The sequence below is a fragment of the Anabrus simplex genome, chromosome 1 (assembly GCF_040414725.1).
Source record: "Anabrus simplex isolate iqAnaSimp1 chromosome 1, ASM4041472v1, whole genome shotgun sequence".
NCBI classification, from domain to species: Eukaryota; Metazoa; Arthropoda; class Insecta; order Orthoptera; family Tettigoniidae; genus Anabrus; species Anabrus simplex.
This window is the reverse complement of record NC_090265.1, coordinates 174,661,874-174,806,052: the sequence shown is the minus strand read 5'-3', so window position 1 is coordinate 174,806,052 and position 144,179 is coordinate 174,661,874. Positions and strand designations below refer to the sequence as shown.

General features: G+C 40.2%; 1 protein-coding gene across 1 annotated transcript; it reads right to left on the bottom strand.

Moving 5' to 3' along the window:
• Window positions 1-73,714: 73,714 nt before the first annotated feature.
• On the bottom strand, window positions 73,715-137,577 carry LOC136863580 (methyl farnesoate epoxidase). The gene is made up of 9 exons (XM_067139963.2): window positions 137,398-137,577; window positions 128,199-128,289; window positions 107,507-107,740; window positions 107,237-107,391; window positions 94,563-94,799; window positions 91,495-91,606; window positions 86,796-86,976; window positions 79,591-79,708; window positions 73,715-76,412 (listed from the first exon to the last, which is right to left on the bottom strand). The coding sequence occupies exons 2-9, from the start codon at window positions 128,281-128,283 to the stop codon at window positions 76,092-76,094; spliced, it is 1,443 nt and encodes a 480-aa protein (XP_066996064.2). The 5' UTR covers window positions 128,284-128,289; window positions 137,398-137,577; the 3' UTR covers window positions 73,715-76,091.
• Window positions 137,578-144,179: the final 6,602 nt, after the last annotated feature.

Genomic DNA, 144,179 nt, shown 5'->3' with positions numbered 1-144,179 from the left:
AAATCACCCAGAACAAATCGAGCTGCTTTTCTTTGGATTTTTTCCAGTTCTTGAATCAGGTAATCCTGGTGAGGGTCCCATACACTGGAACCATACTCTAGTTGGGGTCTTACCAGAGACTTATATGCCCTCTCTTTTACATCCTTACTACAACCCCTAAACACCCTCATAACCATGTGCAGAGATCTGTACCCTTTATTTACAATCCCATTTATGTGATTACCCCAATGAAGATCTTTCCTTATATTAACACCTAGATACTTACAATGATCCCCAAAAAGGAACTTTCACCCCATCAATGCAGTAATTAAAACTGAGAGGACTTTTCCTATTTGTGAAACTCACAACCTGACTTTTAACCCCGTTTATCATCATACCATTGCCTGCTGTCCATCTCACAACATTTTCGAGGTCACGCTGCAGTTGCTCACAATCTTGTAACTTATTTATCACTCTATAGAGAATAACATCATCCGCAAAAAGCCTTACCTCCGATTCCACTCCTTTACTCATATCATTTATATATATAAGAAAACATAAAGGTCCGATAATACTGCCTTGAGGAATTCCCCTCTTAATTATTACAGGGTCAGATTAAGCTTCACCTACCCTAATTCTCTGAGATCTGTTTTCTAGAAATATAGCAACCCATTCAGTCACTCTTATTTCTAGTCCAATTGCACTCATTTTTGCCAGTAGTCTCCCATGATCCACCCTATCAAATGCTTTAGACAGGTCAATCGCGATACAGTCCATTTGACCTCCAGAATCCAAGATATCTGCTATATCTTGCTGGAATCCTACAAGTTGAGCTTCAGTGGAATAACCTTTCCTAAAACCGAATTGCCTTCTATCGAACCAGTTATTAATTTCGCAAACATGTCTAATATAATCAGAAAGAATGCCTTCCCAAAGCTTACATACAATGCATGTCAAACTTACTGGCCTGTAATTTTCAGCTTTATGTCTATCACCCTTTCCTTTATACACAGGGGCTACTATAGCAACTCTCCATTCATCTGGTATAGCTCCTCCAACCAAACAATAATCAAATAAGTACTTCAGATATGGTACTATATGCCAACCCATTGTCTTTAGTATATCTCCAGAAATCTGATCAATTCCAGCCGCTTTTCTAGTTTTCAACTTTTGTATCTTATTGTAAATGTCATTGTTATCATATGTAAATTTTATTACTTCTTTGGCCTTAGTCTCCTCCTCTATCTCAACATTTTCCTTGTAACCAACAATCTTTACATACTGCTGACTGAATACTTCTGCCTTTTGAAGATCCTCACATACACACTCCCCTTGTTCATTAATTATTCCTGGAATGTCCTTCTTGGAACCTGTTTCTGCCTTAAAATACCTATATATACCCTTCCATCTTTCACTAAAATTCGTATGACTGCCAATTATGCTTGCCATCATGTTATCCTTAGTTGCCTTCTTTGCTAGATTCAATTTTCCAGTAAGTTCCTTCAATTTCTCCTTACTTCCACAGCCATTTCTGTCTCTATTTCTTTCCAGTCTGCACCTCCTTCTTAGTCTCTTTATTTCTCTATTATAATAAGGTGGGTCTTTACCATTCCTTACAACCCTTAATGGTACAAACCTGTTTTCGCATTCCTCAACAATTTCTTTAAACCCATCCCAGAGCCTATTTACATTTTTATTTACCTTTTTCCACCGATCATAATTACTTTTTAGAAACTGCCTCATGCCTGCTTTATCAGCCATATGGTACTGCCTAACAGTCCTACTTTTAAGACCTTCCTTTCTATCACATTTATTTTTAACTACGACAAAAACAGCTTCATGATCACTAATACCATCTATTACTTCAGTTTCCCTATAGAGCTCATCTGGTTTTATCAGCATGACATCCAGGATATTTTTCCCTCTGGTTGGTTCCATCACTTTCCGAATCAGCTGTCCTTCCCATATTAACTTATTTGCAATTTGTTGGTCATGCTTCCTGTCGTTTGCATTTCCTTCCCAATTGACATCTGGCAAATTCAGATCTCCCGCTACAATCACATTTCTTTCCATGTCGTTTCCCACTTAACTGACTATCCTATCAAATAATTCCGAATCCACATCAGTGCTACCCTTTCCCGATCTGTACACTCCAAATATATCAAGTTGCCTATTATCTTTAGAAATGAGCCTTACACCTAGAATTTCATGTGTCTCATCTTTAACTTTTTCGTAGCTTACAAATTCTTCTTTCACCAGAATGAACACTCCCCCTCCCTCCCTTCCTATCCTATCTCTACGATACACACTCCAGCGCCGTGAGAAAATTTCTGCATCCATTATATCATTTCTCAGCCATGATTCAACTCCTATTACAATATCTGGTAAATATATATCTATTAAATTACTTAATTCTATTCCTTTCCTTACAATACTTCTACAGTTCAACACTAACAATTTTATGTCATCCCTACTTGATTTCCAGTTCCCTGTTCCCTTATCACCACTCCCTAGGCCATCCCGTTTCCCTGAATGTACCTCCCTATTACCCTTCCAAACAAATTTCCTAACTTATACATACCACTGCGGTTTAAATGAAGGCCATCGGAGTGCAGATCCCTATCTCCTACCCACCCATTAGGATCTAGAAATTTCACTCCCAGTTTCCCACATACCCACTCCATAGTCTCATTTAAATCCCCAATCACCCTCCAGTCAGTATCCCTTCTACACAGTATTCCACTAATAACAATCTCCGCTTTCTTAAACTTCACCCGTGCTGCATTTACCAGATCCCACACATCTCCAACTATGTTGGTACTTATATCAGCTTGCCTTACGTTGTTGGTACCAACGTGAAACACTACCACCTTCTCCTTCCCCTCCTCCCTCTCTTCTACTTTCCTCAACATCTGCCTCAACCCAATTCCTGGATAACACTCTACCCTGGTACCCTTTCCTGCACACACTTTCCCCACGTGTCTAACGATGGAGTCCCCCATGACCAGAGCCTCAACCCTACCCACCTCATTTGATCCCCTCCCCTCCTGGTCAGCCCTATCTTTCCTGATAGCTGCAGAAGCTACTTCCTCCTCCCTTTTCTCCTTCCCATGACCCTGTTCCACCTGTCTTTTCCTATCCTCTACTCTACGTTTTCCTTTCCTACCTTTTCCCTTACTCCTACCTCCACACATCTCTGTAATAGAAGAAATGTGTCCTGATAAGAAACAACTGATAAATTTGGTCAGCTTATCATGGAGCACAATGATGAGAAGGAAAGAACTCAGGGCTAATTTGTGCTCACAACTGTGCAAAATATCAAAATCATTAAAGTGCCTTTAGAAGAATGTTCATGAAGAAATAAGCACAGTTATGAACATGAAACAGAAAGAAGTGGCAGAATTTGGGAACGAAACCTGGATGTGGGATTTAACAATACTCACAGACTTAACACAACATTTAAATATTTTGAATAAGGAATTACAAGGGAAAGGCATTTGTGGCATTGACAAAGCATGTGAAAAAATGGATTACTGGCATCTTTAAGGAACGTCATTGGAACTACAACAGGCGAGGATTTGTTTCTCCAACTGAGTGAAACTTTGAAGGATTGCAAACCATCCACTTCATATATTTCTATGTTCCATCAGTTATAACAAGTTTTTAGAAATTTTTATTAGCCGTAAGTTTTAGCCAAAATAGACTAGCTAAGTTCTTAATCTCCTCCTGCCCCCCCACACTCCCACATTTTCAAAGGTTCAACTTTTAATTTGTTTATAGGTTAGAGATTGTTTTCAGATTCACAAGGAATAATATGTCTCTGTACTTATATGAATTTCTGCCTTAACCACAATGTGTAGCTGATGATGTCTAGTCAATCTAAACTGCTTGATTTATTGGATATAGAAGGATCTTGATTTAGGATGGGACGGATTAGCAATTATAACAACAGATGTTGCACGGGAAATGGGTGGCACAAAAACTGGATTCATTGGAGGAATAAGAAACCAATTTACTAACAAAAATACTGATATGCCTCTTGAGTTACACTGTATTATTCATCAACAAGTGCTATGTGGAAAAGTATTATATTTACAACATGTGATGAACACAGTGACATCCACGATCACATGGACTCAATCACTGACAGTTCCAGTCACTTCTGACTAAAATTGATTGTGATTATGGCAATGTAATTTATCATAGCAAGGTACGCTAGCTTAGTCGTGGTAATATTTAGAAATGCTTCTTTTATCTTCATGAAGAAATAAGCACATTTATGAACATGAAACAGAAAGAAGTGGCAGTATTTGGGGACAAAGCCTGGATGTGGGATTTAACAATACTCACAGATTTAACACAATATTTAAATATTTTGAATAAGGGATTACAAGGGAAAGGCAGGCTTTTAAATGAAATGTATAGTTATGTGTTAGTGTACCAAAAATTGAAATGATGTCAATAAGAGAAGGGCAATTTCTTACACTTTTCATGTTGTACTGAGCTTCAAGATGTGAATTAAAACAGTTCAGTACTAGGTACCTATGATTGGTTTATATAGTTGATTGACTTACTGAACAATGAGTTTGAAAACAGATTTAACCCCCCAATGCACGGGTTGGGTCTGCGAGACCCATGCACTGGTATTTCCGACATTTTCTGATAGACAGTGATAGCTGCATACTTCTGGCTTCTGCTACCTTCCTGTTTAAACCGGGGTAATATTCCTGCAGATGAACATGGAAGCGATTGCTTTAGTACGTGAGCAGTGGCAAGTTATAGTGCTCTGTGGGCCTGTGAGACCCAACCCGTGCAGTCGTGTAAGTTTTTTATAATAAGCATTTTAATCTTTCAATTTTAACGGTGTACATAAAGAAGATTATAGGGTGATTATATCTTAGCGTCTTGTCCAAATCCGACGTTTAGCTAGCCTGGCTGTGTTTTACCTTAGTTCTTTGGGTTTTTAGTACAGAGGTGAGACTGAAAATGGGTTGACCTGGGCTAATGAGTTTGTTTCTTCATAGGTCTAAGAAAAAGGAGTGTTATGATGTCAGTAATCCATGTGATATGGAATGAGTTAATGCATTATTGGAGGAACCATTATCAGATGATGAAATTTACTGTGGTTGTAGAGAGAATGCGCATCCCTGTGTCCAGAAGTCGATGTGATTTGACAGTTGACAACTGGTTTACCTCGTACCCTATTGTCAAAAAAAAATGAAGCATAAACATTATATTACAATGGTCGGTATTGTTCGAAAAAATAAGAGAGAGTTGCCTACAAGCTTTGTCGTAGCTGCAAAGCGAAAACTTCACAGCAGTCTATTTGGCTTCCAAGAGGACATGACGTTGGTTTCCAATGTTCCAAATAACGGAAGAACTGTTGTTATCCTGTCGTCGATGCACAGCGATGATAAAATATATGAATGAAGGGCTGGGCTGAGTGGCTCAGCCTGTTGAGGCACTGGCCTTCTGTCCCCAACTTAGCAAGTTTGATTTTGATCCTGGCTCAGTCCAGTGATATTCAAAGGTGCACAAGTACATCAGTCTTGATTCGGTAGATTTACTGTCACATAAAAGAACTCCTGTGTAACTAAATTCTGGCACCTCAGTGCCTCCAAAAAGCATAAAAGTAGTGTGGGATGTTACTATTGTACATACTTACATCTTCATTATAGACTGTTATGCACTACTAGAGCAGAAGCCTCACCACGGTGTGATCACTACTGATGTTAACTTTCCGTCGGCAGCAACTAAGGGTAGTGTAGACTGTGTAAACGAAAGGACGGCATTGTACGACGTGGCTCGAAACACCAGACGCTGGACAATGGTGGTCTTCTATGCATCGCTGAATATTGCAGGCTTTAACGCATATTTAATACTAGCTGATGTACCCGTGCTTCGCTACGGAATTCTAAATTTTGTACAGAATTCTAGGTTAGGTAGTGTAAACGTTGTGAACAAGATTGTATTAAGTTGCACAGCTCTTAAAGTTGCCCTAGAAGCACGACGGGCAAGTCACCAACGTCTTTTCTCATATGAAGACTGGGTTAGGAAATTTTCATTGTAATGGTAGGCCAGTTTGCCTACCGTCAGTCACAATCAGGTTGGGGAGTTTTCATTATAATGGCAGACACTCACTCTCCGCCTGCCTGTATAGATTCTCAGAAAGACTCTCTTAGTGTTTTTCCCAACTGAAATGAGCATGGGTCATTACAATGACGTCAGTAGGAATGGCGTGATTAAAAACAATGCCTTCATATGAAATACTCGATCGAATGAAAAACCACACATTTTCCCGCTTTTAACGAACAGTACTATGCTGCCGAATTAACAGTCCAAAGCTACAGAGCTGGAATGACCAAGACGCAGACATCCGTGATCCGTGAACAATCTTCGTCCTTTTTTCGGCGGGGGGAGGGGGGTTTCAAATAGTGGATAGTCCCAGGGCAAAAACTATGCCCGTTTACTTATCTGTTTCCTGGAGTACCCGATGAGTCGGAAAATCTCAATTCACTACACTGGCGGGGGAAAGAACTGTCTGACGTGGAGGCAATTTTTCCTCCAAGCCAGAGAAGAAACCACATCTTTGCTGCTAATTTGGAATAAAATATATAGATTTAATGAAAGTGAAGAGGAAGAAGCTTTTCCTAAGAAAAGAGGATCAAACCAGCCTTCGGGCTGAATACCCAACATACAACATACATAATTTGGAATAGGGCTAAATTGTAATTCCAGACCAGTTCATACTACTACTACTAACTGAGCCTCTGACTTAAGTGCGCACACTGCTCATTCAAAACAGCGCATCAGAGTAGGTATCGAATAGCTGGCATACTATGATGAACCAGTGTGTTATGTACCAGCAGTATCAGAAAATGTATGAACCAGAGGATTTTCATACTAAAGTTATCTAACTCCTCAGCTATTTCCCACCAATATTCAGTTAGGCTGTTATACTCGGTACGCAGCAGTAATCCCATCTATCGGAGTTGAGCGGCAGCATAAGAGACAAAGAACATTACAACAAACAACGGTCAGTGTAATGTTATTGTTGATCTATGTTACGCGCTTTCGATATTGTAGGCCTTCACATTATTAATTGTCTTCCGGTTCTGAAATACCACTCTTATCATAGTCGATACAGTAAAACTGAATAAAACATAAATGATCGGAAATTATATTCTTTATAACTTTTGTTATGTAGTACTTTTCCATAGGACCAAGAACATAGGTATTTAAAAGTTAGATTTTAGGTGCCTTCCCCTAAACTACCATTTTACCCAGGGTGAATAACATTGTCTATAGCTTAAACTGTAGTTTCTTATTCCCCGGCTCTATATACAGATTTTCATTAAATTCTGTTTACCCATTTTGTCGGGGCTCGGCGTTGATATGGACTTAGCAACAAAAATCCAAATTCATGAATATCTGTGTTATCATAGCCGGTACGGTAAAAATGCATAAGACATAAATGATCAGAAATTTAATTCTATATAACTTTAGTTATGTAGTATTTATCGATATGACCACTAATAATATAAATATTTGAGAATTGAATTTTAGGCCTTCCCCTAAACTACCATTTCACTCAGCATGAATAAAATAATTTATAGCCTAGATTGTAGCGGTTCACCCCCAGACTCTACATACCTATTTTTATTAAATTCTCTTCAGCCGTTTTCTCGTGATGCGTGTACATACAGACAGACAGAAATTACGGAAAAGTAAAAACTGCATTTTCTTGTTACTGTAGACATGATCGATACAGAAATACCATTCTTTTCAAATTCTGAGCAATGTACAGACAAAACTCTTATTTTATATATATAGATTCAGAGCCAATAACCGTAACTCTCCCTATGCAAGGAACAGAATAATTTTTTTGAAGAAACTCTTGTTTCTTCTAGCTGAAGAACAAATAATAGAAAGAGCTGTCTCAAGATATCTTACTAAGAGCATTTGCAATACTGCAAGAAGGATATCTGGGTTGATGGCAGAAGCAGGACGTGAAAATACAGAAAATAAAAGAGGACATTGTGCATATTGTAGACTGTAGAGGCAGAAAGACCTGCTACTTGTGCTGCTTGTGCAGAAAGTTAATGTGTTTTGAACACTCCGTATTTGTGTGCAGTGAATGTAAAGCTGAAATATGAATGTTCCAGTGAACTTTCTGGATCATGAAGATTAGGTTATGACAATTTCATAAATTTTGATTTGGTAAGTTCTGAATTTTGTGATCAAATAAAATATTGTGTGTAAATTTGCAGTGGTTAGAGAATTGCTTTGTAAAATGTTAAGTAAGTGTTAATCATCAATGGTTTTGTGACTGCAATGTGTTCATAATGTTAACGGAATAGGAGAGAATGAATACTGAAAATAAAAATATATTAGCATACTATAAAAACGAAATGTGATGATGGGTCTGTGAGACTCATGTAACTTTTTGTAACCCATACACTGGTGGGTTAAAGACATTTCTGTGAGTGCGGAAAAAATCATTTGTTTGAAAATCCATTTGCAGTTGATGTCACTGATGGACCTCTGCAACTACACGTCAAATTAATAGAACTTCAGTGTTGTTCCCAATTAAGGGACAAGTTTGCGGAGGGAAATCTTATTAACTTTTACAAGGCGCTTAGTAATGAAAATTTTCTTGCTTTCTTAAAATGTGCGAGAAAATACTTGTGCATGTTTGCGAATACTTAAATTTGTCAACAAACATTTTCAAAAATAAAGTTTATAAAATCAAAATTACGTTCCTGGATCAGTGATGAACATCTAGGGTGGCTGTATCAAATCTATCTCCAGACATTTTAACACTGTCACTTCAAGTGAAGGCTGAGACCTCTCATTAATTGGTAAGTTTATCCAAAGTTACAGAGTATTGTTTACTTTTCTCAATTTGTTTAGCACTGTGTGTGGGGTTTTTGTTTATATTGTCCAATAGCCATGTGAAAGGTTGTTTGATTAATTGGCTGGTGACTGAAGAAGGGGGCACCTGGATATGAGGATGTATTTTTGTGTTAGGGAAAGATGGGAGGGTGAATGTAGCCCAAGGTTTGTTAAGAAATCTGCCATTCGGCCCACAAGTTAAGTTGAGCATCATTAGATTAAATATTTTTCCTCCTGGGCTATTCTCTTACCATTTTCATCACTTTCTCATGAATAGAAGAGTGGAGAGCAGTAGCAGCCGGCCCACAAGGACTCCCCAGATGGTGCCCTCCTTAGAGAATGAAAAGGTATTTTATTTTTTCTTTGTATTTGAAATCAAAAGCTGGACACTTATAACGCTAAGAAAATTACATTTCATCGTAAAACTGTAAATTCTCATCATAAAGGCAGATTGTTAGGCAATACCAAACTTAGGGTAGTCCAAGATGCATGCTGGTTTTCTGAGTCAGACAGTCGGCTCCCAATCGGCATAAGTATATCCTTTGTTGCTAAGCAGGACTGGCCATAATGCACCTGCGCGCAGGAAGCCTGCTCACTGGTAGTCGACTCAGATGTTTACCGGAATGATTAGTTCATTCTGGTTTCAGACAACCTGCCATGCAGGCTGTTGATTTTCGTGTTGAGTGCGTCTGACATTTTGTCAACGATGGATATCGAGGAAGAATAGGGATTTTGTAGTAATTCGCCCAGTTCTTCGTAAGCCTGTATTCAATTTTTAACAAAATAAAATAAAACGTATCCAAAATCATTCTGAAATATTCAAAAACTCTTTTCATCGACAAGTAACTGTGGATAAAGGTGTTTGTACTCCCCATATATAGATCTTAATTAATTAATTGGATGTATATCACTTCTCATTCGCTTTAACTTGTTTTTAACATTGTCACTTAGCAGCAATACAGCTGCAGCCTGTTCTCTTGTTAGTTGCATGCTACACTGATCAGTTGTATTTCATATCTTTTCTTTTGTGGCAGCTCTGTCTGCGCTGACAACCAGCTTCCATAATGGCGACATCCCACCTGCCGCTCGGAGTCAGACAGTCAGCGCCGACTGCCTGACTCAGAAAACCAAGCGTGCATCTTGGACGTACCCTAAGGTGAGTGACTTTTAGTGTGCAGTTCGCTAGTAAATGTTTTCAGGTTGAAGATACAGCACGGACTCTCAAGCTTCCATCCCAGGATATAGTGAGAGTGAGGGGAAGAGAGATGTAAGAGGGAAGCATGCCAGTGATCGGTTTCAGAGGGATGAAGGGTGCAGGGCAAGGCTTTAAGCTCGGCAGAGAAGTAAAGGCAACTTCACAAACCCCTTTACGAGAATGCGTCAGCCATGATTGCAAGTAATAACATTAAAAAATAATGTATGACCTTGTTTTCCCTATTATGAATTGAACTTGAAGATGAAAAAAATATTGAATAATGATGAAATGTAACATTTGAGACCAGGAATGTTGATTCAAATTGCAAAGGTGAAGAAACACAGGCCTGTGTCTTGCATTCCACACTTCGTGCGGGTTGTCAGCAGTGACTGAATTCGTTGTCTCATGGAAGACTTGAACGAGTGTGCTGATACTGGTCCATAGTTGTACTCTTTGGTTGTAAACTTTCTTTATGTTCCTGCTTTGTGGTGATTATTCTGTACACTATTAAGCTTTGAAAGTAGTGTGTGTTAATTTACTGGTGTGACTGTGATCTGGAACCACTTGTGGTGATAGTGATTTCTTTATCTGTGATTTCTTTATCTGTGTTTGATGATGATGATGATGATGATGATGATGATGATGATGATGATGATGATGATGATAATAATAATAATAATAATAATAATAATAATAATAATAATAATAATAATAATAATAATAATAATAATAATAATAATAATAATAATAATAATAATAATAATGCTGTGCTCTAGAGTTGAAACTGGTGAGTTGGGCTTACATTACTTAAATGTTAACTGTCTTTCCTATTTTTTTTTTAAATTTTCATACTTATTCTAACCATGCTTATATCTTAGGGAGGCTAATTATTCCTGCTTTTGAAAATTAATTCTGTAGATGCTATTTTCAAGAGCGGACATCTTTCTTTTGACAGTAGATTAGAACTGAAAAGTCTAGGACCTTGATTTAAATATGCTCATGTTAATAAAAGTCAGAATACCTTAAAAGACTAGAGATAGGAAGCTCATATGCACAGAATATGTGCATTAGTAAGTTCTGAAGAAATGGTTAGCATTGGAATCATGTCGGCCCTCAGGTTCAAGGTTCACATCGATATCTCGGCGTACCACCACCGACTGGTAAAATGTGCTTAAGGCTCTCGTTGTCGCTATAAACCGAAGCAGACGTGCAGGATGCCTCGCAGATGTATGAGAGAACCGTACCATCAAATGAGTGAGTTTGAAAGAGGGCACATTATTGGCATGAGAGAACGTGATGCATCCATCTGGGAAATTACTGCTCATGTGGGACAAAGTGTGTCAGCATTGTGACGGGTGTGTACAGAATGGTTCACAGAAGGCCGTAAAACATGACGAGATGGGTCTGGTCACACCATCCAGAGCATCCCCCAAGAAGATCAACATCTCATCCGAATGGCATTGCAGGACAGATCTGCACCCTCCTCGGCTCTGACGCAACAGTGAAACAGTGTAACACATCGTATACTATCAGAAGTGACAGTCCTTTATTGTTTATTACACTCTGGGTTATCGGCATGTCATCCACTTCTCCGCCTACCTTTGACTAATGTGCTGATAAACATGCTAGACTGCAATGGTGTATGGAACAATGTCACTGAGGACAGGAATGGCAGCAGATAGTGTTTATGGATGAATCCATGTTCTGTTTGTTTGAACATGATGGCCAGATTTTGGTTCGCCGCATATAAGGCAAGAGGCATTACATTGACTGCATTCGCACAAGACATACAGCACCAACTCAAGGCCTTATGGAATGGGGTGGTAGTGGGTACAATCACAAATCACAGTTGGTGCATGTCCAGGGCACCGTGACCAGTTTGATCTATGTGAATGACATCCTGTGAACTGAAGCCATACCCTTTCTGTACGACACTCCAGACACCATATTTCAGCAGGGCAATGCGCGGCCACATGTTGCTGCATGGACACATGCCTTCTTGTTGCCACAGGACGTCAGACTGTTGCCCTGGCCTGCCTGATCACCGAACTTGTCGCCAATTGAAAATGTGTGGGATATGGTGAAATGACGGGTGCGGAGCTGTGATCCAATGCCACCCACCAAAGATGACCTGTGGAACCGGGTGACAGCATTAAGTTTTGTGGAAAATTTGAGTTTGCACTGCGAGGACACAATGAAACTAATTCATCTGTTAATCTGGGTATTTTTCATGGGTTGGGTAATTTAATGGTCGAGCTAGACTCTACTTTAAAGGGACACATTGATAAAAGCTAACAGTCGTGATTTTCTGGGACTGTTGAAAACTATACAGAACGAGCTTTTAAACTCAAACTATTCCACGTGCCTTCAGGTGAAATGTGAAAAGATTCCTCTGAGACAATCAGAACAACAATTACAGTCATCAAAAATCTTTACATGTTTATTTTTGGAGATGAAAAAGTTCTTACGCATCTTGCCCCAAAAATCCATCCAGTTGTGGAATTTTTCGGGACATGTTTCTAAATGTTCTCATCTAGTTTGGCTGTCCATTGGAGAAAACCAAGCAAAATCCTTCTAAATTACCATTTTTAAAAACATTGTATTTGCTTGTTTCGGATTGCAGAGTGCTCGATGAACAAGTTCACTTGATGGGCGTACCAATGAACAAAGTGCGCAATTTTGTACACGGCCTTAATTCTTGCTTGTACTGTACATCTGTAAAATGAAATGGCGTATGGCTTTTAGTGCCGGGAGTATCCAAGGACAAGTCTCGCCTGGTGCAGGTCTTTTGATTTGAAGTCAGCGGGCAACCCATGCATTGTGATGAGGAAGACATTAAGATGAAGATGACACATACACCCAGCCCCAGTGCCAATGGAATCAACCAATGATGGTTACTATTCCAGACCCTGTCAGAAATCGAACCCAGGACCCCTGTGACCAAAGGCCAGTACACTAACCATTTAGCCATGGGGCCGGACTGTACACCTGTGTGTTGCTTGCTAATCGTATTCAAACCATCGTAGCTCTGAGCTATTACTTTTTCAGGGGACTTATTTAATTCCAGTTTATCTATTTCAGCAAATAAAGCTTAACTAATTCCCTAGATAGGTAATTTTCACATCAGTTCCTCAGTGAAGGTAATCCTCATTGTATATCCAAATGGCAAAAACAGCTAAGAGTAGCCTTAAGATCTCAATTTGTTCTTCTCTTTTCTGTCAAAGTTGTCAAGAAAAAGATGTTGGAAAGAGTACTGTGGGTGCCCCTCCGACCTAACAGTCCACCGGCCGCCACTAGTGGAGAGCATATCACCCTACTTTAAACTTTGGTTAACCTTGAATTCTGTTGATTATTTACCTTCAAACTTTACTTTAGATACTGTCCTTTGGAGTATCATTTGAATCAGTCTTAAAGAGTTTGGGTGACATCCCGCACCTCTTTCGTAGCCAACCATAGCTGATCCCTTTGGATGTTAGCATAGCATACACTTGCTTGAAGTCAATAAACAATTGAAGCACATTCACATTATACTCATGACATTTTGCCAGGATTTGTCTTACTATAAAAGTCATAAAAGTGGTGATCTTGTTTTTTCATGGATAGTGTAATAAAGAACATCAAGAAAACCTCTGATGAACTTAAATGGCTTTCGCTGATGATGTCGTCATGACTAAGGGGGAAACTGAAGAACAATGGACAAGACTAATGGAAGGTTAAGTTCCAGGAATGCAATTTCATGATAAGCAAAGCCAAAACAGTAGAGATGGCAATAAATAGAGAGGGACAACCAGAGGACATAATGTTAGGAAACCATTCACTGGAAAATGTGGAAAACTTTGCATGCCTCAGCAGTGTAATTTATGAAGACACACTAGCCATAAAGGATGTAGCAGATAGAATACAGAAGAGCTCTCACTTTTACCAGCAAGTAAGAACACTCCTCTGGGACATCAAAGTATCAAAAAAATGATATTCAACCAATACTTCATACCACTTTTAACCTATGGCATCAAAACAGGCACCCTCATTAAGAAGGACTCATCAAGGTTACAGGCATGAACTTTATGAGGTCCACAATTCAAAAATTTAAACTTAGCAATTTAAGGAATGATGTGGTGAGAACAGAAGCAAGGATTGAGACATCATTGTTAGATTGGGTCAGCACATCCAGATTGAGGTGGTTTGGGCATGTAATGAGAATGGAGCCAACAGGGACAGCTTATGTTAACTTGGACAGGTATGTAGCAGGAAAACATATGGTGGGAAGATCAACAACCCAATGGATGGAGATTGTAAAAATGGACCTTACGGATCAGGAAACTACACTAGAAGACACCATTAACCACTCAAGCCGGTTTGACGTGTATGTGTACGGACCTACAAAACATAAACCAGGAGTGGTTAGACGTATACCTGTATGGACTAGGCTAGTGATGTTTTAGATGTATATCTGCGTGTTGTCTGTTGGTTGTCAATGTGAACTTTTAGCACGACTCACAGCACACGGTATCATTCTATGCAGGGGATTATCTTCCACCATAACGCGGCATTGTATTTGCGTAAAAAGAATTTGTTTCATCAATGTCAATCATTGTAAACAACATGGCGGCATCCTTGCATGGTCTCTTTTTATCTAATACAGCTTTTGAACGCATACTAGGTTAAATTAGTTATGAGAATAATCCGAGTGATAATGAAAGTGTTAGTGATGATGATTATGCATAGGAGGAAATTACGTGTGATTTACATAATGATAGTAATATAAGTGAATGCTTACCTGAGTGGTCATGGACACCTGTTGATTCAAATTTTATTCCAACAAGAAGGTAATTAGACATTCTTCACCTTGCATGCCACATTTTTGTATGCAGATACAACATCTGCATGATATAAACTACGTAGGATAAGGTAAATTGAAGGGTTCCACCTTTTCAATACAATACAATTATATTGTGCAATGTATAACAACATGTTTAATATGGTACCTGTTTTGACACTATGTTTGTGTCATCATCAGCCGATCATCAAAAAGAGCAAAAGAACAAAATATACAAGACAATATTCACACATGACACACAAATAAAATGTGTAACACTTAAAAGTAAGATAGTCCTTGACGAAAAATCCACATTAAAGTTTAAAAACATGATTCATCTTGTTATAGTGTATTTAAGATATGATAGTCTTGATTAATCTTGATATGAGAGGGAAAGCCAAGCTTTAATGCTGAGTCTTAATTGGGTATGTGTCTAAAATTTTGAATATACACATTAAAATCTTGAAGTTGTTGTCTTGTTGTGACAGAGTAAAATGGATCTCTAAATAGAAAAACAACTTTTAAATACAATTGATGTATGACAGCGGTTTAGAAGTTTTAAGTATTGCGGTACGTCGAGCAGTGGGAAGCTATAAAGGTGAAAGCCATTTTTTTCTGTATAAGACCTAAGCTTCTCAGTTTGATGCAAAGCATAAACAACCTTGCTCAGCGTGTCATGGAGCCTGCTGTGTGGAGAGGAACATCCTCATCTCCCTCGATATGTATGTGAGGTTGGCCTTCTGGGAGATGGTCTTTAGAGGTAGTACTTGAATATTTCAATGCTCTGCACTTTCTGAATGATGAATGTCCATTGTGCTACTAAGTGAATGAGTGACAAAGTGATTTCAACAATTGCTAAATTTTCTCTACAACTAACATTAAATGAATTATGTATCCTCTTATTTTATACAAAATCAGACAATTAAGAGATAAGAATTTCATATTGTTCCATATCGAAGTGAATTCAATATTCAAATTTTTTAACTTCTCTAATGATTTTGACCCTCTAACTTTCAAATTTATATTTTATGCTATTCTAAGATTGACCTTCAAGATACATCACGCTACGTCATTTACTCTCCTCAACTGTTCCAATATTGTGCTTGTTAGTATTTTTTTTTCTCTTCACAATTGTTTTTTCTATGTCATATATTTCAATAACTTCATTAATCTAACTTATGCAACTTTTGGAAGCACAGTGCCAATCTACTCTTCAAGAACTTGCTCCATACTTCAAGTACATATTTGATCTATGACTTTTACATAATTTTTGGATCTATCAACATGCAGTGCTAATTCATAAAATTATAGAGTACCTCTTAAACTTCAATCGAACTCTCCAAGAACTTACTCTGTACTGGTACCTTTAAATATGTATTTGACCTATTTGATCTATGACTTCTTCATTATATTTGGATCTATTGATATGCAGTGCTTATTTCTAAAATTATACAGTGCCTCATAAACTGCCACTGAACTCTTCAAGTACTTACTCCATACTACATTTAAGTGTGTATTTGATTCTTCTTCACACACAGTGCTCTCTAACATATGTCTTAATAACATATTTGGTCTATCACTTCTTCATAGACACGAATTACTGATACTTAAAATTATACAGTGCCTCATAAACTACAAATAAAAATACATATTTGAGTTTAGACTTCTACACAACTTTGAAATCTCAATGCACAGTGCTCCTTTATGAATTATATACACATTAAAATCTTGAAGTTGTTGTCTTGTTGTGACAGAGTAAAATGGATCTCTAAATAGAAAAACAACTTTTAAATACAATTGATGTATGACAGCGGTTTCGAAGTTTTAAGTATTGCGGTACGTCGAGCAGTGGGAAGCTATAAAGGTGAAAGCAATTTTTTTTCTGTATAAGACCTAAGCTTCTTAGTGTCTCTTGGTTCTGTAATGAGATTTGTTTTGTTTTCTCTGGGATGGATTTGTTTGCCCCCAACCTAAAGGGTCAGGAAATTTTTCATCAGAGTTTTATTCCCATAGCTTTTGGACACCCAGCTCCTTATACTACAAGGCAGCACCATCTCCACTGGAGCTTCTTTAGCCTTCATTTTTCATGATTCTTGGAACAACTTCACAGCTACCATAGCAGTACGAAGGCACACATAGTCTCTACTGTATTTCGTGCCTACAGGCAGTCCCCTACTTCATGATGTTGCCCATCTCCCTCGATTGGATGTGAGATTGGTCTTCTGGGAGATGGTCTTTAGATGTATTACTTGAATATTTCAATGCTGTGATCTTTCTCAACAATTAATGTCCATTGTGCTACTAAGTGATTGAGAAACAAAGTGATCACAACAATGGCTAAATTTTCTCTACAACTAACACCTATTCTACTTGGAATCAGCCTAAGAGTGTGGGTCTGTAACAAAGAGATCTTCAGGACAACTCAAGTTGCCAACATGATCAAGCAAGTGGTAAGACTGAAATGGAGACCATTTAACAAGGAGCACTTCAAAATGAACCTAGGCTCAGTAGCTATGATTGGGAATTAGAAGTGAGGTGGCAGAAAAATTTCTAGACAGTACAATGTACCGGGGTTCTATGGGATGTTGTGGGCCGAGTAGACAACAAAACTGAAAAATTAAAAATAAATGCTCTCTGAGCAAATTTTGACAGAGACGTTCACTGCAGTTGTTAGAGATTTTGATCTAATATTATAGAACAAAACTTGCAATAAAGGAACAATTACATTACAATTAAATAGGAGGATGACATTATTATACAGTAAGAAAGCCATTTACTATTTTTCAATCAATCAATATTGATCTGCATTTAGGGCAGTCGCCCAGGTGGCAGATTCCCTATCTGTTGCTTTCCTAGCCTTTTCCTAAATGATTTCAAAGAAATTGGAAATTTATTGAACGTCTCCCTTGGTAAGTTATTCCAATCCCTAACTCCCCTTCCTATAAATGAATATTTGCCCCAGTTTGTTATGTTCTGTTTTTGTTCTATAATGATGTTATTCTCTATAGAGTGATAAATAAGTTACAAGATTGTGAGCAACTGCAACGTGACCTCGAAAATGTTGTGAGATGGACAGCAGGCAATGGTATGTTGTTAAATGGGGTTAAAAGTCAGGTTGTGAGTTTCACAAATAGGAAAAGTCCTCTACTACACATTACTACACATTAAGAAATTAACAGATACTAGATAGAACTACTCAGTTACAGACCGACAAATGTGCATGGCAGGCAGGTGAACTATACCTCATTGTCCATGACTTTGGCAAAAATATACCCCTGCTTCCCTTCCTCACAGCACATGCCAGAAGTGCAATTACTCTCTGAAGGCACAAAACTGTTCAAATCCCCAAGTTTGAAGGGTAAGGTAGGGAAAGGAAGTTAGTGGAAGGGTAATTACTGCTGAAACATTTGGAGCGACATGAAACCTTGTCACCCTAATGTAGTCACCAGCAGCCAATGTGAACACTTGGAAGTGAATGTTCCTCCCCTCTTACTCACGTTGTAACACATGGACTCACCCACTTACGAAACTCATTTAGTGTGCAACTAAGGTTTTTTGCCATTAGCTGGTATTCGCACTTCTACAAGCTGCTGCATGAGTGTTCACTATTCACTGTGGCACTGTACAAATTGGTTAGCTGCTTTAAATGGCAGTTTGTGTGTATTTCTGCTATGTAATTTTTTAATATTTGAAGAGAATTAGGTGACACATTGTTTTTTAATTATTCCTACTTTTAGGTGACTAAAACAAAATAAAAATGTAGTTTTTCTCCATAAAGAGAGGGCAATTGCCCCTTCCCCCCTTCCCTCCTCTAATTGCTACCACTTCCTAGGCTCAGACAGTGTGGAGACTATGGAAGCTGAGAAGGAGTGTTGGCAGACCACGTCCTACATGGAGGGATGAAATTTTGTACCGCACAGTGAGCAACTAGATTCTCACTGCCGAATAGACATTGGTATGAAAAGACAGGTAAAGGCTTACAGTATGTTCAGGAGCGGCTGACAACAGGCTAGAAGAAAAGAAGAGGAGAGGGAATAATGAGGTGGTTTCAATACTTCCTAACTTTGTAAATTTTGGTACCTGAAATCCAGCAAGAGGACATGCATTATACTTGTATATGTTTTCAAACATAATTTTTATTTGTGATTGATTTGAAAAATGTGAAGTTGTTTACTTAAAAGTTTGCAAGATATCATTTTATGCTGAATTGCTACAATATGATACAATGTTAATATTTTGCCTGTGTTCAATATATTAGTTGTTTTAAGATCTTCGCTAATTGGCTGATGATGACACTTGAAATGTGTTGAAACCGGTCCCAATAAACAGGTTGTAACTACTTTTTACTACGGAGTATTGAAAGGTGGATCCTTCCCTATAATATTGTACATCTTCTTATTTCTCTATTCAATACGGAACAATCATGAAGTTTTAACTTTAAATTTTAATGTATAGTCCGCGCACCTTTTAGCGATATTTCTTTGTACACGGGATGGAGTAAGGCGGCAGCTTGCACGGTTCCGGTAATACTGCCAACTGAATGAAAATGAAATCTGAATTGAATTGATAATATGATCGATCGCTATGAATTTTCTAAACCTTTATTATTTTAAGCCAACAACTGTGTCATACACACTTTATATAACATGCAAATGCAAATCTTGTTCCCAGCATGAATTCTACAGTTTGGCTTTGCTGTGTAAACAACAACAGTACTAGTACGTAAAGCGTACGCCAGATGTCACACAGCGATGGATGAGCGATTCATAGTTTGTGTTTCAAAGGTTGCCAATACGAATCTCGAAGATACCCGAGGTTGACCTATTCAGCACTAGGGTGTCCATGTATTGCTAAAAGGTGCACGTACGGTACTTATTCCAGCCCTTATACCTCAATTTTTTGTTTATATTACAAATTCTGTTAGACTGACTGGAAAGGTTTAACAATAGAAGAGGAATAACGATGTGGGGCCGATGACCTTTGATGTTAGGCCCCTTTACACAACAAGCATCATCATCATCATCATCAATAATGATGTGGTTCCTACTCTACAGTACACGGTTCCATATAGGTGGGACAATGAGAGTATGTTTCTGTTGAATCAAATTTGAGTCCTGGCCCTACTGTGGCTCTAAAACTGGAATGAGGACCTGAAACATGGTTTGCTCAGTGTTGAGAAAACAACTGAAATATTTTCTTGTGGTTCAAATTCACCTTGGAGCTGACTCTTTCCTTCCCAACCATAGACCCAATGAATTAGACTACAAATAAAACCACTGGTGGAGGTATTTCAGTTACACAAGTTATTAGGAAGACTTTAAGGACACTAGTACATGAGGTTAATGAACAAGGTGTATTATCTACTGTATAAAAAACAGAAATTAATTTTTGCTTCCCTGTTGTTTGATGTTTGGTATTCAGCCAGGCAGCTATGTAAAGAGTTTATGCTGGAACAGAGGTAGCAGATTGCACTTGAAGAAATACAGGGTATATCAGCTTACACTCAAAAGTATTAAAAGGTTGGCATACATAGAAGAAAGTTGAGCTATAGCAGCTTACACACAAGGTAGATTGGCCTAAATAAAGGCAGCATACATCTGAGGAAAGATAGGATGCAGCAGCTTACACTCAAAGGCAGATAAGGCAGCATACCGTACATCAGAGGAAAGCTAGGTTGTAGCAACTTACACTCTAATGAAGATAAAGTTGGTATAGCTTATTGTTATTTTAAGGAGATAGCTATCAATTTTGTCAGTCTGTTCTTCATAAAAGGAATTCTCTATTGGAAATTTCATCGCAAAAGGGAAGGAAGAAAAGAAAGTGAATGGGAAAAACTGCATTTGCACATGGCACTACCAGAAGGTAACCACACCCGGGCGACTGGAGAGGGACATTGATGATGATGATGATGATGATGATGATGATGATGATGATGATGATGATTATGATGAAAACTACCAGAAGATAGAACATGAAATGATTTGGAGCACTGTGCTATGGACGAATCAGAAATGGAATCTTGTTTATCAATTATCTGAGACATAACAACAGTTGTGCATTTGGCATTTGCAAAGAGACTAACGTGTAATTTACAGCAATGTAGGCCTACTGAGCTTCAAAGTTATACTAAATATTACTGGAATGCCAATTCAGCTTAGGTATATGATTGGATGGTCATATTGAAGAATTCTGCAAAACGCTGGATGGGAAATATAAGCTGTGCATAGATTTTGCCATCATTGGTCTTGCCCATAGTCCTGGTTCTGGACAGTAGTGGCTGAGGAATGGTCACAATGGGGTGTACAACTGCTGTAATACAGATTAGAGACAACATGGAGCAGGTTCATTGGCTAAGATCATCCACAGTCACTTGCTTGAAGTTGGGCTATGATCGCCGGTGCCGCAAAACAGACTTCCATTTACACTTCACCACCTTGAAGCCACCACAAGAAGTGTAGAGTAAGGAGTGCCTGCAAGGTGGAATGACGAAGCTTTGGATTTAATGACAGAGTTGACCTTGGCCCTGCTGATAAACACCTGCGAGGTGAGGCACACTCCAAATCAACAGGGAACAGCAATAAATTTCATGGTTGGGCCCGTATTGATGGATATGACTTACATTTTAGAAAAATGTTAGTTTATTATCCACCTAATCAGTACAGTTTACTCTCAAACAGTACTAGTTTTGACCATCATAGCAGTCATCTTCAGCTATTAATGATAGAATTAGAACATAGTGACATCATAAACGAAGGAGGGGGGGGGGTAAAACTTGTTAAACCCCCCTAATTGTAATTCTAATTTTATAATTAATAGCTGAGGATGACCGCTATGATGGTCAAAACTAGTACTGTTTGAGAGTAATCTGTATTGATTAGGTGGATAATGAACTAAATTTTTTGTAAGAAGTAAGTTAACAGGGAACAGTTCACTCAGAATACCTTAATGCACAATATTTTCCCTTTGTCTATTCTGCTTATAATTTTTGGTTTGTTAAAATAACTAACACAGACACTAAGAGAACATTTGGAATGTTCATTTATAAATAACTGGGTGATGTACCCATGCTTCCTTTACAAATTCTACATCGTATACAGAATTCTATGTTAGGTAGTGTACACATTGTGAGTAAGATTGTATTAAATTGCATAGCTCTTAACATTACCCCACAAACGCAATGGGGGAAGTCACCATACATCTTTTCTCATGTGAAGACTGGTTTAGGGAATAGTCATTGTAATGGTAGGCTTTCTTGCATACCATTAGTCACAATCAAGTTGGGGACTTTTCATTATAATGGCAGACACTCACTCTCCACCTGCCTTTTTACATCCTCAGAAAGACTGTCTTAGTGGTTTTCTCAACTGAAATTAGCACAGGTCATTACAATGACATCAGTAAGAATGTTGCGATTAAAGGCAATGCTATCAAATGAAATACTTGATCAAACGAAAAGCTATACATTTTCTCACTTTTAACAAACAGTACTATGCTGGCAATCTGACAGTCCAATGTTCCAAAGCAGGAATGACCAGGCTGTAGACAGCTGTGAACACTCCTCTGCCATTATTCCGGTAAGTGTGCACACTGCTCATTCCAATCAACGCCTCAGAGTAGGTAAATCGAATAGCTGGAATACTATGATGAACCAGTGTATTACATACCAGCAGTATCAGAAAATGTATGAACCAGAGAAAAGGCATGCTAAAGAAGAAATTTATCTAACTCCCCAGCTATTTCCTACAATATTTAGGCAGGCTGTTAAACTCGGTACGCAGTAGTAATCCTATCTATCGGAGATGAGTGGCAGCAGAAGAGACAATGAACATCACAACAAACAATGGTCAATGTTTATTGTTGATCAATTTTATGAGTTATCGATATTGAAGGCCTTCACATTTAGTTTTCTTCCGACTCTGAAATACCACTCTCGTAATAGTCGGTATGGTTAACATGAATAAAACATAAATGATCAGAGATTGGATTGACTTATAACTTTTATTATGTAGTACTTTTTGATAGCACCAAATAATATGGGTATTTAAAAATTAAATTTTAGGTGGAAGATTTTCTATTATTGTAAGTCTCTGTGATTAGAATTTGATATGGAAAATTAAGCTGATTACTTGCAAAGTAAGTGCTATGTTCCGAGCTGTCAGCGGAGAGATGGCGTGGAATGACATTAGTAGACAAATAAGTTCGAGTGGCATTTATAAAAGTAGGAAAGATCACAATATGAAGATAAAGTTGGAATTCAAGAGGACAAACTGGGGCAAATATTAATTTATAGGAAGGGGAGTTAGGGATTGGAATAACTTACCAAAGGAGATGTTCAATCATTTTCCATTTTCCTTGTGATCATTTTTTAGAAAAGGCTAGGAAAACAACAGATAGGGAATCTGCCACCTGAGCGACTGCCCTAAATGCAATATTTATTTATTTATTTATTTATTTATTTATTTATTTATTTATTTATTTATTTATTTATTTATTTATTGATTGATTGATTGATTGATTGATTGATTGATTGATTGATTGATTGATTGATTGATTGATTGATTGATTGATTGATTGATTGATTGATTGATTGATTGATTGATTGATCATTTAAATGAAGCACAGTGCAAGTTCTTGAAGAGCAGCATAGCATACGTAATGTCCGACACTGTGCTTCAAAATGTTTATGAGAATTGGTGAATAGTTCAGTGAACAAGCCTGCAAATACTGCTAGGTATGAAGTTGTAGTACAGTTTAATAAATTTGAAGTCCTAAAATTATATAGAAGTCGAAGATAAGTCACTTAAATGAAGTAAGATGCAATTTGATATAATTGAAGTATATATTAATGTTTATAGGATCTTGTATGATGGATTCTTTAGAGGCATCCATGGACTAAATTGTATTATAACTTCACGCCTGAATTTAATATGTGAATCAATGTTATTATTATGAATGAAAAAGCAGTCAATGCTGCTACCACTCTTCTCAGAAGGTGGAGAAAAGAATCCTACAGAATGATTTTTGTTGATAAATGTAGAACGAATGATGAAGAGAGCAGGCTGATGGGTGTAGGTTGAGACAAGGCACGGCTGAAGATCATCTGATAGTGGCACCAACTGCAGGATATGCACAAAAGATGGTGGATGGCGGAATGAAGGCCTGGACCAAAGTCAATATGGGGCTGAAAGAAAACTTGAAAGAGCAGCAGAAATATTCAATATTCTCACAATAAAAACAATATAATCTATATGACAAGGAAAGAGAATAGAGAAGGAGTACAACGAAGATAATGTAAATGCAGGAAAATGTTCACACAAAAGATGGAGAAAAAGTAATAAAGTACTTTTCCCTGTTGCTGGCTGAAATTAGTTTCTTGCATTATATGGTGTGAGGGTTCACTATCAGTAGTAATCGAGGGGAGAGATAATGAAAATAATGGAAGGAATCCAAAGAGAAAGGCAAGAGGCCAACTGCCTAGAAGGGCAGAATTCTCTAAAAAGGGCCACATGGGCATTTTTTACATTGTGAATATCAGAAGGAGATTGAATTATTGCACTTAATGGGATGGGCAGCACAACAATTTGGTAAGGTCCCAACCAGCATAAACGAAGTTTGGCAGGTACAGAATCTGAAGCCAAGAACTTTTAGAAGGACAAAATCGGAAATCTTAAATATTGAAGGCTTACAAAGCTCATACAAGAATAGAAACCATGGTGAAGGTCTCTGTAAAGTAAAAGGAAAACCCTGGTACAGCCTGTAAATAGAGGATGGTTGCCTAGTTGTACTTCCTCTTAAAACAATAATCACCACCACCACCACAGCCTGTAAACCAGCTCAGTAGACTGTACTAAATCTCAGATTTATTAATGTTCCACCCCTAAGCATGAAAGCATGAGATCCACCAATTTCTCCTTGCACATTCTATTGCAGTCTTAAAGAATGTATAGAAAGATAGCAGGTCACCACCTGTCTCAATGTTTCAAATTTGATGCAGTTGCCAGAAGTAATCCCAGGAAAAATGAGACATTTAAACTGCATGATGAATATTCTTGCTATTTCCTCAAATGAATGTGGGACAGGCTTCTCACAACTAAATTTACTTGTGACATCATCAAGATCTTTCATGTTAGTGAACACTATGAGGAATCTTCATTTATTAGAATTGTTCCTCCATTAACCCATTTCAACCCTGAGGAATACGTTCAGACTTGATAACTTAGAGGTCATCATGCTACAACAAATCAGAAGTGAAGTGTGTATCAGGGAAGAATGTATTACTGAAATCAATCAATCAATCAATCAATCAATCAATCAATCAATCAATCAATCAATCAATCAATCAATCAATCAATCAATCAATCAATCCATCCATCCATCCATCCATCCATCCATCCATCCATCCATCCATCCATCCATCCATCCATCCATCCATCCATCCATCTTGGAACCTGTTTCTGCCTCAATATACCTATACATACACTTCAATTTTTCACTAAAGTTTGTATGACTGCCATTTATGCTTGCCATCATGTTATCCTTAGCTGACTTCTTTGCTAGATTCAATTTCCTAGTAAGTCTCTTCAATCTCCTCTTACTTCCACAGCTATTCCTAACTCTATTTATTTCCAACCTGCACCTCCTTTTAAGTCTCTTTACTGCTCTGTTGTAATATAATGGTTCTTTACCATTCGTTCCCACTTTGAAAGTTAAAAACCTGTTTTCACATTCCTCAGCAATTGCTTTAAATCCATCCCAGAGTCTGTTTACATTTTTATATACTGTTTTCCACCAATCATAGGTACTTTTGAAAATCTCCCTCATGCCTGTTTTATGAGCCATATGATATTGCTTAATAGTCCTACTTTTAAAACCTTCCTTTCTGTCACATTTATTTTATTTTTAACTTCATGATCACTAATACCATCTAAGTTATTACTTCATCTGGTTATACCAGCACCACATCCCTCTAGTTGTTTCTGTCACTTTCTGAATCAGCTGTCCTTCCTATAGTAATTGTTTGCCATTTGTTGGTCAAGCTTTCTGTCGTTCACATAACCTTCACAATTGACATTTGGTAAATTGAGATCACCAGCTACAATCACGTTCCTTTCCATATCGTTTCCCACATAGCTGGTTTTCTTATGAAATAATTCCGAATCAGTGTCAGCGCTAACTTTTCCTAGTCTGTACACTCCAAAGACATCAAGTTGACTATTATCTTTAGCGTGAGACTTACACCTAGAATTTCATGTTGGTCATCTTTAACTTATTCGTAGCTTACAAATTCTCCTTTCACTAGAATGAATACACCCTCTCCTACCATTCCTATCCTATCTCTACGATACACATTGCAGTTCCATGAGAACATTTCTGCATCAATTATATCATTTCTCAGCCATGATTCAACTCCTATTACAATATCTGGTAAATATATATCTATTAAATTACCCAATTCTATTCCTTCCTTTACAATACTTCTACAGTTCAACATTTTTATGTCATCCCTAATTGACTTCCAGACCCTGTACCCTGATCACCACTCCCTAGACCACCCTGTTTTCCTGAATGTACCTCCCTAGTACCCTTCTAAACAAATTTCCTAACTTAATACGTACCACTGCGGTTTAAGTGAAGGCCATCTGAGCGCAGATCCCTATCTCCCACCCACACATTAGGATCTAGAAATCTCACTCCCAGTATCCCACATACCCAATACATAGTCTCATTTAAATCCCCAATCACCTTCCAGTCAGTATCCCTTCTATACAGTATTCCACTGATAACAATCTCCACTTCCTTAAACTACACCCGTGCTGCATTTACCAGATCCCACACATCCCCAGCTATGTTGTTACTTATACCAGCTTGCCTTACGTTGTTGGTACCAATGTGAAACACTACCACTTTCTTCTTTCCCTCCTCCTTCTCTTCTACTTTGCACAACATCTGCCATAACCTGATTCTTGGATAACACTTTACCCAGACTCCCTTTCCTTCAATTACTTTCTCCGCATATCTATAGAAATATTTAGTTATTTCACTCGCATTTGCCACTCATTAATCCAAGATTTTATCATCAGAATGTTGGCCGGAAGGTATACAATTTCTAATGGCTAGATTTCGTTGCATAAGTCTGGATTCAATTCCAAACCTCACCTCAGTGTTCATATGGATTGAGGGCATATGGCACTTGATGGTGATTCGTCCGTCGGATGGTGACGTTAAGCCTTGAGCAGACCACTTAGTGTAATTCGGTAAGAGTAGGCAATGTACAGCTATGTGCCGGCATCGGGGTACACCCTCTCCCTTCCTACTATCATAAATCACGTCATGCATTTTATCTCATTAACTCTTCTGATGAGGTTGACATCAGGAGGGCATCCGGTCATAAAAACTCACTACGAAGGTTCATCTCATTTGACAGCCGACTCTGTCGAAAAACAGGCCAAGGGTTGGTCACACACATGTAGAAATACTGTCTACAATATTAAGGAGACTGGGACTGGATGGAGCGAAGGGAGATTCGAACATACATTCTTGCAGGAAATCCGGCAATTATTATTATTATTATTATTATTATTATTATTATTATTATTATTATTATTATTATTATTACCGGTACTGCAGGTGGATGATATATATAAATAAATTTATAATGTTATCAGCACATTTCAAATTTTGGCTTGATACTTCGTATTTATCTCGGATTTGGCGTACAAAATTGTGTCTGTCTGCTTATCTGTCAGAATGTTTAACCGGATGTTTGTCTCAATATCACAAGAAAATTAATTGCGAGGATTTCTTGAAACTCTGGGAATATGTTCCGTGGTATCTGGAGAGTGCTCTAGTGTACAGTTCGGGAAAGGGTAGCACTGATGCGGATTCAGAATTATTTGATAGGATAGTCAGCTATGTGGGAAACGACATGGAAAGAAATGTGATTGTAGCGGGAGATCTGAATTTACCAGATGTCAATTGGGAAGGAAATGCGAACGACAGAAAGCATGACCAACAAATGGCAAATCTATATATATAAAGTAGCTTGTCCTGACTGACTGACTGACTGACTGACTGATTCATCATCGCCGAGCCAAAACTACTGGACATAAAGAAATGAAATTTTGGGGATATATTCATATTAAGATGTAGGTGCTCGCTAAGAGAGGGTTTTTGGATATTCCGTCGCTAAGGGGGTGAAAAAGGGGGGTGAAATTTTAAAATGAGTGTGTCTATATCTCAAAACTTTAAAAGTTTACAGATGTGAAAATTGGTATTTAGAATCTTCTTTAAAAATAAGGAAACACGTATTTTATTGTTTTCAGAAAATCCCAATAGGAGGGGTGAAAAAGGGTGAAAAATTGGTTGAATGCCTTTAATCAGGATACCGGTACCTATATCTCAGAAACTGAAGATATTACAGACCTCAAAATTGGTACTTTTGATCTCTTTTAAAAATAAAGAAACACGTATTTTTTTGTTTTGCGAAAATCTAATTAATGGGAGGGTGAAAAGGGGGTGAATTTTTAAAATTAGTGAATCTATATCTCCAAACTTTTAAAGTTTGCAGATGTTAAAACTGGTATTTAGAATCTTCAGTAAAAATAAAGAAACACGTATTTTTTTGTTTTCGGAAAATCGCTATAGGAGGAGTGAAAAGGGGTGGAAAAAGGGTTGGATGCCTTTAATGAGGCTACTTATATCTCAGAAACTGAAGATATTACAGACCTGAAAATCGGTGTTTGGGATCTCCTTTAAAAATAAAGAAACACGTATTTTTTGTTTCTGGAATATCCAATTAAGGGAGGGGGTGAAAAGGGGGTAATATTTTAAAATGAGTGTATTTATATCTCAAAACTTTTAAAGGTTATAGATGTGAAAATTGGTATTTAGAATCTCCTTTAAAAATAAAGAAACACGTATATATTGTTTTTGGGAAATCCTAATAGGAAGGGTGGAAAAGGTTGAAGAAGGGGTCGAATGCTATTCATGAGTCTACTTATATTTCAGAACCTGAAGATATTACAGGCTTGAAAATTGGTATTTGGGATCTACTTTAAAAGTAAAGAAACACGTATTTTTTCGTTTTTGGAAAATCCAAATATTGGGGGTGAAAAGGGGGGGTGAATTTTTTAAAATGAGAGTGTCTACATCTTAAAACTTTAAAATTTACAGATGTAAAAATTGGTAGTTAGAATCTCCTCTAAAAATAAAGGAACACATTTTTTTTGTTTCCTGTAAATCCCAATAGGGGGAAAAATGGGTTGAATGCCTTTAATGAGGATACATATATCTCAGAAACGAAACAGATTACAGAACTGAAAATTTGTATATGGGATCTCCTTTAAAAATAAAGAAACACATATTTTTTAGTTTTTGGAAAATCCAATTAATGGCGGTTAAACAGGAGTGACAAATTGGGGTGAATTTTTTGAAAGACTATATCTACAGAATATCTTGGAATCGTAAAATGTTACAGACGTAAAAAGTGGGTGTTTGGAATCTCCTGTAAATGTAAAGAAACATAGGTGATTTGTTTTTGGAAACTCCACTTAAGGGGAACTCAAAAGGGGTGAAATTTTGAAATGAGAATTTTTACAGTATATCTAAAAAACTTAACATGTTACAGAAGTGAAAAATGGTATTTTTAATCTCTATTAAAAATAAAGAAACGTGTATTTTTAGTTTTAGAAAATATCACCTGGGTGGAGGGGGGTAAAAGTGACTGAAAATGGTGTTGAATTCTTTTAATTAGGCTACTGATATATCAAAAATGAAGATTTTACAGACGTGAAATTTGATATTTGCAATCTGCTTTAAAAGTAAAAATACACGTATTCTCTAAAAATCCAATGAAGCCGGGGGGGGGGGGGGGGGGGAGGTGTGTGAAAGAATTGAAAAATTAATTGGTTTATTTGTATGAGAATACATACATCTAATAAAAACTAAAGTTATTACAGATGTGAAAATTCGTATTTGGATCTCCTTTAAAAACAAAGAAAAACGCGTTTTGGGCGGGAAACCATCTTGGAGGGCGGGAGTGTAAAGGAGTTGAATTCCTTTCATGAGGACACATAAATCAAAAACTGAAGAAGTTAGAGCCGTGATAATTGGTATTTAGAAGATCCTTTACTATTAAAGAAACAAGTATTTTTTTTCGGGAAAGTTCACTTAGAGGGGGGGGGGGGGGAGTAGTGTGTAATGAAGTGAAAAAAGTAAATTGCTTTTATGGGGATACTTATATCTCAAAACTGAAGGCAATAGACGTGAAGATTGGTGTTTGGAATCTCCCTTAAACATAAAGAAACAAGCCTTCTTTTAATTTTGGGGGGGGGGGGTGGCGTTAAATAAACCAATTGATTTTACTGTTATTAATGTACTTATAAGGATCCTCCGTTGCTCAGGCGGCACCGCGCCGGCCTCTCAAAGCTGGGTTCCGTGGTTCAAATCCCGGTCACTCCATGTGACATTCGTGCTGGACAAAAAGGAGGCGGGATAGGTTTTTCTCCGGATACTCCGGTTTTCCCTGTCATCAGCCTTTCCAGCAACACATAATAATAATAATAATAATAATAATAATAATAATAATAATAATAATAATGTTCCGGACCGTCGTCAAATGTGCGGACCGCGCTGGCAACGGCTCCTGGACGGGTAATGACTAAGAATGCAGTCCGGCCGCGGGTTCAGTGCCACCAAATCACCCAATATGACACCACGCCGGATCTCCTGAAGGATTTTATCCATATTAAAAATGATTAACGGAAAAGATGGCAAAGATTTACGGACCCAACTGACCAGGAGGAATACCTGAGCCTAGCCCGGGAAGTACGAAATCGATTGTTGGAAAGGAATTTTGAAAAATGGGAGGAAACGTGCTGTAAAATAATAGAAAACGAGTCAGATCGGGAATTTTGGAGGATTCTCGCAGAAAACGAGTCAGATCGCGAATTTCGGCGGATTATATATCTAAAACAATAAGCATTCAATTATAAATTTCAGTATAATACCGTAGCGAAGCACGGGTATCTTGCTAGTCTATATATATAAAATAACTTGTCCTGACTGACTGACTGACTGACTGACTGACTGATTCATCATCGCCGAGCCAAAACTACTGGACATAAAGAAATGAAACTTTGGGGATATATTCATATTAAGATGTAGGTGCTCGCTAAGAGAGGATTTTTTGATATTCCGTCGCTAAGGGGGTGAAAAGAGGGGGTGAAATTTTAAAAAGAGTGTATCTATATCTCAAAACTTTAAAAGTTTACAGATGTAAAAATTGGTATTTAGAATCTTCTTTTAAAATAAGGATACACGTATTTTTTTGTTTTCTGAAAACCCCACTAGGAGGGGTGAAAAAGGGTGAAAATGGGGAAAAATGGGTTGAATGCCTTCAATCAGGATACCGGTACTTATATCTCAGAAACTGAAGATATTACAGACCTGAAAATTGGTACTTTTGATCTCTTTTAAAAATAAAGAAACACGTATTTTTTTGTTTTTGGAAAATCCAATTAATGAGAGGGTGAAAAGGGGGTGAATTTTTAAAATGAGTGAATCTATATCTCCAAACTTTTAAAGTTTGCAGATGTAAAAATTGGTATTTAGAATCTTCATTTAAAATAAAGAAACACGTATTTTTTTGTTTTCGGAAAATCGCAATAGAAGGAGTGAAAAGGGGTGGAAAAAGGGTTGAATGCCTTTAATGAGGCTACTTATATCTCAGAAACTGAAGATATTACAGACCTGAAAATCGGTGTTTGGGATCTCCTTTAAAAATAAAGAAACACGTATTTTTTGTTTCTGGAAAATCCAATTAAGGGAGGGGGTGAAAAGGGGGTAATATTTTAAAATGAATGTATCTATATCTCAAAACTTTTAAAGGTTATAGATGAGAAAATTGGTATTTAGAATCTCCTTTAAAAATAAAGAAACACGTATATTTTGTTTTCGGAAAATCCTAATAAGAAGGGAAGAAAAGGTTGAAGAAGGGGTCGAATGCTTTTCATGAGTCTACTTATATTTCAGAACCTGAAGATATTACAGACTTGAAAATTGGTATTTGGGATCTACTTTAAAAGTAAGGAAACACGTATTTTTTCGTTTTTGGAAAATCCAAATATTGGGTGTGAAAAGGGGGGTGAATTTTTTAAAATGAGTGTATCTACATCTTAAAACTTTAAAATTTACAGATGTAAAAATAGGTAGTTAGAATCTCCTCTAAAAATAAAGGAACACATATTTTTTTTTGTTTCCTGTAAATCCCAATAGGAGGGGTGTAAAAGGGGGAAAAATTGGTTGAATGCCTTTAATGAGGATACATATATCTCAGAAACGAAAGATATTACGGAACTGAAAATTTGTACATGGGATCTCCTTTAAAAATAAAGAAACACGTATTTCTTAGTTTTTGGAAAATCCAATTAATGGCGGTTAAACAGGAGTGACAAATTGGGGTGAATTTTTTGAAAGACTATATCTACAGAATATCTTGGAATCGTAAAATGTTACAGACGTAAAAAGTGGGTGTTCGGAATCTCCTGTAAATGTAAAGAAACATAGGTGATTTGTTTTTGGAAACTCCACTTAAGGGGAACTCAAAAGGGGTGAAATTTTGAAATGAGAATTTTTACAGTATATCTAAAAAACTTAACATGTTACAGAAGTGAAAAATGGTATTTTTTTATCTCTATTAAACATAAAGAAACGTGTATTTTTAGTTTTCGGAAATATCACCTGGGTGGAGGGAGGTAAAAGTGACTGAAAATGGTGTTGAATTCTTTTAATTAGGCTACTGATATATCAAAAATGCAGATTTTACAGACGTGAAATTTGATATTTTCAATCTGCTTTAAAAGTAAAAATACACGTATTCTCTAAAAATCCAATGAAGCGGGGGGGGGGGGGGGTGAAAGATTTGAAAAATTAATTGGCTTAATTGTATGAGAATACATACATCTAATAAAAACTAAAGTTATTACAGATGTGAAAATTCGTATTTGGATCTCCTTTAAAAACAAAGAAAAACGCGTTTTGGGCGGGAAACCATCTTGGAGGGCGGGAGTGTAAAGGAGTTGAATTCCTTTCATGAGGACACATAAATCAAAAACTAAAGAAGTTAGAGTCGTGATAATTGGTATTTAGAATATCCTTTACTATTAAAGAAACAAGTATTTTTTTCGGGAAATTCACTTAGGGGGGGGGGGAGCAGTGTGAAATGAAGTGAAAAAAGTAAATTACTTTTATGGGGATACTTATATCTCAAAACTGAAGGTAATAGACGTGAACATTGGTGTTTGGAATCTCCCTTAAACATAAAGAAACAAGCCATCTTTTAATTTTTTTTTGGGGGGTGGGGGTGGCGGTAAATAAACTTAATGGCGGTGGGGTCTAGAAGGAGGTGAGACCAATTGATTTTACTGTTATTAATGTACTTATAAGGATCCTCCGTTACTCAGGCGGCACCGCTCCGGCCTCTCAAAGCTGGGTTCCGTGGTTCAAATCCCAGTCACTCCATGTGACATTCGTGCTTGACAAAACGGAGGCGGGATAGGTTTTTCTCCGGATACTCCGGTTTTCCCTGTCATCAGCCATTCCAGCAACACATAATAATAATAATAATAATAATAATAATAATAATAATAATAATGTTCCGGACCGTCGTCAAATGTGCGGACCGCGCTGGCAACGGCTCCTGGACGGGCAATGACTAAGAATGCAGTACGGCCGCGGGTTCAGTGCCGCCAAATCACCCAATATGACACCACGCCGGATCTCCTGAAGGATTTTATCCATATTAAAAATGATTAACGGAAAAGATGGCAAAGATTTACGGACCCAACTGACCAGGAGGAATACCTGAGCCTAGCCCGAGAAGTACGAAATCGATTGTTGGAAAGGAATATTGAAAAATGGGAGGAAACGTGCTGTAAAATAATAGAAAACGAGTCAGATCGGGAATTTTGGAGGATTCTCGCAGAAAACGAGTCAGATCGCGAATTTCGGCGGATTATATACCTAAAACAATAAGCATTCAATTATAAATTTCAGTATAATACCGTAGCGAAGCACGGGTATCTTGCTAGTCTATATATATATAAAATAGCTTGTCCTGACTGACTGACTGATTCATCATCGCCGAGCCAAAACTACTGGACATAATGAAATAAAATTTTGGGGATACATTCATATTAAGATGTAGGTGCTCGCTAAGAGAGGATTTTTGGATATTCCGTTGCTAAGGGGGTGAAAAGGGGGGTGAAGTTTTAAAATGAGTGCACCTATATCTCAAAACTTTAGAAGTTTACAAATGTAAAAATTGGTATTTAGAATCTTCTTTGAAAATAAGGAAACACGTATTTTTTTTCGTTTTCAGAAAATCCCAATAGGAGGGGTGAAAATGGGGGAAAATGTGTTGAATGCCTTTAATCAGGATACCGGTACTTATATCTCAGAAACTGAAGATATTACAGACCTGAAAATTGGTAGGTTTGATCTCTTTTAAAAATAAAGAAACACGTATTTTTTGTTTTTGGAAAATCTAATTAATGGGAGGGTGAAAAGGGGGTGAATTTTTAAAATTAGTGAATCTATATCTCCAAACTTTTAAAGTTTGCAGATGTAAAAATTGGTATTTAGAATCTTCATTAAAAATAAAGAAACACGTATTTTTTGTTTTCGGAAAATCGCAATAGGAGGTGTGAAAAGGGGTGAAAAAGGGGTTGAATGCCTTTAATGAGGCTACTTATATCTCAGAAACTTAAGATATTATAGACCTGAAAATTGGTGTTTGGGATCTCCTTTAAAAATAAAGAAACACGTATTTTTTTGTTTCTGGAAAACCCAATTAAGGGGGGTAAAAAAGGGGTAATATTTTAAAATGAGTGTATCTATATCTCAAAACTTTTAAAGGTTATAGGTGTAAAAATAGGTATTTAGAATCTCCTTTAAAAATATAGAAACACGTATTCTTTTGTTTTCGGAAAATCCCAATAGGAAGGGTGTAAAAGGGTGAATAATGGGTTGAATGCCTTTCATGAGGATACTTATATTTCAGAACCTGAAGATATTACAGACCTGAAAATTGGTATTTTGGATCTACTTTAAAAGTAAAGAAACAGGTATTTTTTCGTTTTTGGAAAATCCAAATATTGGGGGGTGAAAACGGGGGTGAATTTTTTAAAATGAGTGTGTCTACATCTTAAAACTTTAAAATTTACAGATGTAAAAATTGGTGGTTAGAATCTCCTCTAAAAATAAAGGAACACGTATTATTTGTTTCCAGTAAGTCCTAATAGGAGGGGTGTAAAAGGGTGAAAAATGGGTTGAATGCCTTTAATGAGGATACACATATCTCAGAAACGAAAGATATTACAGAACTGATAATTCGCATATGGGATCTCCTTTAAAAATAAAGAAACACGTATTTTTTAGTTTTTGGAAAAGCCAATTAATGGCGGTTAAACAGGAGTGACAAATTGGGGTGAATTTTTTGAAAGACTATATCTACAGAATATCTTGGAATCGTAAAATGTTACAGACGTAAACAGTGGGTGTAAATCTCCTGTAAATGTAATGAAATATAGGTTATTTGTTTTTGGAAACTCTACTTAAGTGGAACCCAAAAGGGGTGAAATTTTAAAATGAGAATTTTTACGGATATCTAAAAAACTTAACATGTTACAGAAGTGAAAAATGGTATTTTTTTATCTCTATTAAACATAAATAAAAGTGTATTTTTAGTTTTCGGAAATACCACTTGGGTGGAGGGCGGGGGGGGGGGGTAAAAGTGACTGAAAATGGTGATGAATTCTTTTAATTAGGCTACTGATATCTCAAAAATGAAGATGTTACAGACGTGAAATTTGATATTTGCAATCTGCTTTAAAAGTAAAGAAACACGTATTCTCGGAAAATCCAATGAAGGGGGAGGGGGGTGAAAGAATTGAAACATTAGTTGACTTAATTGTATGAGAATACATGCATCTAATACTAAAGTTGTTACAGACGTGAAAATTCGTATTTGGATCTCCTTTAAAAACAAAGAAAAAGGCATTTTGGTGGGGAAACCATCTTGGAGGGCGGGAGTGTAAAGGAGTTGAATTCCTTTCATGAGGACACATAAATCAAAAACTGAAGAAGTTAGAGTCGTGATAATTGGTATTTAGAAGATCCTTTACTATTAAAGAAACAAGTATTTTTTTGCGGGAATATTCATTTAGGGGGAGGAGAGATTATTGTGAAATGAAGTGAAAAAAGTAAATTATTTTTATGTGGATACTTACATCTCAAAACTGAAGGTAATAGACGTGAACATTGGTGTTTGGAATCTCCCTTAAACATAAAGAAACAAGCATCCTTTTAATTCTTTTTCGGGGGGGGGGGTGGCTGTAAATAAACTTAACGGCGGTGGGGTGTAGAAGGAGGTGAGACCAATTGATTTTCCTGTTATTAATGTACTTATAAGGATCCTTCGTTGCTCAGGCGGCAGCGCGCCGGCCTCTCACAGCTGGGTTCCGTGGTTCAAATCCCGGTCACTCCATGTGGCATTCGTGCTGGACAAAACGGAGGCGGGACAGGTTTTTGTCCGGATACTCCGGTTTTCCCTGTCATCAGCCATTCCAGCAACACATAATAGTAATAATAATAATAATAATAATAATAATAATATTCCGGACCGTCGTCAAATTGCGGACCGCGATGGAAACGGCTCCTGGACGGGTAATGACTAAGAATGGAGTCCAGTCGCGGGTTCAGTGCCGCCAAGGCACCCAGTATGACAGCACGCCGGATCTCCTGAAGGATTATATCCGTATTAAAAATATTATAGGAAAAGATGGCAAAGATTTACGGACTCAACTGACCTGGAGGAATACCTGAGCCTAACCCGGGAAGTACGAAATCGATTGCTGGAAAGGAAGATTTAAAAATGGGAGGAAACGTGCCGTAAAATAATAGATCGGGAATTTTGGTGCATTCTCGGAGAGAACGAGTCAGATCGCGAATTTCGGCGGATTATATATCTAAAACAATAAGCATTCAATTATAAATTTCAGTGTAATACCGTAGCGAAGCACGGGTATCTTGCTAGTAAGTTAATATGGGAAGGACAGCTGATTCAGAAAGTGATGGAACCAACCAGAGGGAAAAATAACCTGGATGTGGTGCTGATAAAACCAGATGAGCTCTATAGGGAAACTGAAGTAATAGATGGTATTAGTGATCATGAAGAAGTTTTTGTGGTAGTTAAAAATAAATGCGATAGAATGGAAGGTCTTAAAAGTAGGACTGTTAGGCAGTACCATATGGCTGATAAAGCAGGTATGAGGCAGTTTCTAAAAAGTAAATATGATCGGTGGAAAACGGTAAATAAAAATGTAAACAGACTCTGGGATGGGTTTAAAGAAATTGTTGAGGAATGCGAAAACAGGTTTGTACCTTTAAGGGTGGTAAGGAATGGTAAAGACCCACCTTATTATAATAGAGAAATAAAGAGACTAAGAAGGAGGTGCAGACTGGAAAGAAATAGAGTTAGAAATGGCTGTGGAAGTAAGGAGAAATTGAAGGAACTTACTAGAAAATTGAATCTAGCAAAGAAGGCAGCTAAGGATAACATGATGGCAAGCATAATTGGCAGTCATACAAATTTTAGTGAAAAATGGAAGGGTATGTATAGGTATTTTAAGGCAGAAACAGGTTCCAAGAAGGACATTCCAGGAATAATTAATGAACAAGGGGAGTGTGTATGTGAGGATCTTCAAAAGGCAGAAGTATTCAGTCAGCAGTATGTAAAGATTGTTGGTTACAAGGATAATGTCAAGATAGAGGAAGAGACTAAGGCCAAAGAAGTAATAAAATTTACATATGATAACAATGACATTTACAATAAGATACAAAAGTTGAAAACTAGAAAAGTGGCTGGAATTGATCAGATTTCTGGGGATATACTAAAGACAATGGGTTGGGATATAGTACCATATCTGAAGTACTTATTTGATTATTGTTTGGCCGAAGGAGCTATACCAGATGAATGGAGAGTTGCTATAGTAGCCCCTGTGTATAAAGGAAAGGGTGATAGACATAAAGCTGAAAATTACAGGCCAGTAAGTTTGACATGCATTGTATGTAAGCTTTGGGAAGGCATTCTTTCTGATTATATTAGACATGTTTGTGAAATTAATAACTGGTTTGATAGAAGGCAATTCGGTTTTAGGAAAGGTTATTCCACCGAAGCTCAACTTGTAGGATTCCAGCAAGATATAGCAGATATCTTGGATTCTGGAGGTCATATGGACTGTATCGCGATTGACATGTCTAAAGCATTTGATAGGGTGGATCATGGGAGACTACTGGCAAAAATGAGTGCAATTCGACTAGACAAAAGAGTGACTGAATGGGTTGCTTTATTTCTAGAAAATAGATCTCAGAGAATTAGAGTAGGTGAAGCTTTGTCTGACCCTGTAATAGTTGAGAGGGGAGTTCCTCAGGGCAGTGTTATCGGACCTATATGTTTTCTTATATATATAAATGATATGAGTAAAGGAGTGGAATCGGAGGTAAGGCTTTTTGCAGATGATGTTATTCTCTATAGAGTGATAAATAAGTTACAAGATTGTGAGCAACTGCAACGTGACCTCGAAAATGTTGTGAGATGGACAGCAGGCAATGGTATGTTGATAAACGGGGCTAAAAGTCAGGTTGTGAGTTTTACAAATAGGAAAAGTCCTCTCAGTTTTAATTACTGCGTTGATGGGGTGAAAGTCTCTTTTGGGGATCATTGTAAGTATCTAGGTGTTAATATAAGGAAAGATCTTCACTGGGGTAATCACATAAATGGGACTGTAAATAAAGGGTAGCGATCTCTACACATGGTTACGAGGGTGTTTAGGGGTTGTAGTAAGGATGTAAAGGAGAGTGCATATAAGTCTCTGGTAAGACCCCAACTAGAGTATGGTTCCAGTGTATGGGACCCTCACCAGGATTACCTGATTCAAGAACTGGAAAAAATCCAAAGAAAAGCAGCTCGATTTGTTCTGGGTGATTTCCGACAAAAGAGTAGCGTTACAAAAATGTTGCAATGTTTGGGTTGGGAAGAATTGAGAGAAAGAAGAAGAGCTGCTCGACTAAGTGGTATGTTCCGAGCTGTCAGCGGAGAGATGGCGTGGAATGACATTAGTAGACGAATAGGTTTGAATGGCGTTTATAAAAGTAGGAAAGATCACGATATGAAGATAAAGTTGGAATTCAAGAGGACAAACTGGGGCAAATATTCATTTATAGGAAGGGGAGTTAGGGATTGGAATAACTTACCAAGGGAGATGTTCAATAAATTTCCAATTTCTTTGAAATCATTTAGGAAAAGGCTAGGAAAGCAACAGATAGGGAATCTGCCACCTGGGCGACTGCCCTAAATGCAGATCAGTATTGATTGATTGATTGATTGATCAGTATTGATTGATAGGCTATATATTATTTTGTCTAGTATACAGTGGTAAGGGGATAGAAACAGGAAATGTCCTTATTTTCCTTGATGTTAACATTATCGAAAAACTATAAATTATAAAAAGTGTGTACTAATATAATGTCCGATCATTATGTTTTATGCAATTTTACCTTATGAATACGTTTTCCACGAACCTACAAATAGAACCTGTGACAATAAAGTTCGGTGAATGAAGTCAGAACGGTCGAGCCGACAACACAGGCGACACAGAACGCTGCACCTGCGTAGCAGCAGGTTTTGACCACCTGCTCCCAACGTTGTTCAGTTGAGCATCGTGTGTGTGCCGTGTAAGATCTGTTTGATCTAGTGCGTGTTTATTGCGTTGGTTCTGAACTGCGAACAGGAACATGAACGACCAAAAGATCAATGTACAGTTTTGTTTTAAGTTTGGCAAGGCACCGAAAGAAAGGCATGCGATGCTGGTACGTGTTCATGAAGATCAAGCACTGTCCTTGAAGTGTGTGTATGAGTGGTTCGCCTGTTTTCGAGGAGGCCGGGAAAGTGTTTCTGTCAACCCCCGCAGCGGAAGACCGGCGATTGCCGTCAGTGGCGAAAATATTGAGAAGGTGAGGACATTAATCAAGAACGATCGGCGATTAACTGTGTGCATGATAGCGGATGAACTTTAGATTAACCGTGAATCCGTGCGACAAATCATTACCCAGAAGTTAGGGAAGAGGAAAACGTGTTCTCGTCTTGTGCCACATCACTTGACTGACGATCAGAAGCAGGCAAGTTTAGAGGCTTCACAGGATTTTGTCGAAACGGCGGATGCAACACCGAATTTCTTGAACTGTATTGTCACTGAGGATGAAACCTGGTGTCTCAGGTACGACCGTGAAACGAAACGGCAAAGCATGGAATGGCGTTCTCCGGGATCCCATCGTCGGAGAAAGGTCATAGCCGATAACTCGCTTTGAAAGGAAAGATATTTCACGATATTCCGACATCCAATGAAATGTGACGAGACTTTCGAACACCATCATAAAGGAAGCCTTCCTGCAAAGTTTCCAGGACATGTATCTCCGATCTCACCAATGCATAGTTATGGGAGGGTATTATTTCGAAGGACAATAAGGTCACTGTCGTGCATTGTTCATCTATGTTGACAGTACAGGACTATTCACCGATCTTCTTTGTCACAGGTTGTATATCCGAAAATATTAATTTTAACTAAAATGTGTAAATAACAACAATTATAGAAAATCTATTTTTCAACATTTGACATCTGATACAATTTTATCGCTCGAGCAATGTACAATATAATAGAGATATCTGCGAACTTAAATTTTTGTTGCCAACTCCATTGATGACGAGCATCGCTCACGTGGAAACATTCTACAGTTGTCATAATAACTAAGTAACCGGTGATAATGATGGTTATTTTGATTGTTTTTTGATAAGCTGAACAGCCGCGTGGTCATTATGCCTTCTTGATTGGGAAGATACTGAAGAATACTAGCTCGAAAATGTTTGCTTAGTCGAGTTGTTCGTCTCCATACATCCAAACCTTTCCAATCCGAAGTTTGCAACATTTTCGTGACACCACTCTTTTGTCGGAAATCACCCAGAACAAATCGTATTGCTTTTCTGTGGATGGGCCGATGACCTAGATGTTAGACTCCTTTAAACAGCAAGCATCATTTCCTGTGGATCTTTTCCAATTCTCGAATCCTGAGCTGGATCCCATGCATTGGCACCATACTCAATTGAAATCTTACCAGCAGCTGACACGCCCTCTCCTTTACATTCTTACTACAACCCCTAAATAATATCGTAACCATATGGAAAGATATGTAACCTTCATTTACAACCTCGTTAAAACGATTATCTCGATGAAGATATTTCCTTATATTAACACCTAGGTATTACACGCGTATCTTTTAGTGATTGATTTTTGTCCTGGGGTTAGGAGTAAGGAGGGAGCTCTCCCGGTTCCTGCAATACGACCAACTTAATGGAAATGAAATCTAAATTGAATCGATAATGTTACCGTGGTTTGGTGGATCAGCAGAGGTGAAAGAAGGTGCCGGGGTGAATGGGTCTAACCATTTGTCACGAAAGAATTTAAACTGAAATGGAAGGTTATATTTTCGAAAAGCAACAAGTAAACAAATTCTCACTTAGTGAGATAACAATTACATAGCAAATTAAAAACAAGACTTTAGAAAAATCCAAGACTTCAAATCCTTAACACACTTGGGCTACACGCCCCTAGTTTTACAATTTTTGAGCTTCCAGATCAAACTTTACAGAGGAGCCCCCAAGGCACAACTTACAAAAAATGAAACAGGGGTATCTAGTACCCAACCTATAGGGACTTCGTGTAAAAAAAAGTGACAGTTAAATAAATGGCCCGAATACAAAATGAAAGGAGACGAATACTAGCACTCCTATATTTAGCTTATTAAAACCTAACAGGCACTAGGCCGATGAAACCGGGGCTATTCCCAAACTGTGGAGGTGACCCGTATAAGAAAGAAATTTAAAACATTAAGGAAGAGAAGAAAATCAGTTATCAACACGTAGTCACCTCAAACCAAAATGAAGGGGAACTCGAAAGGGTAAATCACTCTCTATTCCCGAATTACAGTTACAGACTTTATAAAGTTTTTACATAAGCCTTTAGAACTTACATTTTATAGAAGTTGGTTACATGTTAAAGTTTCGGACCTTTCCCGCGGGTTAAACTGCTGAGCTAGGAAGAAATAAGATGTTAAACGGCCATTACCTTGCTGAGGAGTAGCTGCCTGATGAAAGAGGCGCCTCCCGCCTCCTGATTCACATATATACACTTAGATGTTGATCAAGTGGCCAAGAGACGTAAAAATCAGCAGTTTATACACCCTCGGGGAAAGTTCGAGACCTTTCATGAATGATCAAGACACACCCACTGTGTTTATTGGTCAACTTCAAAAGTTACACTCAAAATCGAAGAAGAAATACATGATTGGTCGGAAATTAATTACAGAAATTCTGGATTGGCTAAATTCAAAACTGGCGGGAAGAAAAGATCAATATTGCCAACCCACAAGTGAATGAACGAAATTTAGTAAAGAAAAATCCTTATGAGTACAAAATTTCTTCAAAAAGGTTCCTTAACTTCGCACCAGGGCGCATGATCATAGTTCTTTTAGCAGAGACATCTATGAGAGAATGACCACACTTCTTGAAGAACAAAACAAGTTGAAATTCACACAGAACTCGCAACTTCACCATTTAAAATATACGGTAGTGACATCTTCTGGGGAAAAGTTTAAGTGTGTTTAGTTCCAAGTTCAGTTTTCCTCCAGTAGAGGAGTGCTTATTGGCGCAAGTACCTCCCGGTACAGATAATATGATCGATCGATATGAATTTTCTAAACCTTTATTATCTTAAGCCAACAACTGTATCACACACACACACACACACACACACATTATATAAAATTATATAACATTTCTCGATGCGAATCTTGTTCCTAGCATGAATTCTATAGTTTGGCTTTGCTGCGTAAACAACAACAGTACTAGCACTTAAAGTGTACGCCAGACGTCTCACAGCGATGCATAATCGATTCATAGTTTGTGTTCAAAGGTTGCCAATACGAATCGCGAAGATTGCCGAGGTCTACCGATACAGAACTAGTAGGGTGTCCATCTATCACTAAAAGGTGCGCAGGTGTCCATCTATCATTAAAAGTTGCAGTGGTCCGCGTGAGGTACTTTCACACCGTTAGCACAGTAATTAAAACTAAGAGTACTTTTCCTCTTGGCGAACCTTACATCCTGACTTTTTACTCCAATTACCATCATGCCATTGCTACCAATCTCACAAATTATCTGTGGCCCATTTGCAGTCAATCACAGCTCTATACAGTACAGTTCTGTTTTACAACGCATGAAAAACAGTTACTTAGATACTTAAACATACGGCTATACTGCGTCACGTGGGCGAGTAAATACATCTATCGACTGATTCTTGAGCTTTCATGGATAGGGTCGATTGTTTGAATGGTGGTCCTGAACTGAGCATAACGTGGTCACCTTAATGGTATTTAAATAATGAGATTTAACAGAATGAAATAAAGTACAGTATTGGGATGTTACAAGAGAAAATGTGTTTCACGTATTAGTTTCGAAATTCATATATATCTCAACTCACACGTAAAAGTCCGATGGTTGAATCATATGAAGTGAATGGAGGAGGATGCGTTGCCTAGAAGAATAAGGGTAACAGCAACAGAAAACAAAAAAAGCCCTAGCAGTGATGATAAGAAGGGGGATTAATGATTTTAAGGTATGAACTGGGGTCAATCAATCAATCAATCAATCAATCAATCAATCAATCAATCAATCAATCAATCAATCAATCAATCAATCAATCAATCAATCAATCAATCACTACTGATCTGCATTTAGGTCAGTTGCCCAGGTGGCAGATTCCCTATCTGTTGTTTTCCTACCCTTTTCTTAAATGATCGCAAAGGAAATGGAAAATTGTTGAACATTTCGCTTGGTAAGTTATTCCAATCCCTAACTCCCCTTCCTGTAAACGAATATTTGCCCCAATTTGTCCTCTTGAATTCCAATTTTATCTTCATATTGCGCCCTGGTGGGGGTGTGATAAGCGTCATGCAATTGTAATTATTTATGGAGGAATATATATTTCATTTTCAGAAGCGAGAACATCGTACTTTACATACAGTAAGAGCAGGCCAGGCCGAGATGGTATGGTGAAACATGCACAGACTATTGTCTCCACTGAGATTAACAAACACTATGAACGGCAGAATTAGAATTCTCAGAAATTGTGACGAAGGGGGAAAGAAAAAGGCACGAGTTGTTGACAAGTTGCGGAAAGTTTTCATAGCCCCGGGCAGAATAGGTAGTGGCCACAGCGCAGAGTGCCGGGTGCAGATTTCTAAGAAATGAGACAGGGTATCTCCATGTACTAGCGGGAGTTGAACGCGGGGTTGGCACTGGAAGAAAAAATATGAGCCTTCCCGGTCGCGTGGTTTAGGTGGACCAATGGAAAAATTCACTTGACCAAAGCAAGGCGACAACTTCGTATTGTAAGAAGCACTAGCGAGGATAACTCCGCGGATTAAACTGATAGAAGGGAGTGAGTTATCAATTCAGAATAAGGTGGAATTTAGGAGCCTTACTATATTATAAAACTTATAAAAAGTTAATAATTGCGGGAGATTGCATGGTGTAATTCTGAGAATTCATGAATGCTATCCGATGATTGGCTGGAGGCAAAGGACGCCACAATAGAGCGCGAAATCCCAGGCCGGGATACGGCAGCTAAATTCGCAAATATATCACTTACCAGCGAACGATAATAGTTGAGAATTGGTATAGAGCCTTTGAGAACATAATTACATCATTGGATATCATATTTAAGCCACGGGCCGAACCGCAAATTGTCGTATGAAGATATCGGGACTGCGCGTCCCAAGATGAACTCCCCTGAACTCGGAAGAGAGGGGATACAAGTATAAATATGAGGTCGTGGACAAGGACTGACAACTACTTTTGACAAAGCGTTCGAGCGGATACCACGCCTGGGGTGCGTGACAACTTCTGATATTTTGTTCGAGCCGTGATTACGCCAGGGGTGCGTGTGTGTACTTACTCGTGGAGTAGGGTTCGAAGTATTATATTGTTACATAGTACAGTGATTCATGACGTGATGTAGCTCATATTACAGTCTTGAGCAGTATACTAGTATGAAGTGCTTCAAATAGACAGGACTCAGTAAAGCATAACTTACGGAGTGTGAAATTCTACCAACAGATTAGGAAGTGCGTTACGTGAGAACGGTCACGAGTGTTTATGTCACCTAGTAAACAGTCGATTCTAAACTGATACCTGGTCAGCTACACGAACGTGAGACGGGAAATTCAAGTGCTCGCACGGGCCGTTTTAAAGGGGATCCCGAGGTACCCCATGTTCCTAGTGTCCGGGAAAGGAATCAAGAATGTATATCTATATAAATAAAATTGTTCGTGTCTGTTTGTTTGTCTGTTTGTTCCACCATCACGTCGAAACGGCTGGATAGATCTCAACCAAACTTCATATTTAGAGTATACTCATCTCGGGGAAGGTTTCGATATGCATATCATTTTAAAATCTTTGAATACACGGGGGGTTTATAGGAAAACCAGAATGGTTTTTCCACCATCACGCCGAAACGGCTGGATAGATCTCAACCAAATTTCATATTTAGAGTATACTCCTCCCGGGGAAGGTTTCGATATGCATATCATTTTAAAATTTTTGAATACACGGGGGGTTTATAGGAAAACCAGAATGGTTTTTCCACCATCACGTCGAAACGGCTGGATAGATCTCAACCAAATTTCATATTTAGAGTATACTCATCCCGGGGAAGGTTTCGATATGCATATCATTTTAAAATCTTTGAATACACGGGGTGTTTATAGGAAAAACAGAATGGTTCTTCCACCATCACGTCGAAACGGCTGGATAGAACTCAACCAAATTTCATATTTAGAGTAAACTCAGCCCGGGGAAGGTTTGATATGCATATCATTTTAAAATCTTTGAGTACACGGGGGGTTTATAGGAAAACCAGAATGGTTTTTCCACCATCACGTCGAAACGGCTGGATAGATGTCAACCAAATTTCATATTTAGAGTATACTCATCCCGGGGAAGGTTTCGATATGCATATCATTTTAAAATCTTTGAATACACGGGGGTTTATAGGAAAACCAGAATGGTTTTTCCACCATCACGTCGAAACGGCTGGATAGAACTCAACCAAATTTCATATTTAGAGTAAACTCAGCCCGGGGAAGGTTTGATATGCATATCATTTTAAAATCTTTGAGTACACGGGGGTTTATAGGAAAACCAGAATGGTTTTTCCACCATCACGTCGAAACGGCTGGATAGATCTCAACCAAATTTCATTTTTAGAGTATACTCCTCCCGGGGAAGGTTTCGATATGCATATCATTTTAAAATCTTTGAATACACGGGGGGTTTAGAGGAAAACCAGAATGGTTTTTACACCATCACGCCGAAACGGCTGGATAGATCTCAACCAAACTTCATATTTAGAGCATACTCCTCCCGGGGAAGGTTTCGATATGCATGTCATTTTAAAATCTTCGAATACACGGGGGTTTATAGGAAAACCAGAATCGTTTTTCCACCATCACGTCGAAACGGCTGTATAGATCTCAACCAAACTCCATATTTAGAGTATACTCTCTTATACTATTGATTTTCTGTAAACTTCGTTTACCGTACGTGAAACGTCTCTTCATTATAAACAACTTTCGTTATGTTCATAATTTACTTTACTCTTTACATGACGGAGAAATTTACAATTTTCTGCTGGTACCATGCTCTGCATTGAGTGACCGACAGACCGACAACGAACTTACAGGTTACCATGGCAACGTCTCTGACTGCATGCCAGCAGGTAAGTAACGTATTGCCATTTGCCTCATTATGCTTTTAAATTCGTGGTTGTTCCTTGGGTAGAAGGCAAGAGAGGCGTCAATCGGCCTATCTGCGGGATATTGGCGGAATATCGTTGGATGTTATAACCGCCTTCGAATAGATTAAGTAATAACACCATTAGTCATCTTCTTATTATTTGTTTACCTAGGAATCAATGGACCTAAATTTCTCCTCTGTTACCGTTTTATTATATCCATAACTCACACTAGCATAATTTATTGAGGGGCATTTGATTTTCCAATACATTAACTTGGCATTTAGATATTTGTCGTTATCCGGCTGTCCTCAGTTATAATCCATTTTCTACTATTTTCAACTTTCTTATCTGTATTATTTTCTTCCTTAATTACGCCTTATGTACGCGAGTGCTACAAACTACTGGATGTATTTCCACCAATACTCATATTTAGAATACACCTGTCCTTGATAGGTTTTAGGGCAAATATTGTTTCTAAATCCCTGAACTGACTGGGGGTTTATACGAAACCGAAACAGTGATTTTGCACTTCCACAAAATATACACAACCAACGTTAATTTAAATCTCCCTGCCTTGGTAGAAATTAATTTCTAAACCTTTTTTCTCATGTGCATCATTTCGATACGAGGATTAATAAGGGAGATATCATTAACGGAGCGTTTTTTGTACAAGTCCCATCGGACTTAACTCACGAGCGGGTGCGTGTAAAGCGTATTCCTTACAACTTGAAAACTACTGAAGACATTCGAACCAAAATTCATATTTAGCATCCACCTGTCCAAAGGTAGGTTTTAAACATAAATAACATTTCATGTTCCGGAATGGACTGGCGGTTTATAGGGAACCGAAATGGTGATTTTATTCTTCCACAATATATACAGAACAAGACCAACCTGACTGGAAATCGACCAAACGTGCTGGAATTCCACCTCTAAACCTTTTTTTTCATGTGCATTTTTTCGTCAGGAGGATTAATAAGGGAGATATCATGAATGGTCAGTTTTGCAGGTTAAGTCCAGCGGACATAGCCAAAAAGGTGTTTTACATGGAGCAGATTCCTTATGTATATAAATCAAATCGTAACGACTGTGTGCCTCTACACTGACTATTTTGGCGAAATTTTCGTACAGCTTTCCGTTTAAGGGGTAATAATGACCATCTGCAGGCAATTTTAATGATGGTGCAGACCATCGGAAATTCCTATCACATAACGGATTGCACAATCTGCGTTCAATTTGGAATGATCTACAACCTTGGTCTTATGACTTTTTGCCGTATCTGTATCCCTTTTACGTTTGATTTTTCTCTATTAATCGATGTTAAGTCAATTTGGAATTTTCACATGCATAATTCATACCTTCGATTACTTATATGAAATACAAAATCATCAAACTCTTCACGAAAATTGGCCCACCCAGTAGCCATATATGAGCCAAATGCTATGTATGTAGCTGTCACATAATTATCCGAAAAGTAATGTAATGTGAGATAATCTTAGAAGAACGTTACCCTGTTCCACGTTTCTAACTCAATCTGACCCAGGAATAGATGACGTATCATAGGACCAGCCATTTAGGCCACTAAATCCGGCGTGTCTTATGGTATAATCCTTTGTCGATATGACGTACGTTTAGTAGCAGTTAATCTGTAAATGAAGGTCTTCAATATTGTAAACACGCATATACTTTCGTATGTCGATTTATATGTATTCACTGATGTCGATTTGTAGCGATCGAGAAAGTGTGGGTCTGCTATTGTAATCAGTACTCCCCACACCGACTTTGACTGGCAGTATGAAAGGGTTCCTTCTCCAACTCCTGTGTAACTGTCATTAGTAAGGAAGGTCTACAATTGTAATGAATAGTTCACTTCTCGATTTGACTTGCAGAAGGCAAGTGAGCATGCAGTTTTGTTTAAAACTCCCCTACCCGATTGTGTTTGGCAGTAGGCAAGGGTACCCGCCATTATAAAGAAATGTCCTCATCTAAAATGTGACTGGCATTAGGCATAGTGGCCTGCTATTTTGATGGAAACTCACCAACTTGGTGTGACTGGCAGTAAGCTGGCTGGAAGTAGGAAAATGGGCCTGGCATTATAATGATAACTGCACAACTCAATTTCGAGTGATAGTAGAGTAATTACCTGCCATTATGATAGAAACTCCTCAACTGTAATCTGTCTGGAAGTAGGAAACGGGGGCTGCCATTTTAACGAAAACTCCCCAAATCGATTCTGTCCGCATAGTAGGCAATAGGGCCTGCAATTATAATGTAAAGTTCCCAGATTGTGAATGGCAGTAGGCAAGTGAGCCTGCCGTTATATCACAAATCCATAACAAACACTTTACATTGGAAACAACGTACGGGAACCTCCCCATGCTCTTTCTCGGATAACGCTAAGAGACATGCAATTTTAAAACAATCTTATTTACTGCATGCACACTATTTACTTCGATATTCGAATACAATGTAGAATACCGTAGCGAAGCACGGGTACATTCGCTAGTCTGCATTAAGTGGGCTAGATACAAGGCCGAGAGTGTAAAATTTGTGAGTACAATTTAGGGTGGAAATTATTCCAGAGTGCAACAGTTATTTTATTTGTTTTTATTCAAAATGTGTAAAGTTGAAAAGGGTCAAGGATTAATTCTTCAAGCTGGCATGAATACCAGTGGAATGCAGGGCTAAGACTGGACGGGGCCTGTGCTTCTCGTCCGGCTTAGCAGACTACAATGGCAGAGATGAGTAACCTTTTCAAATATTTGTAGATTGCTATCGTTAGGGGGAGGAAATCATATTATTTTATCATGGTAACTTGATTGTGAAACGAGCCGTTTCCTGCTCGTATAAATTCAAAGATAGATAGACAAAGGGACAAATTAATATGTACATGATTAGATCGAGCACTCATCATAATTTTGATTATTAAATATAGTATAGTAGTGTTGAGTTGTTCATTCAAGTGCTTGAGTTGTTTGATATGATATGGAGCACCTTTCACGTAAAGATAATGTTAATATTCATTTAGAAGTGCTTCCAAAGTGTTTTTCCAGTATCGGAACTTTTATAGATATTAAGGCCTGTTGTTACGATAATCCAGAGGTAGGGTTGCCAAAGGATTTAAATTATTGTGGGACGGAATGAAGTCCATTGATTTGTTTGTAAATATCGCGAAGTTCGCCAGTGGACAAAATAATAATAATCTGTAGAAGTGTCGGAGTAATAAATTAATATTGGGTAATGTGTAAAGGTGTGTTTAATAATAATCTTTGAGAATAAAGGCACGGGCCTAGTTGGATAGAATGATTGCAAATTAAAGTAATTTAAATGTGGAGATATTATGTGGCATGAATATTTTATTTGGACAGTGAATCCGATTTTAACACTAATTGTTGATCTAACGTTTTTGGGCTCCATAATAATCATAAATAAATTTGGTAGAAACTAGATAGGCATTTTGATAATATGGTCACGCTATGTTTGAGGCCCAGAGTGATTTGAGCCAAAAGTTGAGATTTGGAGTTTGTGGGACAGAAATCCGGCCCGAAATGAAAGTGAATTGTACTGATGTTGATGAAGAAATAGATGGATCTTAAGGCCTACATAGAGGTTGTATTTCTACACAGGTGATATGAGTGGCATAAGAGAGTCCACACACCGAGGGTTAATTAATGAAAATGTTTTGAAGAGTTCCGATGGAGAAATGGACTTCAAAATGGAAAAGGAAGGAATAATTTAACACTTGCAGAGATTGGAGGTATTTGCCCAACTGCGAGGTGTTATGGGATTTGAGAATTGTCTTAGGAGCATACGGTTTCCATGAATTAACGACAGTACGAAAATAAGGTTGCGGGTTCGAACACTATTATGTCCCGACCTATGTGAATTCGGATCTTGGTGATTTCTGTTTGGGAGAGAACGTATGTGACTAAATTATAAAGATGGGGAATAAAAATAAAGATTTTCGAAAGCGTAAGAATATTAATAATAATAATAATAATAATAATAATAATAATAATAATAATAATAATAATAATAATAATAATAATAATAATAATAATAATAATAATAATAATAATATTCCAAGTAAATCATATCTGGATTGATTAGTGCCAAAATAAATCGGAATTGTAAAAGGGGTTATGCGTTAAACATATTAAGAGTGGACTACCGTGTAACAAGCGAAATTAATTTTTTAAAATTAAGAATAATAATAATAACTAATAATAATAATAATAATAATAATAATAATAATAATAATAATATTTGAAGCATCAGAAGAAGAATTTTTTATTTTATTTATGAAAACAGTAATGATGGTGGGAATTGAATTGAAAATATTGAAATTTTCAAACCACTTTAATAATGATAATATAAAAAAAAGAAGCTACTTTATAGAAGAAGAATTTACTTTTTTTTATTTTGGACACAATAACGATGTTGGGAGTTGAAATGAAAATTTTGAGATTTTCAACTAATAATAATAATAATAATAATGAGAATATTTGAAGAAGGAGAAGAAGAATAAAAAAGGAAGCTACTTTTTTTAATTTTTATTTTTTGATGAGAATAATAAGAGCGAGAAGTTGAAGTATTATAGCGAGGACGATTACGCGTTACGATAATCACGATTTCCACTGATAATAATAATAATAATGATAACAATAATAATAATATTTTATTTTATTTTATTATTTCGGATGCTGATGATGAATGATACTAGGGAAGTCAGCTGGCGAATTAACGTAATAATGTCAAGTGTTGTGAATAATAAGTTAAGTTAATAGTTGTAAAATGAAGGCAAATCCCTACATCTGGACCATTAGGTTAGAGTCCCTTTGTCGTTTCCTTCAGCTAACGATTAGCATATCTTGGTTAGGAACCCGGGGAGAGTTTGTAGTTTTCCGGGTTGGTCTCATCTCAATCAAAGTGGAGGCGATAACATAGTTCATGTGATCGCGCCCACTTAGCCAACAGGTAATTGGTCCATGACCAAATATGGTCATGGTGTTAACAAAGGTATATCTGATACCTTCAGATATCAACGGTTCTACCACCCAAATGGAAGGGTGGTCAAAAGTGATAAATATTATGTAATCATTTTTCAGGAATAATTTGCCAAATTACCGGCAAATCAAGGGTGAACAGATTTTGATTGTGTGTAAAAATTAATTTGTTTACTTAAATAAAATGCTCCTTTAGCATTTGCAAGGAAACAGTTCCAGGTTCTTGTACTTGTAGACTAGTAAACCCTTGGTGACCGTTTAAATACCCGTCCCCATCCCTAAGATGGAGCCTTCATAATTTCCCTTTGATCTGAATATATATATATAAAATTTGTGTGTTTTATGATGAGCCCTAAAGTTAAAGATTAGAGTGTCCCGTTCAACCCTGTAGTACTGATTGGATGGCGCCCTTACAGTTAGTTTGAGATCTTATATCTCAAAATATATGGTTTTTATTGTTTATTAGTTGCGATGGATTCGGACCGTAACACTCCCTGAGAAAAATGCTCGTTGGGACTCAGGCTTTGAGCGGGTACAATATTGTGATCTTTTCTACTTTTAAAGACACCACTCAAACTTACTCGTCTACTGATGTCATTCCACGCCACCTCTCCAGTGACAGCTCGGAACATACCACGTAGCTGAGCAGCTCGTCTCCTTTCTCCCAAGTCTTCCCAGCCCAAACTTTGCAACATTTTTGTATCGCTACTCTTTTGTCGGAAATCACGCAGAACAAATCGAGCTGCTTTTCTTTGGATTTTTTCCATTTCTTGAATCAAGTAATCCTGGTGAGGGTCCCATACACTGGAACCATACTCTAGTTGGGGTCTTACCAGAGACTTATATGCCCTCTCCTTTACATCCTTACTGCAACCCCTAAATACCCTCATAACCGTGTGCAGAGATCTGTACCCTTTTTTAACAATCATATTTATGTGATTACCCCAATGAAGGTCTTTTCTTATATTAACACCTAGGTACTTACAATGATTCCAAAAGGAAACCTTCACCCCATCAACGCAGTAATTAAAACTGAGAGGACTTTTCCTATTTGTGAAGCTCACAACCTGAATTTTAACCCCGTTTATCATCATACCATTGTCCACCGTCCATCTCACAACACTATCGAGGACCGAGGTCACCCTGCAGCCGCTCACAATCTTGTAGCTTATTTATTACTCTGTACAGAATAACATCATCTGCAAACAGCCTTATCTCTGATTCCACATCTTTACACATATCATTGATATATATAAGAAAAAATAGAGGTCCAATAATACTGCCTTGAGAAATTCCCCTCTTAATTATTACAGGGACAGATAAAGCTTCGCCTACTCTAATTCTCTGAGTTCTATTTTGTAGAAATATAGCCACCCATTCAGTCACTCTTTTTTCTAGTCCAATTGCACTCATTTTTGCCAGTAGTCTTCTAGGATCTACCCTATCAAATGCGTTAGATAAGTCAATCACAATACAGTCCATTTGGACTCCTGAATCCGGGATATCTGCTATATCTTGCTGAAATCCTACAAGCAGAGCTTCAGTCGAATAACCTTTCCTAAACCCAAACTGCCTTCTGTCAAACCAGTTATTAATTTCGCAAACATGTCTAATATAATCAGAAAGAATGCTTTCCCAAAGCTTGCATACAATGCATGTCAGACTGACTGGCCTGTAATTTTCAGCTTTATGTCTATCACCCTTTCCTTTATACACAGGGGATACTATAGCAACTCTGCATTCATTTGGTATAGCTCCTTCAACCAAACAATAAACAAATAAATATTTCAGATATGGTACTATATCCGAACTCATTGCCTTTAGTATATCCCCAGAAATATCCCCAGTGTAGAAGAAGGAGAGTTTAAACACCTTCACTAAATTGTTACTGTAGTGTGTTTGGGTTCAGAGGGCCATGGGCTCGATTTTAACCGCGTCAGGTCAATTTCTGCACGTTAGATGTTTGTGTTCATCTTAATACACGTTTTTATTTTACAACACATCACACTACCAACAACGGTAGAACGGTGCAATCGTTAATACACTCGTCGACTTAGGGTTGGCGTCAAGAATGACTTCCAGCCGTAAAACTAGGCCGAGGCTATATATTGTACCAACCCCAAGTAAATGGGGAAAATCCCGGAAATAGAAGGAGAAGAAGAAGAAGAAGAAGGTTGGGTAGGAAGGAAAAGAAGACACCTCCGTCACCCCACGCGGATCAGTAAATATATATTCACCACAACACGAATACTTACCTCGTGGACCCGGTAGGAACAGGCTGAAAACTGCCTGGAGCTGAACTCGTGCCTCTTAATTACAGGTAGGAGGTAATAGAGGCATAACCCCCAATAAAGAAAAAGGATCCAATGAAAGTGTTTATTAACATAAAAATGAAATTACATAAGTTCATGAACAAAAGCTGGGGATACAAATAATAAATAACTTGCATGTTCTTTCCAAGGAATACCATGTGCGTAGTCAATTTCCTTTCAATTCGGTAAACATCTTTTACACACACTAACATTGTCATGGAAGCGTTGCGATGAATGAGAATTTCATCAATAATAAAACAAACCATTTCTCGTAACAGTAAGTCAAAATACGAAGCATCCCTTTTCTGTGAAAAGTAGGACACGCTCGAAAGAACACATATGCTGTAACTCTTAAAGTTGCGTAATGGAATGCAATGTTATGCCTCAACAGCCATGTCCATTCAAAAGACGAGGGCCACTACAACAACAGCTCCATAGAGACTCACATCCCCAGCTAACAGAAAAGCACCGAGAAGCAAAACCCCGGTAAAAAAAAAGAAAAACACACAAACCTAGGAAGATAAATGGTCGCCATAGTTACCGAGATCAATCAATATCTCAAACAATGAAACATGTTAACTGAACGAATTTTTTTAATAATACCTAATCAGGCATACAAAGCCGAAAACAAATATAAGAAAGAAAATAAGGAAGGCATAAAAATAATATTCGCGAAATGCGGAAACCAACACAAATCGCATCCATCAATGCACACAGACACACACGCACACAACCTAGAGACCAATATGAGCAAATCCAAATAAGCACAGGGGTCAAGCAAGGATACGAGAACGCTCGCACCGCATAACAAATAATAATAATAATAATAATAATAATAATAATAATAATAATAATAATAATAATAATAATAATATTTGCTTTACGTCCCACTAACTACTTTTTCGGTCTTCGGAGACGCCGAGGTGCCGGAATTTAGTCCCGTGGGAGTTCTTTTACGTGCCAGTAAATCTACCGACACGAGGCTGACGTATTTGAGCACCTTCAAATACCACCGGACTGAGCCAGGATCGAACCTGCCACGTTGGGGCCAAATTAAATCAGAGGCTTGTGAGCGTGAACAAGATACCCACATCACAACATCGGATGGCCCCGCAGCAACCCAGGCTCATCCCAAATACAATCGTGATCCACACATATAACGCACGCTACATTCCATACTCATATCACCTCTCCTTTGGCGAACAAGAGATGCGTATCATTAGCGTCAAAATATATCAATACCGTACAAGCTCAGCCAATAGTAGTCTCGTAGAAAATTAAACAGGGTCTCAAATCAAGGTCATAGGTACACACATAATTTGCACAGATCGGTGTCACTCTCCGCTCTCGCGTATAGTAAAGATACATACGGAACCAGCAACATGTAAATTAAAACTTACGAGGTCTGCAGCGACCAAAAAGATGGGGCTCTGCAGAATAGAATCTCAGATCCCAAAATCACAATAACTATGACAAACCCAAAAGAAAAAATGTAAATAAATACCTTAAACATTTGTAGAATTAAATCTAAGATTATGTAATAATCAACATTACCCCAATGCGTAGGGCGGATAGAAAATCCACATGTAATACCTTTTCAAATTAAGCATACACATGCCGTCGTTTAACGTATCCATCTTTTCACCAGCAGTCATTGTTATTGACTCTCTACGCGAGAGTAAACGGTAAGGGAATTGAAAGAGAGAAATGCTTCGTCGATATTGATGGTCAAGGAGCGCCATCTGTCTAAGAGAAGCGAATATTACGTCACAGTCGGGAACATAAACATAGATTGATGTGTTATTGACATATTCCATGAAGGTGATGGTAGAATGGTGCGACACAAGGGAACCTTGGTGTGGCACAGACCTCAGTGCTAGTTCGTTCACAGAGGCTTGCAAACTGAACGTCGAAATGGACAACAACCTATAGTCAAGGTGTATGTACGTATATACCATATGTAGCTATGTGAATCGCGTCCCAGGGTTTTAAATTGAAGGTCAAATGGCTATGATTACGATGTCAACAGCCATCTTAAATTTTCACATAGGATCTGAAAACCTTATTTTTAAACAGTAAAGGCTTGTCATTTTTAAAGGTACCAATACCTCATTATTTATGTCTTTTAAAGAACAAAGGCTTGTTACTTTAAAGTGTGGAGTACAGGATTATCGGCCTTCAACAAACGCTAACGAGACTGATAATGTTCTGCGAAAGTGTCACGAAAGTACGTTTCACATAGTGAATTGGCTGTATATGTAAATAATTCACTAGAAAACCTCAATGTACTTTTCCTTGTGTTAATCTATCACGCAGTGACAAGGTTATGTGCTTCGCTATAATATAACCAGGGAAATACCAACTAGTTTGGCTTTGACAATGGTCTTTTAAGGTCATATAGTTAGGTATCTCAGTCGAAGGTAACCTTATCAGCTCATTTTAATACTTCGCAGTTTGACGTTATCGGGAATATTCTAAGCAGGAACTACATATCTTAGTTCAGTTCTCATACGTAAGTGTGCTTGAAAACAACGAGCCATGCTATGAAAAAGTATGAAAAGACCTCAACTGCACGTACAAGGTTTAACTCATATTTCCAAACTAATTAATTTGATTTTCCTTTCTTGACTATATTTGACCATTGTTATTCTTCTTCTTTCCATCCTCCTATCCCGAAGAGCGTTGGGTTCCTTAGTAGAGATGGAAAACGAATATCGATATATCGGAAATATCGATGCTTTGAGAGGAAAATATCGACATATCGACATCGATATTTTGAGGTCCGATATATTGTCGATATCGATATTTTTTTCCCATTATATCGATATTTCTGTCTAATTTAATACTTTTGGCTGCGATGTGATTCTTTTTCAGGCCCTTTCAATATTTGCATGCTACAGTTACGAAATTTGAATTGTTATTTCGCAGTTCACTTCGGTAAAAGTAGTATAATTGGACAGTTCGGCGGCCACCACCTCCTCCGGCTCCCAGAGGCCACCTCCACCACCACCACAGCCAGATGCCTCCCAGAGGCCACCTCCACCACCACCACAGCCAGAGGCCTCCCAGAGGCCTCCTCCACCACCACCACAGCCAGAGGCCTCCCAGAGGTCTCCTCCACCACCCGCGGTAAATTTGTATTTGTAAACAAAGCCACGTGCTCTTTGACAGCTGTCATCGACAACAACGCATCGCTAACCTCAGTACTGCCATCTTGACGAGCCTAAACCTCAGTAGTACCAACTTAAATTAACTAGCGCGAGATTTGAATTGGTAAACAAAGCCATGTGTTTTTTGACAGCCACGTGCTTTTTGACAGACAACAACGCATCGCCAACCTCAGTACTGCCATCTTGACGGGCCTAAACCTCAGTAGTACCAACTTAACCTAACTAGCGCGAGATTTGAATAGGTAAACAAATCCACGTGCTTTTTTGACAGCCGTCATCCGCCATCTTTAAACCACAGAGCACTGTGCTGCCCTCTTTATCGTAGTAGATGTAAATTCGTCACCTGTCATCGGCAGTGCTGCCATCTTAACGGGCCTAAACATTAGTGCTACCAACTTAACCTCACTAGCGCGAGATAAACAAATCCACGTGCTATTTTGACAGCTGCCATCCGCCATCTTTAATCTATAGAGCACAGTGCTGCCCTCTTTAGCTACTTACCTTTGAAATGTGGTGGCGGATAATTTGAAAAATGCTTTTTGACAGCAGCCATCTTTAATCTAGAGAGCACCGTGCTGCCCTCTTAAACAAACTCACGTGCTTTTGTCTGACAGCTATCAGCCGCCATCTTGCATCACAAACCTCAGTGCTGCACCCTTTAGCTAGATACCATTGAAATGTGGTGGCGGCAATTTGAAAAATTCTACATTCTCTTGTTTGGAAACAAACCCATGCGCTTTTTTGAGAGCTATCATCCGCCATCTTTAATCCAGAGAGCACCGTGCTGCCCTCTTTAGCTACTTACCTTTGAAATGTGGTGACGGCAAATTCCACGTGCTCTTGTTTGGAAACAAATTCCACGTGCTCTTGTTTGGAAACAAGCTCACGTGCTTTTTTCTGACAGCTGTCATCCGCCATCTTGCATCACAAACCTCAGTGCTGCAGTCTTTAGCTAGATACCTTTGAAATGTGGTGGCGGCAATTTGAAAAATTCTATGTGCTCTTGCTTGCAAACAAAGCCACGTGCTTTTTTGACAACTGTTATCCGCCATCTTTAATCAATAGAGCACTGTGCTGCTATCATGCGGGCAATTTCGTCAGCTGTCATCCGCCATCTTTCATCCACAGAAAACCGTGCTGTCCTCTTTATGACATGTAGTAGCGGGCAATTTGAAAAGTTCTGTTAGCTGTCATCCGCCATCTTTAATCAAGAGAGCCCCGTGCTGCCATTTTAGCTAGATACCTTTGAAATGTGGTGGCGGCAAATTGAAAAATTCCACGTGCTCTTGTTTAGCAAACAAACTCACGCGCTTTTTGTCAGCTGTCATCCGCCATCTTACATCGCAAACCTCAGTGCTACACTCTTTAGGTACATACCTTTGAAATATGGTGGCGGATAACTTAAAAAGAAAAATTCTACAGCAGCCATCTCTCAACGCTAATTGCATAAGGTGGTGGCTATACATGACTCCATAAGGGTGCTTACGCAAGATGGCTGCTATACACAGGTTCTTATGAGACTCCCTTGGGATGCTTGCGCAAGATGGCAGTTATACATGACTCCTTATGAGATGCCCTAGGGATGCTTGCGCAAGATAGCGGCTGCTCTTATGGGACGGCTTAAGGGTCCTTGCACAAGATGGCTTGAGAAGCCCTAAGGATGCTTGCGCAAGATGGCGGACACAAGATGGCGGCTATACACAACTCCTTATGAGACGCTTTAAGGGTGCTTGCGCAAGATGGCTGCCGCTCTTATGAAGAAAGCTAGCTTAGAGGCTAACGTGTCGTGCTAGTTCGATTCATTAAATTTGGGGCTTAAATGCAAAATGTTAAATATCTCGAAAACGGTGCACCGTAGAGCAAAACGGACAAAATTTTTCTGCCTAACACCCAGGTTCGCAGTATGAGGAACATGATAGCATAAGAAAAACATAGTCTATCAACGGTTCGGTTCCTACTTAGGCCCTTTGGCATTCGCTCTGTTTTAGCTTGTATTGAAGCGAGTCTTCATAACATGATCAGGTCTAGCTATGGTAGAGAGTATAACGTACCGTGCTGATTCGATTCATTAAATTTGGGGCTTAAATGCAAAATGTTAAATATCTCGAAAACGGTGCACCGTAGAGCAAAACGGATAAAAGTTTTCTACCTGATACCTAGGTTTGCAGTATCAGGAACAAGAAAAAACATAGTCTAATGATGAGATCGACGGTTCGATCCCTACTTAGGCCCTTTGGCATTGGCAGCTATCTAATTCTACAAGATGGCGGCTATACATAGCTTCTTATGAGGCAGCTTAAGAGCGCTTGCACAAGATGGCTGCTGCTCTTATGAGACGCCCTAGGGGTGCTTTCGCAAGGTAGCAGCGACAAGACGGCGACTATACACAGCTCCTTATGATACGGCCTAGAGGTGCTCACACAAGATGGTGGCTGCTCTGATGAAGAAAGCTAGCTTTGCATCGTGCAGGTATCTTTACAGCACTAAACCTCATACCTTTGAAATGTGTTGGCGGGTAATTTGAAAAATTCGACGTGCTTTTTCTTAACAGCAGCTATCTTTAAACAATAGCGGCTATACATAAGCTGTTAAGGCCTCCTCTTATGTCAAGGCATAGCTCTATCGAACAAGTTTAAACCTGCATCGGGATAGCTAGAGTAAGCACGTGCTGCAGTGATGACGTCATTATGCATGTTTAGACTTGCAAATCACTAAAGAAACATAACAAGACTAGAATCGAACACTGCACTCTATGCTGTTAACTTTATCATGTGATCGGAACATTGATTGAAGTGTTTAGAACACTAAATAAGTGATCAAGACTAAAATAGAACACTGTACTCGATACAACATGTGTTTAGAACATGTCAGGGGATACCTTTGTTCTAAGAAGATTAGATTACCGCACATTCCTTGTGGGGCTAATAGGCTAAAGGGCTAATGGGCAAAAGGGCTAAAGGGCTAAAGGGCTAATGGGCTAAAGGGCTAAAGGGCTAGGGTGCCTCTCCTCTCTTTATCCGGGCTTGAGACCGGCTCTACAACTAGAGGCGGAGTTAACACCCTACGGAAGGGAGAATGTTGGGAAATAATCTATACGAATATAGCTACTCGATCGACTATATACTACAGATGGATGACTTAGGTGAGGGTAAGCGCTTACTTAATAATACCTACACGACGTAATTCATGCTCTATTTCAAAAATATCTTCTTTGTACTGTGTGTAACCAGCATCATGATAGGTTGTTAGCAGTTGTAAACGTTTTACCAGTACGTTGGGGTCTTTACAGTAGCTTATATCTGCATAGGGTAACAGAGGCTCGTTGTGAACTTTGAGTCTATATGCAGACAGTTGATGTGTAGGGACTTGTTTTGATGTAATACGTGCTTCAGCAGTAGTGTTTCTAGGTACAAAAACTTGTTTCGATAGCGATGAAGCGTTGAAATTTCCTTCTTCTTTACCTTGCATCTCATCTTGAGATGTTTGCACTGCGACAGAACGTGTAGTAGGCTTAGGAAATGAAGTATAATCATCAAGCTGTAATGGCAATGAAACATTCAGATTTTCTTCTTCTACTTTCCCTTTACTACTGTTTTGATCAACATCATTATCCTTATTATCATAATCATGATCTTGCCTCTCTTTATCTTGAAGTTTGTGCTTAGTAACAGAACTCGCAGCAGGTCTAGACAACAAGGGAGAATTAAAAATCTCTCGCAGAGGTGTACTTTTTAAACATAAATCAGTGTTCGCTGGAATATGGTTGAGCTCTTTGTATTTTGTTCCCGATGAAGCTACATTACACGCGGCTTCATGACGTTGAGCGTTGTATACGTTCTTGAACTCTCTTCTACAATGTTTGCATTGAAAAATTGTCCTACATGATATTTCATGACGTCTCCTGTGATAGCTTCGGGAAAATGCTTTTCCACACTCTTCGCAAATATACCTAGAAATAGGTTTTCCCATGACGGACTTTTACCTTCTGCTAACAGATTCTTCTTTAAATCTACTTGACATTTGTTACTCTCTACTTCGTTGATGCGAACAACTTAGCGATTAACAGTAAACTAACACAAAAGCGTATAACCAAGGTAGCAACAGTAAGGTTTAAGCCCATCAAGATGGCAAGAGTGAGGTTAGCGACGTTCTGTTGTTGGATTTTAAATTCCGCGCTATAACATGCATAAGGTGGCATCCTTGAGGTTTACCACCGTAAAGATGGCAGCAGTGAGGTTAGCGACGCTCTATTGTCCTTCAATGTGAGGTTAGGGTCCGTCAAGAAGACAGCTGTCGAAACAGCACATGGCTTGGTTTACTAAACAAGAGCACGTGTCAGTGACGTCACGGTCGCGTAGTATGCTGCTTTAGCATGCAAAGTTCAATGTCTACACCTACGTAGTTAACACTCTGCAATGTTCACAAGATTTTTACACATAACTATTCTTTATGCTTTAAGTTCGTGCACATAGGTTATGTTAAGATAGCATCAGATACAAGCGATGGTCACGTGCTCTAGTAGAAGATGCATGCATTATCAAAAGGTGGTTGTACACGCTTTTAAACCTTGCTATTCGTACCGCTGCCATGTTCACAAGATTTTTAAACATCGCTATTCTTTGTACTTTAAGTTCATGCACATAGGCTATGCTAAGATAGCAGCACAAACACATGCGAACGTTATACATTCTGGCGGGATGTGTTAATACGATAGTTGATGCATGCAAAATCGATAGGTGTTGTGTACACACTTTGAAACTTAACTATTCTTCGCGCTTTAAATCCGTGCACATAGGTTATGCTAAGATAGCAGCACACTTTTGCGAGAGAAGTTTTGTACTCTAGTTGATGCATGTATAATCGATAGGCAATGCGTACACGCTTTTAAAACATTGCTATTCTTACTGCTGCTGCTTTGTTCACAAGATTTTTATACATCAGTATATTTTATGCTTTAAGTTCATGTGTATAAGTTATACTGAGTTAGCAGCATACTTATAACGTTGTCGCACACTCTAGTGGAAAAGTTTAATACGAAAGTCGATGCATGCAAAATCGATAGGTGATGTGTGCACGCTTGGAACTTGGGTATTCTTTGTGCTTTAACTTCGTGCACATAGGTTATGTTAAGATTGCAGCACACACAAGCGATGATCGCACGCTGTTGTGGAAGAAGTTTAGTACTATAGTCGATGCATACATTATCGATAGGTGATGTTTACACGCTTTGGAATATAGCTCTTCCTTGTGCTTTAAGTTCATGCATATGGGTTAGTGATACACAAAAGCGAATGCTACATGCTCTAGCGGAAGAAGCCTAGTACGATAGTCGACGCATGCATCATCGATACGTGATGTGTACACGCTATTCTTTTTGCTTTAAATTCACGCACATAGGTAGCAGCACACAATTGCGATCGTTGTACACTCTAGCGGGAGAAATTTAGTACGATAGTCGATGTATGCAAAATCGATAGGTGATGTGTACGCGCTTTGGAATATAGCTATTCTTTGTGCTTTAGCTTTATACACATACGTTAGCAATACACATATGCGATCGTTGTGCACTCTGACGGTAAAAAATGGTCGATGCATGCAAAATCAATAGGTGATATGTACACGCTGTTAAACATCGTTATGCTAAGATAGCAGCACAATCTTGCGGAAGAAGTTTAGTACGATATTTGTTGCATGCAAAGTCGTTTGGTGATGTGTACAGGCTTTGAAACATGGCTATTTCTTTTTACTTTAAGGTCATGCGTATAGGTTATGCTAAGATAGCAGCACAATCTAGCGTAAGGAGTTTAGTACCAGAATCGATGCATGCAAAATCGATAGGTAATGTGTACACGCTTTGAAACATGGCTATTCTTTGTACTTTAAGTTCATGTGTATAAGATATGCTAAGATACCAGCACAATCTAGCGGAAGAAGTTCAGTACGAGTTTCGATGAATGCAAAATCAATAAGTAATGTGTACACGCTTTGAAACATGGCTATTCATTGTACTTTAATTTTATGGGTATAGGTTATGCTAAGATAGCAACACGATCTAGCGGAAGAAGTTTAGTACGAGGGTTGATGCGTGGAAAATCGATAGGTGATGTGTACACGCTTTGAAACATACCAATTCATACTGCTGCTCTGTTCCCAAGATTTTTAAACATAGCTAATCCTAATGCTGCTCTTAACGACGTAGAGCTAAGGATTGATTACGCGAACGTGACGTCACTGCCACGTGCTCTTGTTTAGTAAACCAAGCCACGTGCTGTTTTGACAGCTGTCTTCTTGACGGACCCTAACGTCACATTGAAGGACAATAGAGCGTCGCTAACCTCACTGCTGCCATCTTTACGGCGGTAAACCTCAAGGCTGCCACCTTATGCATGTTATAGCGCGGAATTTAAAATCCAACAACAGAACGTCGCTAACCTCACTCTTGCCATCTTGATGGGCTTAAACCTTACTGTTGCTACCTTGGTTATACGATTTTCTGTTAGTTTACTGTTAATCGCTAAGCTGTTCGCATCATCGAAGTAGAGAGTAACAAATGTCAAGTAGATTTAAAGAAGAATCTGTTAGCAGAAGGTAAAAGTCCGTCATTGGGAAACCTATTTCTAGGTATATTTACGAAGAGTGTGGAAAAGCATTTTCCCGAAGCTATCACAGGAGACGCCATGAAATATCATGTAGGACAAATTTTCAATGCAAACATTGTAGAAGAGAGTTCAAGAACGCATACAACGCTCAACATCATGAAGCCGCGTGTAATGTAGCTTCATCGGGAACAAAATACAAAGAGCTCAACCATATTCCAGCGAACACTGATTTATGTTTAAAAAGTGCACCTCTGCGAGAGATTTTTAATTCTCCCTTGTTGTCTAGACCTGCTGCGAGTTCTGTTACTAAGCACAAACTTCAAGATAAAGAGAGGCAAGATCATGATTATGATAATAAGGATAATGATGTTGATCAAAACAGTAGTAAAGGGAAAGTAGAAGAAGAAAATCTGAATGTTTCATTGCCATTACAGCTTGATGATTATACTTCATTTCCTAAGCCTACTACACGTTCTGTCGCAGTGCAAACATCTCAAGATGAGATGCAAGGTAAAGAAGAAGGAAATTTCAACGCTTCATCGCTATCGAAACAAGTTTTTGTACCTAGAAACACTACTGCTGAAGCACGTATTACATCAAAACAAGTCCCTACACATCAACTGTCTGCATATAGACTCAAAGTTCACAACGAGCCTCTGTTACCCTATGCAGATATAAGCTACTGTAAAGACCCCAACGTACTGGTAAAACGTTTACAACTGCTAACAACCTATCATGATGCTGGTTACACACAGTACAAAGAAGATATTTTTGAAATAGAGCATGAATTACGTCGTGTAGGTATTATTAAGTAAGCGCTTACCCTCACCTAAGTCATCCATCTGTAGTATATAGTCGATCGAGTAGCTATATTCGTATAGATTATTTCCCAACATTCTCCCTTCCTTAGGGTGTTAACTCCGCCTCTAGTTGTAGAGCCGGTCTCAAGCCCGGATAAAGAGAGGAGAGGCACCCTAGCCCTTTAGCCCTTTAGCCCATTAGCCCTTTAGCCCTTTAGCCCTTTTGCCCATTAGCCCTTTAGCCTATTAGCCCTACAAGGAATGTGCGGTAATCTAATCTTCTTAGAACAAAGGTATCCCCTGACATGTTCTAAACACATGTTGTATCGAGTACAGTGTTCTATTTTAGTCTTGATCACTTATTTAGTGTTCTAAACACTTCAATCAATGTTCCGATCACATGATAAAGTTAACAGCATAGAGTGCAGTGTTCGATTCTAGTCTTGTTATGTTTCTTTAGTGATTTGCAAGTCTAAACATGCATAATGACGTCATCACTGCAGCACGTGCTTACTCTAGCTATCCCGATGCAGGTTTAAACTTGTTCGATAGAGCTATGCCTTGACATAAGAGGAGGCCTTAACAGCTTATGTATAGCCGCTATTGTTTAAAGATAGCTGCTGTTAAGAAAAAGCACGTCGAATTTTTCAAATTACCCGCCAACACATTTCAAAGGTATGAGGTTTAGTGCTGTAAAGATACCTGCACGATGCAAAGCTAGCTTTCTTCATCAGAGCAGCCACCAACTTGTGTGAGCACCTCTAGGCCGTATCATAAGGAGCTGTGTATAGTCGCCGTCTTGTCGCTGCTACCTTGCGAAAGCACCCCTAGGGCGTCTCATAAGAGCAGCAGCCATCTTGTGCAAGCGCTCTTAAGCTGCCTCATAAGAAGCTATGTATAGCCGCCATCTTGTAGAATTAGATAGCTGCCAATGCCAAAGGGCCTAAGTAGGGATCGAACCGTCGATCTCATCATTAGACTATGTTTTTTCTTGTTCCTGATACTGCAAACCTAGGTATCAGGTAGAAAACTTTTATCCGTTTTGTTCTACGGTGCACCGTTTTCGAGATATTTAACATTTTGCATTTAAGCCCCAAATTTAATGAATCGAATCAGCACGGTACGTTATACTCTCTACCATAGCTAGACCTGATCATGTTATGAAGACTCGCTTCAATACAAGCTAAAACAGAGCGAATGCCAAAGGGCCTAAGTAGGAACCGAACCGTTGATAGACTATGTTTTTCTTATGCTATCATTTTCCTCATACTGCGAACCTGGGTGTTAGGCAGAAAAAATTTTGTCCGTTTTGCTCTACGGTGCACCGTTTTCGAGATATTTAACATTTTGCATTTAAGCCCCAAATTTAATGAATCGAACTAGCACGACACGTTAGCCTCTAAGCTAGCTTTCTTCATAAGAGCGGCAGCCATCTTGCGCAAGCACCCTTAAAGCGTCTCATAAGGAGTTGTGTATAGCCGCCATCTTGTGTCCGCCATCTTGCGCAAGCATCCTTAGGGCTTCTCAAGCCATCTTGTGCAAGGACCCTTAAGCCGTCCCATAAGAGCAGCCGCTATCTTGCGCAAGCATCCCTAGGGCATCTCATAAGGAGTCATGTATAACTGCCATCTTGCGCAAGCATCCCAAGGGAGTCTCATAAGAACCTGTGTATAGCAGCCATCTTGCGTAAGCACCCTTAAGGAGTCATGTATAGCCACCACCTTATGCAATTAGCGTTGAGAGATGGCTGCTGTAGAATTTTTCTTTTTAAATTATCCGCCACCATATTTCAAAGGTATGTACCTAAAGAGTGTAGCACTGAGGTTTGCGATGTAAGATGGTGGATGACAGCTGACAAAAAGCGCGTGAGTTTGTTTGCTAAACAAGAGCACGTGGAATTTTTCAATTTGCCGCCACCACATTTCAAAGGTATCTAGCTAAAATGGCAGCACGGGGCTCTCTTGATTAAAGATGGCGGATGACAGCTAACAGAACTTTTCAAATTGCCCGCTACTACATGTCATAAAGAGGGCCGCACGGTGTTCTGTGGATGAAAGATGGCGGATGACAGCTGACGAAATAGCCCGCATGATAGCAGCACAGTGCTCTATTGATTAAAGATGGCGGATAAAGTTGTCAAAAAAGCATGTGGCTTTGTTTGCAAGCAAGAGCACATAGAATTTTTCAAATTGCCGCCACCACATTTCCAAAGGTATCTAGCTAAAGACTGCAGCACTGAGGTTTGTGATGCAAGATGGCGGATGACAGCTGTCAGAAAAAAAGCACGTGAGCTTGTTTCCAAACAAGAGCACGTGGAATTTGTTTCCAAACAAGAGCACGTGGAATTTGCCGTCACCACATTTCAAAGGTAAGTAGCTAAAGAGGGCAGCACGGTGCTCTCTGGATTAAAGATGGCGGATGATAGCTCTCAAAAAAGCGCATGGGTTTGTTTCCAAACAAGAGAATGTAGAATTTTTCAAATTGCCGCCACCACATTTCAAAGGTATCTAGCTAAAGAGTGCAGCACTGAGGTTTGATGATGATGATGATGATGCTTGTTGTTTTTAGGGGCCTAACATCAAAGGTCATCGGCCCCTAATGGTATGAAATGAAAGAACAAAAGTTGCAAAGGCATCCACTGACCAAAATAAAAATAAAATATGGCATGAAGAATGAATGGATGGACAGGAACTCAACAAAACACAAAACAAACAAACAAAAACCAGTGGATCGGACTCAATACAGATCGAAAATAACATTATTGTCGACTAAGGAACCACTTATAAAGCACAATGATGCTTGGTGTCTAAAGGGGGTGGAAAATCCACGTCTAAGGCCCCACAGAATGGTACATGTCGCGAGTAAAATAGAACCATGGTATGTGTCATGTTGGGGTATTAATCAGAAGTAGCGAAGACTCACGGTGTTCCACAAAAGATGGTACTACTCACAAGTATTGCAATACGTACAAGTAACGCAGACCTATGGAGTTTCTCACACAATGGCCCAACTCAGAGTCAACGCAAACCGAGAAGGTTCCCCACCTAGGTGTACTAAACACGGGCGCCGGTATTCCCGTGGTGTTCCTCACATAGTGGGTACTAATCACAGGCAACGCAGACCCACGGTGCTGCTCATATAGTGGTACAACTCACAGGTTACGCCCAGACCCGCGGTGTTGCACACATGGATACGACGCACGGGTACTGGAATCCACCAGGCCAGGCTTTTACTGCTACTAATCACAAACCTATTTCGTACCGAATTTAGTGGTACTACTCGCAAGTACAGGCAACCTATGGTGTTCCCCGCGTGATGGTACGATTCAAAATTAGTTTCATGGTTCTAATTCAGTCAGCCCTTGGTCGCCCCTTTTAGTCGCCTCTTACGACAGGCAGGGGATACCGCGGGTGTATTCTACATGTGCGTCCCCCACCCGCAGGGGGTGCACTGAGGTTTGTGATGCAAGATGGCGGATGATAGCTGTCAAAAAAAGGCACGTGAGTTTGTTTAAGAGGACAGCACGGTGCTCTCTAGATTAAAGATGGCTGCTGTCAAAAAGCATTTTTCAAATTATCCGCCACCACATTTCAAAGGTAAGTAGCTAAAGAGGGCAGCACTGTGCTCTATAGATTAAAGATGGCGGATGACAGCTGTCAAAATAGCACGTGGATTTGTTTACCTATTCAAATCTCGCGCTAGTCAGGTTAAGTTGGTACTACTGAGGTTTAGGCCCGTCAAGATGGCAGTACTGAGGTTGGCGATGCGTTGTTGTCTGTCAAAAAGCACGTGGCTGTCAAAAAACACGTGGCTTTTTTTACCAATTCAAATCTCGCGCTAGTTAGGTTAAGTTGGTACTACTGAGGTTTAGGCTCGTCAAGATGGCAGTACTGAGGTTAGCGATGCGTTGTTGTCGATGAAAGCTGTCAAAAAGCACGTGGCTTTGTTTACAAATTCAAATTTCCCGCGGGTGGTGGAGGAGACCTCTGGGAGGCCTCTGGCTGTGGTGGTGGTGGAGTAGGCCTCTGGGAGGCCTCTGGCTGTGGTGGTGGTGGAGGTGGCCTCTGGGAGGCATCTGGCTGTGGTGGTGGTGGAGGTGGCCTCTGGGAGCCGGAGGAGGTGGTGGCCGCCGAACTGTCCAATTATACTACTGGTAAACACAGTGATATCATAACTCATCCATTGGGCATATCTTGTAAGTAAATTAAGCCGCCAGCCACAGCATGCCCAGTCGTTAACTACGTTGTCATTGTTGTCGGTGAGGTACAGGAAAGTTGTGGAATATTGTTGCGGTTAGTGTTGTTCATACTTCATACTGTTGCTGTAAGTGTTTCATACGTTTACATATTTTAGTGGTACCGTAGTTTTCAACAAGTAGTGTCATAAATGGTTCCAAATAAAAGTGATGTATGGAGATATTTCACAAAAATCAATAAAACTGAAGTGTAAAACGTGTGCCAAAATTTTAATACGTTCCGGCAATACCACAAATATGAAGGCTCGTTTGAAGATACATACATTAACACATGAAATACTATATACGTCGCCTGTTAAAGGAACTTCAAGCATGAAAGGAATGCTTAAGTCAGTGGCAGGGAGCAGTAAATCGTTCTTTGAAACCTGGTGAGGCTGAAGCCCCTCCTACAACATCCTTAGCAGCGTCTGCGTCTGTATCATCATTGGGAACTACTACTGGGGGGTTCACTGCATCCACTACATCGGTGATCAACGCTGAGTTCTCGTCACCATGTACGTCTACAGCTATCCAGCCATCTATCCGGCGATTATTAGGAGATATTAAGAAATTTTCAGGTTATTTTACTGAACATGTTGGCCCTTTATTGTAGCTAGGCAACTGGGACTTCATTTTTAACCATTTTCGAGATTACTGTGTTTTATAAATAATTAATGTATTTTTAGACCTATTAAGCAGAAAGTAGGCCTATTTTTAAAGAGCCGTTAGTTGTCTATTACCCGTTCATTTCATTGAGTAGTCATCAGTCTTACAATAGTGGATAATATCACCAATATTTTAAAACCGAACCGATATATCGGCGATATATCGATATTTTGAAGACCGATATATCAATGGCATCGATATGTGAATACCGATGTATCGAAAATCCGATATATCGACATCCTGAAAAGTTTGCCATCACTATTCCTTAGTCCACGGTGACCGATGAAAGAAACAGGAAATAAGAAGAAAACTTAAAATTTATTTATAAAGTTTCTAATTTGTCTGTCATTCACTGTGATAGTGAGAAAACGAGAACTTTTCAACAGCTGAAATTGTTACCAGTTAAAGACTGTTATGTCTTCTTTACGAGAAAAATACTATGAATATCTCACGACCACGACTTCTGTTCTATTTAAAGAAACATACGTTTCTTTCAGCTAAAAAGTTTGTCTCATATTCACCATGATGACAGCTATATCTATCGGCTCTAACTAGCTCCTTACCAGCCTTGACAACCGGGCCCACGCACTGTAATCGGAGTAGTTACACAGCTTGACACGTGACTTCGTGTTGTAGTGTAGACAGTAAGGGGTGGGGTGGTTGTCCCCTTACGGGTGGTTGGTTTCGTTGTTTGTGGTGGTTGAGGTGGGCTCTGCCGAATCTGCCTCTTGTGTGTGATGTACTGCGGTTTCGGGGGTGGTGGCTGGGTCGAGCCGATAGATGTTTTGGTGCTGCTATCGGCTCGGGTACTCGGATTGCGTACCCCGCCCTTCTGAGTCTTGCGGCTCAGAGGCTGGGGTCCTTTACCGTTCCCCTTCCCCCTCCTCCTCTCTTTAGCCTCCCTGTAGCCGTCGCCCTGGTCTTCCGGCTGGGTGGCTGGGTCCAAGGTTTCGGTTTCCCCGCGCTCACGCAGCTCTTTACCCTCCGAACTTTCAGAGTCGGCCTCCTGGGATGAGCTTGATAGGTCCATCACAAGTTTAGCCTCGTCCGAGTCGGAGTCTGATTTGCCGGCTTGCTCAGGAGGTGGTTGGACATTAGATGGCGCCATCCGCCGTGTCCGGTTCTCATTGCTCTCTTTCCTTCCCCGGGGGACTGCCTCTTCGCTCGGGTTGGTTGGACTCAGTCTGTCTTTCCCGGCATTCGGCAGGTCAACCACTAGGTTGGGTAGGAGGGGTGGATTGTGTTGGGAGAGAGGTGGTCTCCGTTTTGGGTTTGGCCTCTGAGCCACCGGGCCGGACGGCACTTCACCCCCAGTCTTCACCACGCCGGCCACCCGTTCAGCTTTGAAGCGTTCGGCGTGGGCCGGCATGGGCTGGACCATCAGGTGCGAGCCTAGACTCCGATTCGCTTTCGAGTTCGTGTGGGTTTGTGTTGCGTATGTCTATCATGTGTAGTATGCAGGTTTCGTGAGTGAAACACCATCTGTCACATTAATTCCCTGCTCTACGTGGTCAGTGTCCGGAGCGAGGGTCGTCTGTGACCTGTTGGGGCCGCGCGTGGCAGAGCTACTTGCTTCAGCCTTAGGAAAGGCTGTCTTAGTATGCTTGCCAGCTGCCAATGCTGTGGGCCTGCCCTCAAACTGTGTCCACGGAAATGTGGTGTTGAGATTGCAGCGCTGCGAAAACAGCGTTGCCACAGTCGAATAGAGATGTGAGGGGGTCTCACTCTCCGTCGTAGTATTGGCGACCGCCGATTGGTCAAAGCACTGTGTTAACAGCGGCTCTTCCCCATCGGTCGCCTCTGGACGTTCTGGTAGTTCGGCGATTATGTCTGTAGTGGTCCCAGGCTCGCCGACAAATTGCTCTTTCCGAAGAGCATTTTTGCTCTTTTGGGAATTGCGAGCCTGGTTCCGTGTGTGTAAATGTGGGGGCATTCTATGGCGAGCTAGTGGGCGCGGGATGATCCGTTGTTAAGCGGGTCCCTGGACCAAAGAGTTCCCTATCTAACCCAAGGTACCGAGAAGCGGTAACCGGTTGGGACAGGTAGTCTAGCCTCTAGAAGATATCGGTGAGAGGAGAGGGACGGCGGAGCGAGAGGCACGTACGTCCTTCCGCTACGACAGTGAAGCTCGTCCTCTGCCCTGCGGTAACGCTTCCCAAACCTTATAACAGCTGGGAAGTTTCCCCCTATCAAATTTCCCATACACATTATTATCGGTTTATTAGAGGCAAAATAGTGTGATAATCAGGTGACCAGTGATCTTATAATATGGTTAAGATTCGCCCGGACGAAATCTGATCGCGGAATCCGGAGTAATGAATAAATATCTGTCTTCATTATTCAGCTCACTCAAGGGACTTCACCTCTCGGGTGGTTGTCGTGACATTTATCACATAGCCTCTGTAACTTTCCTCTGTTATATAATCATATATTTCTCTTAACAGAAGATTATCACCATTAAGGACGTCACAAACCCTAAATAAATTCACAGATGACGAACAGCTTTTTTGGATCCTTGTACAGTGCAGTATTATTAAAATCGTTAATACCTTTGATATAGAAAACGAAGTTGTCCAAGCTGTTTTAAAGGTGGGTCCGAGATTACTATGAAAAAAGTTGACCACCCTCACTCACAAACCACTGGTGGTAGGGATAACTCCTCCCTCCTTTTCATCCTGGGGTTCCTTAGCTCTGCTTGGGGGAAATAATCCCTAGCCTCGCGCTTGGCGTTCCACGCTTCAAGTTCCCGCGAACTCGCTCCCAGACAAAGAGATGCGCGTTCACTTGTTCCCTAGTCCTTGCTTCATGTCCCTGTCGGGTACGGTACTTCAATATGGCTGTCAGGGAAAGATTATCTACATTATTAAAATTATCGGGTGAGAGAATAATATTTTTATCTTCTAGGATAGGAGATGAATTATATATTTTTTATTTTCCATTAGTAGATTTGCGTAGAAAATGCACGCAAATGTGTAAAATAACTCTACAGCACGTCACTGTCATGTTTACTCGGAAATCTCGATCAGCACGAATACAAATACATAGCGAAGAGATCATAATAATAATGTTATTGTTTTTACGTTCCACTAACTAGTTTTGATGGTCTTTAGAGAAGCCAAGGTGCCGGATTTTGGTCCCGAAGGAGTACTTTTACCTGCCAGTAAATCTGCCGACGCGACGGTGACGTATTTCAGCACCTTAAAACACAATCGGACTGAGCCAGGATCGAACCTGCCAAGTAGGGGTCAGAAGGCCAGCTCTTCAACCGCCTGCGTCACTCAGCCCGGCGGGAAGAGATGAGCATTTGATCGAAATATGATAGCGCGAAAAGTTTGAGATATCGGGAGAGATTTTTCAAAATATTAATTATCACATAGCCGGTGAATTTTGTATGCATCTGCGCATTACTATAAAATCACTGTGTTTTTAGAAATAGAATGGCATACCTCTGTTAGTTGGAGGAGCTCTATTGTTAATAGTCCAAGCCAATTAATAAACTGTTTCTGTGGACCGGTGGTAGAGTGTCGGCTTCTGAATCCCAAGACGGTGGGTTATATCTCAGCAGAGGGAGTAGGATTTTTGAAGTGCGGAAGAAAGACCAGGCGCAACTCCACTTCGTACGATGTCGGCATGCAATATATAATTGGTGAGACAACCGGTGTTTACCCGACGAAATTAATTAAAACTAAGCCATATATCATCCTTCAGAGAGCTGATCTACTCTGATATATGATAAGATATAACGGAACGTCGAAACCGGTACACAAACAGCCTAAACGACGTCACATTAGAAAACCTGCACCCAGTAGCTAAGACCATATGATTACTGAAGTACCGTATACATGTATTGTACTTGAATACAGCAACACCTTAAAAATTAATCAATATGTCTAATAATTTCGAGTTAACTAGATGCTCACAAACTGAATTATACTGAATTATGAGAAATATACCAGTGCATTCAATAAGTTAGATATTCAAGAATATGAATGAGCATGCATGGGCTGCAGGAATTTTTATTATGAAGAGAAGTGATCATTCCATGTGATAAGAAAACAAGCTCGGGGTAACAATGCGTTATAAAATATTTTATTAAGACAAGATACATGTACAAACATTGCCTGTTGATTTCATAAGAAAATTACGATCCCCTTCACACTTGCTTTAAACATAAACATAGACTGCATATCCATATGCGATGAGAGGTGCGACCAGTCTTAAGGAAAATAATGGATAGGAAGAACATAGTGTCGAACGACGTTTGGTTTCTTTTGGATATAACTTTCGTCTGATTTCCTTAACAATTAATAAATCGATGAAAAATACGTAATTTTAAAGGAATGTTAATTTATGAGCACTTGTACTCCTTCAAGAGTATCTTACATTTGTATTAGTTTATATTAGTTAGAAGCATGGTATGTGTAATTTATGTTCAGTAAATTCTGCTCTATCTAAATCTGCTACATCATCTTGAACGACACCTGAAGACATATCTAAAGCAAGATTAGGCAGTCAGTTTGCTTCCTTTTGAATTTGAAAGTTGGAGAACGTTCAAAGGAGCATTTTTCATGACATTAGTCATGCCCCAGATAACAAGAAATATATCTTCTACCAAGGCATCTTCAAATCAGTGGAGTATCTCTCTGACTAACTCACTGACTGACTGACTGACTGACTGATTGACTGACTGACATCAGTTCTTGACTGTTCACAATTTACTGAGCGTATAAAACAATTGTATCTTATGACAAGCTACAAGCTGTCAAAATACCTAAAGACTTGTACACTGGGACACTAGTACAACCCGAATCCAATAAAAGAAGTATTAAGCTCAAAGTTTAGGGGACAGCAAAATATGAAGAATTTTCAAAGAATTTGCTTGGGGTACCTCAGTGAATCTTTGTTATTGTTATTGCTGTTGTTGTTGACGATGGTTATGCCCTTATGAGAAGTTATCTTCGCTCCTCACTTGTAAGATACCTCATATTTTGACAAGAATGAGCTTGAATGAGTTCTCTATGTCTCTCTCTCTCTCCCTCTCTCTCTCTCTCTCTCTCTCTCTCTCTATATATATATATATATATATATATATATATATATATTGTGGAGATCACATTGCAGTGAACTGTTTGAGGTTTTAGGAGTAACACGGAGATATGTTACGGTACAAGTAATTGACATTTATATACAATAGGCCGTTATTATGTATCATTCACCCGAGATATTTGTATTTTTTACAACTGTTCAGTTTTACTGTAATTTGCGAAATTTTCAAAATAGTTTGTTTTCTCAGCACTTGGACACATACACAGAATATGATGAAGAAAAATACAGGCGTGGAAGGCATTTAAAATGTCAACTTAAGTAAACTGAATGTACGTTTTAAATATGTTTAAATTTGACGAGTTAAAATAAAATATATGATAAATTTAACCCTCAAACCAAATGAAGTATACTTAGAATATCGAGGAGAATATTTAACAGTTGAATATGAAGCCTGAGATGTAATGAACTCTTGGAACATATAAGTATATGTGCCTGAACTGTAAAGAAATAAAAACAATTTGAGAGAATTTAATAATTTCCAAATCTTGCCAAAAATACAATGCTGTTTAAAACACAGCAATCTATCATGGGACACAGAATTTAACATGTATTTGGCTGAAATACCTTTTATTTTGTATATGCATTTCTGATAGTCTTGACCACTTGAAACGATTTTCCTGCACATTCCTTCAGTGACACTGTTTAATTTGGTACATCATATGCTGAAACGAAGCCGGCCCCGTGGTGCAGGGGTAGCGTGCCTGCCTCTTACCCGGAGGGCCCGGGTTCGATTCCCGGCCAGGTCAGGGATTTTTACCTAAACGTGAGGGCTGGTTCGAGGTCCACTCAGCCTACGTGATTAGAATTGAGGAGCTGTCTGACGGTGAGATAGCGGCCGCGGTCTAGAAAGCCAAGAATAACGGCCGAGAGGATTCGTAGTGCTGACCACATGACACCTCGTAATCTGCAGGCCTTCGGGCTGAGCAGTGGTCTCTTGGTAGGCCAATACCCTTCAAGGGCTGTAGTGCCATGGGTTTTGGTTTATATGCTGAAACGAAGTGCTTCTCACAAAGTGAAAACTGGTTTCAAGCGTACACCTGTACAGTGTTAACATCCGCACGTGTCAGCTATCGACATCTGGGGATAATTATATATTTTTCCATCAGGACTCGGCGATTATTCGTAGTGTGCATTACATATGGTGGAATTCAAACGCATTTATCGAATTAACCAATTTATTTGATTATTGGGAATTATGTATAATACACACATGCATCAGGTTTACAATAACATATACCATGATTTATCGATAAAAAATTCGTTAAATGCTGTACGTTGTTATTAAATATGTAAATTCGCACTTGAAACAAGAGACTCATCCGGAGAGGCGAATAAAAGGTAATAAGAACTCAGCGGGTAGTAAACGTAACTTCAAATGGTTTCGGGGCGGTTGTGAAACCCGACAGGGGGAAGGTGTCTGGTTTGGACTTGCCAAGGGGTACGGTAACAGTAAACTTTTGCATCAGTGCCGTGAAGAAGAGGAACAGGGTATTACGTGCAAAGGCCTCACCGGAGCATACCCGTTTACCAAGACCAAATGGAATAAACCATTCGCTTTTGATGATATTGCCGGATTCGTCCAAGAAACGCTCTGGCCTGAAGCTGTTTACATCTTCCCAGTGACTTTCGTCTTGCAGCAGACTCCAAAGACTGACGAAAACCAGAGTATTCTGTAAAAGAGGATGTCCCATTTAGTGTGATTTTTCGGTAAATATATGACAAATAAATACAAAATGAAAAATATATAAATAAACGAATAATTAAAAATTGATATAATACATTTAAAATCGTTGTAAGAAACTTTAAAAACCTTTTGTATTATGCACCAGTGCATTAAATTTCTTCTCTAAGTAGAATGAAACATATCTCACTAATAGATTAACTACCTACGTTAAGACATACGGCATGAAGTATATACTATTATAGTGGTCCACATTCATCATTGTAAAGATTTCTTTATAGATAGTGGTTTAACGTCATATTAAAACGCACAGATTTCGCGTGATGTTGGGAAGAGGAAAGAAAAAATCTAGGTCAGGTTAGCTCAAGCTACAGTCATCAAAGAGTGATATTTGACATTCTGTCATTTGCACTACCTTCTCATTTAATATCTGGAAAACTGAGATCACCTACTACAATCACGTTCCTTTCTGCGTCGTTTCTCACTTCCCTGGTCATCTTAACATATACATTCTAAATCAGAGTCACCTCTTTCAAACATCAAATTACCTTTCATGTTGATGATTTTTTACACCTAAATTTTCATATTTATCGTCCTTAACTTTTCGTAGTTTACGAATTCTTTTTTTTTTCACCACTATTAATAATCCCACTCCTATCGAGTCTATTTTGTTTCTTTGATAAAACTCCAGTTTTAGGAGAATATTTCCCCATCCACATTATCATTTCTTAGACGTGATTAACCCCGTATTATAACACCTCATTCAATCATTTAAACTTTCGGTCACCCTGAAGTCATTATTCGTCCTACTCCGTATACCACTAATAGCAATCTCCCGCCATGCAAGATCCCACACTCTCCATCTATATTGGTACCTATTCCCGCATGCCTTACGTTGTAGGAACCAACTTAAAATAATCCACCTTTCCTACTACTTTCTCCAACATATGCCTTTACCTATTTCGTTGTTCCGATCCTCCACATACTTCCCCACGTACCTAACAATAGAGTCCCCGATGACGTGAGCCTCGACCTCACCCTCTTCATAAGATCACCTACTCTCCTGGTCTCACGATGGCTGCAAAATCTCCTTCTTCCTCGTTCTCTCCCTCTCTCTCTCATGACCCTGTTTCACCTCCCTTTTCCTACCCTCTATTCTAAGTTTCCCTTTCCTACCTTTTCTTTTCCTCTTACTTCCCTCCTCTGTAAAACTTCCATACCGAGCTCGATAGCTGCAGTCGCTTAAGTGCGGCTAGTATTCAGTATTCGGGAGATAGTAGGTTCGAACCCCACTGTCGGCAGCCCTGAAGATGGTTTTCCGTGGTTTCCCATTTTCACACCAGACACATGCTGGGGCTGTACCTTAATTAAGGCCACGGCCGCTTCCTTCCCACTCCTAGCCCTTCCCTGTCCCATCGTCGCCATAAGACCTATCTGTGTCGGTGCGACGTAAAGCAACTAGCAAAAAAAAAAAAAAAAAAAATTCCCTGTTCCCCACCTTCCCTCTTCTGTTCTTCCTGCAGTGACTCATACCGATTCCTCACTGATAACAGTCCTGAACTCTTCCTCTTATTACACCCCTAGTAAGCCCTCAACTTCCTTCCCCTTGAAACCTTAGCCCACCAGTCCTCCACCTGCCTTACTTTCCCTCCCACTTGCATATCTCCCATAGCACGTGCTTTGACCGAGGGAGACGTACCTTCATTCCTGTCCTCTGTCCTAATTTTATCCCAGAAATTCTCTACTTTTCCGTAAAACTTCTTAATGACTGTTGACACCCAGAGTCCCTAAATGTTTTTTTTTTTTTACGGAAAAATTCAATAAAGTAAAATAACGTATTCTGTGTGTAAAAAAGTCAAAGGAAAACTGTACATAATATAACTGTACGCGACAATGAACCAAGCAAAATAAATACTGACAAAATTATTACACTTCTAAAATAACACACTACCCATGAGACATTTTCACTTTATCAGAACAGAAGTTAAAACTGAGGGGAATTATCCTTTGACAATGTAATGTTGTTTCCCTTACAATCCTGTGACTTGTTTATTAATCTATAAAGTATAAGATCATCCGCAGAAGTTTTCAGTTCTTTACTTACATCAGTTATGCATATAAGAAAATATAAAAATCAAGTGATAGTCAGTGTTGCCAACTTAGCGGATTTTCCGCTAAATTTGGCGGAATTAGAAGTCTGTTGGCGGAGAAATATATCATTTAGCGGACAGCGGAATTTTTGGCGGAATTCTAGATTTATTATAGCGGAATTTAGTGTTTTATCCGTTTTACGTTTTTAAACAACTTAAACTCCAGTCTGTCTCCAAGCTTCTCTGCATTTCTTATCAGGAGCTAGCAGTCGCATGAGGAAAACATGTTATTTGGATTCGATATTATGAGATCATGGTATCATACGTTGGTAATGCGTGCGGAAATGGTACTTTTCTCTTAGTTGACGAATGACGGCAGATAATGAAACTGTGAGAGAGTAGCATTTATATTTATGCTATGAAGGAAGACCGTTTAATGAACTGGCCTGTTTTGTGTGTGGCCCTTGAGGTAGGGGATTCACCTAGTTTGCACCCGGCACTAAAACGCCTACAAGTTGTAGCTCGCCGGCACGCAGGCAGGATGTTAATCCCAGTGAAACTCACCGATCAGGTGAGTGCAGACATTTATTACTATTATTATTATGATTATTATTGCTAATTTTTATTGCTCATTATTTGAGATCTGATTTCTTGACGGATTTTTAGCGAATTTTTAGAAGTATTGAGCGGATCTTGAAAATATAAGTTGGCAACACTGGTGATAGTGACTTGTTCTCTTGATAACGTATGACGTCACGTAGAACTTAAATATGTTTTCTAACTCTAAATCATATCTTGGCACCGTTCCCTTAATAATAATAATAATAATAATAATAATAATAATAATAATAATAATAATTAGTTGTCTCCAGTTTTGTAAATGACTAGAATGCTATGCTACAGCTATTCTACATTACTCATACCTATTTCTTCTCTTTGTTAATGGAAGAAAAAGGAGAATACTCTATTAAATCCCTTGTCTATATAACAATGGATGTTAAGGGATTTATTTGGGAGCGTGGTGGTAAACAAATATTGTGTAGGCCTATCTGTCTGGACACAGGCCGGTTACATTACCTTGGGAATAAAGTAGCCTCTCAGTTCAGTATCTCGGGTAACTCGATGTGGGACAGCAACCGGAGCAATTGAATTGGACCGTTGGATCTCCATGATTACAGCTTCAGTGTAGGGCAGACTGTGAATAAATAGTAACCTTTGACATTTGTACACTTAATATGTGCACAAGTATCATCTATCAAAACAGTAAATGCAGGGTAAGTCCAATTACAGTCATTTTACCATAGAGTAAGGCATAAAAAGTACATCATTAAAATTATCGCCGCACTCGTTTTCCTGAGACCATGGTCGATTAGGGAAATTACTATTTCTAGGATTTCTGACGGTTCCCTGCTGCAAACCATGAAATTATCTCCGTCATGTTACCAAATGATGTCGTATCACTTGCAGTAGAAAGTAAAAAAAAAACTATGAATGGCTTTAATGGTCGCCTCATGCGGTTTTCTTATTTCAAGAGGTTGCCTTACCTCTTCAGTGGCTTCAACAATTCAGAGATCATTGTTACTGAAAAAAATTAGAAATGCTCGCATTCTTCGTCACATCAATTACTGTGATTTAACCTATTCACGATCTATGTACCATATACACCTGCAGCTTACAACTATTTCATCATGGGCCTCCTTCTCGAGGTTAAAGAGGCTTCATTCAGAACAGTAACGTCGATGCCGCTCACTCAGCCTACTTCACCAGATTCTCTCCCCAAGGTCATCATTGTATCTTTCTGAACATATCCACTCATATTGGCAGAGACACCGCGATTGAAATGATATATTTCTCACCGTTCTTTTATAGTACTTTCAGTTCTGCGTTGGAATAATTTTGCGGGTTATGTCATAGGAGGCCCCAGTATGAGCGCCTTAATCGTGATGGTCAGAAAGCAGGTTTTGGATGAACAGTTCAATACAGAACCTTCATTATCACGTTTCCCACTTTGTTAACACTTCGTTGCCACCCTAAGTACTACACTGTATAAGTAGGTAGGAGGAGGCAGGAAATATTAATTTTGAGGTAGCATTCCTAGACTATGAAGAAACATACGCTCCTCTCGAATCGAAGACCGGGATCTCAGTCTCTCCACAACTAATGTCCCTAAGCCCTGAACTAATAACATGGCCGGTGATGAGAGCATATTTTGGACGTTCAGAGGTTTTTATTCTAATAGTTGTCATGTGAGTCGGATATAAAATAATATACTGCCAAACCTCAATCATTTCAAATTTTACATTAATTTGTAAATGGTTTTAATAATAACGTATTAATTTCAGCCAACGACCATAGAGAAACTCACATAAACAAACACGTAAATGTTACAATTAGACAGTTGTCAGTCTGTAATCTGTATCAAGTCTCGTCCGAACAAAAATTCTTGAGCGACATACGCCGGCTCTCACAGAAGAGTACGTGATATCGATTGCATGTTCTTCCACACAAGGAACAGATTGTATACAGTGTTCACATGGTTCATGGAATCAGTCGGTACAGCAGACTTTGAAGTGAAAGCCGTGAATCGCAAACCTTATCACGAGGTGCCTCAGGTCATAGTTGGCTTCTCTCCAGTCATTTGTCGACATTTCATCTGTACTGTAGAATTCAATCCATAGGCCTATGTCTTTCTTTTTCCTCTGGGTTCGGGAACTATTTCTTTGTAGGCTGGTGTGGATGGGAGTCCGAACTGTAGATGAGGACTTTCAACAAGCATTGTTTCGCTACACAACTCGTGGCTCAGTCTGGATGAAGAGAATTTGGAGACGCCGAGGACTCGCTTCATGTAGGCCTATGTGCCCTTATTTTTTCGATATCCTTTAAGTTCGATTTCGTGATGCATTCCCCCAAAATTAACTGTAACCCGTATACGGTATATAGCTACGAGTATGACCTTGAACTGAAATAATTTCCATTCTATTCGAAGCGAAATCTTTCTGATGTGTCTGATATCGTGTATTGCAATCGGAGCTGCGGCCACTCTTTCTCGGACATGCATAGAAAATGTTCCTCCCTGTATCAGGAGAGTGATTCCCAAATATTTAAATCTGTTCACATTGCTTAGAGGTTGTTGGCCTAAGTACATAACGTCCTCTGCTGTTTGTCTTCCTCCTTTCTTGAATTTCATTTTCACCGTCTTCAGCCTGTTGAGTTGGAGACCATTTCCATGGTCCCAGTCTACCAGGTGATCGAACCCCTTTTGTAAAGAAGTGGTCGATGTTGAGGCTAAGGCCGTATCATCCGCGTACAGGTATACCTTTCCGTCGTCTTTCTTTGTTGACTGGACCACGTCGTATTATTCTCATGCTGATTAAAACTTATCCCCATAACCAATAAATGCAAAACAGTTTAATGAGCAAATATGTCTATAAAAAACGAAGTCAAGTTTGAAATCTTCAATAAAGAACCTCTATCAAGAAGCAAAATACACTGCTGTTTGTTGAAAGTGAAACACCAAGACCGAAAGCTGTGATCACAATACAATTTATTCCACATATTAGGGACATGACAAGACATGAATGATTACAATTACAGAACTCTACATGCACGTTGACCGTGGAAATTCAGTACGGCGTAGCGCCACCAAGCGCTACAATCAGAGCCACTATACATCGTGGCATGGAATCAAAGAGTGCCTGAATATGCTGCTGGGAAATACTCTGCCATGCGGTTTGTAGGTGCATCCATAAATCATCAACAGTGGTGGCAGGATGACCTGAACGAACAAGGTGCCGACCGACCATATCCCAGACATGTTCAATGGGTGACATATCCGGCGAACGGGCAGGCCAGGGAAGCAGTGGTATCCATCATTTTTCGAAGAAGGCTTGCACATTCCTCGCCACATGCGGCCAGGCATTGTCCTGCTGGAATATGGCGTGTGGAACGGCCTGCAAGAGGGGCAGTGCCTCGGGCTGTTAAACCTCCCTGATGTAGCGGTAGCTGTTCAGATTGCCCTCAAGACGTAGGAGGCGAGATCGCATGTTATAGGCAATAGTGCCCCAAACCATCACACTTAGCGTTTGTCCGCTATGTCACTAAACAATAGAGTCTGCCCGATGGTGTTCACCATAACGGCGTCTAACGAGTATGCGGCCATCACTGTAGGACAAGTTGAAGCGGGACTCGTCCGAAAACACTACATTTTGCCACTTAGCACGCCAGTGTCGATGTTCACTTGCCTATTGCAGTCTACGGCGTTGGTGGTTGCTGTTCAATGGAAGCCGGCGCAATGGCATGCGTGCCACCAGTCCGGCCCTCAGAAGACGGTGTCGAACCGTCGATGCAGACATCCTCACACCAATTGTAGTGCTCCAACGTCGAGCCAACATCGTGGACGAAGCTGTTCTGTCCGTTACGGTCAAGCGGACAAGATGGCGGTCATTTCACGCTGCGGTAACATTGTGTCGTCCAGTAACATGTCGGCGCTGTGTACGGCCCTCTTCTCTCCACTGGTTCCACATACGCCTCACTGTTGAAGCAGCGTACCCTGTACGAGCCACAACGTCACGGAACGACAGACCCATCTCCCGGAGCCCTATCATTCTGTCCCGTTCGAACATACTCACATGCTGATATTCCCTCCTGTGATGTCGGCGAGGCATAGTGGCACTTAGGTACACGTTTCCACTTCGTATGGCGGATCCGCACTGACTGAGCTTTTCGTAACACTACCCTCGCCGGTCACACACAGAAGGGCACTGCTGGGCCTACGTGCACGCCTTCTCTCTGCAATTTAAAACACTTATTATTATTCCACTGTTCTACACGTCCTCTGATTTTGGCGTGTTTCAGACCATTGCTTCTGAGTGTTTCACTTTCTACAAACAGCAGTGTAGTATTAAATTGTAACCTTATGTCCTTCTACTTCTTCTACTATATATGCCGTACCGAGTCTCCCGGACGTTGATGATCAATATGGAGAGTGTTCTTCTATCTTCAGCGACACGGTAGAGTTGTTTGACGGTTCTTATTCCAGTCCAGTCTTGAACGTTATTGAGACATGACGTTCTTTCTCTGCCTACTCTCGGCTGGCTTTCAATTATGCCTTTTAAAATGACGTGCAATACTGTTTATCCTCCACGTACGCATTTTTTCTCCATTCGATGGTGGTCAGCGGCTCTCTTTAAGAATTTGCTCTCTGCAATGCATGTTCATTAGAGACATGCTCTATCCAGGACACTTTTAGCATTCTTCTATGAAATCACTTTTCCGAAGCTTGCAGCCCTTTTATGGTAGTCGTAAAAAGTCCAAGCTGCAACTCCAAAACAGCAAAATGACCAATCTTAATATTAACCATGCGCTATCTCAGTTTTAATTTTAAGGCGTCATCACAGCGTAAAGCCTTCATTTTCTTGAACGCTACTTTTGCCATTTCTCTAAGGGTCCTAATTTCAAGATCTGGGTTTAAATAATCTTATATCTAACAACCAAGATATTTAAATTTGTTAACTTCTTGGATTTTTACACCTTTCAGTTTCAGGATAGCTTTATCTCTTCCTCGACTGAAAACCATTAGATTCGTTTTCTTCGTGCTTGTCGAAGTATACTTTCATTACTACTGGCAAGAAGTACTGCACCATCTTCATATCTGAGCGTGCGTATTAGTTCTCCGTTGACCTTCATTCCCACCTCTGTATCTACAACTGCCTTAAATATTGCTACCGAGCAAATGTTGAATAATAATGGAGACAAAACGCAACATTGTCCAACCCCTCGCCTAGTTTACATAGAGTATGATGTAACGTCATCAATCTTCACTACAGCTTTCTGATGCCAGTAGAGATTTTCGATGGTCGTTATATCTTCTGTCCTACCTAGCACTAAATTAAAATTACTGAGCTCAATAGATGCAGTCGCTTAAGTGCGGCCAGTATCCAGTATTCGGGAGATAGTGGGTTCGAACTCACTGTCAGCAGCCCTGAATATGGTTTTCCGTGGTTTCTCATTTTCACGCCAGGCAAATGCTGTACATTAATTAATGCCAATTCTTTCCCACTTCTAGCCCTTTCCTGTCCTATCGTTGCCATAAGACCTATCTGTGTTGGTGCGACGTAAAGCAACTTGTAAAAAAAGAATCGTCATATCTTTCAGGACACTAATAGTTTGGAACACATATTAAGCTAACATATATCTATCGGTGATTCATTGAAGTGTCTTATTTTCTATAAGGTTTTTTCGTACTGGTAAATATTACTATTCGCAACCAACACATTCAAGACAGCTAAAGTTCTCAAAACATATCATTAGCATAAGGATACAATTTTAAATAGGCCTATGCATTAAATATCTCAGTTGTGAAGCAAAAGTGGATTAAAAATGTAATCCCGTGCCCTATATAGCATTAAATATAATCTCTTGTTCTTCATATAATCACAGAAATAGAACCAGCTTTTGGGTGGTTAGGCCGTGAAAGCCTTTGATCTTGTTCTTCATATTTGCAGAATACAAACTTTGACATTTATAAAACATAGATATGTCGGTGACTAGGAGATTATTGCCTGATTCTTTGAATATTTTGAATTACTCAGAAATAGTACCTCTACGGACGGAGTGAAAGAAAAGGCTACAGATCCCGTAGCAATTAGCACCGTCCAGCTCAGTCACTGTTTTCTTGCGTGTGAAACCTTTGCGTTGAAAATTTCTGTCCTTCGTATCAAAACGATCTGTACAGAAGTCCGTACTTGGACTCGTTAGCAAATGTCCTATTTTGGAGACTGTTTTCCAGTACACAAAACACATAATATTCTATAGGCCTAGTTCTGAAGATATGGAAGATGTACGCATGTGAATTGTATCACCCAGAGATGAGCGTTGTCTTGTGACCTTGACATGCTTTTTATGATTCGCAAATACTGAATCCTTATATCGGAGGGCGTCGTGAACACTCACAAGGTGTGAACTGTAGATGTCTGCGGTAGTGGTTTGGCCCAATGAATCAGCTCAAATTAGATAATTCTCTTTACTGTCCATTATATACAGGTGTATATTCGTGGCGTCAACGGTGGTTTTAAAGTGAAGTTAGGGATTCACCGGCAGCGACACTTGAGATTGTTGTACATCTTGTTGTAGATTTTTATCAAAGGTCATTATTCTCTCCAAGGTTTCGTTCCTGTGTGGCAAATGTATAACGCAGACTGCTGAAACTTGTTGTTTCTGTGCCGAAGACAGTTCCGTCTCTAGACTGTTCTATCACACTGAACATTATATCTAACTCTCACACGTTTGACTACTGTCCTCCTCAGTAGTTTCCCTCAATCTCTCCTTGTCTATGGTCACTGGTCAGCTAAAGAGCTGTTTGTCTACGAATGGCATGTTGCCACTTCGGAATTTTGCAAACTAATTGTTGGAGATCAGACACTACCCTGCTTTCTGTCCAGACTCCTAACATATGCGGTAGAAAGCATTCGCAACTGATCCCCCCTGTGTGACCTCATGGAACGAGCTTGCTACGATACATATTGAGCGTGTATATATATTACATGGAAAAAACTGAAAATGCAAAGAAAACCACGTATACAAAATTTGCAGAAAATACAAAGGACTTCATATTCACAGGAAGGAAACAGATCCATATTCACATGTCAAAATTGTCCAGCCTCTGTTTTATCTGAAGAGGTTTCGAAAAGTTTCTTCTGACTATCGAGATATGCGCGAAGAGGGCATTCATTCATTCATTCATTGAATGCCAAATATTCTGGAACTGTGCTCCTCAGTCGCGCATCCTGAAGAGAATTTGAAGCCCCACGAAACTGATATGAAGGCACATGTTCGGCACTACATGTTATTCCTGGAAGCCTAAACCGCGCTGGGAAATGATCTGGTCAAAAAAAGCAGGGGCACTTTGGAGCTGCATACATCCACTGCTGTCTCCGTTGCACTGGTAGATTTAAACCACCATCTATCAACAACTTGAACGTTTTTATTGGTGGAATGACGCAATTTCAGTTTATGTTTTCAGAGATTCGTGACATCTTAGTGGATTGGAGGTAATGCTATGATTACATGATTACCTCAGCACTCAATGCGATTGCTCATGTTGCCAGCTTCGTAATTCTCCATACCCACCCTGTTTCATTCAGGTGGCGTCATCTAGACGGCATTATGGAACTATAACTGATTTACATAAAGTATTTTTGAAACGAGAAAGATTTTTGTGCTCACCTGGCAGAAACATAGAAAAATGCAATATTTCGTATGCTACCGTTTCAGAACCATATTACCTTGATCTGTCTTGCAACGTTGGTATCTGATTACGTCCAAGATGTCTGTCAATTTCTTTTTGCACTTTTTCCTGCACCTCAGGGTAAAGTGCCATATACAGCGTTGCAAAGCCAAGTGTGTTTCCAACAGATTCACCACCAGCAGAAAACAGGTCTAGACAGATCGAAATCAGCATATTATCTGGAACAAAAGACATTAAAGTGTTATAGTGCCTATTATACTACGAGTAAATTACGGTATCTGTGAACTTACATACATTTTGTGGGTATATTTAAAAAAATAATTTTAAAAGACTTCTTAAATTTACGGATATTCAAACTGCACTTCTCCTTAGAATAATAATCAGGAAGATATTATCAGCGTTTATTACGCAGCACGGTCCGTGCGCACTTCCTGACACAAAAATTATGCGGACTTCGGCAATGAAGAATCAGGTACAACTTCTGTGTACCTCATGTCGTAATATGGTCCTTTGTGATGTATATTTGTTCAGTGCACATTTTACCAATAACCTTCCCTAGTTTTAATGTGATTGTTAAGAACGTGAAAAACAGCTTTTGGGGGCAATTAATAGCAAGTGCTGTAATTTAAAGTCGTTACAAGGGGGTAGAAGAGGAATATTGGCAAAAAGTATAATCAACAGCATCAAAATTGGCCGCGGCAGAAGATGAAAAGATGACTTTCTTTCAAAATGTATGCATACGTTTTTGCCGGGTTTGTGGTAAATAAATCCTGTAATTTTCAAGGGAAATTCATTTTTTGTTTATTCAAAATATTGGCCACTGGCTTCTACACACTTCGCCCATCTTTCAGGTAAGTTATGAATACCATGCTAGAAAAACTGCTTGTTTTTTGTGGCAAACCATTCGTCGAGCCATTTTCCAACTTCCTCTAAATTGCTGAAGTGCTGCTCTGCGAGCGCGTGCCCCATTGATGCGAAGAGGTGATTGTCAAATGGCGCCAGGTCGGGGAAGTACGGCGGGTGTGGAAGGATGTCCCATCCAAGTGATTTCAAGGTGTATTTCAGTGGTTTTGCTGTGTGAGACAGCGCATTATCGTGTAACAAAATCACTTTGCCATGTCTTCTGGCCTATTTCGGTCGTCCTTCGATCAATGCGGGATTTAAATTAATCATTTTTTGTCGATAGTGTTGTGCATTAACGGTTTCGCCGGGCTTCGAGAGTTCATAATACACAATTCCCCTCTGGTCCCACCAGATACGAAGCATGGTCTTCTTGCCAAAGCGATTTGGCCTTGGTGTTGAAGGATCGGCTTCGCCAGATGACAACCACGATTTTTTCCGCTTCGGGTTTTCGAAATAAATCCATTTTTCTTCTCCCGTCACAATTCGTCACGGAAATGATTACCTTTCGTGGCGTTGAAGCAGCGTTTCACAAGTGACTTTGCGATTTACCATTTGCCGTTCATTCAGATCGTGAGGGACCCATTTACCGAGTTTACTGATCTACCCCATTGCTCGTAAACGTCTGCTGATTGTTTATTGTGACACATTTAATGCTTGTGCCAACTGTTGTTAAATTTAAGTTGGGTCAACATCCAGTAACGCCTGAAATTGCTCGTCTTCGCACTTGTGGTCTACCAGAGCGCGCACTGCCTTTCACATTGAAATAATCACATTTAAATTGTTAAAACCATGTCTCACATGTTCTAATTGATGGTGCGTGTTTACCATACGTTTCTACCAACAAATGACGACTTTCCACAGCATTTTTCTTTTATTAAAATAAGAAAAGCAATGCGTATCGCAAATGTTCTTTTTTTCAGGCACAAACGTCGACATGATCACTGACCGACACAACACAGACGCTAGTGTTTGGCGGACTCAACTTTTGCGTTGGTAGGTTAATGTCAGACGAACAAACTGACGTATGTGTCAAATTCATACGCTGCGTACGGTCACTGGCGCGATCTCTTAGTGAAATCGGAAAAGACTTATGCATACAACCTGGTAGGGTGAGCATATGGTGCTGGAGGTAGGATTCGAAGTGTCATCTCTTCGGCCACAAGCTCTCTACACTTGAGTGTACATACAACTTAAAGTTTAGTTTAGGTATTGAATATCATTGTGCTCTTTTCCTTGTCGTTCTTTTACTCGTTATATCTGTAGTTTTCAGGTGATCACCTTTTTGTTCAGAAGAGTAGTCCACCGGGCGAGTTGGCCATGCGCGTAGAGGCGCGCGGCTGTGAGCTTGCATCCGGGAGATAGTAGGTTCGAATCCCACTATCGGCAGCCCTGAAGATGGTTTTCCGTGGTTTCCCATTTTCACACCAGGCAAATGCTGGGGCTGTACCTTAATTAAGGCCACGGCCGCTTCCTTCCAACTCCTAGGCCTTTCCTATCCCATCGTCGCCATAAGACCTATCTGTGTCGGTGCGACGTAAAGCCGCTAGCACACAGAAGAGTAGTCCTATCGAAAGAATTTATTTGGTACCTATCCAAAATCTGAAACTGTTATATTCTTGTCAATACCTTTATGCCATCAAATTCCCTCCCACTGATGTCCAAAAATTTTCTATTAGTTCAATAAAAACCTCTTTATAGACTCGATAGAGATGCATTTCTTTTGCATAATGAAGTGCATTAACGTTAAATATAAGGCATGAAAAAAGTTTCAGTTTGAGGGCGTTGCTGCAGCGAGCACGCAACGTAGCACGACTCCGATGCGGGTATTTGAGCATCGACATGTAGGTAAAGGGATTAGTATAGCAGTTGTGTCGTGCCGAGGTGCGTGGTTTAAATGCGACCACGTGAACTATGGCGACGTTATTACCAAATGCGTCCAAACAGGACCAAAGTGCTGTTATTCTTGTCTGCCGAACGACAAATACCAGTGAACATCCATCGGGGCAGCATGTCTGTGGTAAACTACTGTTGTGGAATGGTGCACCAAATTCCGTGCGGATCTCGTTTCGACTCAAGACGTCGGTCGATGTGTGAAGCCAGCCTCATCCATTACGGACAACAACAAGCGGGTAGTGAATGAGGCACCCGCCCTATAGTCCTGAGCTCTCCCCATGCGATTATCCTACCTTCGGTCCCCTCAAAAAAGGCCTTGAAGGGTTGATGCTTCCTGTCGGACGAGGATGTGCAGCAGGCGATTACGGACTTCTTCACGCAGCAGGACACGGTGTTTTATCACACGAGCATCTTTAACCTGATGCGTCGGTGGGACGAGTCTCTCAATACTCAAGGCGATTTTGCCTGATTGGCATCCAGATTTAGGGCTGTACGGCGATCGAACGGAAACCTTTTGGGCGCCCCTTATGTATCACTTTATCTTCGAAACAAACAATTCACAATACGCTTAACAATGATAAGTTTTTCATGTGAATTTATTTAGGATCGAATACACAGGAAGAGGAGAGTTGTGGTATTATCTTTATCGCATTGCGTAGTCATGCTACAGCGAGATTTTTATGTGCAAATATTGGTGTCACTATAGATAGAGCTGAAGCACTTTTTATATGAAGATCGTATCACTGCTTGAATTCACACCAGGTAATAACTTCGGAATGTGTGCATTGACAGTATTAATGAAACATATTCGTTTTGTGTATGGATCCATCTACCGGTATATAGTATATGACATGAATCAAAGTTTAGGTTGGTCGTTCCTTCTGGGTCATATGCAATTATTATTAACATATTTCACTTTAAACAGATTGAGGCTGCTAAAAAAGAGCCCCCACAGTGAAAATTTGAAAGCCCCTGTCCAAACCTCACCGTCTACCCCATCGACCGTCCTAACGATTACGCCAAATTCTCAAGCTTGTTGATACTTTTCAATCTAAATCATCGTTCATAATCGCAAGAAAAGCAAAGAGAATATTTACTAGCATTGCTTACTAATGAAGACAGAGGAACCCACACAAGATTAATAAGTGTCACAAACATTGTATTATTTTACAATAGAGTAACGAATCCCCAAAATACACTGATGATCCACCATTCACTGATATGTAAAGTATGGGTGCCCGCAAAGTGTTATTTTGGCTCCAAGGTGTTTGAATGCCTTATTCATACCAATGTTAAATAAAATAATGGAAAATAAGACAAAGAGGAAGTAATTGCAGAAAGTTATTATAAACATGACACCGTTTTTTATGTTGTTTTATGTCGCAGTCTCTTAGGACGACAATGGAAGCGGACTGGGCTAGGATTAGGAAGGAAGCGACTATGTTCGTAATTAAGATACAGCCCCACTATTTGCTTGCTAAGAATATTGGAAACTACGGAGTATCATCTTGCGGTCTGCTGGCATTGGGGCTCGAACCCACCAATCTCCCGAATGCAAGCTAACACCTAAGCGCCCCAAAATAACAGAGCCATGTCACTCGGATATGACAAAATATCATTCGAATTTAAATAAGGGTCGGCCTCTGTAATGTAGTGGTTAGTGTGATTAGATGCCACATCCGGTAGCCCGGGTCCGATACCAGGCTCTATCACGAAATTTGAAAAGTGGACGAGGACTGGAATGGGGTTCACTCAGCCTCAGGAGGTCAACTGAGTAGATGGGGTTTGAGACAACCCTGTCTCTCCATTTGTATTCGTCTTATTCTGGGTTCATATCTTTCTGAATTTGATTTACGCACATTTCAAAGCTTTCTTCATCCCAAGTTTCAAAACCGCATTCATCTATATGGAATAAGCAAAATTATTCACTAGACACAAACCTGAAAATGATGATCTTCCTCCTGATTGTTTCTTCATCTCTTTAAGGTACACGCCAATAAAGTCGGTGGGTTCCATTTCATCCGAAGCCTGTTCGTGTTGATCAATGACTTTCTGTAAAATAAATATCATAACTATGATAAATTTATCAGAAATTGAATAAAGGAAACTCGAAATAACATGTCTGAATATTGGAAAGGAATATGTTGCCCGGGTTAAAACATATACACACATTGGGTACGCCGTAGCCGAATGTATGTAGAATATATCAATGCAAGGTACTTTATATAAATACTGTATATACCACTAAAGGAATAATAATAATAATAATAATAATAATAATAATAATAATAATAATAATAATAATAATAATAATAATAATAATAATAATAATACTTCGGCCTCTGCTAGCGAATTGCAGGTCGTCTGAAGGACAATTTCAAATTTCCGTTGTGCTGCTATAACTCTGAAGGAGGAATTTATTAGACAGTTCCTATGATCCTGTTAATTGATTCTGTCTGCACCACTAGAGGTCGTCTGCATACCTACAGTGACATGCAGCACCAACAATATTTAACAATCGACTACCTCAGCTCGCGTAGAACTCGTGAATTTCAGATATTGTCAGACAATCTACCGCTGATCCATCAGGTTAGCTCTAGCAGGAATCACTTCTGGTAAATTGTAGCCCCTAACTTATTTTCGCCGTAAATTTCAGCCCACCTCCTGGAGAGTAGTACGCACATTGCGACCCACCATATTCAGTTGCTATACGTATATTGTTACTCACACAATGGGTATGTCTTGGCCCGGGCAACATTTTCCTTCCCATTTTTAAGACCCAGAACTTTCTGCGTATACGCAGATATGGCGAAAAATGTGCCGTGTGTTAAAAATCTATTCGTCTACTGATGTCCTCCCACGCCATCTCTCCACTGACAGCTCGGAACATACCACTTAGTCGTGCAGCTCGTCTCCTTTCTTCTGAGTCTTCCAAGCCCAAACTTTGCAACATTTTTGTAACGCTACTCTTTTGTCGGAAATCACCCAGAACAAATCAAGCTGCTTTTCTTTGGATATTTTCCAGTTGCTGAATCAAGTAATCCTGGTGAGGGTCCCAAAATTATTAGTGCTTTGTGCTTCGTGCTTTGTGTTTGTTCTTTTAAATCTAATTTGCGCTGTTATGTTGAATGTTGGTAAAAGTTCATGATTTTCAACTTTGCTGGTAGTAAGTTTATGTTTTTGAGTCAAATATGTGTTCGTATCTTAAATACTTTTCAGACGATAAATACTACCTTTTCATGGTTTTTAACCTTTTAAACGCAGTTGATGTTGAATGTAATAATTCTTCTTTACGGAAATATTCGGCGTTAATTATTTTTTCTAGAACTTACGTTCATCGATGTCCTCTTGTTTCACAGCAGACAGCAAATCCACGCCGAGAGCAATGGCCAATAACAACCCCCATGTTGGATTCTGTATTACAGTCTGAATTGTAGTTAGTCTTCGCCTATGGCCCCAGCAGTTACGAGCTCTTTTCAACAGAAGGTCGCAACACATTTGCTTTGCTTCTTCGGTCCGGCCGCAATTTACGCTTTGCTCGTTGTTGTCTGCTATTTTTCATTAGCAGCTAATACTGCGCATAAGAATAAGGTATTGGTTAGAGATTTCAATTATATCAGCAACATTGTGCTTTTCTGATCGCAAAGTGTTATGAGATTCGCGTTATCCTAAGAATACAAAGTCATAAGTTAATCATGGTCCGCCTCTGTGGTGTAGTGGTTCGCGTGATTAGCTGCCACCCCCGGAGGCCCGGGTTCGATTCCCGGCTCTGCCACGAAATTTGAAAAGTGGTATGAGGGCTGGAACGGGGTCCACTCAGCCTCGGGAGGTCAACTGAGTAGAGGTGGGTTCGATTCCCACCTCAGCCATCCTGGAAGTGGTTTTCCGTGGTTTCCCACTTCTCCTCCAGGCGAATGCCGGGATGGTACCTAACTTAAGGCCACGGCCGCTTCCTTCCCTCTTCCTTGCCTATCCCTTCCAATCTTCCCATCCCTCCACAAGGCCCCTGTTCAGCATAGCAGGTGAGGCCGCCTGGGCGAGGTACTGGTCATTCTCCCCAGTTGTATCCCCGACCAAGAGTCTGAAGCTCCAGGACACTGCCCTTGAGGCGGTAGAGGTGGGATCCCTCGTTGTGTCCGAGGGAAAAGCCGACCCTGGAGGGTAAACAGATGATGATGATGATGATAAGTTAATCATGACGGAATAGTTATTTACAAATAATATTGTAACAAAATCTCCTCTTAATCTTAATCTGCTTACCCTCCAGGGTTGGTTTTTCCCTCGGACTCAGCGAGAGATCCCACCTCTACCGCCTCAAGGGCAGTGTCCTGGAGCGTGAGACATTGGGTCGGGGATACAACTGGGGAGAATGACCAATACCTCGCCCAGGCGGCCTCACCTGCTATGCTGAACAGGGGCCTTGCGAGGGGATGGTAAGATAGGAAGGGATAGACAAAGAAGAGGGAAGGAAGCGGCCGTGGCCTTAAGTTAGGTACCATCCCAGCATTCGCCTGTAGGGGAAGTGGGGAAACCACGGAAAACCACTTCCAGGATGACTGAGGTGGGAATCGAACCCACCTCTACACAGTTGACCTCACGAGGCTGAGTGGACACCGTTCCACCCCTCGTACCACTTTCCAAATTTCGTGGCAGAGCCAGAAATCGAACCCGGGCCTCCAGGGTTGGCAGCTAATCACATTAACCACTACAGCACAGAGGCGGAGGATAAGTACATCTACTGTAGCAGGTTCGATTCTGGCTCAGTCCGGTGGTATTTGAAGGTGCTCAAATACTTCAGCCTCGTGTCGGTACATTTACTGGCACGTAAAAGAACTCCTGTGGGACTAAATTCAGGCACCTCGGCGTCTTCAAAAACCGTAAAAGAATTTAGTGAGACCTAAATGAAATACATTATTATTATTAACATCTACTGTAGTAGTAGTAGTAGTAGTAGTAGTAGTAGTAGTAGTAGTAGTAGTAGTAGTAGTTGTATGAAAAATAACCTTACCTTCATAAATTCTTGGAACTGATCCAGATGTCTTGTACCTTCAGGGTCGACAATACTTGGGATAAAATCTAGAAGAAAGGGAAACACATCCGTGAATCGTAGGAAGACACCTGAACGGAACAGTTCTGTGAGGGTCTTGAGAAGGTTCTGAAGTACGGGATCATCTCGCTTGTAACGGGTTCCACCCATCATACTCCAGAGAACGTTGATGACGGAGGGATTGAACAGGCCGCTGACCTAGAAAGATGAAGGACTATTTTGAGTTATATCTTGTGTGACAAAATATAAAACTCTTATGACTATGTTTCATTGCAGACAAATGTCACAATTAGCCCATCTGTAAAAATATACCGTCCTTCAGCCTAATGTAGTAAGTGCTTCGTAGAAGTAGATTTTCAGTTCGAACTCCCGATGTGACGGCAACCTCTCTTATTTACTGTGCGTTACGGTGCAGTGACATTTTTATTTACCAATTGTCTTAAAATGTTCCACTCTCTTGTCCCGCACAAAGAATTATAACCCTCATAATGCTTTCCTTCACACTCGAGGCTCCAAGGGCTCTTAACTTGGGAGCGTGGGTTGGCAACCATGAGGCCCTCAGCTGAGTCCTAGAACTGCTTCCACGTATTTGTTCCCGGCTCATCACTTTCACCTATGCTATCTGACCTCACTTGGTCGACTCTTGTTCTTTTCCGACCCCGATGGTATTAGAGCACGCGAGGCCTAGGGACTCTTTCATTTTCACGCCCTTCGTGGCCCTTGTCTTTCTTTGGCCGCTACCTTCATATTTCGAAGTGTCGGGTGCCATTCATTTTTTCTCTCTGATTAGTGTTATATCGGGAGAGTCAGCCACGCCTGACGTTTCTGCTTTTAGGCATCCCAACGAACGTCAGTGAGGTGATGGTCGATTTTCCTTTGCCGGTTACCAAGCTACAGCACTTACTGCGTATTCACTGCACGACGTTTGCAAAAACATGTATGCGGCAGGTATGTAAACAATACATCAAACAGTCATACGGTTAAGTAAAATGTTTGTGCCAATTATAAGCTTTCGATTGGTTATGAAATTATGGCTAAAAGCGATGGCATACTGATAGAAAACGTATGTGAGTTTGTGAAGCGGGACGAAGTTTTACACCAAGTAAGCTTTCAAATACACAGCAGTCAACAGTCGCCGTGGTGTAATGGACTAACCCCAGACGTGTTGACGAATGTTGCGTTGGTAGGTGGGTTCAAACCCCACGAGCGATAAATAATTTCATTCACATTTTAAACTTTGAGGATCGCTATTTGCTTTACGTCGCACCGATACAGATAGGTCTTATGGCGACGATTGGACAAGAAATGCCTAGTAGTGGGAAGAAAGGGGCCGTGGCGTTAATTAAGGTACAGCCCCAGCATTTGCCTGGTGTGAAAATGGGAAACCACGGAAACCATTTTCAGTACTGCCAACAGTGCGGTTTGAACCCACTATATCCCGGACGCAAGCTCACAGCTGTGCGACGCTAACCTAACGGCCAACTCGCCAGGTACTGTGAGGATCAAATAAGAGGCCATTCGTGCTACATTCGACCAATAGACATGCATGTTGTATGTGTGGTGGCCTGACACTCGATGTAGCCTAGTAGTCCTGGTCATTTCTTCGCTATGTATTCAACAGATGAGTATGTTGACATGCTCCTCATCTACGGTGAAGCAAGACAGAACGCACAGGAAGCACAGCAACTGTACCAGGAAAGATTTCCACAGAAACAACTACCAAACGCAAATACGTTTAGGAGGGTGGAGTGACATTTGCGTATAACTTCGTCACTCTCCCGAACAAGTCCTGTGGGAGAGGCACCAGTTACGTCCGGCGAAATGCTGAAATGGTTTTGGACACTTTCCGGGAAAATCCTCACACGAGTACCCGAGCAGTAGCACAACAGCTCAACATCAGCCAGTCATCTGTTGTAAGGATATTGCATTCCAGTTTTTTTAGTCCGTATCACCTGAAACTACATCAAAAACTCCACGGACGAGATTTCGAAACGAGGCACGATTTCATAATAATGGCTATGTGAATCGTCATAATATGCACTACTGGCGTGTTGTAAATCTTCACTGAGCAAGGCAGGCAACATTTCAGGCACGATGGGGAGTAAATATCTGGTGTGGTATTCTGGGTGATCACCTAATTGGACCATCATTTGACAGGAGCCCGGTACCTACAGTTTCTTCAAGACCAACTACCATTGCTGCTAGAGGATGTACCCCTGGGTGAGAGTGTAACGATGTGGTATCAACACGACGGAGCTCCCCCTCACATGTCAGCAGATGTTCGCAACTACCTGAATGTTACACATCACGGTCGATGGATAAGAAGGGGAGGACCTGTCACCTGGCCTGCTGGATCGCCCGATTTGACGCAACTGGATTTCTTCCTATGGGGCTATTTGAAGGATGTAGAGTACGCTCAGCAGCCGGAAAATCCTGAAAGCCTTCGAAACCTTTTTACGGAAGCCTGTGAATCCGTAACACCCACAATGATACAAAGAACCCGAATGGCACTTAAACGGCGTGCTGAAACGTGAATTACTGCAGAAGACCATCTATTCGAACACTTATTGCGCTAACAGGTTGTTGCTCAGTCAAGCGGATTCAAAACCCCAACCATTCTATCCTCGTCCTGCCCTGCTTATAAAACATCCACATAAGTAGCCCTAATAGCCTAGAACAGTGCCAAAATAAATAAATAAATAAATAAATAAATAAATAAATAAATAAATAAATAAATAAATAAATAAAATAACCCACGACGTGAGGGCATTCGGAAACACTGACTCTGTGGGTGATTTTCGAACTACAAAATGCGAATAAAATGTATAGGTTCAAGTGGGATACGAACCCATCTTGACAAACGCAGCTGTACTAACAGCACCGCACTTAATCTATGACACCACGGCGACTCCAGCTACTAGGTTTCCAGAAAGCCTACTAGATGGATTACTATTTCCGCTGGCGTCTCCGAAGACCTTAAAAAGTAGTTAGTGGGACGTAAAACAAATAACATTATTATTATTGTACTATTTCCGCTTCACAAATTCACACACGTTTTCTATCGGTATGCCATCGCTTTTAGTGCTCTTTTCATGTCCTACTGAAAAACTCATAATTGGCACGTACTTTTTACATAACCGTATGACAGTTTGATGCATTGTGTAAATGTCTGTCGCATACGCTACATGTTTTGCAACGGTAATGGCGAAGTGAGTGATTAAAGGCTATTGTTGCTTGGCATTTGGCAAAGGAGAATAGACCATAATGACACCAGCGACGTTCAGCGGGATGGCTAACAGCATAAAACGTCCGGCGCGGCTGACACCCTGTATAGAGGATGGCTGCCTAGTTGTTCTTCCCATTAAAACAATCATCTCCACCACCACGTCCACCACTTTCATCCTTGACAGCATGAAAAGTGTGACCCTTTCACTTGCTGCCCTTGCCCTTTGCATAAAATCAACTCCATTAGAGTAAATCATATCACGTATGTAGCCTGGCAGAAATAAAATCTATTTCTTCGAACTTTCCCTTGAACTGGCAGCGTGTCCACCAAATTGTACTTTCATAACTGTCCTGCTCTATTAATAACAGCCAATAAGAACGTTTACTGATGTACTTTTATCGAAGTCGTAATGTCAACAAATTCCCCTCCCCTCGTGCACTAACCGAACTCGATAGCTGCAGTCGCTTAAGTGCGGCTAGTATCCAGTAGTCGGGAGATAGTAGGTTCGAATCCTACTGTCGGCAGCCTTGAAAATGGTTTTCCGTGGTTTCCCATTTTCACATCAGGCAAATGCTGGGGCTGTACCTTAATTAAGGCCACGGCCGCTTCCTTCCCACTCTTGGCCCTTTCCTGTCCCATCGTCGCCATAAGACATATCTGTGTCGGTGCGACGTAAAGCAACTAGCAAAAAAAAAAAAAAACTCGTTCACAATGGTTTAACCACCATCTAGTGAATCAAAGAAAGATTTGATTCTATCAGGACGTGTAACGTTGGTCTTTTAGTAAGAAAAACTAGAAAAACTGTTCAAAACACATTTTGTTATTTGCTTTACGTCGCACCGACACAGATAGGTCTTATGGCGACGATGAGATAGGTAAGGCCTTGGAGTTGGAAAGAAGGGTTCGTGGCCTTAATTAAGGAACAGCCCCAGCATTTGCCTGGTGTGAAAATGGGAAACCATGGACAACCATCCTCAGGGCTGTCGACAGTTGGGTTCGAACCCACTATCCCCCGGATGCAAGCTCACAGCTGCACGCTCCTAACCGCTTGGGTAACTCGCTCGGTCATAACACACGTAGAACACAATTAGTCTTATAGACATGATACTGTATAGGTTTTTGGGCGTATGTGTTGTCAAGTAAATAAGGTGAAATTCTTTACGTTTTGCAGAGAACTGTGCTCTGCGTCATCAGAAGAAAATCTCGACTGTCCACGACAAAAGGCTTCAATGTTGACCAAAGGTACATAACGGGAATTTATCTCAAACCTCACGATGATACTGATAACAACGGAAACCTATAATTTGAGTGAGTGTCAGACACAAAGCCAAATGGGGGCACGGTACCGTGATATTCAAGAAAACTTTCTCGTGGACAGTCGAGATTTTCTTCTAATGACGCAGAGCACAGTTCTCTGCGAAACCTTAAGAATTTTACCTTATTTTCTTGACACGGCATAAGCCCGAAAGCCTATACAGCATCATGTCTATAACTACGGGCCGTGAAAGCATCAATGGCAACAGTTAGTCTTATTTTCAACCTTCATCATGCGTATGTTCTTCTATGCCAGGAATAATAACGGAGTTACTAGATATTAATTTTTCCTGTAATTCCAAATATCTCCTTACAGTGAGTTCTATCTAAAGCATAAACATAACAATAGTTAAGGACACCACAATTTAAACTATTTATGTCCAAATTATTTTTAACGAGCAATTAAAACACATATATACAGTGCACCCTTCCTCGGCCATAAAATGCCTGGCTAACATCTCAAGGTTTTACGGTACTCGAGGAAATACCTGAATACACTCCTGTGTTAAAAAACGTAGAAGTTACGGAGCTGCTCTACTGGAATGAGAAATCAAAAATGTGGGTAAAATGTTATTTAACTATGGCAAAATTAAAAAAGAACGGTAAATGACAAAACTACAAAATTGAATATCAGGGTGCCGTGCCCCATTTGGCTTTGTGTCTGACACTCACTCAAATTTTGGGGTTCCGTTGTTATCAGTATCACCGTGAGGTTTGAGATAAATTCCTGTTATATACCTTTGGTCAACATTGACCTTTTGAAATTAATATTAACAGTGTAAAGAGAACTATGCTACACACATTTAAACATAATCCGTAACATACCATGATTCATTTAACACACATAGTAACATGAAGCTCATTTTTGAGAGAGATCCTAATATAAACATATTCCCTCAAAATAACACTTAATCTGCATGTGAACATAATCACTATAAATACGCAGCTGGATTTGAACCCACGATCAAAGCACACTGGGCTGAACCCATAAACAAACACAATGGGCTAAGCCCGCAACAATTACATGGCACATAGAAAAGAAGACAAATAGCATGCCACAAGGATCTGAAACAGAAGACATACACTACAACACAAATCAGCTCCTCTCCATAGAGTGAGGGGTATGGTCAAACTCGTGTTCCAACAGAACGCCGTCCATGATCCTGGACCTGAAATCCTACTTCATAAACGTGTGTCTATGAGCTTGGATGACATTATTAATTTATTCTCTTCCGTACAGCAAGAGCATCATCAGATAAAAACCGCGAAGAAATTAGACATTAAAATTCTTGGAAGTCCCTACTTTGTGGCTTTGACTTGTCCTTATTAAACTCGGACAATAACTCTCTACTGGCATTGGCGGGAGGTCTGTCTCTCATCAGACTTCTTGGCTTAAACATGTACTTGTTTTGTGGCGCGTTCGGCAGTACAAATCACTTTCTCATTCCGGTCCACAGACACCATACGACCAATAGAATTAATAAAAACCTTCAATATCTCAAGTGTTTCCCACATTTCCACATATGCCAAATCCCTTTACTTCCTCAGTACTCCTTCCCATTTATCTCGTACATGTTCCTCGGATTGTCCGCCTCTGTGGTGTAGTGGTTAGTGTGATTAGCTGCCACCCCCGGAGGTCCGGGTTCGATTCCCGGCTCTGCCATGAAATTTGAAAAGTGGTACGAGGGCTGGAACGGGGTCCACTCAGCCTCGGGAGTTCAACTGAGTAGAGGTGGGTTTGATTCCCACCTCAGCCATCCTCGAAATGGTTTTCCGTGGTTTCCCACTTCTCTTCCAGGCAAATGCCGGGATGGTACCTAACGTAAGGCCATGGCCGCTTTCTTGTCTATCCCTTCCAATCTTTCCATCCCACCGCAAGGCCCCTGTTCAGCATAGCAGTTGAGGACGCCTGGGCGAGGTACTGGTCATCCTCCCCAGTTGTATCCCCCGACCCAGAGTCTGAAGCTCCAGGACACTGTCCTTGAGGCGGTAGAGGTGGGATCCCTCGCTGAGTCCGAGGCAAAAACCGACCCTGGAGGGTAACCAGATTAAGAAAGAAAGAAAGAAAGAACATGTTCCTCGGATTACCAATCTCTGGTTGTGAGTCCTGAATTTCATCTGAAAGTCACACTGACTGATCAATAAAACAAATCGAAAGCACGATGTCCTCAAGGAAGAAAGAACTACAACCACTTAAGTTACGTAGAAGAAAAACCCAACCAGACTAGGTCTTGTCTAAAGCCAGGGGTTCAATGACCGGGTCAGAAGATAACCCTCTTCCCAAATACAATTATATTCCTTTACATACACCTGACATAATTTACATAATCATGAAGACTTCAGTCGGTGCTTGAATGGTGACTTTGCTATACCAATAACTTAGCGGTCGACAAAGATTAATGCCCGCGACTGCGATTTCCGACACCCTCGCACTCAAAGTAAATGCTCCGATGAATGGGACGGATCTCAAACATAACATACACAATTCTCTTCCTTCTGTTTGGGCTGGTAAAGCTATTCATGCCCTTAATGTTGGTGCTCCCTTGGGAGATAATTCATGACTGTCGCGGTGATTAAGGTCCGGACAGAGGTTTTTATAATTACTACTAGCAAATGTACCCGTGCTTCGCTACGGTATTCTACAATGTATACGGATATCGAAGTAAATTGCTGTACATGAAGTGAATAAGAATGTTTTAATTGCATGTCTCTTGGCGTTATCCGACAAAACGCATAGAGAGGTCCACAGACGTTGTTTCCAATGTAAAGTGCGAGTGCAGAGTTGTGATGACAACGACAGGTCCACTTGTCTACCGCAATTCACGGTGCGTAACGTCAGTCACATTTTGATGGGTAAATTTGTTTATAATCGGGGGCACCTATACCTAATGATAAAGAGAATCAGATAAAAGAGTTTTTAAAAAAAATACACGCTCCCTTGCCTTCTGCTAGTCAAATCAAGAAGGGAATTATACATTACAATGGTACAAAGTCGTTGGAGAATGACCCCATTCCTATTGCTAGTTAAAGTCGATGTGGGGAGTACTGATTACAGCAGCAGACTCCCTCCTGCTGACTCACTATTGATTTGTAAAGTATTAATTACAATGTAAGACACACCCCCTTCTAGATCGCTACAAATCGACTTAAATTAATAAATGTAGATCAACATGCGGAAGTATATACATGTTCACCTTCATTTACAGAATAACTGCTGCTAAACGGTGCATTCATATTGAAAAACGGATTGTATGAAAAGACGCCTCTGGCCTCATTTAGCGATCTAAATGGCTGGCTCTATGATATTTCCTCGTATCTCATCTATTTAAAGGCAAGATTATTTTAGAAACGTTGAATAGGATAAAATTTGTGTAAGGTTTTCACACAGTGAATTACTTTTCAGATACTTATGCGACAGCTCACATATGGTTACTGGGTGGGCCAATATTCGTGTAGAATTTGATGATCCCATCTTTCCTATAAGTGAATCAAACCATCAATTATACGTGAACAAAGTGCAAAATTTAGGTAAATTCAGAAATAGAGCCAAATTTAACATAAGGGATAGAGATACGACAGAAAGTCATAGGACCAAAGTTGTAGATCACTCCAAATTGAACAGAGATTCTGCCATCCGTTTTGTGATACGACTTACCGTTTAGCCACCAAATACCTAGAAAGGAAGGTCTGTACCGTCATTAAAAATGCCTCCATATTTCGATATTTTCCGGGAGTAAAAAATAAAATGTTTAAACATCTCGTAAATTTTCCGTCGGTTACAGGCTAAAAGCTATAATTTTGCCTAATTTCTATTTTCTAACTCGTCTGCGAGATTGTGCTGCCATTTTGATATGGGGGTGGGGGTTAAACATTAGGACTTTCAGAAAACTTTTAACCTCATGAAACCTATAGGTTATCGTTCTTAATAAATATCACCGACCGTATTCTTATGCAGATTTGAAACTCCCAGCGTGTCCCTCTCAGAGAATTTTGAGAATTTTAGATTTTTCTAGGGATCCTGAAGTCATCAGGTTGTCTGGTACCAAGTTATAAGTTTCTAGGATACCTAGAATGGTCTCATTCACGTCTGTTTTCATTTGTATGCCTTAATTTATATATATAGATTGCGCCAAACTGACTTCTATTTATTAATATGGATTATATTTCACCCGCTTCCGTAGTGGTTCTAGGGGCGTCTTACTCCCACAGTATGTTTTCCAGGTAATAAGTCATACTTGAAAGTCATACTGGAACATACACACGTCTATTATCTTGGGCATTTTTGGCAATTTATTTTTTCACCCTGTCTCACCCTCTATGCCAAAGGGAGCTGAAGTTGGACTTTAAAAATCCGGAATGTTACTATTCATCTCAGCGACCCGAAAAACTATGGATTAGGCAGTAGGGTATATTCGATTATTATTATTATTATTATATCTCACTCCCCCTCCACCCTAAAAGAGGGTTCAACTTTGAGTTTTAAAAAATCGGGGTGTTACTATTCATCTCAGCGACCCCGAAAACTATGGCTTCGACACTATTCGATTATTTTAAAATCTGAATCCCCCTCACCACCTACCAGAAAGTGGGATGAACTTGGACTTATAAAATATCCGGAGTCTCACCATTCATCTCAGTGACCCCGACAACTAGGGATTTTTCGTTTATTTTTATATATCACTCTCCCATTGCCACCCACCACTTTAAAAAATTCTGGAGTGCCATTATTCATTTCAGCGACCCCGAAAAGTATGGATTCGACACTGCTTTCGATTATTTTTATATCTCAGCCCCTTGCTCCCCTCGCCCCCCGCCTTGCCTCCCTGGCCCACCCTCACCGCCCCCCCCTTAAAGGTTCCTGGGGTGTCCTACCCCCACATGGTTTGTCTCCTGATACTAAAATTTCGAAGTGTACAATTCACCTCGACGAGCCCGAAAACTATATATTCGACACTATTTTCGAAAATTTCTATATATAACTCCCCCCCTCACCCCCGATCCCAAAGGGGGATGAACTTGGACTTATAATAACTGGTGTCTCACTATTCATCTCAGCGACCCCGACAACTATGGATTCGACAGTATTTTCGATAATTTTTATATATCATTCTCCCATCTTCCCACCACGATGGGGGCTGAAATTGGACTTTAAAAATTCCGGAGTGTCACTATTCATCTCAGCGACCCCAAAAAGTATGGATTCGACACTATATTAGATGATTTGTATATTTCAGCCTCCTCGCCCCTTCGCCCCCCGCCCCTAATTTTTTCTGGGGTGTATTACCCCACGTGGTTTGTCTCCTGATACTAAAATTCCGGAGTGTCACTATTCATCTCAGCGACCCCGAAGACTACGTATTCGACAGTGTTTTCTGTTATTTCTATATATCACTCCCCATCCCCCCCCCCCCAACGAAGAGGGCTGAACTTGGACATTAAAAATTCCGGAGAGTTGCTATTCATTTCAGCGAGCCCGAAAAGTATTGATTCGACAATAATGTCGATGATATTTATATCTCAACCCCTCGCTCCCCCCCCTCCGCCCCTAAGCGTTCCTGGGGTGTCCTACTCCCACGTGGTTTGTCTCCTGATACTAAAAATCCGAAATGTACAATTCACCTCGGCGACCCCGAAAACGATGTATTCGACACTATTTTCGATTAATTTTATATATCACTCCCCTCGCCCCCACCCCAAAGAGGGATTAACTTAGACTTATAAAATATACGGAGTCTCACTATTCACCTCAGCGACCCCGACAACTCTTTTCGATTATTTTTATATATCATACTCCCATGCCCCCTACCACGAAGGGGGCTGAACTTGGACTTTAAAAAATCCGCAATATGACTATTCATCTCAGCGACCACGAAAAGTATGGATTCAACACTAATTTTGATTATTTTTGTATCTCAGCCCCCTTGCCGCCCCTGCCCCTAAGGTTTCTTGGGGTGTATTATCCCCACGAGTTTTGTCTCCTGATACTAAAAATCCGCAGTGTCACTATTCATCTCAGCGACCCCGAAAACTGTGGATTCGACACTATTATTTTGTATATATTACTCCCCCCATAGCCCCCCACCCCGAAAGGGGCTGAACTTGGCCATTTAAAAATTCCGGAGTGTCACTATTCGTTTCAGCGAGCCCGAAAAGTATGGATTCGACACTACTTTCGATGATTTTAATATTTCACACCCCTCGCTCCCTCCCCCCCCCCCCCACCTAAGGTTTACTGGGCTGTCTTACCCCCAAGTGGTTTATCTCCTGATACTAAGAATCCGAAGTGTACAATTCACCTCGGCGACACCGAAAACTATGTATTCGACACTATTTTCGTTTAATTTTATATATCACGCCCCCGTTGCCCGCACCCCAAAGGGGGCTGAACTTGGACTTTAAAAAATCCGGAGTGTTACTATTCATCTCAACGACCCCAAAAACTATGTATTCGACACTATTTTCGTTTAATTTTATATATATCAGTCCCCCTCGCCCCCCACCCAAATGGGAGCAGAAATTTGACTTTCAAAAAATCGGGACTGTCACTATTCACCTCAGCGACCCTAAAAACTATGGATTCGACACTATTTTCAATTTTTTTTTACCTGAACTCCCTAACCCCCCACCCCTAAGGGGGCTAGAGGTGGCTTACACCCACAGTGCTCGTATCCAAATAGCAAATAATAAGTGTTCAAAATTTGATTGAAAAGCTCCAGTGGTTTAGGAGGAGATGTGTCATTTACATAAATACATCCATTTTTATATATAGTAATATAAGATTTATCTCAGTTTAATGAGTCCTCATCTACGATCACTAGTTAGACCTCTCCAGTTGGCACTTTCAAAAGTTCTATAGCGTTCATGCACATACATTCAGAAAAAGAGATGCAAAAAATGTATTATTTTATACCGTGGTGAATTGTCTTGCCAATAAGAACAGAACAAATAGCGCTCACAAAGCAAACAACTTGGACACTCCAAGTAAGACACGTCCTCCCGCACACAAGATACAATACAATCGTGGCTCTGGACAGGCACACTGTTCTTTTAAATGAAAGTCTCCAATATGGCGGCCCGACCCACATGAGGTGTACATTCATTAACTTCGCTTCCCTCTCAGAGGTCGTAAAATTCGGTGGTATCGCGCAGGTTATGCCTTATATTCAGTCATGAATTTTTATCCCAGCGTGCACGGAATACGATCTGGATTCGATGAGTTACTTGTCGGTCGCGCCTGGCAACCCTCGACAAACATTGGCTAGCTATTGTCTCAGCTTGACCTCTATTCGATCCAACAGATGTTACCGTCACCCGATCTTTATAAAAGTCCATAATTAAAGTGAATTTTGGTGGGTTTTTTCCTTTATTAATTATGTCTTCAATGGTTTGACCTATCCTTCTTCTTAATTTTCTCTAATCGGACAATTCTCCTAAATTTCAGGGAAGAATTACGGCTTGTCTTGTCACGCCTGTTATATGCCTCTCGGTTGGCAAAGGTAAATTTTTACGGTTCTCTTGCTTGCTTCCGTCGCCTAGTTCAGACTTTCAAATGTATCTTCCTTTATCGTTTATGGCTAGCTTCTCTGTCTCTCGTTCTAAGACGCGGATTTCTTCCTTTGTCTGCCTGTTCCTGAAAGCTGCGCCTGCCCATGCAGCTGGCTCAAGGTTCGATGCTTGGTGTACATAAAATGAATCCGATCCTTAACTCGGAGTTCTGGGGTCAAAACCGATAGGGAACATCATTAATGATGGCTGATTTTGTTGTTCTCGTGATTGCGTTTATACATGGCCATCGGCTTATATTGATCCGGGAGATAGTGAAAATGACCATGGAAATAAAAACGGTAAACCTGGAAGAGAAGTGGGAGAAGAGGAAGAGAGTCCCCCTTGACCACGATACTCGAAAATCACCGGGCCGGAAACAAACAAATGCCCTAAGACCCCTTAAACTTGCTGACAGTAACGTTGGAATGTCTGACTATTGTTAGTTGAGGCGGGCTCTGTCTCTCCTGTTGTTACTCAGCTCTGCTAGATGGCAACACTATAACAAAACTAACATGTCAACGGCGGGTACACAGAAATAAACATGACTTACCTGGAGAGTTTTGTTTTCTAGTTCCTTTTCTAGTTCTTGAATTTCCTCAATAACAAGTCGTTCCATACTGGTTTTTCCAAAACCAAACTCCTTCAGATGACGCAGTGTGAATCGTCGTTGCTCCACCCAATCAGGGCCATCGTTAAACATGATGCCTATTGAAAATTAGAAAAATGTTTAAAAATGAATGGGTACCATAATTTAAATGGTATATTTCACATGTATCTAATTGTGCATTCAAGGATTATTAATGAATGGGTCATATTTTACCTAAACGCTTATTGAAGTTGCGTTCTCGAAGTAATAGACTATCTGGACGTCCTTGGAACTCTTCTCTCCTGAGGACTTCCAGTACAGTGGAGGGATCGGCAACTGAAATAGCTTTGTCTGGGGTGAATAGACCTACCACTGGACCATACTTCTTTCGCAGGGTGTCCATCGACAGGTAGAAATGTTTCCTGGGTATGAATGGGATAGATCCAATAATGGGAAGGTATGGAGGACCTGAAATATAAAGCACGTTAGCTGCATACAATATTTTTCTTTTTCTTACCTAGAATCTGTTGATAATGGCAGTGATATACTGTCCAGAATTGTAGATCATTTTCACAAAAGGGGAAAAGTCCTCTTAGTTTTAATGACTGTGTTGATACGGTGAAATTACTTCATGGAGGTCACTGTAAGATATGTATCAATATAAGGAACTTTATTTGTGTAATCTTTGTGTAATCACATTAACGAGGTTTTAAATAAAGGTTACAGATCGCTTCATGAGGTTATGATGGTACTTACGGGTTGTAGTAAGGATGTGAAGATGAGGGCGTATGTCACAAATAAGACCCCAGTTTAAATATGTTTCCAGTGTACGGGACCCACACCAGGATTAATTGATACAAGAAATTTAAAAGATCCGACTGAAAGCAGTTCGATTTGTGATAAATTTTGCCAAATTCGGGCTGGGAAGATTTTGGAGTAGGGAGAAGTGCTGATCGACGGTGCGGTATGTTCCAAGAGACTTCAAGAGATGGCGTAGAACGACATTCATAGACGAATAAAACTGGCTGGATGTTTTAAAGATAAGAATGATCGTAAGAAGAACATTTAGAATTGAAGAGCACAAATTTGGGGACATTTTCTTTTATAGAAAGAGAGGGATTGAAGTAAATTAACAAGGGAAATGACCGATATATTTCGAAGGTCTTTGAAATAACTTAAGGAAGGACATGTAAGCAACCGATAGGGAACTTGCAGCCTGACAGCCCTAAATGTAGTTCAGTGATGATCGATTTCCTCCAGAGAACTACTAACACGACGGTCCGTATCCTCTCCTCTTGATGAGCATTCAAACAACCATGGTATACAACTTGAGGAAATGCGTTGAAAGTAGTTACATCATACAGAATGCGTATTAAAATGGAGAAAAGTTTTGTTCTCCGGTTCTCTTATTGTTCCATGCTCTATGGTCAAAGTTAAAGCAAAGTTATCTCCGTACAGGCCATGAAGTCCCTCGGAGCGGTGGAAGGTAAATGGAATTATTGGATGAGAACCTTCGGAAGTCATTTCCCGGGCTCGAAGTCTCGCCCTCCCTACTTTCATTGCATCAACGGCTAGAGCTCAGAAGCATATGGGCAATGGATTGTTCGTAAGAAAAAATAGGCACTACATAAAATATAACGAAAGTAGGGTTTTCTACAATGTGAGTGGAATACACTAATATTATTAAATGAGAAGAACCTTTGTTGAAAATATTTGCTAAGCATTTTATTATACTGATAAAATCACCCAGTAAGTACACGAGATGATACAATATTACAACACATAAACAAAGAAATACTCAAGACTGAAGCAATAATTATATATAATATGCCTTAACGTCCTTTTAATTTATTCACAGTTGTAGTTGTTGCTTGGTATACCTTAAATCATTTGATTAATACGCACTGATACGTGGATTTATTTTTCTACAACAGTGATACTAAATGGCATCTAATACTTTAATAGGCTGATCAAAAATGGCACCACCTTGTTGAATCATATCGTTCATTAACTATCATGGTTGTGGAATGTGAGCATTCCACTAGTGCATTATCTTTTACACACGAGATTGCATCGTCGTATATCAAACACATGGTCTATTTGGCCACAACAATTACATTCACATTGAACACATACGCGTATCCTGGGTATACCTAACGTATTATATTCAAACTAAAATCGACCAACGCTGGTATCGAACCCATCACCATAAAACACTTTGGGAATAATAAAACACGTAAACACATTACATAGAGAAATATCAAACATATAGCACACAATACATGTTCAAGATAAGGCTTCAACAATCCATAGTATCAGGCTAAATCCATGGTTCCAACATGAGTCGAACCCAAATACTTCAGCTTCCGAGGTAAAAAATCTGAAACTCCTATCACGAGCTAACTTAATGCATTAAAAATGGGGAAGATTGCATCCTTCACAAAATCATAAAATTATCCACGTTACTCATAACGTATCATTAGCATGGAATCGATACTTCACTGGCAAATGAAAGAAGGCTTGCAGGTAGACGCTAAGATTGTTGGAAACAACACAATCTCCCCTCAGACCCTGCATATCCTTACATCGTAAATCCACAGTCTATGACAATGGCTGTGTGCCTTGCTCTGCGGCTACACAAATATATTGTATTCTTTCTTTCTTTCTTTCTGTTATCTTAGCTCGTTTTCAAGTACGCATTCATTTGAGAGCCACTACTTCTTTTTATTATTTATTATATGGCTATATATTCAGCCTAATTTAATATATCATGACAGCCATAATTATTATAATCCTTTATTATTCCAAAATTTCACAACCTTCACCTTCCCACATCATACCACTGCATCTCAAATCCGTTCTATAAATTTACACAGGTTATTTGACTAATTCAATTTCACTCGCGTATCTATATATTATTTCGCTCTGAACATCTTCAATGATCATCTATTATTATATGGGATTTATAAAAAAACCTGAATTACCTTTAAGCAAACATATAGTCTATATTCAAATTACTATGAAAATCTTTACCAGATAGTAACATTACGAAGAAATTATAAAACTAACTAAAGCGCTATTCTTCTCAAAATGTGTGCTTCATATGCACTAAGAATTTATGGGATCTATATACTAATTCATGCAAATAAGCCTGCTAAATATCAATGATTATTCTTAAATCATCATGAAACTCTAATAAAAATACTAAATAATCTTTTCCCAGTCACACGCGTATAGTGTTCCCTACATTTAATATTATTAATTATAACATTTTAATATTTACAAAATATGAATTACTACTGGCATGCAAATCTCGTGGTTTAATATATTCAATTAAATGGACTTATCGAATGCTGGGTATGGTTTGCTGTCATCTCGAGGTACACTTGAGATTTTACACCATCATGATGACTGCTCTTCTCTTTGATAGTCCTTGGTTCCTCTCCATCCTAACACGGTCCATGTCTCGAACTGTGGCCTTCTTAGTGGAATCTCTAGACGTTCCCTGAAGAAATAGCTGCAAACACTTAGGCGCGTTTCTCGTAGGCTCCAGTCCTCGGGCTTCGATGATCACTCACGAACATACAGGCAAAAATGTTACTAAACACTGTTTATGTGGTGATTAGATCCACCAATAACTTTAAATATATTAATCCAAACAGTGGCAAGTTTGTATAAATCACTATTCATTTCCCCATTAATCACCCAGTCTAAATAATTATCACCACAAATCCCCATGGAGTGTGTAAACGCTAATTTTATCAGGAATATCGTTCTTTAATTTTACTGAACGTCACTCACTCTTAAAATGCTTTAGATCGGTAACTATTAATTACTGAACGTAATTAGCTCTCTCACTACTTCTAAACAACCTGATGCGTTTGCCCTTTCACTAATGAATGCATCATGAGCCGCAACTGACTGTCGTTAATATTTAAAAGATTAAATGTTGAGATACGACTTCTATTCATCAATACTCTACATTGTCTTGTACCACACGGCTTATTTCGCGATATTTTACAACACACTGATGTGTGATCACACAACACTTCATACACTGATATCTAAGTTCACTCCTAACGTGTGATTACTGCGGATACACAAATTAAAATGGGATACTGCATCTAAGTCCAGTTCTTATTTAAAATATCTGGGCTGAGTGGTCGGGGAGGAGATAAACCACGCCCCTGGTCGAAATGGAGCTCCGGTAAATGGAATCTTACAGCGATGTGAAAGCAATCAAATTATAGTTCGTGAACCCACTTTCTACTGATTTCATTTAAAACTAATACGATCAGCGGGTCATTCACAATCTCAAAAAGCGTCCTTTTAGAAATTCACGTGTCATGGTTCATCTCGCAAGACCTCCCACCTTTTTCCTCATGTTGTCAGATTTCGGCAGTCATCTTTATTCTGCGTACCACTACATGACAGGCGTCATTACCGATCCACTATTAAAGTATTGCATTTATATGCATCAACAATTAGCATTAAATATGTAGGTTCGAATGAGACCTGACTCATACATTTCCAGAGATTATCTCAGATGAAGGTTTTCTTCTTCTTCAAGTTCCTTGTAGTGAAGTGGCACCAATGAATGCGGTGTTGAATAAGTAAAGGATATTTATTTCTTGGGGGTTACCACGCCTTAATTCAGCCCATTCTCCGACAACCTACATTTCCACGCGTAGCGTCATCTCTCCTCCTCGCTCGCACGAAAAGAGAGCGCGATTTCAAGGTTCAGCAGTAATGCGCTATCCTTTTCTCGATGCAGCACAGGAAACTGCTCCCTTCGGCTGGCGTATCTCAATCACATCCCGGTTCGTCATGTAGACTGCTAATTACGACATTATATGTCGCAGAATGTTGCGGAAAACGGCATATATCATTGACTAAACCTCCTAACATGCCTATGGCATGGTGATGAACGGTCATAATACAAAGCACAACATAAAAGTTTATTAGTTTGAGAATATTCACACAGTATGTTCAAAAATGAACGAAGTTTGACTTGCTGCTTGAAGTGCTGTACACGTTAAATAACACATAAACTAGTTGACTAATGGTCTGAGAAATATATATATATATATATATATATATATATATATATACAATTATATACTTGGATTCTTATATGTACAATGATATCTATCTTGATAAATAGGATGTTAGAAGGAATGAATGTTCGTGATAGCTGATGACTATCTGTAGTTTGGAGAATTATAAAGGGAACTTGGAATAAAGTTCGTGGTAGCAGAATGCTAGGCAGAAGCTTGAGAACTTGAAGGGAAATTGTGGCAAAGTTCATGAGTAGAAGAAAGCTAGGCAGGACGTATGTAGGTGATACGGGAGGCAGGATAACTTGAGGCGAAGATGTCCTGAGGTGAGACCTCCCGATCATAAATTAGTCAACCTGTTCAGTACACCTTTTTAAGAGGGTACCTCCGTGTCTGGCATAGGTGTAGTCTAATCGCTGGACACTGTGGAGTGTCTAGAGCGGACAAGACGTCGCCCAATTTATACATGCTGGCTGACACACAATTACGTCAGCGCTCTGCAGTCCACACCTCGTGGTATCTATAAGAGTCGATTCGAGGCGGGTAGCGCAGCTTGCAGGCGGCGGAGGATACACACATCAGCTTCCACTATCTGTATCATCGGCACTTGGTGGGGTAGAAAGTTTAGCCCGGCCGCCTTTGTCCACAGGAATTAACCTGGTATTCATTTTTGGTGTAGGCTGAGTGAACCTCCGGGTCATATGGACATCCGAAAGTGGAAATCTCATTTCTTAAATTTTTCAACTTCCTGACGGGGAATCGAACACACGTCCTTTCGGGTGAGCCAAGCACGCCTTTACCGCCTCGGCCAGGTAGCCCCCCCCCCGGCTCTATAGTCACTTCTCTAAATTTAAGGATTTTTCTGATTTGTTTGGAAATCTATACCTTTCCATCAATAATAAGTAATACAGGTATTTAGAAAGTGCAAAGGACAATGAGAAATGTCTTATTGTACATGAGGTACACATACGTCTAAATTACACATGCTACACTTGTGACGGTATTTAGTGTACCGAACCTCCCCAGAAAACCTTTTGGACTGGTATCTGCGCCATTAGAAATTCGTATCAATGAACTTTGAGAATGAACATGATCGCATCACATTTAATGTGTTATATCTTGCCATTCTTGTTCGAATTTGTTTATCATATTTAGTCGCTCTATGAAGTGCTACGCTCTGGTGACTAAGCTTTGAACTTTCGAGACCGCCTGAGTGATTCCGCACGCGTGCGAGCAGCAGCGAGGGGAAGCCACGCTGTTTGGCTTGGGACACTAGCAGTTTATGTTGAATCGCCATGAGAGTAAGACGTGTGTGTTGGAGCGGCGGCATGTTTCTGGTCGGCGGCTATGACCCGGGATAAAACCAGGTCTCTGTAGGCATTTGATGGCCTTAAAACCTGGTAGTGACCTCGATAACTTCTACATTTGTGCGACGAGCAGTTAATCTGCATTTTTCTTCTCCTTTTGGCCTGGTTGTGTAAGGTAACGGTATGTGGTCTCAGCGTTGCTTCGTTGTGCGTGGATGACAAACAGTAAGTTTCAGCATTTATCTACTCATGGCAATTCTACCTTCAAAAGAACTGTGAAAAACTCCAAGAAATAATTTCGGACTGATATTTCAAAGATGATATTTAATCGGGGTAATAATAATAATAATAATAATAATAATAATAATAATAATTGTTACCGAGTTTTTGTGGTAGTTAAGCATGAAAGAAGGTGCTGGGTGGTGAATAGGTCTCAAGCTACTAAAGAGAAATTAAATTTTAAAATTTAACAAGGTTATATTTTCTTTTCAAAATTAGGTAACAACAAATAGAACAGGTACTTAGTAGCCGAAATACAACTTGAAATGTACAATTACAGGGATTAAAGAATTTGGGCTTCGAGCCCTGAAAATACAATTCTTGAGCAACTAGCTCAACTTTACGATATACCAATTTCAACAAAAGGGGCAGAAGACCCCACTCAAACCCTGGAGCCCTTGCTCCAAATTACACAGCAAAGCCTCCTCGAGGCATACAACTCTCAGTTTTAGAAAAGAGCCACTCGCTCTTAAAGTTAAGCCTCTCCCAGGCCACACCAAACTCAACTTTCAAGTCGTCCTCAAAGGACATATACACAGGGGTAAAATACCCAACCTACTGAGGTCTATTAGGTGAGAAAAGATTAATACATGACCTCTAAAATACAACTTGAGAGGAGGCGAACTTGCACTCCTAATACACTTTGCTTTTAAAACCTAATCTGGCTCTGGGCCACTAACGCAAGGGCTAATCCCATACTACAGAGGTGACTTAGAGAAGAACACTTTACATTACATAAACGAAGAAAAGTTTGAGAAAATAAGTTCACCTCAAAACAAATGTGAGTGGGAGCTCGAGAGGGTTAGCACTCTCTATCCCAATATGTAACTTTACAAGAAAAGAAGAAAAGAGTAGTTACATTTTAGGAAAAGGTTACATGATGGAAAACGCTTCGAACCCGCCGCGAGAGTTAAACTGCCGACCTAGCAAGAAAAGAAGATATTAATAGGCCATTACCTGGTAGTAGATCGCTGCCGAGGAAAGAGGCGCTTCCCGCCTCCTGCAATGTACTTAATACACTGAAAGATGGAACAGAAGTGGCCCGGAGACCCCAAAATCAGCAGTTTATATCCTCTCGCGGAAGATTCTAGGCGTTAGGGGAAATAAAACACCCTCCCACAAAATCTTTATTGGTTCGGGAAAAGAAACCCCTACATAGAGGAAAAAGAAACACATTATTGGTGGAAAATTAATTAAAGAAATTCGGGATTGGCTAGATCCAAACTAAGGGGAAAAAGAGGGGTATACAGCCAACTTAAACAATAACAGAAAGAAATTTAACAAGAAACAAACTTTTGAAATAAAAATTTCTCCAACAAAATAGTTCTTTGATTTCGCACTAGGTTGCACTATTGTAATTCTTCAGTAGTGTCCTCTAGAAGAGAAAGTTCACACTTCTTACTTCAAGCGAAACAAAAACACATCAAAAGTGACACAGTTCAAAAACTCAAAATTTTCCACGTGGTGACATCTTCTGAGAAAGTAGAGAATTAATAGAATAGATAAAGTTCAACCTTCCTCCAGAAGAGGAGTTTCAACTGGCGCAACTTTTAAATAAACAGAGTAGAGGTGTACCGCCCGGTACAGACCTCCCCCCCCAAAAGTTCCTCCAAGGGGTAACACAGAAGAACATAAGCTTTGTTTCCAAAATAAGGTCCAAGTTTTGATGTTGATATTAAGATTAATTGCGGAAGCATTTATAAGATTTTAGTAATTTGGTTGGTTGCAATTTCAAAATTTTGTTGTTGCCGGTGCAGTAAAGTTTTTATGTTTGTAGAAGTTGAATTTCTGAAGATAAACCTTTAATGCTTAAAAGGTGAAGAAAAGTTTTTGCAATGTCCACCAAATATTGTTGTTAAATTCCCAAATGTAATTATTGCTTATAGTAACTGTCCATGTAGTTGATGTTGATGAAGTTGGATGGCCGGACCGGCCGTTGCAGCTTGCGTCCAAAAGGAGGCCGCTCGGACCCCTTAAGTACCCTGAGATACCGCTCGCCCGCACTATGAGGGGAGCAGACGTGTTGAAGTACGCCGCGCCCGCGGTGAACAGATACAGGCTGCGGGCATGTAGCAGGTCGTGCGCCGCACATCAGCCTTGGCCGGGAGGTGAGCTCCGGCTCGCCGTGCACATGTCGTCCTCGCTGGAGAGGAGGGGGCCCATCCCCCTCCCCAGTCGCTGCGCGGCGCTGCGCGGCTGCGGGGGCGCTGAAACATTAAAGCTAGGCGGCAGAATTGTGTTGGACAATTATTTTCTTTGAGGGTACAGGCTTGTAGAGAGAGTGAGGGGCCAGCGGCGTGCCGATATTCATGGTATTCATTAAGCCACTGTGTAGAGTGGAGCAGGAGACGGGAGCGTGGTAATGGCCGTGGCAAGAACAGGATGGCAGTTTAACGGGTCGGGGCAGGTTTTACATAAGGCTTACATCTAAAACCAAAATATTACAGAAGGGGCAGAATGCCTTAAAAGTGAAACTCAAAAAAAAAATATAACCTTCATATCCTTTCAGAATAATATGAAGCAAGTTAACACAGAAATTACACCGGTTTCACCTGGGACAGGTGAACTCTAAATATCCTCTCGGTGGCTGGATTACTTACAAATAAGGTAACCGGCGTAAGAAAATCGAGAATGATACAAGGCCCATGAAATCTGGGGGCAAGCTTGCCCGCGGGAACAAAATTTTTGACCATAACCTGGTCACCTACCTTCAAGGTGGTGGGTCTCCGTCCACGATCATACCTTTCCCTAACCTTTTCATGAGACACTTTAAGATTAGCTTTAGCCTTCTTCCAAAGATCTTTAATGTTGTCCGGATCTATTGTCTCGGGCAGAATGTCATTCAGAGACCAGAGGTTAGAGAGCGGCGTGTTGGGAACGAACTTAAACATCAAAGAAGCTGGAGTAAATTTGTGAGATTCATGAACCGCCGAATTCAAAGCAAAAGCTAACCAATGCAGGGACGTGTCCCACCTAGAATGATCTTCATGATGATAGGCAATAAGTGCGGACCTGAGATTGCGGTTAACCCGTTCAGCCAGAGATGGTTGAGGGTAATAAGCAGATGTAGTTACATGAGAGATGGACAAGTCAAAACAGAATTTACGAAATAAATTAGATGTAAAAGCCTTAGCATTATCAGATACAATATATTGACACGGACCAAAAGAAGCAAAAATAGAATTTAAGCAAGTAATGGTTGACTGAGCGGTAGCCAGCTTAGTCGGAAATAACCAGGAAAATCTTGTAAAACCATCTACACACACAAAGATGAACTTGTTGGCATTACCCTTTGACTGGGGGAAGGGTCCCACATAATCGATATACAGGCGTTCCATGGGGCGCGACGCTTGATGAGAAGACAAAAGGCCTACTTTAGTGGACATGGTGGGTTTACTGATCAAACAAGATTTACAAGCTTTTACAAGTTCTCGAATTTCACCGTCCATACCTTTCCATATGAACATTTCACGAATCTTTTCACGAGTTTTAAAGATTCCAAGATGCCCCCCCAATGGGGTCTCATGATAGTATTTGAAGATCATAGGTACAAGAACCGCTGGAACAACAACTTTCATCAACTTATCATGCCTCGAAGGGCAACATAGAACACCATTCCTCAGAACATAAGGGACAACATGTTCCCCAGAAGAAAGGGTTTCCATTATAGGAGCCAGCGTCGGATCTTCACGTTGGTATTTCTCAATATCCCTAAAAAGCATGGGAGCACCTGTTAAGATGGCATTAACACCAGATAGTATGGACTCGGAAGGTGATGAACTATCGACCGGTTCGTGGGTCTCGACGTCGTTATGAAACATACGGCTGAGTCCATCAGCAACAACATTTTCGGTACCTCTGATATGTCGTACATCAAATTGGAAGGCAGACATACGGATGGCCCAACGGGCTATACGACCTGTACGACGCGGCCTACCTAAGACCCAGCTTAAGGCTTGATTATCTGTCTCCAGATCGAATTTGACGTGTTCCAGATAGAGACGGAACTTTTCTAAGGCGAATAAGACTGCCAAACCTTCAAGCTCATATATGGAGTACTTGGCTTCTTGAGCCGATAGAGTCCTAGATGCATAGGCGATGGGACGCCTCCCTAGTTCAGTCTCTTGAAGAAGGACTGCAGCTACAGCTGACGACGACGCGTCCGTTTGGACGATGAATTTCTTCGAGAAATCAGGCATAGCAAGTACAGGGGCATTACAGAGAGCTAATTTAAGATCTTCGAAAGCGGCTTGTTGAGAAGGTCCCCACTCGAATTTGATGCCTTTCCTACGAAGAAGGTTTAAGGGCGCCGCTCTATTAGCGAAGTTAGGAATAAACTTCCTGAAGAAATTCACCATACCAATGAATCTAGCGATACCTTTGATGTCCTTAGGAGGTTTAAAATCACGGATGGCCTGTGTTCTAGAATGATCGACAGCTACACCATCAGGTGACACAATATGCCCTAGGAATGACATAGAGGGCTTAGCAAAGGCAACCTTGGACAACTTAACAGTTAACCCAGCCTTACGAAGGCGATTGAGAACTTCTCGCAAATGATCTAGATGTTCTTCAAAGGTTTCGGAAAATACGACGACATCATCCAAGTAGTGATATAAGTACTCAAATTTGATGTCGGAAAAGACCCTATCTAGTAGCCTAGTGAGCACAGCTGCCCCCGTGGGGAGCCCGAAAGGCACGCGGTTGTATTCATATAAATTCCAGTCCGTGGCAAACGCTGTAAGATGTTTAGACTCTTCGGCAAGGGGAATTTGATTATAGGCCTGATTCAAGTCCAAGATAGTGAAGAACTTGGCCTTTCGAAACCATGAAAAGCAAGAATGAAGGTCGGGAAGGGGCACAGATTGTAACACCACCTTCCGATTGAGAGCCCTGTAATCAATGACAGGCCTGAAGCCTCCTTGGGGTTTCGGGACTAGAAAAATAGGCGAATAATACGCTGACTTAGAGGGCCTAATAATACCATCCTTCAACATCTGATCGATGATTTCTTTCAGAGCCTTCATTTTAGGTGGAGATAGCCTATACGGTGGAAAACGGACAGGAATTGAATCCGTGACCTCAATTTTGTATTCAATAAGGTCAGTAACACCAAGAGTATCAGAGAACACCTCGGGAAACGACTGACACAGTTTCCGAATACTATCAGCCTGCTCCTCAGGTAGATGTCTAAGGTCTAACAACATCTCATCCTGGGTAGGCGAAATAGATGAACATGATACAGAATTACACTTTAACAAGGGAATTCTACAATTGGACGCAAATTTGAATATGCACGACCTACACTGGAGATCGAGCACAAGACCAGAGTGAGAAATGAAGTCCGCTCCCAATATGATGGGGCAAGACAAACGCTTGGCCACAAACAATTTGATCTTCCATGTAAACTTAAAAACCCGAATTTTGACATGTATGGAACCTAGAATTTCTAATGGAGATGAATTAGCCGAAACATATTGAACAGGAGAAGAGACATAGTCAGGGAGTTTACAAACAGATTTCAATTTAGAATACCAATCAGCCGAAATAATGGAACAAACACTGCCTGAATCTAAGAGAGCTGTTATAGGCTCGTTATTTAACTCAATCTTAAGAAAAGGAACAGGTGCGGGGGTATCCGCCGCAATCCTAAGACACTCTTTAGGGCATTCAAAAGATGAATTTGAAGGCTGGTCGTTCTCTGCATTTACAACCTGTTTACTAGGGGCTAAGTCTCGGGAAGATGGATTAGTCGGCTCAGCCGACGCCACTAGTCACTTTTTATTATTGGAATAGCTGGAATTTGCACCAGAAGTTGAGCAGGAGGGGGTGCTATTTGAGTTTGGGCAATTCTTGGCGATATGTGAGAAGGCCCCACACTTAAAACAGCCTTGTGATGACCCTACTCCATTCCTTGTCCCACTTGACTTGATCAGAGGACACTTATTCCGCAGATGGTCAGGCGACCCACAAGCATAACATTTACGGGGATTGACTGGTCGGCGAGGTGGAGGCCGAGTGTTACTAAAGGAAGGCGGGGGTTCTTTCGCCACACGCAAGGAATCGGCATACCTAACTCCTTCCGCAGAGACGGCTAATGCTTCCAGTTCAGAGAAGGTTTGCGGGCACGCCGCGAAACACAAATATGACCTGTAGGGTGGTGAAATCCCTTCAACAATAGCTTGCACGATCTGATCCTCAGGGAAGTGGAGAGCAAACACCCTAGTATAAAACTTAATATCTTGGATGAAGTCTGCCAGGTTTTCATCCAAGCGCTGTACCCGATAATAGTATTTCTGAATAAGGGAGGACCTGGCCCTAGCCGGGATGAAGTTAGCTAGCAAATGGGCGTGGAAATCCTCAATAGAAGATTGCTCGGCAATGGCTCTAACTATTTTGTCAGATAGAACACCAATAGCATAAGGATAGATAATTTGCAAAATTTGACATGGGGAAAGAGAAAACACAAGGGCATGATCCTGAAATTCCACTAGAAATCTTAAAAATGAAATTACGTCACTGGTGGTGTTGACGGAAAACTTAGAGATACCTCTAAGCAACATTGCCAATGGATGAGGCAAGCTGCTGAACCCAGGTGTCATAGTCGTTAAAGGTTTCAAGGGCAAGGAAGTTAATTCAGAGCGGATGTTACTCAATGACGCACGGCGTTCAGATTCGTTGTTCGATGGGGCAGAGATAGTTTGAGCAGCAACGGTTATCCTATTGACTTCTCCCTGAGGAGGCTCTTCCTCGTTACCTACATTCACCGTGGCGGGTTGATCAGTTTTGGGAGGAGCTTCGCCGGTTAGCAATTGAGTGACCTTATTAGACAATTCAGAAATAGTTTCAAGGAGCGTATTAGCTTGCTTCCTCTGAACTTCATTCACCTTTAGAGACAATAGATCATTAACTCTATTTGCAAAGTGATACAGCCTGCCTTGCACACGCTTAATTTGATTAGGAGATGGATCGTTTTCATCAAAAAAGCTGACTACCGATGCTAGCCCAGTAATATTCTCGACAATCGTGGAAAGAGAGTCATCAATTTCTTTCTCTCCCAAATTGGGGATGGAAATGGGCAAATCAAGGGACTCTCTAAGCTTGTTAGTGTCTATTGCAACCGTGCCTCCAGATTGAACGTTTCTGATAGTTAACTCATATATCAACTCCTCTTTGCGCAAGTAGTTAAGGAGGAGAACATCGCGAGGGCCGGGCATGATGACAGAACAATTTTGAAAAACTCAAAAAATTCCAGCAACTGAGAAAATTGTTAGAGTTCGAATCAAAGCAATGTTTAGCCGTCAAAAGGGGCTAAATTGAGACCCATTCAACCACGCTCTGCTACCACTTGTTACCGAGTTTTTGTGGTAGTTAAGCATGAAAGAAGGTGCTGGGTGGTGAATAGGTCTCAAGCTACTAAAGAGAAATTAAATTTTAAAATTTAACAAGGTTATATTTTCTTTTCAAAATTAGGTAACAACAAATAGAACAGGTACTTAGTAGCCGAAATACAACTTGAAATGTACAATTACAGGGATTAAAGAATTTGGGCTTCGAGCCCTGAAAATACAATTCTTGAGCAACTAGCTCAACTTTACGATATACCAATTTCAACAAAAGGGGCAGAAGACCCCACTCAAACCCTGGAGCCCTTGCTCCAAATTACACAGCAAAGCCTCCTCGAGGCATACAACTCTCAGTTTTAGAAAAGAGCCACTCGCTCTTAAAGTTAAGCCTCTCCCAGGCCACACCAAACTCAACTTTCAAGTCGTCCTCAAAGGACATATACACAGGGGTAAAATACCCAACCTACTGAGGTCTATTAGGTGAGAAAATATTAATACATGACCTCTAAAATACAACTTGAGAGGAGGCGAACTTGCACTCCTAATACACTTTGCTTTTAAAACCTAATCTGGCTCTGGGCCACTAACGCAAGGGCTAATCCCATACTACAGAGGTGACTTAGAGAAGAACACTTTACATTACATAAACGAAGAAAAGTTTGAGAAAATAAGTTCACCTCAAAACAAATGTGAGTGGGAGCTCGAGAGGGTTAGCACTCTCTATCCCAATATGTAACTTTACAAGAAAAGAAGAAAAGAGTAGTTACATTTTAGGAAAAGGTTACATGATGGAAAACGCTTCGAACCCGCCGCGAGAGTTAAACTGCCGACCTAGCAAGAAAAGAAGATATTAATAGGCCATTACCTGGTAGTAGATCGCTGCCGAGGAAAGAGGCGCTTCCCGCCTCCTGCAATGTACTTAATACACTGAAAGATGGAACAGAAGTGGCCCGGAGACCCCAAAATCAGCAGTTTATATCCTCTCGCGGAAGATTCTAGGCGTTAGGGGAAATAAAACACCCTCCCACAAAATCTTTATTGGTTCGGGAAAAGAAACCCCTACATAGAGGAAAAAGAAACACATTATTGGTGGAAAATTAATTAAAGAAATTCGGGATTGGCTAGATCCAAACTAAGGGGAAAAAGAGGGGTATACAGCCAACTTAAACAATAACAGAAAGAAATTTAACAAGAAACAAACTTTTGAAATAAAAATTTCTCCAACAAAATAGTTCTTTGATTTCGCACTAGGTTGCACTATTGTAATTCTTCAGTAGTGTCCTCTAGAAGAGAAAGTTCACACTTCTTACTTCAAGCGAAACAAAAACACATCAAAAGTGACACAGTTCAAAAACTCAAAATTTTCCACGTGGTGACATCTTCTGAGAAAGTAGAGAATTAATAGAATAGATAAAGTTCAACCTTCCTCCAGAAGAGGAGTTTCAACTGGCGCAACTTTTAAATAAACAGAGTAGAGGTGTACCGCCCGGTACAATAATAATCACCTTTGACACGTATAATGACTCTACGTTCGTTATGTTACCATGTGTTCGACGAATGAAATTTCCTCTTGGTGTTTTGAGAGAAAAGCGCAGTCTGGACAGTTACTCAAAATTAATTTTAAGTTCAACTATAATTTTAACCATTAAATATTTCTAGAACTTCATGTGTATGGGGAGCTATCGCAAGGACATGTTTCATTTAGGTTAACTTTTCTAAATTTCTTCTTTTGGGTTGGGTTTTGGTTTTATTTATTGCTTTCTGTTCTGCTTATTCTAGCTCTTATATTTATTTTTCCTTTTGAGGCTATTTCTGTGTCCGTTTTGTCCTTGTGGGTATGGATTTGTAGTTGTTGCCTTAGCAACGTATTGTTGATTGAATTGTTGGGCTAACTTGGATTTTAATCGGTCCGTGGTGACTTAATTGTACCTTTATTAATGTGGATGTGTTTGATTTTCGTGTGCACTAAGTGTAAAGTGATCCTAAATTGTATTTGCCATTTATGTTTCTCTGTTTGGTATTTTTTTAAAGGGGATTCGCGTGTTTCGGTGGTATAATATACTATCCTTGCGTAGGCTCGCCGTGATGTAAAAGAGATTCCTTATTGGTGAATTTTTCTACAACTTAAGGCTAATAATTTTCTAGATATTAAGTTTAATTAATTTTAGGGTAGGCGACCGTTCTTGTAGGTAAGCTTCAATCCTTCTTGTTTTAATTGTTTTCTTATCGAGGTCTGCATTTTATCCTTTTTAAAACAAATCCTATTTGACTTATATTTTATTGTTCCTGTAATTTTTTATCAATGTAAGTAACATTTTATTTTAAAAGTTAATTGGTTTTCCATTTGTTGGTTTTTAAAGCATTCCAAAACTGAATGCTGTTTCATAATTTCCTAGAGTTATCCAGAAGGTTTCAATAGCATTCAAGAATTTTTAATTTCAAGCAGAATTTTAATTTTCACCTTTTATTTATTGCAACATGTTTTCTTAAGTGAATTAAAGTCATTTGTGTTACAAATCATGGATTTTCGTTTCACTAAAACAATGAAGCACTGCTCCTGTCACCGTTCCTTATTCAATTTCTGACCGCGGCCTTTTCTGCTTCCTTCCGCCTTCTAAGGTAAGTGGGCCTTTTCTTCTTGTCTTGTGGGTTATTGTGTGTTGTTTTTACGTGACTATTTTGGCCCCTCTCTATTGTGTTCGCTTTAACTCCCTTTTGGGAGCGGACACGCTATCAACCTTCTCACCTGGGGGCCTCACTCCCAGGTGTGTAAGATTATAAACCCATCGTCCGAAAGGTTGTTTCGGGGACCCTGAGGATGGTGTCGGTTTGACACTCATGTTCATAAAAACCAGAACACCTTGAAAGATTGGAGATAGGAAGTGCATATTCATACGACAAGTGCATTAGTATGTTCTGAAGAAATGATTAGTATTTGACCCATGTCGGCCCTCAGGTTCAAGGTCCACATCGATATCTCCCCGCACCACCACTTGAGCAGACGTGCGGGATGCTTGACAGGCGTATGCGAGAACCGAACCTTCAAGTGCGTAAGTCTGAAAGAGGGCGTATTATTGGCATGAGAGAACGTGATGTATCCTTCCAGGAAATTGCTGCTCGTGTAGGACGAAGTGTGTCTGCAGTGAAACGAGTGTGAACAGAATGGTTCACAGAAGGCCGTAGAACACGACGAGATGGGTCTGGTCGCACCACCCTGACTACCCGCCGAGACGATCGACACCTCATCCGACAGATCTGCATCCTCCCCGACTCTGGCGCAACAGTGCAACAGTGTAACACATCTTACACTATCAGGAGTGACAGTCCGTCGCCGTTTATTACGGTCTGGGTTACCGGCGTGTCGTCCACTTCTCCGCCTACCTTCGACTAATGTGCATAAACATACTAGACTGCAATGGGGTATGGAACGACGTCACTGGGGACAGGAATGGCAGCAGCTAGTGTTTTCGGACGAATCCAGGTTCCGTTAGTTTGAACATGATGGCCACATTTTGGCTCGCCGCATGCAGGAGGAGAGGCATCATATGGACAGCATTCGCACAAGACATACAGCGCCAACTCAAGGTCTTATGGTGTGGGGTGATATTAGGTACAACCACAAATCACAGTTGGTGCGTGTCCAGGACACTGTGACCAGTTTGACCTACGTGAATTACATCCTGCGACCCTTAGCCATACCCCTTCTGCGTGACATCCCAGACGCCATATTTCAGCAGAACAATGCGCGACCACATGTTGTCGCACGAACACGCGCCTTCTTGTTGTGGCACAGGATTTCAGACTGTTGTCCTGGCCCGCCTGATCACCGGATTTGTCACCAATCGAAAATATGTGGGATATGGTAAAACGACGGGTGCGGCGCTGTGACCCAGTTCCAACCACCAAAGATGAACTGTGGAGCCACGTAAATGCAGCATGGATGGCTATACCCCAGGACGCTCTTTGCACCTTATACGTGTCGATGCCATCACGCATGGAACAAGTTATCTGTGCCCATGCAGGACCCAGTGCCTACCAGGCAGCGGGACACATGCTGATCCTAGGTGACTGAAATGCTAATTGTATCTGCAGAACATACGAATGAACATGCCCTGTGAATATGAACTTCCTATCTCTAGTTTTTCGAGGTGTTCTGTTTTTTAAGAACTTGAGTGTAATTTTGTTACACCATCAGACAGCATCTGGATTCGCAGTCAGTGAGGTCGGAATCTTTTTCCGGGTAGTGATCAGTGACGCCATTGCATTCATTATGACCCTGTCATCCACTAGTTCGCTGGAGTCTTCTGGAGGTGTCCCGATGCACGTTTTTTGCATAGAGTTCCTATTGCTCCTGACGTCGTCACACAACATAATATTGCCAGGACTGGCCCTGGTGGCGTCTAATACACCAATACAATCTACCTGCGTTCCTTATTATGATGATACGGTTTGTCATATACTCCCCTAGTTGCTGAAACCTTTACCGAATGTGCCTTTCTGGCATGCAGCGTACTAACTCACTTCAATCAATCAATCAATCAATCAATCAATCAATCAATCAATACTGATCTGCATTTAGATCAGTCGCTCAGGTGGCAGATTCCCTTTCTGTTGTTTTCCTAGCCTTTTCCTAAATTATTTCAACAAAACTAAAATTTCATTGAACATCTCCCTTGGTAAGTTATTCCAATCCCTAACTCCCCTCCTATAAATTAATATTTGCCCCAATTTGTCCTCTTGAATTCCAACTTTATCTTCATACTGTCATTTTTCCTACTTTTAAAGACGCTACTCAAACTTATTCGTCTACTAATGTCATTCCACGCCATCTCTCCGCTGACAGCTCGGAACATACCATTTAGTCGAGCAGTTCTTCTTCTTTCTCTCAATTCCTCCCAGCCCAAACTTTGCAACTTTTTTTAATGCTACTCTTTTCTCGGAAATCACCCAGAACAAATCGAGCTGCTTTTCTTTGGATTTTTTCCAGTTCTTGAATCAAGTAATCCTGGCGAGGGTCCCATACACTGGAACCATACTCTAGTTGGGGTCTTACCAGAGACTTATATGCCCTCTCCTTTACATCCTTACTACAAACCCGAAACACCCTCATAACGATGTGCAGAGATCTGTACCCTTTACTTACAATCTCATTTATGTGATTACTCCAATGAAGATCTTTCCTTATATTAACACCTGGATACTCACAATGATCCCCAAAAGGAAATTTCACTCCATCAACGCAGTAATTAAAACTGAGAGGACTTTTCCTATTTGTGAAACTCACAACCTGACTTTTAGCCCCGTTTATCATTATACCATTACCTGCTGTACATCTCACTACACTATCGAGGACATGATGCTCCTGACGTCGTCACGCAATATAATGTTGCCAGGACTGGCCCTGGTGGCGTCTAATACACCAATATAATCGACCTACGTTCCTTATTATGATGATACATAAGTCACAATCTTGTAACTTATTTATTACTCTATACAGAATAATATCATCCGCAAAAAGCCTTGCCTTTGATTCCACTTCTTTACTCATATTATAGATATAAGAAAACATAAAAATCCAATAATACTGCCTTGAGGAATTCCCCTCTTAATTATTACAGCGTCAGATAAAGCTTCGTCTACTCTAATTCTCTGAGATCTGTTTTCTAGAAATATCGCAACCTATTCAGTTACTCTTTTGTCCAGTCCAATTGCATTCATTTATGCCAGTAGTCTCCCATGATCCACCCTATCAAATTCTTTAGACAGGTCAATCACGATACAGTCCATTTGACCTCCTGAATCCTGGTTATCTGCTACATCTCGCTGGAATCCTACAAGTTGAGTTTCAGTGGAATAACCTTTCCTAAAACCGAACTGCTTTCTATCGAACCGGTTATTAATTTTGCAAACATGTCTAATATAATCAGAAAGAATGCCTTCGCAAAGCTTACATGCAACGCATGGCCTATAATTTTCAGCTTTATGTCTATCGCCCTTTCCTTTACATACAGGGGCTACTATGACAACTCTCCATTGATTTGGTATAGCTCCTTCAACCAAACAATAATCAAATAAGTATTTCAGATATGGTACTATATCCCAAACCATTGTCTTTAGTATATCCCCAGAAATCTTATCAATTCCAGCCGCTTTTTTAATTTTCAACTTTTTTATCTTATTGTAAATGTCATTTTTATCATATCATATGTAAATTTTATATAATTTCATATCATATGTAAATTTTAATACACCTTTAGCATTAGTCATCTCCTCTATCTGGACATTATCGTTGTAACCAACAATCTTTATACTGCTGACTGAATACTTCTGCCTTTTGAAGATCCTCAAGTACACAGTCTCCTTGTTCAATAATTATTCTTGGAATGTCCTTCTTGGAACCCTTGGACACTGTACGATCACACTGATACGATTACCTTCTCTGATTTCTCACGGTCGCTTACTTCCATCACGATACAACAGTCACACTAACGCCTCTAGCAACACATCTACCCAGACAGACGTGGACCAAATGAAATCAGTGACACAATTACCTATGGTGATTCTGACTGCTGACTTCCACTGTTCTTTACCACTCATTGTGCGAGCGGTATCACTTCCTTTTTTCTGGTGCCTGGGACCTGGCCTTTACCCAAATAACCCTGAATTCATTTTTTGAAACAACAATTAACAGATGTATTTCTGATGCAGCATATGCGGCATACCGTTATATTGTTGAAAGATAATGACGTTTTACGGTTAAAGATCAAATTCTGTGAACAATTACTTGAAAACCAATTAAATTTCCTTTTAATGTTCTCATTTTTTTGGGAGGACGTTTGGAAATCTGGTTTAATTAATCGTACCCCTCACAAAAGGAAGAACAAAAACTAAAGAAAATTTACACGTTAGAGCAGAATTATTGGATCCTCTGTCTTACCTGGTGGGAAGTTCTTAGGTTTCATGGTCATCCATGTATAGAGGGAATATAAAACTGCAGCAGTGGATACCAGCACCCAAAACATGGTGACCTGTGAGAAGAAATATCGTCAGGTACAAAAATGTTCGAGATTACGTGTTTACAATATACACTACAGGACGTTATATTGTTGCTTATATCTATTTCTTAGATATGCACTTCTTCTCCTAGTCACATCAATTGAACCTAGATCTCTTGGACCAAAGGCCATCATGCTAACTATGTATCGATGGAGCCAGAAATGAAATCAGCTAAACTCTCCTGCTAAAACTGGTCATTGTAGTCTCCTTCTCCTTCTTAAGGGTAACAATATCAATCCTACACCTACTTGTTGACTGGCCATATATACAGTATATCAAATTTTTGCTACTGCTGAAGAGTCAGCGTAATTATTGTAAATTGGGTATTTAGCGTCGAATTATTCTACGTATTAACCTTGATGCGCGTTATCTTATCTGTAATGGGTCAGGAACCACCAAGTAAAGAAGCGATGCTCCTATCTAGAGACTTGTTATACGATACATATTGGATTTGATAAAATATAGCAAAAATAGGCTACTTCATAGTGTTTATTAACATCTTCATATGTAGATCTGTTTATCATTGGTCTTATCCATGTACTCAGTAGAAAACAAAGCACGAACATGAGTGTTATTTTTTCACAGTTTTTCATTTTAGAAGTGAGAAAATTCTAGTGTAATATTCTATATGTTGCCCCGTTCTCGTATTTGTAATAGCCAGTTTTCCTCACCGTGCGGGCCGTAAGACGGTGACACGGTGAAATGTCTGGTTATTGAAAATATGGGTCAAAGTATTACAGGCAAGTACGGCGCTGATGAAATTTACAAGGGAAAGTCATATGTATTTTTGTGGAACTTGATATTTTAGGCTTAGATTTGGTCTGATTCGACAAGACCGCAGATATATATTCTACAATCCCGAAGAAATAGTGATTTCAAATACTTACATATAAGATATCTAAAAGGAGTCAACTCTTAACTTGTACAACCCGATTACTAGTATGTACTGTACACACAATTTAACCCACCGAAAAAGTGGCTGAGTGGTGTGGGTCACGTAGCTTGTATTCGAGAGATAGTGTGTTCGAACGCCACTGTCAGCAGCCCAGAAGACGATTTTCCGTGGTATCCCATTTTCACACAAGGCAAATGCTGGTACGGTAAGTAAGGCCACGGTAGCTTCCTTCTCACTCCTAGCCCTTTCCTATCCCATCGTCGACGTAAGACGTAAGACCTACCTGCGTCATTGCAACGTGAAGCAAATTGTAAAATACTTTTTTAAAAAAAAATAACAATTAACAGTTTGCCAGTTAAGACGTTCACGGCCGGAGATCTGAAAATTACAACAATAAAAATTTGTTCGCTGCACGCGCACACTCCCTAATAATCGAATACCTTGGTTCTATTGCTACGATACTTTCAGTTTTGTGGCAATGAAAACCTTAATTATTATATCTCTGTGTGGAGCACATATTGATATCGGAGCATCACTTCTCATTTAGTAGGTAAGCAGCCCGTATTTGGTAAAACAGTGGGATTGTACAGACAGTTTCCCTTTAGGTGGTCCGCCCCTCCCCTTCATGGAGGAGAATGAAAACAAGTATAAAAAACAGGCAGTTTGAAGTAAGTGGTTGCAAGCCTGCAAGTGGCCACGGCTTGTTTGTGGTCCGACAGCTCTGCACTTCGACCGACCAACCGAACAGTGGTGGAGTGGCCACGGCTCTACCGTGGCAGTTTTCGTGGTTTTCCATTCTCCTGCACGAAGGCGAATGCCGGGATGGTTCCTAGAATAGACCAAGCCTGCCAACCACCTCACCTTCTCTGAGCCGTGTCGTCTCAAAACTCACGAGTTTCAAAACTCACGAGTCTCAAAACTCACGAAGTCCATGAAGAGGATTAGTGAGAACAAGTTTATCTACCTGGGCCAGTCTCAAAACTCACGAATTCCTGGAAGAGGATTAGAAAGAGGAAGTTTCTCTACCTGCACCAGTCTCAAAACTCACGAGCAGGGCCAGTCCTTTTTGAATGGTTAAATGTCCACCCTATTAGTGATGGGTTAATGAAATACTTTTAATAATCAGGTAACTTCCATCCGATTATTTAAATAATCGAATAAATAATCAAATAAAGTAATCGAATGAGTTTCAAATATCATTCAGTTATATCGCGTGGAATAATAGGATGCGACACGGATATATTTTTCGGTTTAAATATGTCTGGTAGATAACCGACTGAAGTAAGCGAATAGTTGAACGCTTACGAAAATTAGAAATACGCCTTTTTCCAAATGAATCTCCAAATGTTGAAACTAAATGAGTGAATTAACTGGCTTGACCTCTAATATCCCTAAATAAAATTCATTATTCAAGTAAATGCCGCCTTCTGGCCGCATTATGGAGCTAAGTCCCAGTACTAACAATTGACAGTTTCCTTTAACTAGCAGCGGGAAATATACCTACTTTAATTTTATGCCGTCCAGCTGCATGCATAAATGGTTAGCATGCTGACATTTGGTCCAAGTGGTCCCGAGTTCGGTTTCCGGTCGGGTGGGAGATTTTAACTTTCATTAGTTAATTCCTATGGCTTGGTGACTGGGTGTTCGTGCCGTCTTCAGCATTAGACTTCATCTTCGGTAGGGCTTCATCCTCACAGACGTGCAGGTCATCTATACGGCGTCAACTCTAAAGACCTGCACCAGCCCACCCCGGAGGCCACATGTCAGTATTATAAATTTATGTGAAAGGCAAGAAATGCATTAAATTAACTTTAAGACAACAGCAAAATATTTTTTTTAAAATAATACACATCGGTCTCTTTCATTCACTAACCATTATTTTCCCCCCGTGGATTGGTGTGGCAGAATAACATTCACAGTATCCCCTGCCTGTCGTAAGAAGCAACTAAAAAGGGGCCCCAGGGACTCTTAAATTATTTAAGAAAAGACTAGATAAACAACTGATAGACAATCTGCTACCAGGATGACTGCCCGTAGTCGGTGGAAAAACATGGGTTGAAGGTAAGCGTGAGTCACCGCGGACCTCATCCCTCCTGCAGTTATCGCAAGCACCTGCTGTCCGGATTCGTGAATTTTGAGACTCATTAGAATACTTTAGCTACCAGTTTGTAGTCGTGAGTTTTGATACTATTTGTTACTAATTATAGCCCGTGAGTTTTGAGACTCGTGAGTTTTGAGACGTAACCCTCTGAGCATTTCTTTCACCGTAACAGATCTCCTGGCCTGAGAGAGGTGTCACAGCCCTTTTAGGGGAGGAATGAAAACATTTTAGTTGCAGTAACAGACAGTTTAACAGTGCTTAGAAAGGACTCGTCAGTCCAACAGACGAGCCTAATTGCACGTTATGGGCAAAACGCTGCACACCACAAGGCATAATAATTCAAAATCTTCGTTCTATCGCTGTGATTTTCCGTTCCATTTACATCCTGTTTCTTTATGTCACTGATTCTCAAGCTACTCCAGTAAAGGAAATAAACAACGTACGTTTATATTTAAATTAGCTTTAAAGAGTACTCTTATCCCGTGAAAAATACACGTTTATGACAAGTAAGGAAGCCATCAAGCTGCCTCTGTGGTGTAGTGATTAGTGCGATTAGCTGCCACCCCCAGAGCCCTGGGTTAGATTCCCGGCTCTGCCACGAAATTTGAAAAGTGGTACGAGGGCTGGAACGGGGTCCACTTAGACTCGGAGGTCACTGAGTAGAGGTGGGTTCGATTCCTACCTCAGCCACCCTGGAAGTGGTTTTCCGTGGTTTCCCACTTCTCCTCCAGGCAAATGTCGGGTTGGTACCTAACTTAAGGCCACGGCCGCTTCCTTCCCTCTTCCTTGTCTATACCTTCCAGTCTTCCCATCCCCCCCCCCCGCAAGGCCCCTGTTCAGTATAGCAGGTGAGGCCGCCCGGGCGAGGTACTGGTCATCCTCCTCAGTTGTATCCCCCTGACCCAGAGTCTGAGCTCCAGGACACTGCCCTTGAGGCGGTAGATGTGGGATCCCTCGCTGAGTCCGAGGGAAAAGCCAACCCTGGAGGGTAAGCAGATTAAGAGAATAAGAAGAAGGAGGAGGAGGAAGCCATCAAGACTCTTTACTACTCGTAACCTTGTCACTGAGAGGCCACCTTCGCCTTCAGGAATTAATTTGGTACTCATTTCTGATGTTGGCTGAATGAACACCCTCAAACGTAGGACCTACTAGAAATATCGTTCCTAAATATTCAACTTCCTGACGGGGAATTCCCACGGCCTCCCGAGAGAAATGTGTATGCTTTCTCCGCCTCAGATAGCCAGCGTCCACTTATGATAAGTATATTGTCTAAAACCGGAATTGACCGGGGAGTTGGTCGTGCGGTTAGGGGCGCGCGGCTGTGAGCTTGAATCCGGGAGATAGTGGGTTCGAATCCCACTGTCGGCAGCCCTGAAGATGGTTTTCTGTGGTTTCCCATTTTCACACCAGGCAAAGACTGGGGCTGTACCGTAATTAAAACCACGGCCGCTTCCTTCCAACTCCTAGGCCTTTCCTAACCCATCGCCGCCATAAAATCTATCTGTGTTGATAAACAATTAAAATAAAAACGTTTACGTGAAAGCAATTACTTTTCTAGTAATAAGTCAACTGACATGAAATGTATTTATTTATTTATTTATTTATTTATTTATTTATTTATTTATTTAATTTAATTTATTTATTTATTATTAATTCATTAATTCTACAAGACATCTGATCGCCTGCAGTGAATGACCACAGAAATCCTAAATGTGTTTAGTAAATATTTAATAATTATGTATCTGAAATATAAAAATACTTTCCGTGAATTAAAACATTACATAATGATTTCCTTAGAGTTTTTCAGTGTAAGGGAAGAGTTTTATGTGCATTACTACACAATAAGAATTTCTTCCAATCAATCAATCAATCAATCAATCAATCAATCAATCAATCAATCAATCAATCAATCGATCGATCAATCAATCAATCAGTCAATCAATCAATCAATCAATCAATCAATCAATCAGTAACTACGGATCTGCACTTAGGGCTGTCGCCCAGGTGGCAGATTCCTTTCCTATAAATGAATACTTGCCCCAATTTAACCTCCTAAATTCCAGCTTTATCTTCATGCTGTGATATTTCCTACTTTTAAAGACACCACTCAAACTTATTCGTCTACTGATGTCACTCCACGCCATCTCTCCACTGACGGCTCGGAACATACCACTTAGTCGAGCAGCTCGTCTCCTCTATTCCAAGTCTTCCCAGCCAAAGCTTTGCAACATTTTGGTAACGCTACTCTTTTGTCGGAAATCACCCAGAACAAATCGATCTGCTTTTCTTTGGATTTTGTCCAGTTCTTGAATCAAGTAATCCTGAGGGTCCCATACACTGGAACCATACTCTAGTTGGGGTCTTACCAGAAACTTATACGCCCCTTCCTTTACATCCTTACTACAACCCCTAAACACCTTCATAACCATGTGCAGAGATCTTTACCCTTTATTTACAATCACATTTATGTGATTACCCCAATGAAGATCTTTCCATATATTAACACCTAGGTACTTACTGTATAATGATCCCCAAAAGGAACTTTCATCCCATCAACGCAGTTATAAAAACAGAGAGGACTTTTCCTATTTGTGAAACTCACATACCATTGCCTGCTGTCCATCTCACAACATTAACGAGATCATTTCGATACCTTAATGCACAATAGTGCCAAGTCCAATATTGTTCATGATTTTGACATATTGGTACTGAAGGAAACCTTGTGGGAAGCTGCATCGAGTGCACTTAAATTCTTTGTCCAAATCTATGACGAAAACCATATTAATTCGCAAAATTTAAAACTGCCATATCCACGCGTGCTTTGTTCGTATGCGCACAGAAATGTCAAGTCCAAGCGTCTTCAATGCTCTGAGATTTCAAGTGCGCATTTGTGCCATGTCCGGATTTGGAATCGATGTGCACTTGTTCTTGATTGTGTAGTTTTGTTCTTCTTGTTGCTTAAATCACCTTAAGGATTTCTAAAGGTATGGAAAATGGAGCATTGAATCATAAGACTTCATTTGGAACATACAACGGTCATGATGGTAAAACAGGACGACCAGCATCCAATTGCACTCCAGGATCAATTGTTTGTCATGTGCGTGCCTTCATTTCGTCGTTACCCAAAGTTCCTGCACACTACTGCAGAAAGAAAAGTTGTCGCCTCTGCTTGGCTCCTGATCTCAATATACCTACATTGCATCGGTTGTACAGTGAAAATCTGGACCACCCAAGGATATCAGAATGTGTGTTCAGATATATTTTCAAACAATTTGATCTACCGTTAGCAATTTTTGTTCCGAGGAAAGGACCATGTTCTAACAAGTATGTGTAAAGAGGCAGAACGCACTAAAACCACTACAACCAATCAGGATTATATAGAACACATCACTTGTAAACTTAAAATTGTAGAAATGCAAGATGAAGACACTAAAAGTGCAGTTGATAACCCAAAAGTAGTATTTGGAAGTTTAAATCTTCAGGCCACACTTCAAATCCTTCTCGCAAATTATTGCCAAATTTATTATAAAAGGAAGCTCTCTATTTATAATTTTACAGTGTGTGACTCATTGAAAAATGAAACTTGTTTTTTATGGGATGAGACCAACGGAAATAAAGGCAGTGCTGAAATCCGCTCTCTGCTTATTTACATAGCACTTCTGATTCCAGAAGTTGAGCATCTAATCCTGTATGCAGATAAGTGTGGTGGACAAAACAGGAACCAAATCATGGTGTCTGGCCTACTGTACGCCGTGAACTCGTACGTACATCCCAACCTCAAAACGCTGGACCAAAAATTTATGGAAATTGGTCATAGTTACCTAGAGACCGATTCCATTCATGCCACAGTTGAAAGGATGAGCAAGCATTTATACGAAATTGTCATGGAAAAAGGCCAGAAAGATTTAGATCCATTGGTAAAATGCGTAATGCATAACAGAAAAAAGTTGCCAACAAAGAAAAATCAATTGGTTAGGCTTAAAATGGTCTCGCTTCTGTGGAGGACGAATTTCGTGAGACGCAGGTTAATCCTAAAAGCATTAAGTGAGATGGAATCACTCCTCAACCAAAATACAGACAGCTGCTACCTACAGTATATCACTTCAAAAGAAGAAACATTTGTTGACTATGTTGAAAAATTGAGTCATCCCAGCTGAATATAAGAAGTGTTACAACAGTTTACCTTCGGCAAAGGCATTTCATGACGAAGCTGTTTGGGCAACCGTAAGAATGGATAATGCAAATAAAGAGTACTAGATGACCCTTTGGAGCGAAAATAGGTGTAGAATTCAATTTCTCTAGCTTGCGATAAATGCAAATAGCATCTGCATTCACCTCATGCAATAATGTTTACTTCACACAAAAATGGTTCGATAACAGTCGTTTTTAACGTAAGAGAAATTTGATTTTGATTTGATTTTACTATAAAAATTGAATTTAAACATAATCATACGTTCCATAATGCACGTACAGTATTTCTTAAATTTAAATTTAAATGAATAAATGCGATAATATCCTATGTCCAATAAAACTGCGTTAACTAGTGCTCAATTGTTCCGTGTCCTGACATCATCACAAATAATCACATTTGGAAATAATGTATGCCCATTTTTAACATAAATGTATTTGAAAAACACACCTTAAAGATGTGACCTAAAAAAAAGTCAGCACCACGAAAGAATGATACATCATGTGGTATCGAAACACGAGTTTGAAACTTTGATTACCGACCTCGATAGCTGCAGTCGCTTAAGTGCGGCGAGTATCCAGTAATCGGGAGATAGTAGGTTCGAGCCCCACTGTCGGCAGCCCTGAAGATGGTTTTCCGTGGTTTCCCATTTTCACACCAGGCAAATACCGGGGCTGTACCTAAAGTAAGGCAACGGACGCTTCCTTCCACTTCCTAGGCCTTTCCTATCCCATCGTCGCCATAAGACATATCTGTGTCGATGCGACGTCAAGCAAATAGCAAAATAAAGAAAGAAAGAAACTTTGATTTAGCATTTCCCACAATTTGGCACTATTGTGCATTAAGTTCTCACTATCTTGTAACTTATTTATTATTCTGTACAGATTAGCATCATCTGCAAAAAGCCTTATCTCTGATTCCACTTCTTTACTCATATCATTTACATATATAAGACAAAATAAAGGTCCAAAAATACTGCCTTGTGGAATTCCCCTCTTAATTATTACAGGGTCAGATAAAGCTTCGCCTACTTTAATTTTCCGAGTTATATTTTCTAGAAATATAGCAGCCCATTCAGTCACTCTTTTGTCTAATGAAATTGCACTCATTTATGCTAGTAGTCTCACATGATCTACCCTATCAAATGCCTTAGATAGGTCAATCGCGATACAGTCCATTTCACCTCCTGAATCCAGGATATTTGGTATATCTTGCTGGAATCCTACAAGTTGAGCTTCAGTGGAATAACATTTCCTAAACCCGACCTGCCTTTTATCGAACCAGTTAGGCCCTATTAATTTCGCAAACACGTCAAATATAATCAAAAAAGTCGAGATTTGCCAAAACTCCTCGATGGGTTCGACCGTCGCGTTCCAAACTGATGCTCAGGAGCGGAAGTACGCAAGCGTACGCACTTTTTTTTTGTCTAATGAGGAACATTCACAAACTGTGTAAAGTATAGAACATTGAAGTAATGGGCTTACGGACAAAACACATGTAACTTGTTAACACTTAAAGTAATCAAAAGATATTTCAAATCATAAGAAAAAGAACAGTATCTATGTATAAAATCCAATGTATTACCGCCCTTTAGTTTGAAGAATGCGATGGACCTAGAAAACCTGTTTCTTCATATGACAAAACGTAGATCAATCCATTTCATTGCTAAAATGTATTCATCCATGAAATATTTTCTTCAAGCTCATTGTAAATTATTCTTGTAGCGAAGCACTTAGATACTACTAATTTTTATATGAATGATAAAACTAGTATTTCGGGGGATAGGCCTAAGTGAGAGGAACCCCACAAATTTTCAGTCCCATTTTAAGCACTGCCTTGAAAGGAATCATCACTGGATATTTAAACATTTTTCGGACATTAATGTCGGTACTTACGTTTCCTTGACAGCAGTAGTATTTCACACGACGGACCTTGCAAAGCTTCTATCCCTCTTGCGGTCCTTACACTGTTTATGTATTAATGAAAAAGCCCAATCACGATCTTATATAAAGAGTTGATGATCCTGCTCTTCCACTTGCGCCAACTCGCTGCCTCGCAACTTCGGATATAGTGACCTTGATGCATTATCATAGCTGAGACAATCACTGCAGCATTGACGCAACTGACTGATAACTCTTCTTTCGCTTCTCGGTGTACGGATCGCGTAGCTCATGGAGACCGCGATTGTGTGGGAGGGAGAGGTTCAATGGAACATAAATTCAATGTGTAAATTTAATATTCATGAGTAGATAGGTAGAACTTTGTGTCCAATTTTATTCCGTTACGGGGTTTCCGTGGCTCACAGAGGGTTAGGAAGTGCCTGGGTTGCATGGCTGGACAAGAAATTACTTACGGCAACATTTAATTTAACAAATTTGTAAATTTTACTCTTTCTCCTTTTTTTCTAATGGATAGAAAATCTGAATGAATAACAACTATTAGAACCAGTTATTAATGTCCTACTAGTTGGCTGAATGGTCAGCATACTGGCCTGCGGTTCAGAGGGTCGCGGGTTCGATTCCTGACCGGGTCGGAAATTTTAACCTTAATTGGTTAATTCCAATGGATCGGGGGCTGGGTGTGTGTGGCGTATTCAACATTAGAAATCATCCTAGGTAGGGCCCTCATCTTCATAGACATGCAGGTCGCCTAATAGGCCATCTAGTAGAAAAAGACCTACACCAGGCCTCTCCGGAGGCCATACGCCATTATTAGTTATTAATGAGCTCGTCACCTCTCAACAATATTATGGACTTAGAAGTCCTGAAATCAGGTACAAAATTTAGAGATAGTTTACCCGGTTGTTAGTTTACATTAGAGGAGCATTATTGCTCCGGGCAGGTACAAATATCAGCGGTTCGTTTGCTCGCCTCTCACCCGGAGGCCTCGGGTTCGATTCCCGGCCAGTTCAGGGACTTTTACCCGGACCTGCGGGCTGGTTCGAGGTCCACTCAGCCTACGTGATTAGAACTGAGGAGGTATCTGACTGTGAGATAACGGCCCCGGTCTAGAAATTCAGGAATAACGGCCGAGAGGATTCGTCGTGCAGACTACACGACACCTCGTGATCTGCAGGTCCTCGAGCTGAGCAGCGGTCGCTTACTAGGCCAGTGCCCTTCAAGGGCTGTAGGCCATGGTATTTGTGGTTTGGTTTGTTCGTTCGTAATCTGTTTTCCCTCCAGGGTCGGTTTTTCCCTCGGACTCAGCGAGGGATCCCATCTCTACCGCCTTAAGGGTAGAGCTTCAAACTCTGGGTCTGGGGATACAACAGGGCAGGATGACCAGTACCTCGCCCAGGCTGCCTCACCTGCTACGCTGAACAGGGGCCTTGTGGGGGGATGGGAAGTTTGGAAGGGATGGACAAGGAAGAGGGAAGGAAGTGGCCGTGGCCTTAAGTTAGGTACCATCCCGGCATTTGCCTGGAGGAGAAGTGGGAAACCACGGAAAACCACTTCCAGGATGGCTGAGGAGGGAATCAAACCCTCCTCTACTCAGTTGACCTCCCGAGGCTGAGTAGACCCCGTTCCAGCCCTCGTACCACTTTTTCAAATTTCGTGGCAGAGCCGCAATCGAACCTGGGCCTCTGGGGGTGGCAGCTAATCACACTAACCACTACACCACAGAGGCGGACGGTTTGGTTTGTTTGGGTACAAATACTTTACAAGAGCAAGGTTTGCTCCTAGCGTTTACATTACACAGGAGTCTGCGCTCCAAAATACCATAGTATAGCCTCGCAGAGGCGAATAGCTTCTTTTGGCGCAATAAAAATATCACCTCACATTTAAGTGTTCATGCGCAGTTTACCATTGCACAACAGTTACATTAGTCACTGTTCCCACAGGGAACTAACATAAGGGGATATTTACACTGTGAAACACGTAAACAGGGGCATAAATGCCTATACTACGTGGCCTTCATGGTAAAAGGAAAGGTTGCAGATTATCGACCATAAACATAAGGCAAGGAGGTGAAACACCAGCACTCCTCACAAAAATTGTTAAAACCCTAAGTGGGCGTACGGCCCGTAGATACAGAGGCTAATCCTATACCACAAGGAGGAACATACAGTGCCAGTAACACAATTACAATTTTGGAGATTGAAAGCTTTAGTCGCCCAATGCACGATTGAATGGGAAACGACACAAGGTCATGACTCTTCGTTCCCGTACATTAGAAATTTCTCATTAGGCAATAGATCCAGAGTCCTCAGATTTGCCGAAAATTCTACATTGAAACCACCTGTCTACAAAATTAAATTAAAAGAAAAGTGGTTGAAACCTTCCCTCAAACTACCCTCAGGAGCTATCGCATGTCCACATAAATTCCGCCATTACCTTGTGCCGCTGGATCTTCCTCACGCAGGCGTCAGCCCTGCCTCCCTTAGGTCAAGTCGCACTCCCGAGCGCTGGAGCAATTCAGACAAGATGGCCCTAAATTAGGGATGGGCGCGACTGAAGCCTGGAATCGAGAGTGTCGACTCCATCGGCTCCGAACACCGAGCTCAGCTCGCATGAAGCCTCGCGACTCCAAGTTAACCTTGTTACAACACAACAGTATAACAACCAACTCGACCTTGGTGTCTCCAAAAATTCCCAATCGGTAGTAGTTGGCAACACTGGACCTTACAAGAAAACAACGGAAATGAAATACTTACCACGATATCCAAAGAAGAAAAGGCATGAAAAACGGACACTCTGTGCCAGAGGCTATGTGGATCAAAACCCAAGAGAATATACTAACTATAAAGGAAAGACAGATTAAAAATGTTACCGGGATTTGGTGGATCAGCAGAGGTGAAAGAAGGTGCAGGGATGAATAGGTCTCAATATACGAAATTAAATTTAATTTAAAATTTAACAAGGTTATATTTTCTTTTCAAGATCAAGAAATAACAAATATAACAGGTACACAGTAGCCCGGCAACAAATCAAGAATGTACAAATACGGTAGTTACAGGATTTGGGCTCCGAGACCCCGACACACAATTCTTGAGCAATTAGCCCAACTTTACTAATACACAAGGTTTAACAAAGGGGCAGAAAACCTCAATCATGCCCAGAAGCACTCGCTCCCTATTACTCAGTTAAGCCTGCTTGAGGCACACAGAAAATACCATTTAAGAAAGAGCAACCCGCTCTCAAAGTTCAAGCCTATCAAAGGCCACACCAAACTCCACCTTCAAGCTGACCTCCAAGCACATGAAAACAGGGGTAAAAATACCCAACCTACTGAGGCCTACTCAATAAAAAAACAGGACAATTACATGGCCTCCAAAATACCAACTTGAGGGGAGGCGTACTTGCACTCCTAATACACTTTATTAAAACCTAATTTGGCCCTAGGCCGCTTATGCAAGGGCTAATCCCATTCTACGGAGGTGACATGATAGAAAACTTTATGACATTACGAGTAGAAGGGAAACAGTTATAAAAACGTAGTCACCTCAAAACAAAATGAATGGGAGCTCGAGAGGGTTAGGCACTCTCTATCCCAATTTGTAGTTTGAAGAGACAGAAATTATGCCAAGAGTCTATTACATTTTAGAGGAAAGTTACATGGTAAAAGGTATCGAACCTGCCCCGAGAGTTAAACTGCTGAGCTAGCAAGAAAAGAAGTTATTAAAAGGCCATTACCTTATTGATGAACGGCTGCCCGAAGGAAGAGGCGCTTCCCGCCCCCTGCTACATAATTTACACAATGATAGATGTTACTGAAGTGGCCCGGAGACCCGAAAATCAGCAGTTTATATACCCTCGTGGAACATTCGAGACCTTTCAAGAATAAGAACACCCGCCCACAAGCTTTTATTTGACGGCCAAAAGATTACATGTCAAAACTGAAGAAGAAAACCAGGATTGGTGGGAAATTAATTACAGAAATTTGCGATTGGCCTATTTCAAAACTGGCGGAAAGAAAGGGTTAACATTGCCAACTTAAACAATGGCAGAAAGAAATTTAATAAGGAACAAACTTATAAATACTAAATTTCTTCAAAAAAAGGTTCCTGCACTTCGCACTAGAGTGCACAATTGTAGTTCTTAAGAGGTGCCATCTAGAGGAGAATGTTCACACTTTTTGCTACAGAGCAAACAAAAATACATCGAAAACGACACAGTTCAGAACACTTCAAAATTTACAAGTAGGGACATCTTCTGAGAAACTTGAGAATTAACACGGTAGTTAAAGTTCAGGCTTCCTCCAGTAGAGGAGTTTCAACTGGTGCAATGTTTGAATTAGCGGCGTGGAGGTGTACCGCCCGGTACAAAAACTTAAACCAACTTTAATGGATCTGGACTTCAATTCTCAAAGGACAGTAATCTTTCGAACTTACAATTCGATGATTAAAAGAAAAGAACAAAATTATCATCACACTAAAAGAAAAGATAATATAACTTGGGTCGACCCTTGAAAATATAAGAAATAAACCTTTGGATCACAATCCTTGAAAACAAATTAATCAATTTAATTAGTAGAGCAGTAGTGGAATAATTAACGGTAAGTTGAGGCTTGTTTCTCGACACGTCTAGTATAATTCACAGAAATGTCCGAAGTGGCAAATAAATGGTACCAAGATTTAGGCGAAATAGAACCCAATCGTAATTAAATTAAATCATAGGAAAGGAAGACGTATTTCAATTTTAGAATTAGTAAACTGGAGTACAATACGAGTCCACACACCGGATCAAAAATACAATCGACAGCCATCAGCTGTTTTTTTCAAAGCACGGAAACCATCTTTGTTTACAACAGTTCCCATAGAAACGAATCACGTGTCGCGATTAAAACATGGCTTCCAAACATTATCAGACATCGACCAAACAACTCCAACTTACCGATTTTCATCTGTGATTCACCGAAATAACGCTTAACTATCTGTTACAATAAGTTTTGAAATGAAAATTTACCAACACATAAGAAATCTGAGTCCCGATTTTAACAAAATTACATCTTATTAACGCCAGAGTAAAGGCTACCGCGTGATAAAGAAATTCCTCTTGATAACCGTAGTTTAAAACATACTCGCAATTCAATTTTTTTAACTTGTTCAGTCCAAACCAAAAATCTTGAGGATTGTGGAGATACCTCGGTGGGAAAGGGTATTCATGCAGATTTCATCATGCAGGATACTTACAATTTCTCGGAAGCAAATACAAGTTGATAAACAAACCACAAATCCAACTAGAATTTGTGGCCGGTTGGCCACAAATTTAACCAGGGTCGAAAATCAGCCACATCTCGCCCGTCTTCATCTTATTGATCGGGTTTCTTTTAAAAAACCAAGTAGCTGCGACCAAGTTCCAACAGTTTGGCTTCACGATCTCCAACAACAACCAGAAAAAAAAACAAAACAACTACGCACATATTGTCGAACTCGATCGATAATTGGCAGAGCAGCGCTGAACTTCACGCTGTGCTCACAGATGGCAGTAGGATGCAGTTCAGATGGAACACTCAGTCTGATAGCCGACTTTTCTACTAGTAAGAACCCGCTTCTAATGAATCGTGTACAATTCCACCAGGCTTTGAACAACCTTTAAATAATTTTCAAGTCCATGCATACTCGAAATGATTGATAAATATGCATACACCATAACCTGATGCGCATTGCGGGGCGCACGGTCGCTTCGCATGAAGCCTCGCGACTCCAAGCTAACTTGACTCTTGTTGCGGGGCCGCTAGCATGTCGAAGCGCGGAAAATAACATGAAATACCATGCATGTTTCTGCTCATTTTCCCATTTGGAGTTTTAAGAGTAGCCTGTTGTAGAATGAACTACGGTATCGTTAACGAAGACGACGAGCGTTATGATGTAGTTGGAAATAAAATAAAATGTGTCAACTCATAAAGTATCGGCGTAGTAGGCCACGGGCATTTAATTTCCCGTCTTTATTTGGGTGATCAGGAAACTGATAAACAGGTATCGATGGTAAATCATTATGAATTGCACATGAACGATGAAAACAAACCTAATATGGGTAAAGCAACTAACATAATTCGAACATAGATGAAACCATTAAAAATACTTTCTATTTTTGCTATTTGCTTCACGTCGCACCGACACAGATAGGTCTTATGGCGACGATGAGACAGGAAATAGCTACGCGTGAAAAGGAAGCGGCCGTGGCCTTAATTAAGGTACAGCCCCAGGACTTGCCTAGTGTGAAAATGGGAAACCACGGAAAACCATTTTCAGGGCTGCCGACAGTGGGATTCGAAACCACTATCTCCCGGGTGGAAGCTCATAGCTGTGCGCCCCTAACCCCACGGCCAGCTCGTCCAGTACAATTAAATAGCAGTACGGCATGATTATGCAATTAAAGATCATTTAGTATGCGAATACACATCTAGAAACTAAAACAGACACTAAAGAGACTGCCAGACTGACGAATGGGCACGGCAAGCGGGTGAATTATACCATAGTGTCCCCGACCTTGGCAAAATATATATATATATATATATACCCCTACTACCCATCCTCACAGCACAAGCAAAGTCTCCACTACTCGCCGTAGTGCTATACAAATCGGTTAGCTGCGACGAACGGCATTTTATGCGTATTTCCACCAATAATTATGTTAATAATTAAAGAATTAACACATGTCCGCCTCTGTGGTGTAGTGGGTAGTGTGATTAGCTGCCACCCCCGGAGGCCCTGGTTCGATTCCCGGCTCTGCCA

Bases quoted from the DNA above. Each gene is read 5' to 3' on its own strand.
- LOC136863580 (XM_067139963.2), bottom strand. From the start codon at position 128,283: ATGTTTTGGGTGCTGGTATCCACTGCTGCAGTTTTATATTCCCTCTAT. The intron at 86,977-91,494 runs GTTTGTGTCTAG...CTTTTGTTCCAG, and splicing joins AGGAAGATCATCATTTTCAG to ATAATATGCTGATTTCGATC. The intron at 76,413-79,590 runs GTAATGTAACCG...CCTCTTTTACAG, and splicing joins GAGGCTACTTTATTCCCAAG to AATACTCTGGTTTTCGTCAG.